Source organism: Thamnophis sirtalis, unplaced genomic scaffold (genome assembly GCF_051295495.1).
Source record: "Thamnophis sirtalis isolate CommonGarterSnake01/CBP01778 unplaced genomic scaffold, rThaSir2_p1.2 scaffold_1, whole genome shotgun sequence".
NCBI classification, from domain to species: Eukaryota; Metazoa; Chordata; class Lepidosauria; order Squamata; family Natricidae; genus Thamnophis; species Thamnophis sirtalis.
In genome coordinates this window covers 125,838,034-125,969,648 of record NW_028261381.1, presented here as the reverse complement: position 1 = coordinate 125,969,648, position 131,615 = coordinate 125,838,034, and the positions used below count along the sequence as shown (strand labels likewise).

Here is a 131,615-nt window from a genome sequence, read left to right as displayed (position 1 = left end):
CCCTAGGGACCTGCTTTGAGTGTGCCAGAGAGCTTGACTTTCTCCTCACTTCCATTTAAACCACATGAATCTGCAGTACTGAATAATTCAGATATTGGCATGAAGTTGCTGCTACTTGGTGAAATGACTTCTTGGTAATGCCATGGAAGATGATGAATATTTGCTGCTGTTTTGCTAGCTAGGCAGCTAGCAATGTTTGTGTATTATGTAATTATACAAATGATGTAAATTGATGCAATGACTAAAAACATCAATTATGTAATCATGTAAATGATACAATTTGACCTAAATTATGTCAGTTATGTGAATTCAGATTTATTTATTTATGCAATTTATCTGCCACTTCACTCCTCCTGGGTTTGAAATTGCTTAGAGAAATTAAAATAGAAGCAAGAATAAACATACATTTTTAAACTTCGAAATATCAAATAATGAAAGAGTTTGATACACGTGCACAAACACATACACATAGTTGCCAATGACTCTTTAGTTAGTCTGTAAAGTCATTGATTGGAATTGGTGGCTATAGAAATTGAATGAATAAATGAAAATCGCGCGAGCGATTGTGGGTGCACCCCGCTTCACCCACATAACACCTATCCTCCGCGAGCTGCACTGGCTACCTGTCGATCTCCGGGTGCGCTTCAAGGTGCTACTTGTCACCCATAAAGCCCTTCATGGTAGTGGATCTGGGTACTTGAGAGACCGCCTACTGCCAATCACCTCCACTCGACCTATTAGATCCCATAGATTAGGCCTCCTCCGAGTCCCATCTGCCGGTCAATGTCGACTGGCAACCATGCGGAGGAGAGCCTTCTCGGTGGCAGCTCCGACCCTATGGAACGATCTCCCCGTGGAGATTCGTACCCTCACCACCCTCCAGACCTTCTGCACAGCCCTCAAAATCTGGCTATCCCGTCAGGCCTGGGGCTAAAGACTGTAACCCACCCGAATGGTATGAATGTTGTGTTTTTTAATGACGTACTGTCCTACGTGTTAAATGTTTGTCCCCCCCCCCTTTTCGAGTTGTAAGCCGCCCTGAGTCCCCCCAGGGAAAAGGGCGGCATATAAATAAACTTCTCAAATCTCAAATCTCAAAAATAAATTCTGGAAAAGCCAGTTTTTGCAAGCTTCTGGAAGACATAAGTATAGAAGCCATCCTTGCCTTGGGGCCCAACATTTCCATAGGAAAAATGCTGCTACCAAGAAATTCCGCTGTTGAATATCCTTCCATCATATCTCCTTATAACTGGGGATCATTAGTAAGAGACTAGACAACCTGTGACCTATTGGGTCATCCTTTCAGAGCTATTTCTTTTCCAGATTCTTCAACGCCTTCAACAATGGCAGTACTTTGAATGTATTGCCTTCACTGGAAAATTTGGTATACTTACAGAGATTGAAAAGAACTCATCTTGAGAATTAGCAAAGGAAATGTTTTATGACATTTTGCACTATATCATAACATGTTTTACGATCAAGGTTATGTCATAAACTATATTATAAAATTAGCCAGATTTCAGTTCTACAGGAGTCATGGGTCCCAGATTTTGGTTGCATTTTGTAAGTTAGCCAATGTGAACTACATTGGTTCAAATTTTTTTATCCTATATGCACTATTTCATGAGACGTTTACTAGTTATAGATAGATTTAATAGACATTTATATTTAATGGAATCTCCCCCCCCATAGCCCATTAAATAAATGTTCTACTATAATACAGAATCAGGAATATCTGTCTGTCCCTCTATCTTTCTCCCTCCCTATGCCTAATTATATCTATCTCCTGATGACATGATTAGGGATATCCTTGGAATCATTTTTAAAATGGCAGAACGTTTCACCTCCTACTATGCAACTCCTAGCTATTACTCATATTCATCAGGCCTAGAAACCTGACTACAATTTGCCCACACAATATAATTTTCACTGCTATTTAAATCACACAACCACCGAATAATTTAGCTTCCTAATACAGAATATTTATCAGACTGCATACAATTCTAATTCCAACCACTCAGTTGGATGGTTAAAATTTTTAATATTTACTGATACACTTTCTTACCTAAGCAATTAGGCATATAGGTAATCTGTGCTTAACTATGATAACTGGGATCAGGATTTCCTAAGTGATGCAGTTGTAAAGTGTGACATCATGTGAACCCACTGAGCCGAGGTGGCACAGTGGTTAAATGCAGCACTGCAGGCTACTTCAGCTGACTGCAGTTCTACAGTTCGGCTGTTCAAATTTCACCGGCTCAGGGTTGACTCAGCCTTCCATCCTTCCAAGGTGGATAAAATGAGGACCCGGATTGTTGTTGGGGGCAATATGCTGACTCTGTAAACCGCTTAGAGAGGGCTGAAAGCCCTATGAAGCGGTATATGTCTAACTGCTATTGCTATTGCTAACCCTTAGCAATGGCAATCTCACAATCCTCACTGCCATTGTTAAGCAAGGATCATGGGTCATTAAGCAAACACCATTTCACAACTTTCTGATGGCTTCCAATGTCAATGGGGAAGCCAGCAGGAAATTGCAAATCATAAACTTGCAAAAAGTCCCAGGCAGCTTGCAAGTAGGCTAATAGGCAGGTAAGTGGCTGTTGCCAAGCGTGGGTGGATGCAGTAGCATGCATAAGTACTTTCCAACCTGGGGAAGACTGCTACCAGGTGTGGGAACCTTATCTGAGCAACTTCTGAGCTGAGCAACTTCTCTGACAATTTCCCCATTGACTTTGGTGATGAGACGCTGGCAGGGAAATGGTGATCACACGGCCAAAGGATGCTCTCATCATTGCCAGTGCAATCTGATTGCCAAATGCCCAGATTGCATCCACGTGATTGCAGAAATGATATGATGGCTAGAACTTCAAGAACTGGTCGTAAGTACCACTTGTTCAGTGCTGTTGCAACTTTGAACAATTGCTGGAGGAATGATTGGTAATGAATGATTACCCATAGTTATCTTTTATCAGACCATTTTGAATATCTAGAAAGCCATTCTGCCTTCTGATGAGAACCATGTGGCTACATAGAATCAAGATGGAAGTAAAATTATATTAATATTTCACACAGTAGAGGTAAAGTAATATTATTTTCCCTAGGCATACCAGTTGTTACTAGTGACTAAGTTAAAACATTTAAATATTTGTTGCAATTTTTATAGCCTTTATGTTAACATTTGTAAATAGTAGGTGTGCCAATACAGATGTATAGACGCATTTTAATCTCTGATCAGTCACTTGCCACTAAAAGTAGAATTACTTTCCCAAGCAACATAACTGTGTTTGTTTTATCTCTCGAAACTACAAAAATGCTAGTGTTGATTGTTCTGCTATAAAAACACTTTTCTCTGATAAAAAATGTCAAGCCTTTCAAACGCAAGAAAAAGAGTGATGTAAGAGGCAAGAGAGGCAAGATCTGTAACTAAGACGTGCTTTAGCACTCCGATGTATTTTAGTTTAGAAAAGGCTGAATCTACTCTTTCTTTATTATTTCGGTTGAATTGAATTTGAATTACTTCAGCCTAATGTTGCAAGGCTGTATATGATAGTCTCCTTTTCATACAGAAAGTATGAAGACACCATAAAGAGCAGCAGCCCCCAACCTTTTGGGCACTAGAGACCAGTTCCATGAAGATAATTTTTCCACGGACCGGAGGGAATGTGTTTTTGTGTGCTAGCTGCATTCCAAGGATGGGGTATTGCCTGTTTGTGCGGTCTGGTTTCTGGTGTGCTGTGGCCTGCTGCCTGTTCATAGACCAGGGTTTGAGGACCCCTGTCATAGAGTGTTAGTTTACCAGATAAAGTAACCTGTGGAAGAGGCTACTTTCTCTTACTCTAACAATAAAAGTACTTCAGGAAAGGAGGAGAGTGAAGCAACTGATTGAAGGGAGGCAAAGCAGGAGAATAGGAGAAGGACTCAACTTCCCTCTTCATTGTCTTTCTTATATGAATATGGGTTGTGGTGGTATTGGCAGTTCTCTTCTCCATATTGTTGGAAGAAATATCCATCTGGTTCAGTTCCAAACCCGGAGAAAGACATTGGAAACATGGAGGCTGATTGGAAAGATGATTTAATGATGAAGCAGAACCATATGGGTTCTGGGCCGCTGAGAGTGGGTTTTTTTATACCTTTTCTTGGGCTTTGAACTTGAGCTTCCTGTTCCTGTGCAAGAACATTTATTCTATTGGCTGTTGTCAGACTTACATGGGGCCATGTAGGGGTCAGTTTGTCTGAGCTAAGTTTGGTTGAAGTTTGAAGGGTGATGCAATGTCCTTAGGAGAGTGTGTAATGTAGTGTGTAATGTAGTGGGTTAATCCTATTATGTTCTGAAGGGTCATGTTTTAATCTCTTCACCCTGGATCTGAAGGTCTTTTGTTTTGTAGATAGGCTAGCCCATTCTTTCTTAATGGGCACAAAATATCTGCAGGGAGCTGGGGCTCTGAGTTTCTGTCTTCCTTAAGATTTTTGTATTTCTCTTTTAGGGGAAATATTTTATCCTGCTTTTTAAAAAATATTCCTCAAAATTTTTCATTCTTCTAGGAGTGAATTGGGTGCTACAATGTTATATAATTTCTCCACCACCTCTTCGTCAGGGTACCTGTGCATCCCTCCAGGTTAGATAAGGTAGGTTGCCACCTGGTCTCTTCCCTTAAATTTTACCATTAGAAGTGTGCTTTCACTTTCCTTTATTTTGCTACCACCACTATGGTGCTCTCTTGTTATTCCTAGAAACTGGCTTCTAAGCACATGGCTTCTTCCATTGCTGTGGGTGGGTGGGGGAATGGAAACACACAGAGTTTATTTTTAAAACAATATCATATTCTTTTCCAGATGAATATATGTATGTATGTATGTGTATGTGTATGTGTATGTGTATGTGTATGTGTATGTGTATGTGTATGTGTATGTGTATGTGTATGTGTATGTGTGTGTGTGTGTGTGTATGTGTATGTGTGTGTGTATGTATGTATGTATGCATGCATGCATGCATGCATGTATGTATATAAAATGTCCTTTAGTCTTGTTCTGGAATTGCCAGAAGGGATTGATTAACTGATGCATAAGGTTTTGGGTTCTCTGTGGTTGATAAGTTTACAGTATAGCAATAGCAATAGCAGTTAGACTTATATACCGCTTCATAGGGCTTTCACCCCTCTCTAAGTGGTTTACAGAGTCAGCATATTGCCCCCAACAATCCTGCCCTCATTTTACCCACCTCAGAAGGATGGAAGGCTGAGTCAACCTTGAGCCGGTGAGATTTGAACAGCCGAACTGCAGAACTGCAGTCAGCTGAAGCAGCCTGCAGTGCTGCATTTAACCACTGCGCCACCTCGGCTCGAGGTATTTGGCTTCTTTTATACTTGACAGCCCAAGGGCTATCTGAAAAGTATTATGAATTTTGATTTCTAACATTTATAAAAAATGCCCATTTCCCTTTTATTAAACAAGAATTGAATAGAAATATTATGGTGCTGAACATTTGAATTTGGTGTTCCCATATCCACAAATAACATTTACATTAAATATAGATCTCACTTAAATTTTATATTCCCCTTTGAGAAATGTCAGAAGTTTTAAACAAGAGCTGCTAATTTCATTTATAGTCTCATTTGTAGTTGCTTTTATTTCTGATATGAAGCATTTGAAAGGTCAGAAGCAGCATATATTATATGTGTGTGTGATATACATGAATCTTGTACCTGACAAGATTACAAAAGAACAGCACAAATATCCAACTTCTATTTTTATTTTTTGAATTAGATTTAAATTATATTACAAATACAATCCATTACCTATCTCTGAACTCTTGCCACAATCTTTGCTGTAGAATACAGTGGATATAGTGCTTGGATTGAGCATTGTTGCTAAAGGCACAAGTTGTTGTATATGGAGTTGTTTCACAAACAACCTGAAAGATTTAGTTTGCTTAAACTGCACCTCAGTGGCACAATGGTTAGAGTGCAGTACTGCAAGCTACTTCTGCTGACTGCCGGCTGCCTGCAATTTGGCAGTTCAAATCTCACAGGCTCAAGGTTGACTCAGCCTTCCATCCTTCCGAGGTTGGTAAAATGAGGACCCAAATTGTTGGGAGAAATACGCTGACTCTGTAAACCGCTTAGAGCAGGATGTAAAAGCATTATGAAGTGGTATATAAGTTTAAGTGCTATTGCTATACACGGCTGTTAACCAAGACTGGAGAATTCCATTAAATAAGCCTGTGCAGAAATTTGATGAACTGATACAATTTGTAAGTGTCTTAAAAAACATTCTTTTTAAGGCAAGTTGGTGTGGTGAAACAGCATGTTCATCAATTGTATTGGAACAGGCATGCCACTTATCTTTGTCCACTGGTGTATCTCTTCAGTGATCTTCTGATGAAGTGCAAAAACCATTGCTCACACTGAAATAGCAGATTGAGATGGATTGACACAGACTCAATACTTTGCATACCAGACTGTAGTGCTTCTTATATTTAGGAACAAAATGTAGAGATAAATTGTGCCTGTTTTGCATAGCACTGCCATTTATTTTATGCTACTGCTTTGTCATTGGTTTTAGGGCTTACGTCCTTGTGTTGGTTTTAATCTTTAAAATTCTATATACAGTAACTTTGAGCATAACCACAAATGATTATCAATAGTCAGTCTCTGAGACTAAGCAGTTGCCAAGAATTTTTAATGGGTGCCAGTGTGCCCACAGGAAAAAAAATGACAATAAAGATTATCTCATTTCATTTCATTTCATTTCATCTCATCTCATCCCTTGCCTTATCTATCTTATTTTAATAATGACTGAAAGGCATATATACTATATAGGGACAACACACATCTGGGACTAATACTACATATGCCAAGGGGGGAAAAAAGTAACATGAAAGCAGGGAAATAGCATGATCTTTGGTGGAGGAGTAATCTTGAAAAATCTTAATCTATTAGTAACAGTTTTGTATTTTTTCATACATTTGAAAATATGTATAGTTTATTTTAAATTTTGCTAGCTATAATTCTTACAAATCTATATCCATTGATTTGTTAATCATTGTGCATTCTACTGTGCTATATTTATGTTTATGAAATGAATCATCACCAGATTTCTTGTTCATTGTCCCTCTCTCACTCCACTGCATACTCTAAATTTAGCTCTAGTGTTAAAATAGACAATTACTCATTGGCTAGAACCACAGTTTCTATTTATGATTCTGACATTTGTGTGTATGTGAGAGGTGAAAATAAAAGGTCAGCAATGGAATCTAGTTTTATTAGTTGATCATATAGGCAATGTTCATATTTTAATTCAAATTTAAGATGTGAAACACCTCAGAGCTTTGCTACTGAATTCTTGTGAATTAAAGAGTTTCAGAAAGAAAATCTTGGTCCTAGCAATTATTAAGCAGAGCCAAAGTACTTTATAATATCAACTATTTATTTTGTTGATATGTATTTTCGTGTAAACAAACCTAAAACCATTTGCAGGTGAAATAATATTTTAGTAGTATTTCAAGAATTTTTTGTTCAATTTGAATTGAACATCCTGAAATTTTTTAAATATCTGTATTGAGGAGAATTTGGTGGGATCACATTCTCAGAAAGGATTGGTAGAGAAATGTAGAGTTTTGGTGAGCTGAAGACTGAAGACAACAATTACAATTTACCCACAATTTTTTTCTTTTTCTATCTCTGAAAGTAACAAATCACTCTTGCATATTTAAACTGATCATTTAGAGAGGAATAGAAATTAAATTAGATGGTAAATGTGATCTGTCATATTAATTATATTATATTATATTATATTATATTATATTATATTATATTATATTATATTATATTATATTATATTATATTATATTATATTATATTATATTATATTATATTATATTATATTATATTATATTATATTATATTATATTATATTATATTATATTATATTATATTATATTATATTATATTATATTATATTATATTATATTATATTATATTATATTATATTATATTATATATTATATTATATTATATTATATTATATTATATTATATTATATTATATTATATTATATTTATTATATTATATTATTGGAAATATAGTTTGTTTTTCTACGAGTATTAAATTGTAATCTAATATTGCTGAGGTTGAGAAATATTCCTTTAGTGTGTAACTAACCTTGAAGATAGACTAATGCAATATATTTTGCGGTAATTGTATTTGTTCCCTTCAAGGATTTGCATTTTCTTTTATGTGTAAATGACATTCAATAGATAGCTCCCAATCCAGAGATTGCAAAATGTACATATAATATAACTTCCTTCAGTTAGAAGACAATCAATTTATGTTTGAGTTTGCATACTTTGCTAATCTATGATCTGCTTAACCAGATTTGTTGAATAAACCAAAACTGATGGGATTTGTACAACATGCTAATAAACTGTTTTATCAACAAATTAATTATACTCACTTTATTTAAAATATTGATTTTATCCAGCTCAGCATCACAGCAAATGATTTAAAATCCAATTATTATATTATTGTATCATTCATTTACACTCAGTTTTATAGTTACAATTATATTTTTAATATTTGAACACAAATCTGTCAACTTCAATTTAGAGAGTGTGTATAAATCGCAAGTTGCTTGCTTCAGGTTTTCAGAAAGTGAAACGATGAAGGATATGAATAACAAGCACACACTGTATACCGTATTTTTCAGACTATAAGATGCACGGGAGTATAATTTTAAAAAAGTGCAGACCTCCCAAAAACAGCCCCATTTTTTTGTCAAAAAAAGGGGATGCATAGCCTTTAGAAGGCTTGTAGAATGCTCATGGGGGCTGGGGCCTCCCCAAAAATGAGCAAAAAATGGCCCGTTTTTCGCTCTTTTTTGCCCTCCCCAGCCCCCAGGAATATTCTGGAAGCCTCCTAAAGGCTATGCACAGCCATTTTTGCGAAGGGAAAAAGTGTATAAGACACACCCAGATTTTCACCCTCTTTTTTGAGGGAAAAGGCTATGTCTTATACACTGAAAAATATGGTAATTCTTCCTAATTATTAAAAATCTAACCCAGATTTCATTTCTATTTCATTCGACATTCCTGCCTCCTCAGTCACCAGATTGAAACATGTAATAGTTCTAAGAATTACTGCTGGCATAAAATAGAAAAAAAATGCTAGCCTAAAAAACAATCAAAACAGAAAAAAAAAGTCATATGAAATATAGCCGTTTAAATTACCCAGATACTTTATCCATAAGCAGTACAGGTAGTCATTGACTTACAACTGTAATTAATTCCATAATTTTGGTCATGTTATGATGGTCATAAACCAGGTCACCACATGATTGTGCCTAATTTATGAACTTTTCTGTTAAGCAAACATAATTAACATTATTAACGTGAACTTATTGTTCATATGGGGTCAAATTACAGTCACTTGACCACAGAAATGCTGCAAATGACTGTAAATGTGAGCTGGCTGCCCAGCTCCAAAAATGCAGTCATGTGACCGTGGGAAGACTGGATATCAGAACTTTGAATCTGAATTGTAAGTTCTTTTTCAAGCTCTGTAGTAAATTTGAATGGTCACTAAGCAACCAATCCTAATTCGAGGCCTACCTGTGTCCTTTCAACAACACTGTTTTCCTTTGTAACTGGTGACTTGATGAATCAGGAAGAGACAGGAACACTGTAGGCTGCATGAGTCATGGTAGCACAGTGGCTATAGTTCAGTACTGCAGGCTACTTCTGCTGAATGCCGGCTGCCTGCAATTTGGCAGTTCGAATCTCACCAGGCTCAAGGTTGACTCAGTCTTCCATCTTTCTGAGGTCTGTAAAATGAGGACCCAGATTGTTGGGGGCACTATGCTGACTCTTAATACTTATTCTGACTGAATACTTAACAGTAACCCACTTTGAGAGGCCTGTAGAGCACTGTAAAGTGGTATATAAGTCTAAGTGCTATTGCTATTTTAAAGATCTTTAGAAACCTTCCACAATTCTATACTCTTTATTGTGCTGAGTTTGAAATGGCTACTGTTCAAACCATTGTGTGCTGCAAAATGTAGTGTTTATGACAACCACACCTTATTGTCAAGGTATCATTAACATGCTAATGAATCCTGTCCACTAGAGCTTATTAATTGCTGATGTATTTTTAAGACCTGATTAGCCAGAGCCTTAGGGTGCAAAGTTCCATTAACATGCTAATGTTCTTTGCCATTTCCTGATGTTTAGCTAGTAAATGCTCTTATTAGTAAATGAAAGGTGATTCTTCCACTGTGCTAAAGCTATTAGCATTCAGGAAAGTAATGATATCCCAGCTGTCATTCAAAAATTCTATCATCCATCAACTTTGCATAGCAGGTTTTCAAAAGATCTTCCTGAAACAGGAAAACATAATGTTATTGTGAAACTGTTTTCACAGGTTCCATTTCTGATTAAGAAATCAGTTGGCCACTTTTATCTATGAATTATCACAAGCATCAAATTCCTTCTCTACCTTCAAAGGGAATGACCTAAAACAGATCTTTGTGCAAACTGCAACTACGGACCTTTGAGGTAAAGCATTTTACTTTTGTGCAAATTGCTTCACTACAATTGGATTTAGAAGAGTAGCAGCACAGAACTGGAAATGGAGAGGGATTTATAGGACCTCTAGGGGTTTATATAGCCAATTAGTTGATATAGAAAATCAAGAGTCAGAGCACTCTTACTACTTGGCTGTTGTAGGAAAACCATCTGGGTTCAGTTCCAAGTGGGGAGAAAGATATTGGAAACATGGAAGCTGCTTGGAAATATGGTTTAATGGTGGACAGGACCATATGGTTTGAGATCCTGGGCAAAAAAAAGGCACCTGGGTGAGAAAGGGAGATAATTTATATAGTTTCTTTGGCCCTTGGTCAATCAGGAAACATTAAATAGGGTCAATCTGGTTAATAATAGGAAAGAAACAGGAAATCCAATTTGGTAGTTAGCCTGGGAAGTTGAAAAAACATCATAAAGGGACATTATTTTTGTATTGTTGCAAGAAAATTTATTCAAACATGTGCATGTATTTACCAGGAGTTCAGCTTCAGTCAAATTGAATACCTGATGACTACATCTATATAGATATAGGCTTTTATCAATTTTTATTATCTTCCTCATTAGAGAAACTGATAATAGGCAATAATCTGATTTATGATTACTTATTTAAAAAATATTATCAATGTTTGGGTTTTTGATTTTAATGTTTTCCTTGTTTTTTTTTTTTTTTTAAATAGTACATAACATTTTAGAAGAATCTGGAAATTTCTGATGTGCATTGAAGCTTTCTAAACATTTTATGGGGACTGACCCTAACACCGAACTCCACACAGTGACATGCAGTGAGGTTTATGGCTGGTGAGGCAAGCGGGCAAAAGCCGTCCTATGTCGGACACAGTGGCAGGGCTTTTGGATGCTCCAGCGCTGTGTCCACCATAGAGGCGGGACGCCTTTATGTCGGACATAGTGGCAGGGCGGCTTTGGATGACTCTGCTTAACTGTTCAAAAAAGCCTCTTAAAAAATGCCCTCTACAGGAGGAGGCAAGAGAACCAAGTGCCTCATCTACATAAGGAATTTTTCGGCTTTTAACCCTTGCTTAACTCTGCTCAAGTGATCATAAAGATAGACTAAATGAGGCACGTGGTTCTCCCACCTCCTCCTATAGAGGGCACTTTTTAGAGGCTTTTTTAAACAGTTAAGCACTAAGCAGAGTCATCTACTGTGACTCTGGCAGCAACTACCTCAGCCTTTTTCCTTTTACATTTTTTTTTCTTTTCATGATGACAGTGGTGAGGCCCTGCCTTCCCTGACTGCATATCACTGATTCCACATAAGGTAAAGGTTCCCCTCGCACATATGTGCTCATCGTTCCTGACTCTAGGGGGCAGTGCACATCACCGTTTCAAAGCCAAAAAGCCAGCGCTGTCCAAAGATGTCTCTGTGGTCATGTGGCAGGCATGACTAAATGGTGAAGGCACATGGAACGCTGTTACATTCCCACCAAAGGAAGCTGGGGCAAGTAACGGGAGCTCACTCCATTATGTGGTGCTAGGGATTCGAACAGCTGAACTGCCTTTCATTCTGATCAACAAGCTCAGCCTCTTGGCCACTGAGCCACCTCATCTCTTTATATATTATATTATTATATTATATTATATTATATTATATTATATTATATTATATTATATTATATTATATTATATTATACTATACTATACTATACTATACTATACTATACTATACTATACTATACTATACTATACTATACTATACTATACTATACTATACTATACTATACTATACCATATCATATCATATCATATCAACATATCATTATATTATATTATTTTATTATATTATATTATATTTATTATATTATATTTATTATATACTGATCAGCATAGACTTATGTAGATCCAGAAAGCTGGTTGTTTTTTTCTTTCTTGCATGTACTTTCTAACATTTTTCTAATGAATATGGCCTTTTGTGAAGAAGAGCATATTATCCCAGAGGGAAAATAATATAATAATAAAAAGTCCAGGCTGACCTAATCCTTCTTACAGATTCCATGTAGATATACTGCATGAACATTCCTACCCTTAATAGCAAAAACAACATCAATAGTGTTAAATGAACAAAAAATTTTTTCCACATCAGGACTGTGAACAGCTCAATTCTAAGTTAGTGGTCAAATTATGACTTGGCAGTTAGACACATTTAAAAACGTTCCCTGCTTTGTACCAGAGGTGGAATTCAGCAGGTTCTGACCAGTTCTGGAGAACCGGTAGTGGAAATTTTGAGTAGTTCGGAGAACCGGTAAATACCAACTCTGACTGGCCCCGCCCCAATCTATTCTCTGCCTCCCGAGTCCCAGCTGATCAGGAGGGAATGCGGATTTTGCAGTATCCTTTCCCTGGAGTGGGGAGGGAATGGAGATTTTACAGTATCCTTCCCCTGCCATGCGCACCAAGCCACACCCACAGAACCGGTAGTAAAAGTTTTTTAAATTCCACCACTGTTTTGTACCCCAGTATGTGAATTATCGTAGTATCATCAAAGATAAATGACAATTTTCTTACCTTCTTGCCTTACAAAACTCAGATGATTAAAGAAGAGCTGACTATCATAAAACAATAACACTGTCACTGAATTACAATCTAATATTGAAGAGTAAGGCACATAGCACACAACTTTGGCATTTATGATGGTTATCTGTCACTAACTTTGTTACTGATGTCCTCTATGGCAGTGTTTTTCAACCACTGTGCCGTGGCACACTAGTGTGCCGTGACATAGTGTAAGGTGTGCCGTGGGAAAAACACTTTATATATAGTCAATATAGGCAAAGAGTTAAAATTTTTTAACATTTTCTAATGGTGGTGTGCCTCATGATTTTTTTTTCATGAAAAAAGTGTGCTTTTGCACAAAAAGGTTGAAAAACACTGCTCTATGGTGAACATTAGTACAGAGCACAAAATGATTTTTTTACACTAGCCAACTCTTGCAAATCAGCTTGAGAATGAAATCATTCCAGTATATTAGAAAACTGTGCATTTGCAGTATTCATGACTTTTTCATCACCTCCCTCACATTCCGTGGCTGATATTTTAAGCTACTATTTTCATGCAGTGCAAGCATAGATTATAGCTAATCATTAAAGTATTTAAAATGCTAATCATATTTTAACAAAAGGGTTTTTTCATTGTTTTACTGTCTAAGTTTTATCATTTTAATAATTCTATTAATAAGCTTTTCTTTGAAAATGTACTGCAAAATATGCTCACTTATTTCACCCTCCTATTGAGCAAATGTGAATTCGACTTCTTTTTCTTGAAAATAACTTATTGGAATCTTTTTTCCACCTGAAGTCATAGAGTGCTATGGAATTTTTTTTTCATTTACCCTTTTTTGTGTGTGTGGGGGGGGAATATATTCTGGAAGAGCAAGAAAAGCTCCCAAATCATATCATACCAATAAACTTTGAGATGGGCTCAGGAATTTATGACAAACTCTTTAAACCATCTTTGGTATATTTAGGCCTTGCATATTCATGTTAGCCTCCAGCTGTGACATGAAGGCTGGATTAAATAATTCATTTAATCATCATGTTGTTTTTAAAGAAGAAATAAGTATTTTATAAAGGATACTGTTGTAGTTCTGAAATACAAGGAAAGGTGAAATATTTCTTATAAGAATGGAACTAATAACTCAAAGAGTAGTCCCAATTAAATAGGGTAAAAAAATCAAGTTGTTGGTTATTGTGAGGATCCTGTATATATTTTGCAACATTCTGTAAATTTTGATGCCTGATTAGTGGTTGTCTGACTAGGTACGTAAAGTAATGACAGACCATAAATTTGCCAATCAAACAAGATTGCTTCTTAATACAGAATAGAAAGTCTTTTGGCTGTAAAATACCAATTAATTTCCCAAAACAATGCCCCTATTTGTTTACTGTTATCATTATATTGAATTACAATTTATTAATTCTCATTGATGTAAAAAATTTCCATAAACTATACCCGCAGAAAGAAACTCTGAATGTGTGATTACTTTTTCCAATTTTTGGATACCGACATGAGAACTGGTGTTGATAGCCAATGTATTCAGGGATAAAGATAAATATTCTATAGTTCATCCTAAGGTGACTTGTTTCCCAATCACAATATGTAGAAATGTTCAATACCATTAAATGCAATGCTTCTATTTTTAAAAAAGACCTTTATATCTGGTTAAAATAGCAAGTGAATATTCTGGATGATTTTCAAATGGGCCTTTTGATGGGAAGAAAAAAAATATTCCACATTATAAATATGCAACCTGCCTCATTAAGTTTTTAGGTCTTTCTAAATGAACAAACGATAACTGTGTATCTGGGCATTCTCCACAAATGAGTTATTTAGAAAAAAAATAAAAGTGATACAGTTGGGAGCAGGTGCTGAATTTCTTAAATGTGAACTTAATAAAATTATCCGCATTCCTGTTTACCCCATTGGCAAAATGTTTGATACTGTTGCAAATAGGCCTTATATTTACATTGAAGAAAAATCATGTTTCTGTTTTTTATAATATTGTATGCTTATTTATTTCTCTGGCACAGAAACATCAGAAACATTCTGATTTGAGTCCCCTTGGGTAGAACTGAATGTTGGATATTGTAAAATAGACCCATAAATACAAATGATTGGGGCTTCTAATAGACAGCTATCCTTGAGTTCAATGTAAAAAGACTCCATTTACATTTTGCGGGTTGAAATGTATTTGTTTCATCAGATAATACAGTTGAAGAGGTCAAACTTTGTATTAAATGGCTTTAAAAAGCAATAGGATAAAATGACAGAAGTTACATCTATCAAGGAAAGTAGCTTTTACTGTTTTCATGTAAATAGAGAATTTTTTGAAACCTGCTGTGTTCTTCTCTGCAAGTCAAAGAAGGACTTTTAGAAATAGATTTTACCCTCAAGATGCCTTTCTGGACTGAGAGATAATTGATCCCAACATGTGGTAAATCAGTTATGCGCATCCATGTCAAGGGTAGCAGGACAAATAAGTTGCTATTAGTAGATACCATATTTTTCAGAGTATAAGACACACCTTTTTCCCTCAAAAAAGAGGCTGAAAATCTGGGTGCATCTTATACACTGAATACAGCATTTTTTGCCTCCTTGCAACTCCGCTCCCTTCACCAAAATGGCCATGTAAAGCTTTTAGAAGGCTTTCAGACAGCTCTTGGGGCTGGGGAGGGCAGAAATGAGTGAAAAACAGTCCATTTTTGCCCCCCCCCAGCAGCACTCTATAAGCTTCCTAAAGGCTATCCATGCCCTTTTTGTGACAAAAATGGGCCTGTTTTTGCAAAAATGGGCTGTTTTTTGTTTGTTTTTGCTCCCCCTCCCGAGCACTCTACAAACCTCCTAAGGGCTATTCATGCCCTTTTTTGGAAAAAAAACCAAACAAGCCTGTTTTCACAAAAAACGGGCCGTATTTGGGAGGTTTGCAGAGTGCAAAAACTTTAAAAAAAAATTTTCCTCTTCAGAACCTTGCTGCGTCTTATACTCTGGTTTCATAGACTTTCACGGGTGTAAGTATGCTGGTCTTGTTGTATTTGGGTCTTTTCCCATGTAAGATTGAGATTGTCTTGGCAACGTTTCCGTGAGGTCTCACTCGCCATCTTCAGGCTGCGTTTTGGGCTTAAAGTGTGATTGGAGCTGCTGTCTTTCTATAAATCTTGGTGGGAGGGTGTGGAGTGCTGGCTTTGTTTCAACAAGAGAATAATTATGGAAGCTATCGAAATAGAGAAACACCCCCACGACATGAATAAATGTGATAATACCTCCCGCCTACCAGACATCTGGAAACCAGCCCTAGTCGACAAACAAGCCCCACCCACCACCTAGGCCGTTACAACATGAAACAATAATAGACACACAGCCAGCACCAATCAGCACCAATCTACCAATCGTGATACAACCACACAACCCATCAGTCCACTTACTGAAACAATCTCAATCTTACATGGGAAAAGACCCGAATCTCTCTCTCTCTCTCTCTCTCCCTCCAGATATATGTGTGTGTGTGTGTGTGTGTGTGTGTGTGTGTGTATGTGTGTCTGTATCTGTGTCTGTGTCTGTGTGTCTGTGTGTGTCTGTGTGTCTGTATTTCAAACTGACACCATGAGGTTATATATGTGGTAGATAATGGATACTAAAACCTGGATATTGGAATATACACAATAATATTGACCAGTCCAGAGGGTATTCAGCCAGTTCTGACAGGTTCTGGAGAACCAGTAGTGGAAATTTTGAGAGTGGGAAGGGAATGGGGATTTTGCGGTATCCTTCCCCTACCACACCCACAGAACCGGTGTTAAAAAAAATTGAATCCCACCACTGGACCAGTCTACTTTTAGTTATATAAATATATTTACTAATTGAATAGACTTTATTTATTGATACATTTATTTCCTGCCCTTTCTTTGGGGACTATACATGGGTGCTGGGTATTTCACAATAATACTTCAGAACTATCTTGGAAGTTCAGTTTTGGCTCAACATCTCAGAATGACCTCATGAATAAATAACAACTTGAACTTGGATCTCCCTGGACCCAAGCTAAGTTTTTTCATTGCTGTACCATTCTGCTTTGAGAATCAGACTTGTTGAAGGTCATAATTTCAAAGATGTTACTACATGACCAACCATCAACTACAAAGATAAAGGCAGTTAAGAAATATGCTGAAGACTAGCACTTAGTAAAGGAGCTATGAAGGTCTTGAAAAAGATATTCACATGTCATGATGTGTCTATTCCTATAAAGATCAGAAAAGTTCAAGTCTATGACATTCAGTGGAAGTCAAAGTTGGACTTTAAAGAAGCAGGGTAAGAAGACGCTTAGTGTTTTTTAACTTTGATGTTGGAAGAGACTCCTGAGAATGCCAAGGCCAGTCATGAAAAGAAACCAATGGATCATTGAACAAACCAGCAAACTGAATGGACTCAGTTTCTATGACTATGTGTGCATCATCGGAAGACCTGAAAGACCAGGTTAGCGTAATGCTATGTAGAAATGACCTTGGAAAATAGGGGTGGGGGTGGGGGAGAGATGCTGCCTAGGATATGACCAGATAAGTGTGTGTGTGTGTGTGATGGGAGGGAGGAGCCTGTAACTGTATAACTGGCAGAAAAACTGAGAAATGATTCTCCCTAAATTATCATGCTGTAAAAAGAAATAGCAGTACATCTGTACTTTCAGACCTGCAAGATTCTGTTAATGTAGCCTTATGATAAAGTAGAATTAGTTCATCTGCTCTGCTTCTTATCTGGTAATTCTGAAAAGGTTGGCAGGGATCGATTGTCATGGAATCTATATGGTTGCTAAGAGTTAATACCAACTTGATGGTACATAATTAATCATTCAATCAACCAGTTTCCAGCTCATTGTCCTTTTACATATGGCAGGATATCCCTCAACATGCAGCAGTTGCTTAAATGAATAAATAAAGTTTTTTAAAAAAATATTGTTCTATCAAAAATAGATGTTTGCACTAAATATCTAATGTTCTTTGGGACCTTTGCTTCAATAGCAGAAATGGACATGTAAATAAAAGAGAGAGCTGTATTGCTTATACAACCTTGCAATCAACATTTTAATGTTTTTTTTCAACCTGTTCATCAAAGTGAGCAACTATTATATTGGTATGTGTGCATATTTCTGGTTCACCTCAGCACCCAATAAAAAAGGTTTGACTACTGTGCAGTACACAGTTCAGGAGAACAGTTAAATATTCAGACCATAAATTTTATTTTGGGGGGGGGGATCAATTTCATTTATCATTCTGTACCAGTTGGGATAAAAAGATGACAGACCTCGCATGCAATATCAGCCAAGGTTAAAAATGCAATTTCCAGTTTATTAAACTGAAGAAGGTCATCCTTCAGTAATTGCAAACCTACGATCATAGGTTCTCAGAAGGATGCTCTGCACCAGTCATCTTTTAAGAAAATGTATACATTTTCTTACCGACTTACTATAACATTTGTCTTTTTAAAAAATACTAGCATTAATTAATGTTCAGTGGCCCCCCTCCTTGAATAATGCAAATGGAGTGTCAAGTGCTTTTGCTGAATCTATCTTTGTCTAATGGCAAATGAATTTCTCGGTTTCGATTAGTGTTGTTTTTATAATGCTTCTGTACAGTGAAGGTAGATAAAGTAGATAAAGTTCAAAAAGATGAGATGCATTAATAAAATTAAAAGGTGTGTAACATTAACAAAAATGATTCACTGTTACCATATGAAAAGATTTAAAGATAATTAATTGATTAGAATCAATCACTATCTTTATGGTATTGTTTTTCCTTAATTTCCAATATATTTTACTGGATTTCTAAAATGTTTACATTACATTATGGCATATTCTTGATTGAAATTAGGTTATTCAAATAACCCTCTTTTAATGTATATTAGAAAGTTTCTTGGGCACCATTATTGAGAATTGTGTTTGAACAACCAAACAGGGAAACCCTCATCCTATCTTTCAGGATCACCACATATTTCTTTTTCTTCATGTAAAACGGACATACTCACCATTAGGATGAACCATCCAAAAGTACTTTGCTTTGTGAAGATGTGTGACTCTGCCTTTATTTGTGGAGCATCTTCCAGGAATGTGTGATCTCCATCCACAGAACTTCCTTGTGTTTTCTTTGCACTTCTGTGGTCACATCAGCACCCAGAAGGAGTTGAAGACTGCTTTACTTCGAAGAGGAGCTTCGGTCGGCTGCATAAGAATGTGGTGTGTTCTTGCATGGCCTCTGGAGCTTCTGGTGTGCTTTCTTACTCTCTTTGGAGACCCATGGCTTTTCAATGTCCAAAGTTTCCAGGCCTTGTGTAACTTGGAGGTGCCTCAGATAAGCATTTTTTTTCTGTGAGACAAAAACAAATATATTTTTTACAATTATATAAGTTATGAATTGTTTCTTTTTTGTTCATGGGTGTGTGTGTGATGGTAATAAAACAGCAGAATCAAGTTAGGTATTTTCTGAACTTTTAACATCTTAAACCCAAAACAGACCTAGATTTACACAACAGTTCTTATTTATTTATTAAATTTATATGCCACCCATCTCATTATCAAATAAGTCCAATACAAAAGAAAAAAAAAAACAAGATTATTGTTGTGGTGCAAATAATCAGGAGTATTCATTGAAGTACATAAGTGTTAAGTATTGCTACCTCTAGTAAATAATCTAGTCAACTAATGGTCAAAGCTAAATTGGCACTAGATAAGGGTCAATAATATTCATGGGGGATATACTTAGGTCTTTTGTGACGCCACCATGGCTCTAAACTGATGACATATTGAACTCTGCCTTCCAGTTCAGCCTTTTTTTTAAATCCTACAGTTACCAGTGATACTCAAGCTAAAGGAGCATTTATGGCTAATAGCAAGAGCACAGTTTTTTGCCTGTAGCCTACATGTATAACTAAAGCCAGTGTTCACGTCAAGTATTCATAGTCTATTCTATGCAAGCAAGATTCACTATTTTAAAGACTATGTATGCCAACATTTGGTTTGCAGTGTAAATCATATATTCAGGGTAGCTGACATGCTTAGGATATACAGTAGTTAGAACATTACAAACAGAAATAATGCATGTTAAAGTGAGTGCCAAGCAATTCTTTTTAATGAATACATATGTTTTTGTTTGCTACTTGAGTGCGTAAGAATTTAAACATCTGGAAGAAGGAGGATGCACGTCGCGATGTCACAACGTGTGGTCTCAATACTCCGAGACCGCCGTTGACACTTTTGCCACTGGATGGTCCATTGAGACCTAAACCATCCTGTAGAGACAGTGATCAGGAAGACGAAGCCTTGCTGGTCTCAGGGACATCGCAAAGTCCCTGATCAACCCAAGCAAAGTGCTTCAAGCCAGCGGTAAACAGGCAGCCCGCAGGCTGATGAAGTCGGGACAGCTCCGGAAGGAAGGAAGTGAAAAGAGAAAGTGAGGCATTTTTTCTATTTTGTGAAAGACTGCCCAAAGAAATTTTTCTTTAAAGCCAAATTAGATCCTTAAGTAAAAGAATTGAGCGGCGAAATTAACCCTAATTGGATTGCTTTGGAAAGCTTTTTTTTTCTTTGTAACTATTCTTTATGGATTGAATTGCTCGTAACATTTCTCATTTCTCCTCTTAAAGTGAACGGATTGATTTTTCTTCTTCTGCTTTTTGTTGCTTTATTTTTTGACTTCTGGATTAAAACCTTCCTTCTAATTTTAACAATTCTTCCTATTACTTGTTATTAAATTTCACTAAAAGAAATCTAAAGAACTTTGTTTCCTATAAACCAGAGATAAATATTAGAAAGTGAAAAGTAGCACACTGCCACTTGGAGGTCAGAGGCTGGGTTTTTGAAACAACGTATCTCTTCTCTTCTTTGATTTTACTGACTTAGTAGCTGAAGGATTTGCAACTTGTTTACAGAAACTGATAAAGAGCCAAGGGCATGAATTGTTTTCACAGGTGCCTTTGAGAACTATTTTGGTAGGGGGGAATTTTGAAAGAGGGAAAAAACAGAACCCTTCTCCTTTGAAGAGCATAAAAGAACTTGTGTTCAAGTCAATCTAAAATAAAAAAATAAAAAAGGCCTGGAAGGCTAGAGTGGCAGTGGCTGTTAGTTTTTTTTTCTTTCTTTCTTCTGTTTTGGAAACATGGATCAATATTCAAATGAGGAAACCTTAAAATTCCAAAATATATTGGCTGGAATTCAAAATCTATTGGAAGGCTATGGGAGAATTGAGAAGAAGTTGGAAAGACTAGTCTTCCTCACAGCAAAAGATGATGGGGTTGGAGCCCCAAAAATTAAAGGGGAGAATGAAGATATAAAGATAAAGATAAGACAATAGATGAATTTATTAATGGAGCAAATGTGGGTGAAAGTGGAGAGAAGGGAATATGGAATAGGGAATTCGATGAATTGGAGCTCTACCTCAGATTCCAAGATAAAGAAGAAAAAAAATGATAATGATGATGGACTTAAGAAGATAATTTTTTTCAGAAGCAAGATTGACAACCAAAGACAAGCTAATTTTAGTAGCAGCTGCTTGGCAACGAGATTACCTGAGAGAGCCTTCAAGCAACAAAGTAGCAATAGCAGTAGACTTATATACCGCTTCATAGGCCTTTCAGGCCTCTCTAAGCGGTTTACAGAGAGTCAGCATATTGCCCCCAACAATCTGGGTCCTCATTTTACCCACCTCGGAAGGATGGAAGGCTGAGTCAACCCTGAGCCAGTGAGATTTGAACTGCTGACCTGCTGATCTAGCAGTAGCCTGCAGTGCTGCATTTAACCACTGCGCCACCTTGGCTCTTAGTGCGGAGAGAAGTCTATAAAAACCTTATAAAGGAGATAAAAAGAAGACTGACACCACAATTGGCAAGAGAGATAAGACTGTTTTGTTACTGGAAAGATACAGGTTGACAATGAAAGTTGATAATAAAAAAATAGTTGATTTTGGTGATTAATAAGTAGGAATTTAGAAACTCTTAGATTGTTTTAGATTGCTATTAAATGTTTATTCGTTAACAAATAATTAACTATAATAACAATAATGAAATGATAATGGATGCAGCTTAATGATATATACATGTACTGGCAAACTAGTAAAAGGGGAGGGGTGTCTGACGAGAGGATGTGGGACATAAATAGTAAATGATTTTTAGCCAATTATAATAACAAGTAAATGTCTATGGACATTGTTTAACAATATATACATGCTATGGTATTGGCAAAAGTAACTTGGATATAAATTCTAAACAGTGAGTTGGGGGGAAAAGTGGGGGGAGGTTTAGAAACTTTATTAATTGACTTTTACTTGAAAGATGTCATAAAGGTGTAATGTTATTGGAGGATTTTTTGAAATAGCTAATGAATGCCATTATGTGGTTGTGTCTTTAAGTATGAATGATTTGAGGTAAAAACATGTTCAAATAATGGTAGTGAAATGAGAATTGTGATACATTGATAGTAAGATATACAAAGATTTTTGATTTATATAATATAATATGAACTATAAGTAATGACTGTTGAAGAAATGCATGAAGGTTATCTGTAACCAATCGACATGCTTTCTACAAGATGTAATGAAGGATGATTCTTTTTTTTGTGTTTTTGTTCAATTAAAATAAAAAAAATTCAAAAAAACCCAATGCCTCTAAAAGAAAAGATGAAGGCAGCAAAGTTATTTTAGGCTGCAATTAAATTCATATTTCTCCAAAATATCTCACTCCACACAGTTTGACTTCATTCTAAGTAAAAATTGTTCTAAGTAAATATTCCTGCAAGAGTGTTACAAGTTTCTCAGCTGCTTTGTAGTCACAGTCATGCAAATGGTATTTGGCAAATAAAAAAAACCAAATGTCAAAAAAAAAAGAATTTAAACATCTGTCTCTGCCATTGTGCTGTCTGTTGTTCTATATTTTTCAGTTGAACAATTACTTTGGCTGAGATAATAAACAGCACATATTATAGAGTGGTTAGAAGTGACCAGTAAATTTATTTAGTTTTATGATAAAAAAGAAATGCACTTGTCTCTAAGTGCAAGGGTGAAATTATGTTAGAATTGCCACCCAGGTTCTCCTATTAAATTTGGCGAAATCTACTAAATCTATTTAGTGAATCTTATATAATACACAAACCCAGTGCAGGATTCTCTCCTTGTTTTTTTCCATGCATTAGCTTAATGCTAAGGTTGATGGCTTGCTTATTGTAAATCACAGTAACAAGCCCCATTGTTATAAAAGATCTATTCTAAATGGACTATTCATAATTTAAAACTGTATATAAATTGTTAGTAAATGATTCTTTAATTACATATTTAAAGTGCCCTCCTACTTTGTTCATTTTTGTTTTAATGCACAGGTTTCATGGGTTTTTAAAAAATATATATTTTATTACTTATTGAAATTGAAATATCAAGTCACATATGACTGTCCATAATATTTCTAAAAATAGTCATATGCAATAAAGAGATGCCCCTATAACAATTTTATACTTAGAATGTCAATTAGCCTAATTGTAATTTTTGGATGTCTGCAACAGATACTTCAGAGTTTACAAATGTGGCAGATTTTTTCATCTGGAACTTATTGTACTGATACAATAGTCAAGATTTCTAAACAAATTGGGTATTGAGAGGTCCTGATCCCTTAAAAATACAAAGAAATCCATGATAGTCTGATTGATCATACAGGAAATGATGCCTTTATTCTTGGATGGAAATATTTCTCCCAATGGAAAAACAGTATGGTATTTCACTAAATTTCCTTTTTAGCCTCCTCACATAAAGAATGTACTCATTGTACTCTTTTCTTTTCCCTCCATAATACTGAAATGCTGGTGTGATTAGCTTGCTTTAAATCACTGGGAGTAAGTGGACCTTTTTGGCATATGCAGCAAAATCAGATGTACCCATTTGTCTTGCCTGTGCAAAGCAAGAACTGTTCACAGCAGCAGGTCACTGGATTTAAATCATGGAAGACTGGCAGAATTAATGGCACAACTGTTACAAACTATTTGAGATAATATACTCTCATTACTTGAGAATTATATCCAAACAATGCAGAATGTCACTGCAAGATAATAAAAGGTTGGTGTATTTTTCCATAGCATTAAAAAATGTGGAATTTAAAATCCCCCTGTGTATTGGAAATGCTGCGCTAAATGATGTAGAATTGCAGATCATTTTTCACTAAGTTAATTTCTGTCTTTGTCTTTTGTGAGAGGTTTTTATGCAGAGGGATGCGGTATACATGGTTTCTGAAAGCAAACCTATTCCACTTTGCAGCTCCAGAGGAAGCATGATGAAACTTATGGCCCTCTTCTCCATGAGGCAGGAGCTGAGCCAATTAATGAATGGAGTTAATTGGTGTGATTTTCCAAGATTGTCAGAAATCCTACAGCAGTAAATTCAGCACAGTCCTTTGTGAGAGAGTCTTTATTCTATGCAAATCGATATAACCAAGCATAATTTATATTGCAAAGGGCAAATTATTCCCCCTGCTTACGTATATATTTTTGCAGGAAATAAGAGACGTGGGATTATAAATGCTACAAAGTAAAACAGAAAAGAAGAAAAGAAATAGGAAAAGAGAGAAATGTGTTGTACAAGCAGCAATGAATGTTGAATACGTTCATATTTAAAAGTAATTTGGCATTTTGAAACAAAATCTTTTTGTATCTTTTATTTTTTTTAAAATATTACTATTTCACCTTTTCTAAAATTGTTTGAATATCTAGCTCAATGGTTGGTCTATAACATTATAAAGATTTTATTTGATTAGATCAGTGAATCCCAATCTCAGACAGACAGACAGACAGACAGACAGACAGATAGATAGATAGAAACAAGGACAGAAAGAGAGACAGAGAGAGATGATAGATATATCATTCTATTATTGCAAGGTAAGGATATATCTTCCTTTGGAAATTTAGGAAAAGAATATTGCCATGGTTACTAAAAACAAAACAAAGCAATACCTCTGCCAATCTGAAACTATTGCATCTTAGTTGCAGAATATTTGGAGTAAGGCGGGGAAACCTAACCTTTCAAACATGACTTTGAAAGTCATGTTGAGGCTCTGAAGACAGATTTATTTCAGGGAATCATATTCCTGTGATACTTTACAATTTAAAAATATCCCAAAATGTTTCTACATGTATCAAAAGGAATTGTGACATTTTACAATACACTACATTTTAATTATATCCAGCACTATACTTAAGCCCTTCCAATAAAATGTCACTTTATCACTGGTCAAGTCGAGAAAATACAATTGCATGAGAAGTGAAACACCCCATGGCATACATGATGAACTGATTATAAACTCAAAGTTGTCTGGTTCAGACTGAGACCACCCTGAATTTAGCAGATTCAGAAATTTGGGTCTGTGTCCAGAAGATTTATCACTACTTCATTTTTACTGTAAATGTCTTCCTAAGGCTACTAAAAACTGATTGGTTAATTAGATCTACAATTTGCCTTGTGGGGCCAGTTCCACAAATGAACCAATATTCTGATTTTTCTAATCTGCCAGGTTGTAATTGTTGTTTTGTCTCCCCTGAACCTTCATGTGCTTTTCTGAGCGAGCATCAGGACATTGAAAATGAAAACAATTCACTCCTAGAAACCAATGAAATACTATTAAAAAAACCCTCTAAATGTTTTCACCTAGGAATTTCATCTTAGAAAAAGACAATTTAAAAAATTGAAGTCATATAGAGCTGTTGATGAGACTATTTGGAAGAACATGAAGAAACTCAGCTATAGCTGTTTGAAAACTGATCAGATCTTCAAAACAGAATCCATAGATAACTATAAATGACCTGTGGAAGTATTTAGCTGACTTTGGAATAGCTGTTCTTGAGTCTACACTACAGTGTTGCTTATACAGTACAACAATGATAGCGTTGTCAGAATGCAACCTTTTCTCTGACACCCCCCCCATCAGAAATATCATAATCTAAAATGTTCAGAACAAAACTTTGATAAGCTTTATAAAATGAAAGCAAATCTGGAATCAATGAGATCTCAGGGAGCGTGGTGTTCCTTAGGGCAGGTGCTGTTACAGAACTGGTCCTCTTCCAAAGCCCTTCTAGATGACATTCTATAAGAGACAGAACCTGCCACATGCCCTTCCATTGGACCTACTGGGGCAGGCAGAAACAGTCAGAAAGAGATGGTCCCATAATGTACTAGAAAACCTCCAAGGTCTCTTCTAACTCTGTTATTCTGGATATGCATCCAATGTCAATGCCTGGGACTGTTTGGGACTTCCTTGAACATTTGACCTTTGTAGATGATAATTAGGGATATCTTTGACTCTGGTGACCCAATGTCCAGCTTGAGCTGCATCAACAAGTCTTAGATAGAACAAATACTTCTTGCCTTGATTATTTAAGATTAAGGTTTTTCAAACTGAGATGTTTCTGACATACTGAATGAAGTTACAGTATCATCATCTCAGGCTATTTGGTCTATGGACAACAACATTTTAGAAAAGCAACAGTTTGGGGAAACTGGCAAATGTATATTTAAATAAGCCAACAGTACTCCTTTGCAAGAGTAAGGGTGTTTTGGTTAGGCTTTAAGGTGAAGGTAAGGTTGGTAGAAATGAGAAAGATGTGCTGTTCTGAGTAGAGTTAGCAGCATCCATCCTTACTTCTCCCTGCATATATTTACAAATAAAGGAAATTTGAATAGGATATATTTGAAGGAGAATATTTGTAGCTCAGGGTTGAAATGAGAGGTCAGTAGCACTAATGATATTATCTAGTTTGTATAATGAAGCATTTGCAAGAAAACAACCAAGGTCAGAGAGCACCAAAGATATCCTTCGTAGGACACCTTTATTTGGTTTATATTAGAATATTCATGACTGGGAGAGACATGGTAACAAGGTCAGCCAATGAATAGGCATAGCACCTAAATCAGCCAATGGGAACTTAAACAGATCTGAGTCTGTGCTGAGAATCGAAACTGAAAGTACTCTTTCTGTTCTGAACTCTGAAATGAAACTAACTGTCCTTTCCTGCTTGTGTTCTGCTTGTAACTTCTACCACATTGAAATAATCTACTAATGGTATTGTACATTTATTCATCTGTTATTATGTATATAAAGAAGTTAATGAATCCAGCTGAATCAGTTATCTGTGTGTGCTTTCTGGATTTAATCTTTCTGCAACAAACTCTGACAGTTTATATTATATATTATAGTTCTAGATACATCTGTGCAAGTATTGTAATTCCACATCTACCTACCTTTCATATATCTGCATAGGTATTTTTTGAGGAATCTTCTGAAAATTCTTACTCCTTGTGTAATTGCACAATAGTGTTATTATCAACTGATGAAAGTTGATAGAAGAGTTAATACATTTCATTCTTTGAAAAAAAAGTATTAAGTTTTGCATTATCCAAAAAAGTATAAATCACAAGTTGTATTGATTTAGGAATATTGCTCATATTTTGATCTTATCGACTCGATAACCTACTATATCAATGACATTTTCAGAAAGTTTTTGCTTCTAAGGAGGCAGCTTATTCTACACCGCTGAATTTATACAAATAAAAGAATTTATGTAATTCAAAGTTGTTTAAGGAAAAAATGGTTGATAGAAATAACTACAGGTAGTCCTTGACCTACAATTGAGGCCTAAATTTCTGTTGCTAATCCAGACAGTTGTTAAGTGAGTTTTGCGTCATTTTATGCCCTTTCTTACCACAGTTAAGTAAATGATTGGAGTTGTTAAGTTAGTAACAGAGTTGCTAAGTGAATCTGGTCTCCCCAATGGCTTTGCTTGTCAAAAAGTAACAAAAGGTGATCACATGACCCTAGGACATAATATGAACCAAGCCTCCACATTTTGCTCACATGACCATAGGGATGCTGTAATGGATGTAAATGTGAATAAGGTTGTGTCACTTTTTTAGTGCCATTGTAGCTTCAAACGGTCATTAAATGAACAGTTGTAAGTCAAGGACTACCTATATTGCTCATATATTTCAACTTCTAGCACATTGTTTATTTCTGGATCTATTCTAGACAACCACACGCCTTCTGAGTAATCAGCTTCATTGTGCAGTAATTATTTAGGAAACATTAAGGTTGGTTAAAATGATAATTTTGCCAACATGATGTCACACTGTTTACAATGGAATTGGGTAGACATGCAAAAAGGCAATGAATGTTAATACTCTTACATTATGCCTAAGCTTTGCTAATTTGCGTGAGTTACTGAGTTATAACTAAATCTGTATGACAGCAGTTTTGTTTCATTCCCTGAATACAAGTTTGGATATCAGTAAAACATTCATTTTCTTTCTCAGATGATGGCGAGGCATATATTTTACGATTAATACTGGAAAATAGTCAACCTCAAAATTTCCTTTTAAATTATTTCTGTGACATTTCTGTACAAACGGCAGGCTGAGATTCTATAATTTTACCACCAGAAAGACACTCAATAGCTGCCATTCTGAAAAGGAAGCCACATATTACCTTAACATATTTTACAACTACATCTTACAATAACTTTGTCACCTGAAATACTTTGATCTGCCTGTCTCCTCCACCCTGATGTAATTACATGATGGTGCTCTTACTCTCTCTCTTATTTATAATAACCGATTGCAGAATACACAATAACTGAGTGGGAAGGAACTTTGGAGATCTTCCAGGCCAACCCCCTGTTCAAGCAGAAGACTCTATACTATCCAATCTCATCTTAAAAACTTCCAGTGATGGAGTACCCGTGATATCTGGCGGCAAGCCATTCCACTGATTAATTATTCTCACTAGCAGGAAATTTGTTTAAAGTATTCTGTTGTATTTCCTGCATTTAGGTGTAATTCCTGGAAGGTAACCAGAATTTGAAAAGATTCAAAAGGGAAGAGTGAATACAAAACTTACAGAGGGACTAATTTGTTAAGTATGCTTGGGAAAGTGTCTGGCAGAATTCTGATCGATGCGATACATAAAAGAACAGTAAATACAACCTGGAAAGAGCAATGCAGCTTTATATAGGATTGGGATTGTGAGGGCCAGGTTTTTTTCTCTTCAGGAAGTCACAAAGTAATGGATGAATTAGAGAGGAAAGTTCACTGTGTGTTTGTTGATTTAGAGAAACTATTATAGAGCATTTTCATGAATATAGAACAGCACACATTTGCTGATGGTGATAACAGTGATATATGATAGAAGTAAATAATATATGGACTACAGTTCATGTTTAGTGAATTGTCCAACTTTCAGTAGGGAGTAAGACTGGATATATGGCCCTGCTTGGCAGTTTAATGTATTTATGAATACATTTTATAAAGAATCCTTGTGATCATATTAAAGGAGTTTTGTTTGCCAAGAATGTTACATAGATAGCATGATGCAATGAAGAGTATATATTGAAAATTAATGTATAGAAGACAAAAGTAGTTTATATACCTACTAATTTTGCCATACCTCTTTTAAGATAAGTGATGTTATAGAAAGTTCAGAAAAGGAATAAGAAAGTAAGACATAATATTCAAAGTAAAAATATGAGAGAAGGGAACGAAAAGAGAATGAAATGTATTCTATATCTAATCCTATCTTACACAAATCACCAATTATTTTATTTCTCATAACTTTCTATTTTGCAAAACTGCAGTATTTTTTTTCTACCATGTCGATACACTTCATAATATAATTCCTATTAATATACCAATTTATAAACTGCTTTCCTCATCTCTCTTTTTCTGAGAACCCCATCTATTTAATCTGCCTATAACTTTCTCCATTCTTCCTTTTGACCCATTTGTTTTTTCTTTATTTTTATTTTTTTTGTGTGATTTCATCCTCATTATTATTTCTATATGACCAAACTGATTTGGTAAATCTCTGTGTACTGTCTGCCACATTGATTCATTAATGATCTTGTCTCTTCTTGTTTTATCCTGCATAATTAATCTATTCCAATGCATTCCTTTAATATTTCTCCTAATCTCCACATTAAAAATGTGCAGAAATATTCCTTTTTATAGTGTCACATCTTTATAGCAGGAAATGGTGATTGGATTGAGTAAACAAGGCATCAAAAAAGAAAGAGGTAAAAAGTTTATAAAGCAAATGATAGTGAACAAAGCTCAGTATAAAACCAGTCCTTGTACATATGGATTGTTAATTTAAAATTAGACTCATAATTTGATATGCTATTAGGATTGGAAATACAACTAGCCATCAAGCCTGCAAAAAGGAATAAATAAAGCATTATAGTTTGTAGTAAAGATTATAATTTTGGTTAAATAGTATTGAATTATAGGTTGAATTGGTTGTGATAGTCTGAAAATAGATCATAGCAGAACAGTTCTTTTGCCCAGTTTTTTGTGTTGTTTTTCACAACGAGCTATCAGCATTAATTAATTAGTATGAACATTATGATATATAGTGCTTATATTATGATTATATGACCAATAAATATTATGGCCATAACAAAAGTTTCATTTGATGTGTTTTGACCTTAATAGATATGACCAAATAAATAATTATTTGGAATAATTGGCTGTAACTAAAATGTAATTACTTTAAAATGCACTAATAAATCTCTTCTGCAAATGTAGAATTATTGGAAATTACATTAAAACCTATTTTACCTATGAAGGTCTGCTATACATATTGCGCAGGGACGCAGTGGCTCAATGGCTAAGACACTGAGCTTGTTGATCAGAAAGGTCAGCAGTTCAGTGGTTCAAATCCCTAGCATTGCATAACGGAGGGAGCTCTTGTTAGTTGTCCCAGCTTCTGCCAACCTAGCAGTTAGATAGCTTGTAAAAATGCAAGTAGAAAAATAGGAATCACCTTTCGTGGGAAGGTAACAGCATCCCATGCGCCTTTGGCATTTAGTCATGCCAGCCACATGACATGGAGAGGTTTTCGGATGGCGCTGACTCTTCAACTTTGAAACGGAGATGAGCACCGCCCCCTAAAGTTGGGAATGACTAGCACATATGTGCGTGGGGAACCTTTACCATACATATTGTTATTATAGAATCATATATAATTTTTATTTAGTGCAAATGTGTTACAATATGAAACCCCTTCCTTCCTTCCTTCCTTCCTTCCTTCCTTCCTTCCTTCCTTCCTTCCTTCCTTCCTTCCTTCCGAGAAAAATCTAGAAAAAAGAAATCAGTTAGTTTTAACCTCTAAGATAGTTCAGTGGCTTGATATCTAGTTTCTTGTAGGACAGCCTTCTCAGGGTAAAGCAACCTATTCAGTATTCTATGGATTCCTACTATGGGAAGACTGGTGGGGGGTAGATATGCTGTTTCTCTGTATGGGTACTATGGAATAGCCTTTCACTAGAATATAGATTGTTGACAATTCTGGCTTCATTTAAAAAGGCAGTCAAGACAGAATAACTTCCTAGGGCTTTTGAAAGCTGATGTAGCCTTGTATTGCTGAATGCTATTTAATGGTTGAAGTAACGGTGATAACTGACTTGACTTTCACAGCATTTTATTGCCCTGTTTTTATTGGCACTGCTTTATGTTTTTATGGTTGTAAACTTCCAGAAATCTTTCTATTCTGTCAGTACATAAGTGAGAAAAATAAAATAAAATAAAGTGAGAAAGTGGAATGTAACATCACATTCTAAACAATCAACTGGCGAGAATGCAGCTTCTTTTACAAGCTCATGTCTATGCAGGTGCAGCTGTTGCTTATTATGCTCCAGGCTACTGAGTTATTCATACCTTACTGGCTTATCTATTTCATTAGGAATCCTGGGATCTGTTTATATGTGAGTGAATGTGATTTTAAAATCAAATAATAGCTGACCTTTTTCTAATCATATCACATTTTTATGAGTCAATCCCAGAATATTTTTTAAAGGTTTTTAATGATTTAATTAGTTTTTGAACATTCGTATTATTTGGAATTTTAAATAATACCAAATACATAAAATTTGAGGATAATATAAGCACTTCCTGTTCCATCAAGCTATATAGGATTTGATTAGTAACTTGTACAACAGTATGCGTAAGACAGTCCCATGCTGCTTGATAGTGTGAACTGAATTGGTGTGTTAGGAGTAGACCATTGATTTGGTCCAGAATGGTTTATCAGCACCAGGAGACATTTTTCTAAGATGCACAATATTGCTCTAAGTCTTGGCAGGAATAGGCCTACAAAACTGTCTATTTTGTTGCTAAATATTTTAGAAATGAACCTAATCATTCCATTAGAAAATATAGGAGCATGCCATCACTGGGCTTATTTTACCAATCATTATTTCTTTATGCTGTATAAAACAATTACGTTTTGTCTTCATTATTAATTAAGCAATCCTAATGTATCTCCCTTTTTTAAAAAATAAAACTTTACTGAATATCCTACAATTAACTATTTTTTCTGTATTAGATTGTTCATATGCATGGCACTTCTGAGCATTACTGAAAAATTTAATCAGCTGGTCTCTAGGTTCAATTACTTAATGTTTGCATCTCAGAGGTTTTGCATAAATTGTTGTTATTTATAATTGTATGCAAACGTTTAGGCACTCCTGGTCAAACTGTATGCTACAGAGCTATGTTGAATCAGCAGAAATTTACCAAAATTTTATGTACAGTAATGCAAAGTTATATATGTCATCTTCCTGCAAATTAGCAATTGAACTGTAATTGAATTGTTCAGGAACTATATAAAAAACTTTTGGGGAAAAAAGATTGAAACATTTAAAGAAAAGAATGGGTGTACTATTCTATATTATGATTTGGTGTTATGTGGATTAAGCTAAATTTCAGCATTCTCCAAAATGATTAGAGATAATGTTATATACAAGAATATATTATTCAAGTATTGGTGGCCAGGTAGTATAAATCAGCAATGAAAGCACAGATCAAGTATTCTAAACTGACTATTCCTGGAAGTAAATCTCAGAGGTAATCTAAGCTGAAGAAAATAATTTAAGGAGTAATTGGTTTCATTTTTTGATTGCCTTCGAATCAATGTTGACTTCTGATTACTCATGCTTGGCCTTGAGTTTAATAACTCCAAAATATCTAATGTTGGCAGCCACAAGCAGGCATTAGATAAAAAGTTGGCTACAATTGGTAAACCATAAAAATCTCATTATTTTAAAATCTCAAAAATTGGTTTGCCTAATGAAAGGTTCTCCAAAGTGGTCATTATCAATCCCGACGTGGGTTCAATATTATAATTTGTAGTACTATTAGTTAAGTAATATTTATTGAATTATTTTCATATAATAAATGTTTCGGGGAGGGTTGATGAACAATCTGAAACTTCATGAAGGGGTTGATGAGCTGAAAGGTTTGGGACCTCTGGGCTAATATCTTCCTTCAAGGTAGATGTCAGCCCTGCAGTTATATTCCTTTTAGGATCTTTGGCCTGCCACACTCTCTATTATTTTACTATGCTGTTTCAATAATGGGGTAATTGGGAGGGGGAATAGTAAGGAATAGAACTGTAGAATGTTTTGTTGTTATAATGAAACATTCCTTTCCAGAAGCACAAGGTCATCTTTTCTCTCGCACCTCTGCACCTGACCTAGATGGGTGGAAATGCCAGCGTGCCAGAGGAACATTGGACCATGTGATTGATTTGTGGGTGTGGGGACAAGGTTTTGAACTTTCAACTGGGTGGAAACCCAGAAAGCTTTCAGATTCAAGTTTCCACAGTTTGTACCAACATGTCTATCTTATTAAATTGGAACTTTGATGAAAGCTATGCCTTGAATTCTGATTTAATTCTGGATGATGTTTGGAATGCTGACAGTAGATTTATTTCCTCCTCCTTGTTCAATTTACCTTGTTGTTGGGCTTTAAACATAGGAGCTCTATAAGGGAACCTTCCTCTTTAATATGAAAATATTGTCTTGTCATCCACATAAACTTGTAATGGTTGTGAGGTTTTCGTAGAATGTACTTTATATCTGATATATATAATTATCTACTGTGATCTAATTTTATGAATCACTAGTTGATAACCCAATGTTGCCTGGGGATTTATTTATAGGGGAAAATATCCGGACCAAACGTAATTTCTAATGTTGGATTTTCCCACTTACCAGAGAAATCCCTCTTGTGGAGTACTGTGATGCCGTTACCATGGGAACTCAACTGCTCTGTACAGTAGAAGCCAGTTTATGGCAGTACAGTAAAAGCCATCTTAAGGCACAACAGGCTGTACCTTAACAGAACACACACCTCAAGAGGTGTTAGGAGTATCTTACGACCACATATTTGTTTCCAGAGAGTAAGTCATTTGTGTACCAAGTTTGGTTGAAATTGCTCAAGGTGTTCCAGAGTTATGCTGGAACACATACACAGCCATGTTTATATGTATAGTTTTAATGCCATCTTCCTCTTATAGGACTAAAAAGTGTTCCTCCTCAATTTTGAATAATTAATTGCTTCAACATGTTTATAATGAACAAATTAATTATTTTCAGCAACTACTTGATACTTGGTTTCAGTAACTTGCAGATGGCTCGAAATAAAAAAAAGAGAAAATTACTTGAGGTGGTGAATTCATCTTGAATATGATGTCTGAGATACAGCTATATCCAAAAGGACAGACTGGCAGTGTGATCGGCTAATAGCACACATTTTGTGTGCATTTACCTAACATTTACATGGTCATACTGTACTTTATTTCATGGTAGTTTTGTTTAATAAAGCTTCACATAAAAAATCTGTTTGACTTTGAAGTAAAAAAATGATGTGCACCAAAATAGAATATGAACATTAATTGAAGAAAAGATTTGTCATTCCACATTTCAGTGAATTAAATGGCCCTCAGCTTTATTTTATGTTGTTCTTTGATGTGCTGCCCTGAATTAAGATTTGTTTCTCTAATCTACAAGAAGGTTAGCTAAAGCTGCTATGGCAACCAATTATACCTAAAAGAAAAGTCTGAAGATTTCAAATCTACTGGGTATTCATATTCAGTCCTGTGTAACCCTTTTGCCCTTTGTAGATGCTTGTTAATTTCTAGTCCCACCACTGATCTTTCAAGAAGCATCTTATCTCCCTGAGGTAGATGGCTTTCATACATATCTTTCTGTTCTGATGAATAAAAAATAAAAGTTAAAAAAAGATAATCTAATATCTGGCTTTGTAACATGATAGCATATAAATACAGGTAGTCCTTGACTTACAACAGCATTGAAAAAAGTGACTTATGACTGTTTTTCACACTTACAACTATTGTAGCAGTCCTGTGCTCATGAGATCAAAATTCAGGCACTTGGCTGACATATATTTATGACAATTGCAATGTCCCAGGGTCATGTGATCACCTTTTGTGATCTCTTGATAAGAAAAGCCAATGGGAAAGCCAGTTTCACTTAACAGCCATTTTACTAACTTAGCCATTGCAGTGATTTGATTAACATCTGTGGCAAAAAAGATCGTAAAATGGGCCAGAACTTATTTAAGCACTATATTTGTTGGTAACAGAAATTTTGGGCTCCATTATGATGATAACTTGAGAACTACCTGTAGAGGTGTCATCCCTTCCTCTCTCCTTTGGGAGATAAATAAAGGGGATACAAAAAAAATACATTATTTTTTAAAAAGTAACACAAAAATATTATATATGAAAAACAATTTACAAAAAATATATGTGATGCTCTCAACAGACAGTGCTGGACAGCTATGATGAGTGATCTCAGAAAAGAGATTACTATCTTAACTCAGCCTGAAATCACATAGAATGCTCCCACATGAACATAGAAATAAAAATAAGAGAGAATAAATTATCTAACATGAATCATACACTGTAACAGCCACGGTGATGCAGTGGTTAGAATGCAGTACTGCAAGCTACTTCTGCTGATTCTGCTGCCTGCAATTTGGCAGTATGAATTTCACCAGGGTCAAGGTTGACTCATCCTTCCATCCTTCTGAGGTCAGTTTACACATAGTTCAATTTTGAAAATCACTACCACCACATTAAATGGTAGTGATTTCCAAAATTCCATCACTTCCAACTTAACTGGCTTCAAAATGGGCTGGACCAATTTATTGAAGTCATAGAGACCAACGGCTATTAACCTAGATGTCAGCATGACTGTCTCTGGGGGCCTATGTTGGAAGACATTTCTGCTGGGAGACCTTCTGAGCAATTATTAGCCATTTAACAGCTGGAGAGATGTTACACTTTACATGTTTTCCTAGTCTGGAAAGCTCTTGCTCCATGTCCCTGGAATTCTGGCTTTGTGTTTGGAAAGAGCAAACATTTCCCTTCATCTTGGAGAAGGTTGAAACTTACTCTCCTAAGTTTATGTTCTGAAATACTGCTGACAGGAAATGTACATTCAAACCCAGATGCTGTCTCGCATACACATGGGTAAGAAGCTTGCAGGATTGTTCACAACAGCTGCATAAAATCATTCTAAAAAAATTATGAATTGCTGCTTCCCCTTTTCTCTCCAGCCTGCCGGTTAATCAGGTTATTCATATACTTTTTAAAACTTGGCATTTAACCTTGGCATTTCAGCAGTAATCAAGATGCACAAGATTACATTGAAATGCTCTTCATATTGCTCTAGCAAAAGTGTCAAGTACAATTGCTGCATATAGGGCAATACTTTCAATCATTTATGCCAGGATAAAAGTCTCTTGTGTGACGACAAACTTGGCAAACAAACAAACAAACAAATAAACAAGTAAATAACAATAACAAGAGTATAATGGTAGCAACCAACTTTACCAGGTCATCTAACTGTATTTATTTCTTTTGACGATAAAATGGGTTCCCTCTAACTGATGTAGAGGAAAGGCCCAAGAAGCCATGCGAGAGGACCGGAGGGAGCTTTGACTTCTCTCAGCCTCCGTGTAGTTGTAAAAGAACTTGTTCTGCACAGTTGTCTTATGCCCAGGAAAGGCAAGGGCTATTACAAAGCCAATTGTAATGAATGAAGTTGCCGCTGAGCACACTACTAATTCTGTCTTCACAGAACCAGCGGGAAGCTGATGACTTTGATTTCCTTGAGAATAAAATCGTGATTAATTTTGTAATTAATTGTTAGCTTCCATCTGATTCGTATTCTTATTAATGTGAGCTTTCCTTAATCAGGTAGTCTCATTCAATAACAATGTAGCATCTGATCATTTTGAGAAATGATAGATTCATATTTCTTCCCGAAGATATTTTTCAGTGTATTTCATCCCTAAGGGCACATTTTTGAAAATGCGTACCAACCCATCTTCCTCGTGCCGTTATGTCACAAAATCATTTTCTTCCTCCACTGCTTTTAGGGAGTTTCCTTTCATCAGTATAGCTTTCATGTTCTGCCAGGTACAGTATGTTTCAAAATAACAGTGCTATTATTTCACTTGTGGGACACAGTTTAAGGAAATAAATATAGGAAATAAATATGAGAAATTTCCTACAGGCAGCGTGAAACTGAATAAAAGGGATTAAGATCAGATTTAGTGAGAAGACCCTCTGGGTAGAATGTATCATACAGGAGGCATTTCTTATCCCCCCCCCAAAAGAATTGTGCTGAGGAAAGAATTGCATTTTTTAAAAAAGTGTGTTAGGTGGACAGAATCGAAGGAATGGTGGTTTAAGCTTTGATACATATGCAAATTGAAAATTCAATTAAAAGCTGAACATACTTGAGTTTTTGGAGTCTAAAAGTACAGGGCCTTTCACCACTCCAATCATGAGACCCTTCTTTCTTTTCCCACCACTATGAGGTATTAGCTGTATGATGACATCGTCATAAGCATAGCAAATAGCAAGTTGCTGTGTCTTGGATAGAAAAATCCCTGCAGCTATAAGATCTCACTCACGGACAGGATTCCAATATAGATGCTTTCCTATCTCCACAGATTTATTTAAACTGGGAAACCTCTATATCCGTGGAGGCGAACCTATGGCACACATGCCAGAGGTGGCGTGGCATGTAGAGTCCTTTCTGTGGACACGTGCGATGTTGCCAGCTGGTGTTCTGGTTTTTGGCATTTGCATGTGTCCTGGCCAGCTGGTCTTCGCAGGCCCTGGAGCCCTGGAAACCCAAAGACTAGCTGGCTGGAGCAGCTGGCTGCTGCGCGCATGCACACTGGCCAGCTGGTCTTTGGGTTTCTGGTTCAAGTTCCATGCGTGTTCTAGTTTGGGCACTCTGTGCCAAAAAGGTTTGCCATTACTGCTCTATATCTATCTATCTATCTATCTATCTATCTATCTATCTATCTATCTATCTATCTATCTATCTATCTATCTATCTATCATCTACCTACCTACCTAACTACCTATCATCTATCTATTTATCATCTATCTATCTATCTATCTATCTATCTATCTATCTATCTATCTATCTATCTATCTATCTATCATCTATCATCTATCATCTATCTATCTGATCTTTCATCTATCATCAATATCATTGTGTTGAACCCAAAATCTGATTCTTTTGATCAAAAGAGATATCCTTCACCCCTGTTTTCATCTATAAGGGTGTTTTGAGTAGAACACCCCTGAACAACGTATCAATCTTTTGGTGCAATTAGCAAACATAAATTGTCCTGGTAAAAAGCGAAAAAGGTAATAAATTTAGTACACAACATCCCTTCACAGAGTATATTTATCATCCAGGCCTCCAGAAGTTCCCACAGGTGCAGCATTTCCAGGGAAGCAAGGGAACGTATATCATTCTTAGTCTGTCTGTTCCTATTATGGATGAAAAAAAAAAGAACTCATTCTTCTTGTTTTCAGTATAATAAATCTGGTGAATCAATTGCAAGAGATAAAAAAATAACAGCCGGTAATTAACTATGCAAATACATGAATACAAATAAGTATAACAATAGCATTCCTTGTTAGATGTAGTCCTAATGAAGAACTGAGCAATGAATTGGTTTCTCATGCTTTAAAACTGCTGGATCGCCTCCCCTGCTCACAGAATGTTAACATATTATTTCTTGTGCTTCAGTATTCTTAATGTTATTAACCAAAGTAACTGCCGATAGCATCAGCTGGATTTATAATCCATTCTGACATTACTCACCTAATATAGGCAGAGATCATTGTAAGGAAAAACATGCACAACAAAGAATAGAAGGCGATGCCATCAATCACTGTTTTCCACAAGCTCAATTAAGAAACACTCTTTTCTTTCACTTTTTGGTTTTCCCCTCCATCCCATATTTTCTATGGGTTTGTGTTCTGTTTTTCCAAGCTTTTGTTATTAAACAAATGGTGCTGAATTCAAATGAGCCCTTTGCTTACCAATTTAAGGACAAACATTATTTGGCAGACCCAGCTTATAATGGACACCCCCAAAAGTACATATATTTTGATGCTTGGCAAGCAGCCTACATTTAAGGTGTTTGCAGTATGGCTTGGTCATGTGTTTTACTTCTGGTTTGTAGCAAAAAAAAATCCAATGTGGGCAATGGATTCAATTAACAAACATGTGTTAATTTAACAATAGCAGATTTACTGAATAACTTTAGCAAAAAAGATGGAAAATCAGATTGGTCATGTGATAATCTGCTTAACAATCAGTATGACTTGCAGCTGTACTTCTGAGGTCAATTACAGTCATAAATCAAGAACTACCGTAAGCCCAGGTAAGCCCATCCTTTGTTTTAGTGGATGTAGCGGGCTTGAAGGACAACCACTACCAAGGCAATAGTAAGATAAGAGGGGCTTGTGCCTGGCACAAGAAAAAAACTGGAAAAAAATGTCTTAAACAAGCCCCTCCTTAATTTAGATAGAATAAAGCGAGAGAGAAGCACACTCAGATTTTGTTACGATAGCTGTTAAAATAAAAGTAATTTCTGATTTACATGGCATTGGTTTCTTACCATAGTTTATTTTGTAGATCTGACAAAGATCCACTTTGCTAGTTCAGACAAGTCCTGGAACATCATTCTTAATTTAAACTGGTGTATGGTGACAATTGCCCATCTCTGTTCACTGGAGACCAAAGAAGTAATTGGATTGCAGTACTAACAGAAACCCAAAATTCAGGTTTGTCATTGCTTAGCTGGCAGCATGGTGGCTTGAGTATTTAGGATTCTGGGTTGAAGGTTAGCAAGCTCATGTTTGAGACCCGAGTGCTGCTGTAGGGCAGGGTGAGCTCCTGCCAGGGTTATGAAAGGAGTCCCCAAGTGGATGTTCCCTGGGCTATGGTAATGTCACCAGCTAATCCTTTCAATCTGGAAGCACATCGGTGCTACCAACATTAGTGTGATGCTATCGCTTAGTTCTAAAGGGAATCCTTGCAAGGATATTCAGTTAAGACATTCAGCTAAGCAGGCTATTTGAAATATCTTTTCTTTATCTAAGTCTTTTGTTCTCTCAATTTTCTTGTGACAATAACATTTTTTTCTGTCTCTTCTCAAGGTGAGAACTTTTACTAACCCTTTAAGACTGGAGATTAATTGCGTCTTCAAGAAGCCCCAATTCCCTGTAACAAGTCTCAACATTTATCTATTCAATTTATCTACTTGAACCTTCGTATCCAGATAATTTCTCAAGGCATTTTGGCTCCACACTTCTGTTCTCTCTTATAATTTCTGATTATTCAATTTTGATTGTTCAGTTTCTTTTAACCCATCTCTTTCAGCTACATCCTGTATTGCTTCTTTGTGCTTTCCTTCTAGATTGTCTATGACAGTGTGAAGCAAATATAGATGCGCAATTAGCTTTTTACAATTTGGGGGCTTCTTTTCATCCTAACAATCTTGAAAGAGCTCTTTGAGTCAGGGACGTGCAGTCACTGGAGGCAGGGGAGGCAGGGCCTCACCAGTCTCATGAGGAAAGGGAAAGAATTTTTAAAATAATTAAAAAGGCCAAGGTAGTTGCTGCCAGACTCCAAGTCACAGTGACTCTGAGTCTGCTTAGTGCTAACTGTAGGGGGAGTCGAGAGAACTATGGGCCTCCTTTGCATAAGGAATTTTTCGCCTTTTAAGAGTTAAGCAAGGGTTAAAAAGTGAAAAATTCCTTATGCAAATGAGGCACGTGATTCTCTCACCTCCTCCTGCAGAGGGCAGTATGTTTAGAGACTTTTTAAAAATATTTAAGCAGAATCATCCACGTGGTGACTCTAGCAGCAACTATCCTAGCCTGCCTGGCCCTGGCTAGACCAAATCTTGCATTTTTGACGCAGCTGGAAGGTATGTGGGTCAGAGGGAGGAGGCAGGGGGGAGGAATTCAAAATTATTTGTAATGTAAATAATTGTAATTTGTTTTTATTGTGTGTATGTGTGTGTCTGTGTGTGTTTACCCGCCTCTGCTGGCACGCGGGCTGGCACATTTATTTTTATTTTTCATTTTTCATTTTTTATTTTATTTTTTAATTTTTTAAAGCATGTCCCGCTGAATGGCCAGCCCGGAAGGCATGCCGGCACTTTAAAGTGCATGCCGCCTCAGCCCGCCATAAAGCAAAACATGTCCTGGTTTGTGGCCGGGAGGCATGCACTTTAAAGTGCCAGCGTGTCGCCTGGCCACAAACCAGGACATGTTTTGCTTTATGGCGGGCCAAGGCGGCATGCACTTTAAAGTGCCGGCATGCCTTCCGGGTCGGCCATTCAGCGGGACATGCAGACCTGGGTATGGTGCTGGCTGCAGCCTGGGGCAATGGGCGGGTGGCGGCAGTGGCGGCTGCGTGGATGTCGGCCTCAGTGGCGGCAGGGCACTTTGTGTCACGGGAGCCGCCAAGCGCCTTTGCTGCAGAACCGGGTATGGTGCTGGCTGCAGGCTGGGGCACCGGGTGGGCGGCGGCAATGGTGGCGGCGCGGATGTCGGCCTCGGCGGTGGCGGGGCACTTTGCATCGCGGGAGCCGCCAAGCAATGTTACCTAGTTTGAATAATGAAATGTCTGCAAGAAAACAAGCAAGCTGAGAAAACACCAAGAATCACACATATGGATAAGCCAAAATATGAATTGCTGATTTTTCAAATTTAGTCTAATAAATACAATACAATAGCAGAGTTGGAAGGGACCTTGGAGGTCTTCTAGTTCAACCCCCTGCCTAGGCAGGAAACCCTATACCATTTCAGACAAATGGCTATCCAACATTGTCTTAAAGACTTTCAGTGTCGGGGCATTCACAACTTCTGGAGGCAAGCTGTTCCACTGATTAATTGTTTTGTCAGGAAATTTCTCCTCAGTTCTAAGTTGCTTCTCTCCTTGATTAGTTTTCACCTATTGCTTCTTGTTCTACCCTCAAGTGCTTTGGAGAATAGTTTGACTCCCTCTTCTTTGTGGCAACCCCTAAGATATTGGAACACTGCTATCATGTCTCCCCTAGTCCTTCTTTCTCTTAAACTAGACATACCCAGTTCCTGCAACTGTTCTTCATATGTTTTAGTCTCCAGTCCCCTAATCATCTTTGTTGCTCTTCTCTGCATTCTTTTTGGCAGCTTCAGTTCAGTGATGGAATAATTGAACCATTAAAAAAAAAACCAACCAACCTTTGGTGTTAGTTTGCCATAAGGGATAGAAATTTATGGTTAACTTGTAAAGTAACTTCAAACTTTTAAGTCTTCATCTAACTTCATTGAGGGGAAAACTGATCTACTAATTTCCACGAGTGAGATGGATGAAAAGAATTAATTATTTAGACAGTATGATAACAAATTACTTTCTATCCTTATCTTGTATGATTTGCCTAGTGTGTTTGCTTCAGTAAGCATAGCAGAAATGCAACTTTTAATTGTATTTTGATTTTCATTCATATTACTCAATCAACTAGCTTGAATAATGTGGGCAAATTAATTAATGTAATATGTTTGTATTGTGAGATATAATTATCATCCCTACTGATGCATAGGATGCATGACCCTAGTAACACAGATATTTCTATTTTATTAGCATACAGTGTAATTCTGTTCACTAGATTTTATGCGATAAATGTATGTTAGTTTCTTTACAGATGAAAATACCAATATTTTTCCTTGTTAGAGAAAGTATGCTTAATTCATTTTATTCATTCTCGATTTCATAAAAGCAAGATATTACTAGAATCTTAAAAATCAGATTTTCAATTTCTGTCTTTTACATATTTCGGAGAACAGTACTATGAATAAATAACAACAAAAGACAGATCGTCTTTTGTAATATTGCAGCCCTATTACTCCAGCAAATCCTGGGAATAAGATGAAAGATGTGGTGTGAGAATTGAATTCTCCAACCAGCCATTACAGAAATGGAAAGTTTTCATGGAAGATTAATTCATTTCTGTGTTAAACATGAAAATGCACTCTCAACTGATGCAGTTCTATCATGAGTTCTGTCTTGGTAATTGGCAATTGAAATACGTAAGTTCAGTTTAACTTTACAGTTTATTTCCTCTAAAAAGGCAACACGGACTATGAAAAAAGATATCTGCAACTTTCATGAAAAACTGGTAGGAAATGGAAAAAGACTTGTTGCCCTAAATTGCCTATATATGTAGGTATCTGATTAGAATCTTGTGGACTAAATATAATCTTTCTTCTAAAAAAATACCATTAACCAACGTTTTCAGGTTCTTGTTCCTTTGATTACTGTTTCTAGGCCATATTGCATGAATGGAGCTCTGATAATTTAGCTTGTTTAATCCCATTTTTTGTAAAAATCTATTATATGGTCTTGTAAGATTCCAAAGTATTCAAAGTATTTGATATACAAGTAGTGGTCCTTGCTTAATTAACCTAATTGGGGCTGGAATTTCCATTGCTAAGTGATGAGGTTGTTAGATGAAATCAAATGTCTGCTTACCATGGACAGCTCCAGTAGTCCCGGTTGCAGTTGTTAGGCTAGGACCTCATGCTTCTTCTGCCCTTCCATGTTTGTCTCCATTTCAACTCTCCCCACCCATTATCTCCCCATATCTCTGCCGTTTTGGTTCTTGGTGCATTGTCTTGCTGCCCCCTGCTGCCCCCCAGCTGACCTTTGTTGTCTTCTTCCTCCCACTGCTGATGAGACATGCTCAGATGAGGCAGCTGTTGGCTCTTCATGAGGCATGCATGCATCCTCCCTGGAGCCACATGTAATAGGGGATGTGGGGAGATGGGGGGGATAGAAACTGAAGCACATGCTGCAGTTCTAAATGTGGGCAAGCTGCCAAGGGCCCAAATTTTGATCATGGGACTGTGGGAATGCTACCATGGCTGTAACTTCAAGTATTAGTCATAAGTACTATTTGTTTAGCCATAATTGAACTGAATTAATGTTCATTAGGCAATGACTATCTGTATTTATGTTTGTTAAATTTCGTATAGTCATGATACCTGAATTAAATACTGCCCCCTGCCCTTATCTGCTCCCTTGCTGGAAGGGAGGGTTCATGCCAGGCGGTGCTTTCACATGGAACTGGGGCAACTACTACAACAGAAAAAAGGTCTGGGGACCATTCACCTTGAAGATGTTCAATTAGCTTGACAACAGCAGTTTTGAAACAAGGCTGGAAAATGTGGGTGCAAGATGAATTTGCAATCGGCTGAGAATGGCAGGTAAGTAGTGTATCCACTCCAAGCAGAAAGTGTGAATCTGTTCTCTTGGACAAACTCATTGCTGCTGGATGCAGATTGAAATAGGGAGAAAAGCATCTTCATAAGTTCCTGAAAATATATTTCAGACATTGCAGTGGACGCTGCAAAAGAATTGTAAACATGGCTGCCTTCTGCTTGTGAGAGCTTCGAATTAGAGGAAAGGAAGCTACCATTGGATCACATTCTCTTCCCTAGGCAGAGTTTCCTCTGCAAATATTTCTGGTTCTTTTTTTTCTTTTTCTTAGGCTTCATTCTTTCTTTAGCCCTGGTGACCGACCCAGATTGGATTTATTCTTTATATAACATCAGGATTCTTCTCGGGGATGGTGAACAGTGGCTCTTCAGACATCTATCTATCTTCAGTCACCATCGCTTACCTCCCTATGTGCAGCAAGACACTACTTTTTTCTTGTTTCCAAGCTCCAGCTGGGGCACCTTAAAGTTATCTTTATTTCACTTAGATTTAAATTAGTGTGTCCTGAATTTTATTTTATTTTGCCATGATCTATCATGTTTCACTGACAAAGTAGTTATTGATACAGCCAGAGATGACATCTGCCAACCTCCTACTCCCATTATTATGGCAGACTAGCACTTGATAACCAGGGTAGCAAATGTTACACCCATATATTGCTTTGGCTTGCTTAAACACTGGTAGATAGTTGTTGTGGCCCAGCAGGATCTGGTTGAGCTGCTGATGCACTTGGATAGTGAGGAACCATATGAGTCTGCCCTGGAGAAACGTGGGCAGGGTTCAGACTCAGAGCAGGGACCAGAGAGGCTGGTTGGCCACTTGGAGGCACCTGAGGCATGGAGCAGTGGGGAGGATCAAAGGCAGCTTGTCCCTGATGCTAGATTGAGAAGGGCTGAGAAATGGAAGCAGCAACTCCATAGCTAGACTCACAGAAGATGATTCAGCACAGGTGGTTGTTGATTGGCCCCTCCCAAGAGAGATTATAGGTGAGGCATTGGGAGGGGACATTTGCAGGAAACAACTGTTTGAATTAATAGTTAAGAAAATCTATCTGTGTATTCTAGTTGTGTCTGTTCATTTGAACTATCTGGGTTGCTGCAGAACCACTCTATTGAATGTGAATTGCCTGGGCCCGCAGCCAAAGGATTTGTTATCTCAGTAATTGAACAATGGCAAACAGCCAAGCCTGTGTTCTGGTTTATTCACAGGCCGGGGGGTCAGAACAGATAGTATTTTAATGTAGCGGTCTGCTGTACATCACAATCATTAGAATCACGGCTAGACTATCTATGTTAGATGTGCTTAAGCCCATTTGATTTCTTTGATGGTTTTATCATTTATTTTAATAAATTACAGCTGCTATAGATGGTGCCAGCATGAAAACTTTATGAAATTATGTTGATATTAACTGGAAAACAAATTATTATATTTAGCATGTTTAGCTGAAATACTAAAAATAAGACAATAAACATGGATGTGATTTAGGCTTTGTCATTATCAAGTATTTAGCAGATAATATGCCAAAAAATATGGTATCTGCCTGCATATGTGTAGCTGTAAGAAGAAAAACAACTGCTGTTTTTATATCAACATTCAGAAGTGAATGGTTTTTAAATCCACTAAAATATAGTTGTTAATTAAATTGCGGTCTTGAAACATGGAACAATTGCTGCAACAAAGGAAATTATAACCATAGGACAGGAAGACTATTAAGGTTTCAAAGGGGGTGAAATTTTTCCATTCGTAGCAATCAAGTCATAAAATGCTTTGCCTTACACATTTCATCTTCCTCTGATGAATTGCAGCAGGATACATCACTGTCAATCACAGAACTATGTGTGCATTGAGGTGAAGCTGTTCCATAGGAGAACATGTACTTGGAAGTTTTGCACCTGCCTTGCTCAGTCTGGCACTCTCTGGGTCTGATGGAATTGCAGTGCAAAGCATGAGCGTAAGCACTAATACCTTTTGACTTTTTGACAACCTATTCCAGTTCTGAATACTGAATAGACCAAGGCAGCTCATGAAAGTAGGAATTAAGCAGATACTGCAATTACCCTTTATTTGTTTAAATAAAAATTAAGGCTTAAAATAAAGTTCCTTTCCTAATTCTGAAAGTTTGGTGGCTCCATATTCCATCGTATGTATTCTTCTGCAGGAGAAGAGGTGGCCATGCACACCTAATTGTTAAAAGTTCTATAGAAGCACAACCAAACTACAAGTCATCTTGACATTTCTTTGCCTTTTCCATTGTCTATCAGATACAATGGGTGCCCCTGGTTGTCTATGGTGATTCTCAGTCAGCCAGGTCATGGTTGTCCCAAAGGTGTTTTTTCAAGAAGCAACTCTTGTTTTTCTTTGAAGACATTTCACTTCTCATCCAAGAAGTTTCTTCTTCTCTGACTGGTTGGTGGGGAACAGAAGTGAAGAAACTTCTTGGATGAGAAGCAAAATGTTTTCAAAGAAGAACAAAAAAGTCCAGTTGCCTCTTGAAAACGTGCCTTTGGGACAATGGGTGCCCCTGCTTCCTCCGCACACATTTTAATTTTCTAAGAATACTTTTGGAACCACTATAGGGTCCTAAATCATTTTCAGAAAAGGCAATGAGGCAAAATTTACATTTAAGCTAGCTTTGTTTAAATGTGAAAATAAAGTAAAACCATAATCAGTTGGGACAAGAAACATGGGAAAGATCATGGGAGATATTTAGTCAGTCAGTTAGTTTTTAGGTTAAATTCATGTAGGAGTTCAAACAGTTTTGCACAATGTTTCTTTTCCCAATTTTATTCTCACAACAAACATTTCAAGTACATTTAATTCAAAGATAACTGGCTGAAGTTTTCTTGTGAATTTCTATGCTATCTGATCTCCTATAGCACACAGGTTCTTCAGATCCATGTCTTTTTGGGATTCCAGACACATTCAGATGTGAAGGATGAAGAATTTGAGATCACCTTTTTTTTTTTGAAATAGATCATCTGCATAGCATTCTTGTGGGTCAACATGGCCACACAATCAGCACCCATACATTTTATTGACTGTGGGATCAGTTGTAGAAATCATATATTAAATCCATTCTGGTCTCATTTCTTCACTCGTAAGCTAAGCTATCAAAAAGTAATCCATACCAGAGGATGTAGTAGTGCTTGTACTGGTCCCTTTGCTAAACCTATCTAATATCACATTTAAATATCGCCCAAATAGTACATGGGCAGGTGCCCTGTACAGTGATGAACCTGCACTTGTGGAAGAGGTGAGCTATAATTTTACATGGTCATACCTGAAACTCTGCAGTATCATTAGCTCCTTATATTTTCCCACATTATTACTTTTCCCATGATGGCAGTTATAGACTAAATGCACCTGGTGAGTAGCATGTAGAGGGAAGTTTAGCATTACCTGTTTTTTCTGTTTTAATCTGTTCAGAAGTATAAATTATAAATTCAAAATTTTGAAAATGGACAAAGGCAGATACTTGTTTTCTGGTCCCGTTTTTTCTACTAATGTTTTTAAGAAGCATTGTCTTGTGTAGAAATGTGTATCCTTTTAATAAAGAAATGCATTATTGTTGATTTTTAGTAGGTCTAAGTTAATATAATTTTTTCAGCAAGCTTTCAAAGAGAAAAGGTCGCTATGACCTTGAATCTCATTCTGTCATCAGTTTTCTCAAACCAATTATGTACAGTAAATCTGCTAGCTATGAAACCATAAAGTTAAGTGTTCCATGCAGCTAAGCTAGATAAATGTAGAGACAGATGAGAGTGTATGAAAGAAGCCGAAGCCACTTTTCTGAGCAACAATTTCTCTGGAAGTTAACATACATTTTTTTTGTTGCTTCTCAAAATTAATAAAATATGATTTAACTGCTTCTGAGGCACAAGGATATGAGTGAGTGTTTTAAGGAGTTATAGGTCCTTTAATATCAAAGAGAATGTTGGCACTATTTTTAACACATTTTTTCTTGATTGTAGGATAAACTTCCTTAGTTTTATTTTTCAACCTAGTTAGTTTGAAAGAAATTGTAAGAAACTTTTGGATTACAGATTACCTCCTGCTCCATCGCATATCACTGCAGTGGCAGGCAGTATATTTAGACATTCGTTTATAAAATGCATATCCTGGCAAGAAGGCTTTCAATGATGTTTAAAAAATCAGAGTGTAAACATAACAATAACATTGATGAATGAAGTCTTTGGTGCTATCCAAGCTTGGTGGTTTTCTTGCAGATGTTTCACTATCTAACTAGGAATCATCATCAGTTCTAGAAAGGAGTAGGGCTTGATCTTATTTTTATATTCTAGTTATTCTAGTGCTTTGCCCTATCAGTGTTGGTGGAATGTTCCTGATGATTTCTTGATTAGGCTGTTGTTTACTGTTAGCTTGTTTGTCTGCTTGGGTAGCTCCTGAATTGGGGTTTACTTGATTGTGGGTCTAGCATTAATTTTGGTGTTAATCTCTGCTCATATGTGTTGATTGCTAGTGAGGAGGTGTTTGGTCTTTATGTTTCCTTTTCAGCTTATTTCATTCTTTTTGACTAGTATGTAGATGTTGCTTATCTCTATGTGCCTGTTGATAGCTAATTTGTCTGAGTGCCAACTGTCTAGGAATTCTCTGGTGTTTTGGGATTTGATTTGATGCTTAGTTTCCCAGGTGAAACTACGGTTGAATCTGTCCAAGCATTGTAAAAATAATGAGTTTTCATCATGACTTTTGACTGCTAGTTGGTGTTTATGAGCCAAGGTGGCGCAGTGGTTAAATGCAGCACTGCAGGCTGACTGCTAGATCAGCAGTTCAGCGGTTCAAATCTCACCGGCTCAGGGTTGACTCATCCTTCCATCCTTCCGAGGTGGGTAAAATGAGGACCCGGATTGTTGTTGGGGGCAATATGCTGACTCTGTAAACCGCTTAGAGAGGGCTGAAAGCCCTATAAAGCGGTATATAAGTCTACTGTTATTGCTACTGTTATTATGGTGATCTTCTATCTGTTAGTCCTACATAGTGTTAAAGTCATTACGTTCTATGTTGTAGATGTCTCCTAAATTTTCTTCTGGGACTGTTAGATCTTTTGGTTAACTTTGGCTTAAATAGAGATATACTTGCCCACTCCCATTCTATTACTACAAAAACTGCTTATGTCATGGAAGCACATGATATAAATAGGACTAGGAGTGACATTTTGAAAAAGAAGGATTAAGGGTGACATGGTAGAAGTGTTCCAATATTTGAGGGTCTGCCACAAAGAGGGTGTCAACCTTTTCCAAAGCATCAGAAGGCAAGAAAAGAAGCAATGGATGGAAACTAATCAAGAAGAGAAGCAAGCTAGAACTAAAGAGATTTTTTCTGACAGTGAGAACAATTAATCAGTGGAACCATTTGCCTTCAGAAGTTGTGGATGCTTCCTCACTGGAGGCTTTAAAGAAGAGGTTGGACAATCATTTGTCTGAAATGGTACAGGGTCTTCTGTTGACCAGGGGTTGGACTAGAAGACATCCAAGATACCTTCTAACTCTGTTATTCTGTTATTAGAATACCACAACCCTGTAATACAGATGTAGTCATCCTTAGCTAAAAACATTTCTATTTAACATTATATGTGCAGGGTGTTTCTCTGCCAAGTAAGCACAAGAGAATGTCATAAACATTTTGCCCCTTATCTTTCATCAAGGTTTCATTTTCTAAGAAGTTAGACATGTTCATTGTTTAGTATAAGACACCATGGGTGCTTAAAGGAGAATTAAAATACAGTGCAAAAGCATTCATGACCTAGAACAGGGTTTTCCTAAATGGCCAATATCAACCCCCCCCCCCAATTCAATGTGAGTATCTACTATTGGATTATTATTATACATCCAACAAAGTCGTATCACAACTGCTAATCCTTACCATGGATTGGCCTTCATATGCAGTGAATTCTTTCCAAGAACTGGGGAATATTATAAGGTAGTGATGTAGTATGTGCACATACAAGCAGTGTGGACTTTTGTAATTGACAGATGGAAATTTGGTCAATGTATTATGGTTCCTCACACAGTAAGCCAGATGGATTTGGCATTTTTACCACCTATAGACTGATAAAAGAACCTGGTATAGGCAGATGTTGTTTGATGTTAAAGTTATCATTGCAGGATGTAAGCTGTTCCAGGTAAAGCAGCTTTTTGCAATTGACTGGTGGTGGTTTTGTCAATGCCATATTATTATTATTATTATTATTATTATTATTATTATTATTATTATTATTATTGATTGCACAGTCACTTGGATGTTTAGATTGGATATGGCAATTTTATCCATTTATTAAGACTTTCGGAAGTATTATGTATGTAGTCTATAGTTAGATTTACACTTTAAGACTTCTGGAAACATAATAATTTAAGTCCTAACCAAGGACCTAATAATTATTAAGGTAGTATCTAAGAATGTAGGCAGTTGCAAGCCGAGGTGGCGCAGTGGTTAGAGTGCAGTACCTGAGCCACTTCAGCTGACTGCTAGTTGCAGTTCGGCGGTTCAAATCTCACTGGCTCAAGGTTGACTCAGCCTTCCATCCTTCCGAGGTGGGTAAAATGAGGACCCAGATTGTGAGGGCAATATGCTGATTCTGTAAACCGCTTAGAGAGGGCTGAAAGCCCTATGAAGCGGTATATAAGTCTAACTGCTATTGCTATTGCTATTTGTTAGGCTATTCAGATCTGATAAATTCAATATTTCCAGATAACCCTTCACTTTGGATATTGCTTTGGATATCACAATTGGTATAACAATGGATTTTTTTTACAAAAGCATTCAACTTTGATCTGCATGTTGAGTCACACATCAGGATGCTGGTTGTCCTCTTCTTTCATCAATTACGATGCATTTGGATCTTTATTGAGGAAATAACATCAACTTCTAGAAGATTCAAGTAATCTTTAGATTTTATGTTTTCCTCATGTTGAGTCTGATGCAGAATGTTCAAAACAAGTCTTCTGCTTCAAAATATAATCTCCTGCCCATGATAGTTACCTAATTACTTTTTTAAAATATCTTGGCTATCCTGAAGTAAAATATATATAGCTGTTAGCAGAGGTGGATTCCTACTGGTTCAGACCGGTAGGTAGTAACTTGGCTGGCCACGCTCCCAAACTGGTTCTATCGGTGGCAGTGATATCTTGTTTTTTGCTTCTGCACAGAAGCATTTTTTAACCTACTGTGCATGCGTGCGTAGCATGCCCGTGCCCAAAGCACATCCCTGAGTGAATCGACAGTAGAAGAAGCCAGAAACCCCCCCCCCCGGCTGTTAGTATTCGCATAGCTGCTTTGTCCAATAAAATTGGCATGGATATTAGTTGGTATTATTGACATGATTTCACATATAGTATTATTTCTAATAAAGATCCTATGTAAGATAAGCATTTTAGAAGAAGAGTAGAGTAGGAGTAGAAAAATTGAAGATAATAAAGTTGCAAAGGCAGGAACCGTGAGGGAAAATGGGGTCAACTGGAAGGCAGAAAACCTGAACTGAACAGACGGTCCTAGACTGTCAGGACGAAGATGGCAGGAACATTGAGGTGTCTAAAAAATGGCTTGTTATCTGGAAGCTAAATCATTTTCTGAGAGAGTTACAGCAGTCTTATGATATAGGCAGCAGTTGGATAAGTCCCAAGGACAGTGTAATACAGAAGAATGCAGGCAGATTCTTAATGGACCTCAGAGAATGACTGCACTGTACTGTTTTGCTAGCTGGAAGCAGCTGATATGTTACTGAGCGCACATCAAAAGACAGAGAGGAGAATAAGTGAATGATCCTTTCAGTCACTGGGAACCCCAAGTTAGCAATGAGGAAGACTTCCAACAGGAATATGCAAGATTTTTCTGGGTTTGGTTGATGATGACTTCCTAAAGGATTTTCTCTGCAGCTATGTTTACACTTTTCCCTTTGCAGAAAATATTGCTATTTCAATATATAGCACATAGTTGGATACAGGGTGTTTGAGGTATTCAGTGCTTCAGATTCAAAGGGGAATAGATGTTAGTGGCACTCATAGGAACTACAATACCTGCAGCACCTTAAACCAGTGATTCTCAAAATGTTGGCAATGACCTCTTGGGAGTCAAGGGCAAATATGAGGGAGGATAGATTTGGGGAGCCTTTACAAAAAAGCTAAATCACTGACAGCACCAACTCTGCTCTGCCTGGACAATCTATCAACTGCAAGATATGGGTGGAAGGTTTGGGAATGGAAATTTAAGTTTGACCACAAACACAAAATGGGCATAATATCAGTTTAAAAATCATAGGCAAAGTCTTAAGCAAAAAAAAACCAACCAAAAAACAAAAAAACTAACATCACAAAAGAGCTGATGTATTGCAAGAAGAATCTGGTTATATAAAGATGTGTGTGTTTGTGTGTGTGTGTTGGGATTCAAAATTTTTTACCACTGTGGCCATGGCTTGGGGGGCATGGTGTGGCTTGGTGGGCATGGCAGGGGAAGGATACTGTAAAATCTCCATTCCCTCCTGACCAGCTGGGACTCGGGAGGCAGAGAATAGATGGGGTGGGGCCCGTCAGAGATGGTATTTACCAGTTCTCCGAACTACTCAAAATCTCCGCTACTGGTTCTACAGAACCGATCAAAATCTGCTGAATACCACCTCTGGTGTGTGTGTGTTTTGTTTTATGGACTTTTTTCCTCTTTTATTTTTTTTGTTCATATTATTGTTCAAGTATATTATTTATACATATATGGATATATGGATATATGGATATATGGATATATGGATATATGGATATATGGATATATGGATATATGGATATATGGATATATGGATATATATACATATACATATACATATACATATACATATACATATACATATACATATACATATACATATACATATACATATACATATACATATACATATACATATACATATACATATACATATACATATACATATACACATACATACATACATACATACATACATACATATAATTGTGTACATATAGAAATGTATATATGCTGCATCCGACTGAAGAAGTCATTTTGTATATTGTAGCAATAAAAATAAAAAGCATGAGCATATTTGGGATAAAATTGGTTTGTGGCACTTGCAACTAATTGGCCAAAATGTTGTAAAACTAACAAGTGCTGTCATTATTATTGAGGATGCTGAATGGGGCAATGGATATGACTAACATATATCTAGTCAATGTTTTTTAGGAGAATAGTTAAAGTATAGGAGAAGAAGTGGCAGCTGGGGTGGAGTTTAAAGAGGAATCAGCCTAGAGGCTCTACATAGTCATAAATGGAAAAATCCAACTACTCTTGATCTTTATCTGTCCTAACTCCAAGGAGGTATTGAAGATTGGGTTGAATGTTGTGCATGGACATGATTAGTAATTGGAAATTTACATGTGGTCCTGGTCTTTTACAACTGATAGCAATAGCAATAGCACTTAGCTTTATATACTACTTTACAATGCTTCACAGCCCTCTCTAAGCGGTTTACAGAGTCAGCATATCACCCCCAACAATCTGGGTCCTCATTTTACCCACCTCGGAAGGATGGAAGGTTGAGTTAACCTTGAGCCTGGTGAGATTTGAACTGCCAAATTGCAGGCAGCCATCAGTCAGCAGAAGTAGCCTCCAGTACTGCACTCTAATCACTGTGTCACCATGGCTTACAGAAAGACTGAGTAACATGTAAAAGAAAAAAGTAGTTGCAAACTTGAGTCCTCAATTTGCAACCATTACATATACTAGAAAATTTGATATTAAGTGGTGCAGTCATTAACTGAAGCATCACCTGGTTGCATCTGATTTTATTTTATTTTTTGCCATGTTCATTAGGTGACAGATCACGTGACCTTCCTGCCAGTTTCCCCATTGATTTTGATTGTCAGAAGCGAACTGGGAATGTCACAAATGTTTGATTACATGACTGTGGGATGCTACATCTGTCATAAATGCATGATGGTTGCCAAGCACCTGAATCACAATTACATGACTCTGAGGATGCTATGACAGTCATAAGAGCGAGGACACTTTTTTCAACACCGTTATAACTTTGAATGGTCACTAAATGAATGGTCATAAATTGAGGCCTACCTGTGGCCAAAAAGAGTATGGGATGATTTATAGCAAGTTCTTTAATATCTGTCTCTAATAATCTTGCAACGCAGAACTGATTGCTCTGGTCTGTACACAGGACTAATATCAGCTAAAGTGAATGATGCCTTTAATTTTCTGTAATGACTTCATTAAGCACTCAAAAAAGGTATCATGCTCCCAAGAGAGTTTATTCTATGTGTGATTGAATGTAGCATCTTTCTTTCTTTCTTTCTTTCTTTCTTTCTTTCTTTCTTTCTTTCTTTCTTTCTTTCTTTCTTTCTTTCTTTCTTCCTTCCTTCCTTCCTTCCTTCCTTCCTTTCTTTCTCTTCTTCCTTCTTTCCTTCCATTTATTTTTTATACATCTGTAAGACTTAAGGATCTGTCTCTGAGGAACTGTGCACAGCAGAACATTTTCAATGTGCTCCCAAAAGCTTTGTACTTTCTTGGTTAATAAAATTCATTCAATTTCCTTTCTATGTCAAGTTTTAAGGTTAAAAGAAATAAAGTGTACAAGCTCTCCCATTGATCCAGCTGGTTGTATCGAACTCTGAACAATAAATTGTACCAGAGACAGGGGTAATCAGAAGATATATTGGGTGAATATCCTTCCTCGGCCCTGAACCTATTTGTGGCCAGAAAAAAAGAAAAAGAAAGAACAACATTTACTGCCTTCTCTATGTAGTATAATGGCAAAAATAATGTTTATTTTTAAAATGTGCTGAGAAAAATATCTAAATCAGCCTTCCCCAATCGCACGCTTTCCAAACATGTTAGTACTGCAGTTCCTAGAATTTTCAGGCTGCACCCTGAAAATTAAAAATTAAAATTCAGGCTTTTAAGAAGAGACTGGACAGCCAGTTGTCTGAAATGATGTAGGATCTCCTGCTTGAGCTGGGGATTGGACTGGAAGACCTCCAAGATCCCTTCCAACTTTGTTATTCTGTATCCTGTGATGCTAGTTCTAAATCATCATTTCCAGAAATGTGTTCTACTATATGTGGCAGAAATTGTATACAGGCATATGCAACCGTGGTAATATTCTTTGAGGAATTTACTTGCCTCAGAATTCTGTTTACTATGGGTGCATTACTTGGAATCCTGGCAATCCTTATGATTTATTGGTTGACTCCAGGACATTTTTTTTTAAAAAAAATTGTGGCTGGGAGCTACACTTTTAGCAGTTGAAGGGCTATGACATTGATATGATAACATCATTGAAGATATGGGCCAGATAGTTTGGTCCAGGAGTGTGATAGGCATAACTTTAATTTCACCCTCATTGCTACCATTCTGGCTTTTTTGACTCCTCCCTGGTGGACACTCCTGGTTTTCTCCAGTTTATTTTCCTGGTTAGGTATTGTTGAAAAAGAAAATAAAAGCATTATAAGATGAAAGCATGGCTGATTACAAAAGACAACAGTTCCTTCTAGTAGCCATATCAAAATTGTAAAACATCTTGTTTCACAAAACCGTGATGAATGATCTACATTTTGGCTACAATTTACCAGGTGATTTTTTTAAAATTATGTATTGTATTTGGCTCAATATAAGGGATTTGTTTTGCCTGTAGATTTTGCTGATGTTGAATAAATGTATTTATTGCATTTTTAAATGTTGTTAGCTAGAGTGGAGGACGGGAGAAAGAAGGCCATTCTTAGTGGCTCTAATCCAAATAACAGAATAATAAAACTGGATGGGAACTTGGAGGTCTTCTAGCCCAACCCCCTGCTCAGGCAGGAGATCCTATGCCCATGATGGCGAACCTATGGCATGCGTGCTCGAAGTGGCATGCAGAGCCATGTCGCTTGGCATGTGTGGTGTCGCCGGTTCATCTTCCGGGTTTCTGGCATGCATGCATGTGCGATGATCAGCTGGCCTTCATGCGTGCGGCAGTGCTGGAAACTGGAAGAGCTGGTCTTCCATTTTCTGATGTGAGCATATGCACTGGCCAGCTCCTCTTCCGAGTTGCTGCCCCAACGAGCGTGCACACTCCCTTTTCGGCACTCGATGCTGAAAAGATTCACCATCACTGTCCTATAGCATTCCAGACCAGTGACTGTCCAGTCTCTTCTTGAAAGTCTCCAGTTATGGAGCGCCCACAGCTTCTGAAAGCAAGCAATTCTACTGGTTAATTGTTCTCAATGTTAGGAAATTTATCCTTAGTTCTAGGACGTTTCTCTCCTTAATTAGTTTTCATCCATTGTTTCTTGTCTTGCCTTCTGATGCTTTAGAAAATAGCTCATCTCCCTCTTCTTTGTGGCAGCTCAGTGCGATCATGACACACCAGTCCTTCATTTTTTAAATGTCACCCATAGTCCTACTTATGACATGGAAGCACATAAATGTGTGCTTCCATGGTGATAGAATGGGAGGGAGCAAAAATATCTCTTTTTTGTAGGCATGTTTAGGATCCAGATATCCTATATCTTTGTAGCAGATTTTAAGAGCAGTTAGAAGATAAGGGGATGGAAGACATGGAAATTTGCTAGTATAGCACTCAATTTCACTAATGAAGATTATTCAATTCTAGACACGCTCATTATTGTTGATTTGCTATTGGAACTTGCTTCCAAATAAATTTGTGTGGCACAGCATAAACTAAACATACATAAATGTTACATATTTTCTTTATTTAGTTATGCTACTAATGCATAAAACCTAACAAAAAAAGAAGTTTAAAACATCAGCTTTCAAACAGTTTATTCAACTTTAAAGATTAATTCCAGGGAGTGCAAGATATGCAGTCTTTAATACATTGCTCTGCAGGAATAAGTGAAGTCATTTTTCCCCTCACATTAGTTTCTATGGCTTTTCTTTTCCCTTCGGGAAAGAACACAAAAGATCATTCTTCTGCCATTTCCTTTGCCTAAACCTTATGTTTCAAAAACTCAATGGGGAGGAGAACAAAAACTTACGAATTATGAAACTTGCTAGGAAACAGCCAAAAGAAAGCACAATTCAGAACAATGATACATTATCTCAGCTGAAAGGTTTGTCTCCAAAACTGACATCCCATCACAAGTGTCACATTTTGGGGAATATAGGATCTGGCAGATTATTTTAAGATCTGAATCATATTCTACTCAGACCAAACCTCTGTTTGAAGGAAGGAAAGAAAGTGGACTGTGGGTTTTTTTTTTTTTAAAAACACCATAAACCATTGAAGTTCCTTGAGAAAGGAGGAACTAAATAAATGGCGGAAGTGAAGATTTGACAATAGAAAAGTATAGAGTTATATAAGTTCAAAAGTTACTTTTTGCACATGTTGATATTCTCTGTGGATGATTTTTTGTGATTGACAAACACATCTGGTTTATGTTCTTCACCACTGAGGATTGAAACTACTGGTTATATTTGCACCTATTGAGAGTTAACATATCACTCTCACTAATAAGAAGTAATTACATTTTACAACTATCCCAAAATATTATACATAATGTGGGCCTTCTCCATGCACTTTCTTGAATACATGAAACCTCCGTTTTGAGATGTAGTTGGATCCTTTGGTTCCATCTCCCTTGTTCATAGCCATACAGGTCCCAAACTTGAATCAGGGATTTCCATATAGCGGAATCCCCAATTGTTCAGGGAGTTTTATTTGTGGCCAAGTTGTCAAGTGTATAACTCTACCAAAGACCTCTGAAGAAAGGGCAAAGAGAAGGAGACTGGCTCAAATAATCCGGACTCTCCAGTTTGAACCTTCAAGAATGCATGAAAAGGGCTCCATTGTAATAGTATTTGTGCCTATACTATGGTTTTTCTACTCTGGCAAATTCTGTTTGATTGATAGTAGCATCTTGCAACTATAGCAGTTAGACTTATATACCGCTTCATAGGGCTTTCAGCCCTCTCTAAGCGGTTTAAGGAGTCAGCATATTGCCCCCAACAACAATCCGGGTCCTCATTTTACCCACCTCAGAAGGATGGAAGGCTGAGTCAACCCTGAGCCGGTGAGATTTGAACAGCCGAACTGCAGAACTGCAGTCAGCTGAAATAGCCTGCAGTGCTGCATTTAACCACTGCGCCACCTCGGCTCTTATCTCATGAGTTTGGGGGTGTGGGACTGCTAGATACTACTGACTTCATTTTCCCCCTCCCAACTTGAATGGCATTTTTACAGATTAATCTGAACATTCTGTAGTATAGTAAAAGATGAGTTTGGTCTATTTCATATGCAATGCTTTAGCTATGTGCTTGTTTATTACTATCTGCAAAAATAGTAGTTTCAAGGTATCTGTAAAACAAAACAACTAAGTACTGAACACTTGAGATAAAAATATAATATAAACATCTAATACAATACAGAGTTAAAACAAAGTTGATATAAGTACATAGTTGATTAAAATGCACAATGTTACATAAACTTGAAACTGTACAAGAAAACAAGATTAGAAGCACCAGCATATCATAAGGATTTCTGATCTCAACAATAAATTGAAGGAAGATTTTAAGCTTGAGAAAAATGTCAACTGGATGAATGAAGGAAAATACTGTTGATGTCACACATATTTCTAGACGGCAGTATTCTACATTGAAAGGGGACTTTCTGTGGCCATCACAGAAATGAATGATGGTAGAAAAGTCAGGACTTAATCAGATACTTATGTTCCAAGCTGTAGAGAGCATTATAGGTCAAAACTAGTTTTTTTTTAAACTGGACTCAAAAATTAAATGTGAACAGCACTAGTGAAACAGAATCGATCAAATGTGCACATATTTCTGAGTCCCAGTTAAAATTCCCACTCCATATTTTCTACCAGCTGTAGCTTTTGGACGATTATCAAAGGCAGCCTGGTATACAACACATTTGCAGTAATCCAGATGGTGGATTACTAACTTGTAAATTACAGTAATGAAGTTGTCTGTCTTTAGCAATGTCCCTGTTGATAAAAGATGTGAGTCATAGTAGTCACCTGTGTTTCTTATGAAAGGGAGCGCTCCAAAGCATACACAGAAGAGGTTTAAAGTTCCTCATCCAGATCAAGAAATGTTCTGCCAACAGTTTTTCTCTCTCACCTAAATCAAGATTCAGTTTATTAGCCCTCATCAAGTCCATGTATACTGTCAAACTGGTAAGGAAAAGTGAATGTAACAAGCTTGCACAATGAAGAGCACAAATGGTTTATTTGCCACAAGTATGGCCTTGGCAATCATTGCAACAAATTAATGATGATCAGACTAAACAAGCAAGTTTCTTTTTGCACACTAAGCGTAACAAGCAGAGACATTTTGCCTATGGAGAAATGTAGTTAAATATATTGATTTATTCGATTTTCAGCCCAGATTTGCTCTGAATTGCTTATTACTTACATTGGCTACAATGTTGATCTCTTTCACCAAGTCTGAAAATTGGTGCAAATATAATGGTTGAATGTGGGCTGGGACTTCCTAACATTTTGGCTCATCTACTATCATAGTTTTTGGCAATAATATATATGCCCTGAATACCGAAATGCACTGGAAAATGGAAGTATTATTATCAAAATGTTATTTTTATATTTTTGGATCCTTAGCGATCAAACATTAGGATTATTGAAATAAGGGAGTAACACTGAAGAAACATGAATAGCTAATGCTTTGTGGAAACTGCAGAAAAGCTATATTACTTAGCAAAATAAAAACATTTTGGTGTTTTGTGGGGAGATTTTTCAATTGTTATAATTATAAATTGGAGGATTTTGCTGCTACGAATATAAATGTAGTTTGCAAACACTGCAAGATACTTGTAAGAGTTTTTTTTCACAGGGATCTAAAATGCAAATAATATTAAATCAACATTCAAAAAAGTTTTAAATATTTTCACTCCCTATCAAGCAAATTCAGAAATGCATTTTAAACAATGTGGGGGGGGAGGTTAAGTAATGGAATTGTACATTAATTCTTTCATGATAAATATAAAATCTGAAAATTTATTTTGAAATATTTACACATTGAGATTCTCTTTCTCAAGTTATATAGCAATTGTGCTAGGCTGGCTTGTTCATTTGAGTACTTTGCTACCATACCAAGCACAAAATATTTGCCTTGACTAAAATAATTTCTTTATTAAAATGATTTGCAACATCACCAGCATTACTAGGAATACCCCAGTTCCATCTTAAGCTTATCCTCAAGATACAGTTTAAAATGCTTATCCTAAGTTGGGATATTATAAAACACTTGATCCTTCTTTTGTAGGTTGCCACAGCCCCTTCACAAGTGATGGCACTCCCTCTCCTTTTTATAGAGCATGTGATTGGAGTAATCACTTGATTTTCTTTGGCAAATTCCTGTTCCACTACCATTATGTTAGGAAATGTATGTCATTGGTTATTTACTGATTGATCAGGACAACACTCTAACTGATATACACAATGACAGACCTGAGCTGTCTGTAATGAACCAGAAAATGATCTTGGAGTCAATTAAAGAGCTCAACTAGGAAGTCAACTCAATATGCCGCAGTGGTGAAGAGACAAATTTCATGCTTTGGATCAGGGCTGTCAAACTCCCAGCCTGCGGGCTGGATGTGTCACGTCTGGCCATGCCCACGCCTGGTTTAGCAGAGCGAAAAAAAAGTCCCAATATGTCATGTAACGCTGCTGTGACAACCTGAGTTTGACACCCTTGCTTTGGGTCATTAGGAAACAGTCTGAAAATATAATTGCCAACATAATAAACCCCTTACACCAATGTATAGTATGTCCAAATCTATAATATTGTATATATTGTAGTTGCCATTTTTGAAAAAGGATGTATTGCTGGAAAGAGGGCAACCAAAATAATCAGCAGGATTGAATCAGTGGGATTGAATATCTTTCTTACAAGAACAGGCTGAAAGAGTTAGGGGTCTTTAGTTTGATTTTTTTTTAAAGCAAGTGAAGCAGCACATGATTGAAACGTATAAAATTGTTCATGGCATGGAGGAAATAGACAGGGAGAAGTATTTTCCCACTCATAAAATATTGGGACCAGGGATCAGCCAGTGAAACTGGGAAATGATTTTAAACAAAGAAAAATATATTTAATCAATGCATAATTAAACAGGGGATTTATTACTACAAGATGTGGAGATGACTGCTAACCAGGGGCGTGCAGTCAGGGGAGGCAGGGGAGGCAGAGCCTCACCACTGTCATCATGAAAAGAAAAAAAATGTAAAAGGAAAAAGGCTGAGGTAGTTGCTGCCAGAGTCACAGTGGATGACTCTGCTTAGTGCTTAACTGTTTAAAAAAGCCTCTTTAAAAAGTGCCCTCTGCAGGAGGACGCGAGAGAACCACGTGCCTCATTTAGTCTATCTTTATGATCACTTAAGCAGAGTTAAGCAAGGGTTAAAAGCCGAAAAATTCCTTATGTAGATGAGGTACGTGGTTCTCTCGCCTCCTCCTGTAGAGGGCACTTTTTTAAGAGGCTTTTTAAAAACAGTTAAGCAGAGTCATCCATTGGAGGCTCTGGCAGCAGCTAACCCAGCCTGACCTCAGCAGCTCTTGCCTTTTACTTTTTACATTTTTTACATTTTCATCATGGCAGACAAGAGCAGAGTTGAAATCCTCTGTGTTTGTGAAACAGCTGGAAAAGGTATGTGGGTCAGAGGGAGGGGGAGGAGTTCAAAATTAATGTAATTTGTAAGTAATTTTTTATTGTAAGTAATTTGTGTGTGTGTGCGTGTGTGTTTGTTTCTTCACTTCACTCAAACAAACTCTCCCTCAATTTGAGAGAGAGTTTGAAAAGAGAGGGGCAGGCTTGTTTGAGAAGAGAGGGACAGCCCGCCAGCAGAGGCAGGTCTTTTACCCACCTCTGCTGGCGGGCTGGCGCTTTCTTTCTTTTGCCTGCTGTGCCCCCCTTCCCTTTCTCCTCTTCCCCCACCAGGAACCCCGTCCTGCTCCCGTCCCCCTTTCCTCCTCCTCCTCTCCCCTTTCTTCGCCAGCTGCAACTGAGCGAGGGGGCACCGCGGGGCCAAGCCCCTCGCACCCACATCCAGCCCGCTGGAGCTTGCTGCGCTGGGGGAGGAATGAGACCCCATTGTCTCGCAGAGCCCGCCTCTGCTTGAGTGGGGAGGAGGAGGAGGAGGAGGAGGAGGAGGAGGAGGTGGAGGAGGAAGAGAAGAGCGATGAGGCCTTGTGCCATCCGTCCGGCCAGGCAGGGAGAAGGGCAGGTGGGGGTGGGCAGGCTGGCTGGCTGGGGAGGGAGGATCATGGCCACTCAGGTGGCCCCCATCACCACCACCAGCAGGTTGGGTGTCCCAGCTCCGTCCAAGCTGAAGAAAGTGGAGGATTGTTTGTCGGAGGAGGCGGGGGTGAGACGGCGGAGCGTGGCGGAGCGTGGTGGAGAGAAGTAGCATCCCTGACACAGCGGCAGGGACGCTGCTTCTTGCTTCTGCCGCACTTCGCCGCCTCGCCCCCTGCCTCCTCCAACAAACAATCCTCCACTTTCTTCAGCTTGGACGGAGCCAGGACACCCAAGCTGCTGGTGATGGTGATGGGGGCCACCTGAGTGGCCATGATCCCCCTTCCCCATCCAGCCAACACACTCACTCCCTGCCCGGCCTACTCCCCGCATCTCACGTCTATGGCAGACACAGTGCCGGGTGTCCAAATGCCCTGCCGCTGTGTCTGACATAGGGCGGCTTTTGCCCGCTTGCTTCACCAACCATAAACCGCACCGCACGTCACTGTTGCTAACTTGCATGTTTTTTAAAATGGGATTGGATCAATTAATAGAGGACAGATCTATCAAGAAATGTTAGACTTGAACAGTCAATCATATGTCACAGTTGTAAGTAGTATGCTTCTAAATTCTGGGTATAGTAGAGGATGATTGATTGGAGACAGCTGCTTGAGAGGCTCCCACTATAAAAACACAATGCCAGACTAATATGGGTCTAAGGCAGTGGTGGGTTTCACATTTTTTTAGAACCTCTTCTGTAGGTGTGGCCTGCTTTGTGGGAGTGGCTTGCTGGCCATGTGACTGGGTGGGAGTGGCTTGCCATCCATGTGATCGCGTAGGAGTGGTTTGGCAGTCATGTGACTGGGTAGGCATGGCCAACTTGTAAAATGTGGTGAAACTCACTTAACAATGCTGTTGCTTAGCAACTAAAATGTTGGCTCAGAAACTCTGGCATTTGAAGCACGCAAGTCTTAAAGCTGTCAAGTTACAAGACCCTTGTATCCCTAACCATTTAGAAAAAAAAATCCAGAGGTGTTCAAACTTGACAGCTTTAAGACTTGTGGACCTCAACTCCCAGAATTCCTCCTCCAGTCATGTTGACTCAGGAACTCTGGTATTGAAGTGTGCAAGTCTTAAAGCTGTCAAGTTACAAGACCCTTGCACCCCAAACCCTTTAGAAAAAAAACCCAGGGATGTTCAAACTTGACAGTTTAAAGATTTTGAGGATGTAGATAGGACTCTTAGAGGCGGGCGGGGCGATTGGTGAGCCAGCCAATTAGTGACGGCAGACAGGGCAAGCGTGGTGCAGACGGGTGGGGGAGGGAAGGAGCTGGAACCGGTTCTAAACGGCATGGTAGATTTGTGAAACCTCTTCTATAGAAGAGGTTAGAACTGACAGGAACCCACCTCTGGTCTAAGGCTAATCCACCAGGGCTTAATTTTAAATTCTTTTCACCTGCATTGGATGTTTCTGGTTTTCGCTTGCCTGTTTTGGAACCTGACAGCAGATCTTTTTCTTGCCCTTTGGATATGTTTTGCTATGTCTTTCTGAGAAAATACTATTTGCTTCTGATTGAAATAGGCTTTGATTAAAATGCAGTATACAATACTGCAATAAACAAAATAAACAAAATCTTAGTTTCCAGGACCCTGTAATTGTCCTGGTAATAAAATTATTTTTACCTAGATTCATCTTTGTCAGTCTCCCTTTTTCTTAAACTCAAAATAGGAAGCCCCATTCTGGGTTAATGCAGGGTGGAAGCAAAGATGGGTTGGGGTAAGGAATATGTTTTTTCAATGTCTTCTCCAGTGTTGGAGAGCAACTTGCCCATCAGGTTCCAATAGACTTCCCTCCAATTGACTCATGCTAATATGTGGAAACAGGTTTATTAATGTAGCTAGGGTTTAATTTGCAGGATCAAAGTGATTTCCTTGAACACAGTTTTACCTGCCATGTCTGTCTCTCTCTTAATTGTTACAATTAGGAGCTGCTTCAGTTTTAATTTTGCAGTATGCTGTTGGATAAATGGTAAATAAAATGATGCTGTAGAGAGAATTGCATATAATATTTGCGATAATTACCTCTGTGTAATATAGGAAAGCAGCATTGCTGTAACAAACCAGCATTTATCTTTAACACACTTTGTGTGGACCAAGAGTTTCATAAAGTTTGAATGGCATGTTGGATACCACACTCCAATAATGGAAGCTTTGAGCAAAACTGAAATTTAATTTTACATATAATCAAATGAAAAAACAGAATGTTAAATTAAATCCAATACAGTTATAATATGATTTTTATGCATTTGATTTTCCCTTCCCTTATATTAAAATTTTTAAATTGGTAGACTCTGGGGGAGCTTTCAGGAACTGAATGTAACTCCAAGTTAGACAACCCATTTGTTTTAAGGTGTGTGTGTGTGTGTGTGTGTGTGTGTGTGTGTATGTAACATAGAATTTCTATTAGCGGTGCCATATGAGGGAAAGTGGTTAATTTCTCCCACCATTCACATTTTGTATTTTAACCTTAACTGACACCAATTTTACATCCTGTGACACTAAATATCTAAGCTTTAGAACAGTAGGTTAAAGAAAATACTGCAGCATGAAGATAGTACAGATATATTTCAGTACAAGAAAGAAGAAAGAGCCTTCACACTATGATCCTTGAAACAATTAGCCAGAAACCACAGGTTTGGCCAGTACACTGGGTTGTTCTATTCTTTTCACTTCTTTCCATTGATCACTTGGGGCCAAGTTGTTTATAATGGAGCCTTCCTTCCAGATAATCCTCTCAAAGTACTAGAAGTCCCGCTTCCCAGATCTCAAAGAAAAACACTAAGCTGACTCTGTAATCTTTCAGGTTTCATTAGTCACTGGGGTGAACCAATCTAATAGAGGACCTGTCTCCCTATGGAGAAGATGAAAAGCGATTGGAAAATGACCAGTCCATAATGAGGGATTGGCGGTAATGTTAGCCATTGTGTAACATTGTCATTCTTGATTCTCACCATCATTCTCCACCCAAAAAGATTGGAATTTTTTACCCTCTCCTCCAAGCTCCACCACCAGCCATCTAGGCCTGGTTATTCATGCAACCACCCTCACTCTTAACTCTTTCACATGCTGTATCACATTCTCTGATTCCTGCTATACCCAACATTCAGATGGAAGGGTAGAATGGAAAAACTACACTGTCATGGATGAATTGACCCTCTACATAGAGGTAACACCCTTCCCATCTCCAGCCCATCCCCAAGAAACACAATCTAGCACAAATAGTCAATCATGTCAGGGCTATTCAAGTTTTAAGCAATCCCAATTATGGTGGTAAGTCAAGGGCTCCCTATAAACCTTTTTGCAGTCCACAGTTGTCTTGTATTTCTTTAATCAGAGTTGCCCCATGCTTAGATTCCCAATTCCTTTCTTTCCCTCATAAAAAGTATTGTGAGACTCATGCATTCAGATATTTGTAATGTTATTAAACCTTAGAAGCTATATGTAGTGGTGGGATTCAAATAATTTAACAACCAGTTCTCTGCCCTAATGACCAACTGGGTAGGTGTGGCTTGGTGGTCATGTGATTGGGTAGGCGTGGCCAACTCAATAACATTCAGGTCAATGGGCACTTTCCTTAGTTGTTACAATGTAATAAGGGTTAACAGGAGAGGCACTTTCTGTAAGCAGGGTAATAAAGATTAGGCTAGAAACAACACCAGAATGTTTCCTTCCTGCCTTCCTTACAGGATTAGCCCTGTAAAGTGGAAAAAAACAAAAGGAGATTTCTTCCAACAACCAGTTCTCTGAACTGCTTAGAAAGTTAATAATCGATTCTCCTGAATAGGGGCAAACTGGCTGAATCCCATCACTGACTATACAGAAATAAATATAACAACACATCTTTAACCAAGGAATAATATGACAGAAAAACAAGATAATTACAAAATTCACCCAATAAAATTATTCACAGCTTAACAGCAAAACAGAAAACATGTATTATTGATGAAGACTAACCAACCACCACATCCATAGCTCCTTGAAATGGTGTTCATCTACCTCCACAACCTTGAACTGGGAGGTACTGGGAGCTAGTGAAAAGGCCTGCACTGTAATGGGACATTAGAATAGTGTGGAAGGTTTCAAAGAGCCCAAACAGCACCATTTGGACACAGATGAAGAGAAGAATAGCGAACACATGCCAGGAAATGCTTGTATTCATGTGTGTGTGAAACAACCAAGGTAGACACCGGTAAAGTTACAGTCTTTACTGTAAGTCAAAATATTATGATGCCATGAAGGCCTACAACTGTTTTGCTGCCATTATTCTTTCTAATTTTAAAACCTCAGTGAATTGTAAAGATGAAATGATAGCAGGTGATTATTTTTACATAAGTTGTAACCATGATTATGCGTTGCTGTAGGGTGGGGGAGGGGGAAATAAATTCTAAATAACTCATATAGAAGAGATATTCCAGGATCCAAGTCTTTGTTGGTGAGAAACACAATGTCTTGTCTAGGAATCAGGAGGCTAAGGGAAGCAAGGGTTTCTGCCAATGGGAAAACGGATCCCCTGAAAGGCAGCATTTTGAATTTAGTTATGGTTTCCAGAGCAGAGTTAGAAATCATATTTTTTTTATTATGTGCTTTGATTGTATACCACCCAGCATCACATTTTGTGAAAATATCTAAATCAAGTGAGCTCCCAAAAATATATTCTAATTGTTGCTGTATAATGATTGATAAATTATATATATCCATATATGATTAGTTAAAAAGTATAATATAATTGTATCATTTTAATTGATCTATAGCATATCAGACAGTGATGGGTTTCAAAATTTTTAGAACCTATTCTGTAGGTGGTGGCCTGTTTTGTGGGAGTGGCTCAGTGGTCATGTGAGTGGGTAGGCATGGCTTGGTGGGCATGTGACCGGGTGAGCATGGCCAACTTGGAAAATGTGGTGAAACTCACTTAACAATGCTCTTGCTTAGCAACCAAAATTTTGGGCTCAATTGTGGTCATAAGTTCTCTTTCTTTTTCTTTCTTTCTTTCTCTCTCTCACACACTCTTTCTTTCTTTCCTTCCTTCCTTTTGTCTCTCTCCCCCTCTTTCTTTTTTCTTTCTTTATTTCTTCTCTCTCTCCCACTTCCTTTTTATATCTTTTTTCTTTCTCTTTCTATCTTTGTCTCTTTCTTTTGTCTCTCATTCTCCCTCCATTCCTTCCTTCCTTCCTTCCTTCCTTCCTTTCTTCCTTCCTTCCTTCCTTCCTTCCTTCCTTCCTTCCTTCCTTCCTTCCTTCCTTCCTTGTGTTTATCTCTTCCTTGCCTGTGTGTATCTCCCTTCCTTCCTTCCTTCCTTCCTTCCTTCCTTCCTTCCTTCCTTCCTTCCTTCTTTCCTTCCTTCCTAAATTACGCTAAATTTCACGAACCAGTTCTGGCGTACCGGTGCGAACCGGGAGAAACCCACCCCTGATATCAGAGTAAGAATAATTGGAATAAATTGGGGTGGTCAAACTGCTGAAAAACAGGAGTGAAAATCACTGCCATTTTGTTACATAAGCCCAAAATAAGGCAAAGGGCACCTGCAGTCAGACCACTGGTTTAACATGTTTTCTGTCTGTGGAGGTGACACAGGCACGTGGAAGCTGATGGGAGTTTTGAAGAATTCAGTGGCATGGACATTCAGAAAGAAAGTACTAAGTAAAATAATGCACTCTATAGAATTGTATATGTGAGTTTATGGTTTTGGTTCGGACCAAATCTTTGTTTTAAATTCAATACAAGAATTCACATATGCCATCATTTGTTAACAAAGTTTTGTTGAATGTCACATCTGTCACTTGTTAGAGATTTGTGATTTGTAATCTAATTTTCAACAATATATTTCAGTGTAGAGGATGCAGAAATTATGTCCAAGCTTTTAACAGTTTAAATGTTCAGAGCCAGACAGTATTTGCATGATAACACACTGATCCAGATAGTGGCTTATGAAATAGACACCATGGAGGCACTTAAAACATACAATAAAAACTAATTAAAGTTTCATGAAGGTAATAAAAAGTCTAGATATGGAAGATTACAGATGGTATGTGTTGCTCTCTACAAGTACAGAGTTATAATATGAATATGCTAGCATAATAAATAAATATTTATAAATCAAAATATTTACTTTCGTGATGATATTGTAACTCAGAACTCAACATGAGTTTCTATTGCTATAATTCAGGTGGGAACATGGCCAAATTTCAAATTAAAAAGTTAAATGTATGCAAATCTCATTTGTTTCAAAAAGCTGGGATAGCGTAATAGCCACTATGAGAATAATCATAGTACCTGTTATATAGATATGGAATGTTACAGCAGGTACAAAAACATGATAATAAAGACATTGGGACAAATAATAGAGATTTCATTGTAGTAAATAACTATTGTAATTAACATTTTATAGAAATATGTAGTCAAGTCATACAGTTCAAAGGTGTTGTTTGGGCCATAGAGTCCAAAAATTTCTCCAAATCCAAATTTAAGGATTCCAGACTGATGGCTCTTCAGCCTCTATTTGAACACACTCAGTGAAGGATTGGTTCCACTTTAAACTTCTCTGGCAAAAAAACATCTCTAACTTTAAAGGAGAAAATGCCATTCTATAACTTAAATTTATTATTCCTTGTCCAGAACTTAGGACGATAGTCCTTGGATAACAACACTCATTTAGCAACCATTCAAAATTCTGATGGCACTGAATGAATGGTACCTTTGACCAGTCCTCAAAGTTCTGGCACTGCAATTCTGCCATCACAGGATTGTAATCTGGATGCTTGGCAAATACTTGAATGTACAATTGCAGCACCACGCAGTCACATGATCACTATTTGCAACTTTCCCTGCCAGCTTCCCCAAAAATTTAAAGGGGAAGTTGACAGGAAAGAGTAGAAATCATTTCAGTGACTCCCAATTTTGGGAGCTGAAGTCCACACAGCTTAACGTTAGTTTCTCATAATACGTCTTTAAGACATATTATTTTTTTACCATATGCTTACAGGAAAAATATAAAGAACACAAACAAGAACCTTTGAAACAACAATTTATGAAACTTTTGAGTACACATGTAATCTAACCTATACTAAAATTAGGAACTGTAACAATTATGAACACAAAACAGAAACATAATTTATTTGCTTAATACCTTGGATCAGTTTACTGCTAATGATTTATTAAATAATATGAATTTACCTCAAAGAGGAACTGTGATTGTTCCAAACTGAGATGTCAGTCTACTACTTATTTAAAATACTTGTAGTTTCATTATTTAGTCTACAAGCATGAGCAGCATCTACCACTTGTGATCCATTGTCAGGACTGGTATCTGTTTTGATCTGTAATACTGATCTATAAATAATAAGTCACACGATGATTTCATCTCATTGGGGAACATATACTGAACCAAGTAAAATGTTATAAATAATCATACTTGAGAATATGACAATACCATTAAACTACTAAAAATTAGAGGGTAATATAAATTTACAGGCCAACAATTTTCACATTGTTGACCGAAAGGGCAAAAGACTCTGATGGAACTTGATGTTTGCCAAATATATGTCTAGAATTTAGTTTAGCCCTCCCATTATGTTTAATTGTATCTAACTTAGTTTATTATACAATTGTATCACAGCGGCCAGTTGTTTCGCCGGATTTGGCATTGGTTACTAGTCGGGCCCCACCCAGGGGCCTAGGACGTCGTAACGTATTTTCGTAATATGCGTGCAGATCCAAGCAGTGCGGCTTTTTGCATTTGACTGATGGTGATTTTGTCAATTTTTAACTGTTTTAAATGTGATTCCAGTGCTTTTGGAATAGCACCCAGTGTGCTGATTACCACTGGAATTACCACTGCTGGTTTGTCCCATTGTCGTTGAATTTCAATTTTTAAGTCCTGGTATTTTGCTATTTTTTCATGTTCCTTCTCGGCGACCCTGTTATCACCTGGTATTGCGATGTCTATGATTGTGACCTTATTTTTCTCAACCAGTGTGATGTCTGGTGTATTATGCGCCAGTATTTTGTCCATTTGTATACGGAAATCCCACAAGATCTTGACCATCTGATTTTCGGTGTCTTGACCATCTGATTTTCGGTGTCTTGACCGTTTATTATTATTATTATTATTATTATTATTATTATTATTATTATTGTTGTTGTTGTTGTTGTTGTTGTTGTACAATTGTATCACAGCGGCCAGTTGTTTCGCCGGATTTGGCATTGGTTACTAGTCGGGCCCCACTCAGGGGCCTAGGACGTTGTAACGTATTTTCGTAATATATTATTATTATTATTATTATTATTATTATTATTATTATTATTATTATCATCATCATTATTATCCTTTATGTATAATCCAAAGGGATTGTTGATCTTCCTTACATGGGTAGCATTCAATATTCATATCCAATTATACTCATCATAACACTACACATTGTATACATTAGTAACATCAGTTATTTATTTAAGCTATATCTATTATCAATAAATTTCACCTAAGTTTAACTAGTTTTAAATTATATTCTTCCATTTATCAACCTGTATCTTTCCAATAACAAAACAGTCTCATATCTTCTGCCATTTGTGGTGCCAATCCTCTAATCATCTTCTTGTTCAGCTTTGTATAGACTTCTCTTAGCAACTCTTTGCTTGTAAGATCTCTCATATAATCTTGATGCCCTTTTTTGTTTCCTTATTCAGCTTATCTTTGATTGTCAGCAGTGTTATCAATGCTTTTGCTAATAGAATTTCTTTCTTTAAGTCCATAGATTCTTTAGTTTTTTCTTCTTCTGTATCTTGCCATCTGGAATAGATTTCCTCTCAATTTAATTCCTCTTTCTGTATTCCATTCTTTCCATTTTCAGGAACAAACCAATTACCATAAATATCAGTAGGTTTAATCTCTTTATATTCATTTTCCATTTCAATTTTTTGAGTTTCAATCACCCTGTTTTGCATTTGATAAACATCCCCAATTTTTTCATCATATTTTATTGTTATGTGCTCTAAGTATTCCAGTTTTTTCTCTATTCTTTCATATATATTTGATTTCTGTATTTCTGAAGGTATCTTTTGCAAATTTGAGACTTCTATTTTCTTTTGAAGTTGTGCTATTCTAACAAACACAGCTGCTCTAGCTTGGAAGGTTAATAAAATTAAAGCATAGATTCACAAAGAACGTTGTTTCCACTTTTTTCTGATTGGAAATATACTTCAAAGGGACATCTGTGTGCTTCCCTTTTTATCACTCTCTGTAGCCAAGCAGTAAAACCTTATGGTGCCAAGTCAAAACAATCCATGAAGAAAAAAAAAGTGTTCCGTTTTCAATACACAAAGCTCCGATCAACAAAACCTTCCAGCCTCCAAGCAGCGGTAACACTGTTAAAAAGTTTCCTTTTGTATCTTTTTTGTATTTCAAGTTAGAAAAAAGAGTCCAATCTTTGAATAAATTAGAAAAATACCCACAGCAATGAAAGAAGAAAACTTTAGTCTATAGGTTACAGAGAACAATAAAGAAAAAGTAGAAGAAGAAAACTTAATCCATCCATTTCAAAAGGCTTGCATGAATTCCATCCATGAAGATAGCATTTACAAAGTAAGATAACCACTGTCCAAAACCATTCCAAATTTAATTCCGCCGCTTGATTCTTCTATTCTTCAATTTAAATTAATTTTTAAGTTTTTATAAGCAGTCTATTTTTAAAACAGTAAAAGTTCCTCACCAGCTGTAAACACTTTCTCTTTCCATATCCTTCCGTTTTGGAGCTGCCTCGACTTTGTCAGCCATAGCTGCATTTTTGTCTCCAGCTTAAAGAACTTCTCTGGCTTCTTTCAGGGATTTTGTGATATCCCTGAGATCAGCAAGACGTAATCTTCCTGTTCACTGTCTCTTCGGGACGGTTTAGGTCCGGCAAAAGTATTGGCTGTGGTCTCAGAACATCAAGACTGCATGACCACATTGGCTCCTCCTCTCTGATTGTCATCATTTTCATCACCAGAAAGTAGAGGGACTAACAGTTTCTCACTTCAGCTAGGTGAAGCTTAGTGAATCAAATCCTGGGAAGGCCTTCATAGATGGAAAAGGTAAAAATGCTTTCCGTTAAGAAGAAGCTTTTAATTCAATGGAACTTTTAGTTAGGTAAAGCAGGAAACAAACCATTTTCACTATTTATCCTTCCATTTGCACATCCCCTTTGATGGGGTGTGTGTGTAAAGGCTCTCTGCAATATTGGCAAATATAGTGCTTGTAATGAAAAGGGCTAAGGGTAGACCCTGCCACTTTTCTGGCAAAATAACATTCTGTATCCATTCTTTACCTGCTATTCAAAGCTGCCTTAAGAAATATGCATCATTTTCTGTTTAAAAAAAAATCCAAGAATTCCTCCTCATTGATAAAGATATAATTTATGTGAAATTCCTTATGCAATAACAGCAGAGAGTAGCATTACTACAGAAAACAATAATTCTGCTCATAGTTCTGAATCTGATGTGGTTTGACTTTTTTTAACAGTTAATTTCTTAAATAACTGTAGCACAAAGGATCCTGATCTAGATAAGGATGATAATGTGGAAGAAAGATTAAGTCTGCTTGCCACTTCATCTCAAAATGTGAAAATTGCATTGAAAGTAGATACCATTTTGAAGAGAAGCTTCCAGTAAGGAATAGTAAATTAACACTCAAGTTATGGTCAAAACCGCCATTGGATGCTGGGTCTGGACTGCAAAAAATTCTCTCAAAAAAGAAGAGGTCTTGACAGCATTCATATACTCTGGACAGTTGTATTTCATGTGATAGATAGCAGTCATGGGATTCTACCAAGTGCAGAGTCATTAATATAGTCTTTTTATGAACTCAAGGTTCAACCAAACCTCAGCTTTTTAATTACTTTGGAATTTGCATTTATTTTTACTGCTTGTTAAAGATTGAAAACTTTCAAAACCTCACATCTGGTCATATTTGCTGGGTGAGTTTTCCTTCACTCTTTTAAGTAAGAGAATTACGAGTTCAAAGTTTTGCAAGAGTTTTTAAAAAAAATATACAGCAACAAAATGATTGCAGAATAATGTGGATTTTAAAAAGTTTTAAACAGATTAAGGATTCAAATGGATTTGAATGAATTTGAAGTTAATTAAAAGAATCCTTTCCCATGGGAAATGCCTATGTTTATATCTAGAAACAACTGATAAAATGACTTTGAAGTTTGGATAATAGAGGGCACTAAAGGGAAATAAACGTATCAATGGCTACCTTAAGGGAAATCTGCAATGAATGGGTGAAAAATGTATGTAAAAGATTACTGTGTTTCCCCAACAGGGTCTTATTTTCTTTTGACCCCCAAAATAAGTGCTTGGCCTTATTTCAGGGAGGTCTTATTATTTTTGAGGTGTAGGAAGCAGGGAGCATGGTCACCTCATGGCTGCTATTCTTTTGCAATATTTTCAGGGAGGGCTTATTTTAGCGCTTGTGCTCAAAAGCCCGACTGGACTTATTATCCGGGGAGGTCTTATTTTGGGGAGAAACAAGTATCTCCTACTATAAAATTTGAAGTTGCTATTGAAGAGGAACAAGAAGCTGAAATTGATTTGAAGATGGTTTTAAAATGGTAGCCTATAAGAAAGAGTTGAAAATAATAGATTTACAAATGAAATGGACAATGATTTAATAATTACAAAAGGCATAGAAATGTTAAATGAAAATAGCATGGTGGATAATTTTTCTACATTGCATTTTCAACTGTCCCAAAAAAAGCAAAATAAACTCCTGGAACATTTTTTTAATCAAGAGTATAACTTTACTGAAGATTCCATGTGGGTACAGAAGTAGAAAACCCAGTTCTAATTATTTTGCACACAAATAGCATAGGAAAACTACCCCATCCACCTCTGGTCCATTGTCCACCAATCATTTGCACTTGCTTTATTTTGGGAATGGTTTGTCTGCCTCCCAGCCAGTGACTTTGGGATGTTGGGTCTTCCTCAGGCTTCCAGTCAGCACACTTGCATTCCAAATTTCCCTCCCAAGCCTCCAATGCATTGCTGTTGTCTGGTTGCAAGTGGGGCTGCATAGTGAGATAGTGAGTCAACCATGATAGGACTAGTTGAAGACCTTAAAGGTACTGTGAGAAGAGACAGTGAGAAGATGAACAGTGACATGGATATCTTTTTTTTTACTAGAATTACAAAATGGGCTTGATAAAGCTGCAATGATTCTAGGAGAAAAGACAAAGAACAAGAAAGGAAAATTAGGACTTTGAGGAAGCTAAAGTTTTTGGGAGAAACACTCCCCCCCCCAAAAAAAATTATTTATTTGAACAAGTTTATTTAACACAAATTGTTTTCTACATTTGATATTGTTTAAAGGATTTTTGGTAATTAGGACTATATAACAATGTTTTACTGTTTGCTTATTTGAAGAGAGGAAAAAGGAGGATATGACTAAATAAAAGGGAAATATAAAGATAAAAGGAAAGATTCCAAGGTCCCTTCCAACTTTGTTATTCTGTTATTCTCATTCAAATTTAGTAGATTTAGTTGGTAATAGCCATGTTGTTATTTCTAATAGCCCTTAATGGACTTCTGCTGATTAACATGGACATATGAGGTTTTAAAGATTGCTTCATAGAGAGAGCTGGGTGAAGAGGTGGTTGGTTTTATTTTAGGAAATACTGATAAGTTGTTAATGTTGATTATGCATGCTGGGGATGAAGAAGGAGGCATCATATATCTTCTTTTTTCTTTCTTTTTACTGAACTTTTTTTATTTCTAAAGATTTTTCTGTTTTTCAAGAGAGAAAATTTGATACATTAGATTTTATTAGTTTTGTTTGTGTAATATAATCTTCAATAAAATTATTAAAAAAGAAAGTATATATCATTATAAATATTTAGCCATGCTTTGCAATAAAAACCAAAGTAGGGAAAATTATTCTGGTACAATTGCCTGCTATCTGCATGAAAATAAATTTCTTTTTATGCAACTATATTAAAAAAAAATCTTTGTGGTTTTCTCCTGTTAAATAATACAGTATCCTAATGCATGAATTCAAAATAAGAATATGGCCTGAGACAGTTTCTGTTCTATTGGTTTAATTGGGTCAATAACTGCAAACACCCACACCACTAATCATGCAGATATGATTCTTCCATATTTCATGCTCTGCATCTTTGAATTCCCAATAATGCAGAGTGGGAGGATTACATTATGCCACCAGCCCATAATCATGCAGCAACCAAATTTTTTCTTTGACATTTTTAAACTACAAGCAGACTTTGAAGGATACGATTTTGCCATAACAAGGGCTGCTTAATCGTTCCTACACCAGCCATTTTCTCCTTAGATTTTTTTTTACTTATTAGCTTCTCCATATTTATGAAAGTGAGATGCAACTGTTTTTTGGTTTAAGAAATCAGAGGAAGGACACATACATGTCATATCTAGCTTAGTATTTCTATCATGCTGAATGATTCCCATTGTTGTTTTTGCTTCTGGCTGATACTTACTCTAGCAATGCATTGTTGATATTTTATTATAATATTTAAGCTAATTCTAGGCATTTATTAAGGATAGCCCTTCCCATGCACACAGAATGTGCAGAATGGATATGTATTAGGGCAGGGAGATTAAATCGGGCTGCAAAAATACAAACGTTCACTCATTGGCAGCAGCAAGATAGAGTTTTCTTGGCTGCCATCTAAGTGTTTTGCTGGATCTGTGCAGTCTACACCTAGTTGCTCTAGGACAGACAATCTCTAAACGATTCCTTCTCTTCTTTGTAGTAGCCATAGCCAGATGTCCCTTCCCTACAATTAATTCCAGTGTAAGATGCTGAGCTTTTTCGATCAGAAAGTCGGCAGTTTGGCAGTTCGAATCCATAGCACCTCATAACGGAGTGAGCTCCTGTTACTTGTCCCACCTTCTGCCAACCTAGTAGTAAAAATGTAAGTAGAAAAATAGGAACCACCTTTGGTGGGGAGGTAACAGCATTCCATGTGCCTTTGACATTTAATCATGCCGGCCACATGATGATGGAGACATCTTCGGACAGCACTGGTTCTTCGGCTTTGAAACAGAGATGAGCACCACTCCCTAAAATCAGGAATGACTAGCACGTATGTGCAAAGGGAACCTTTACCTTAAGTTGAAGAAAAAACAACTTACTCATGTTTGACCTTTCTATCTATTTTTTCTTCTCTCTTTTATTTATAAAGTGTCTCTCTCTCTCTCCCTCCCTCCCTCCAAGTTAGAAAGATCATGCTAATGCGAGTATGAAATGTTCCTTTTTTAGATAACAACTTTGTCCAAAGGTTAAAAAAAAGAGGCTTAGGTCAAAGATATGTACTAGACCTCTGTTGGCTTAGGTAGAACACCTTCTGTAAAATGAATGTTTTTATCTGCACTAGATTCTTCACAAACAAGTACATAATTATTTTGCTGAAATAGGAGCATTAGGTTAGCCTGCTTGCTAAATTGTCTTTGCTGAAAAGACTTGTGCACCTAAATCAGTGGGCTGATTTGCAGTTAAATGGCTACAAATCACCCCACTGACAAAGAGAAGTGAACATGGGAAATGGTGGTGGTACTGTGTTTCCCCCCCAAATAAGACAGGATCTTATTTTCTTTTGACCCCCGAAATAAGCACTTGGCCTTATTTTCAGAGAGGTCTTATTATTTTTGAGGTGCAGGATGCGGCAAGCATGGTCACCTCATGGCTGCTGTTGTGTTGCAATATTTTCAGGGAGGGCTTATTTTTGGAGGAGGGCTTAATTTAGCGCAAAAGCCTGATTGGGCTTTATATTCAGGGAGGTCTTATTTTCAGGGAAACAGGGGAGCAAAGGTGAATTAAAAGCAAAAGAAAGTGAAATTATGAAAAAGATGGAGAATGTCTCACAAGAGATAATGTTTGTGTGGAAAGCAGTTAAATGGCTGCAAAACTATCAGGCTAGAAGCTAAGAGAGTTTGATTTAGGTTATGTACAGTAAACCCATGAGATTGCTGAAAGAAATTACTTTCCAAAAAGCTGAGGAAAGGCAGTTCAAATGCTGAGTGTTGCAGATTGTTGTGATCAGAGCACTAAATGTTGGTCAATATGGGGGAAGGGGACAAATTCCATAAATAAATAGGTACTTTACCAATGTGCAAGAATGATCTCGGGGACACTCTGCCCACTTTATCACTGAAGGAGGAATGCGGTCCTCTTTAAAGTGCAGCCTGATTTCACTTGCTCATGTTACAAAGGGATCTTTCTGTAGTAACCTTGCTCTTTATTTATACAGACATTTGAATGAATAAGATTTTAGCCCAAAAAGAGCCTCCAATTTTAAAACAAGTTGCAGATAAAATGAAACCATTCAGACCGTAAGGAACAAAGAAGAAGAGCTAAACCATATTTATATCATTTCAAAGGCAAAGGGAATGGCTGGCTGACCGGCTGGCCAACTTCGAATAGCCCATGGAAAAAAATTAACTATTGTGGGACTTGTAGAGATTCTCAGTCATCTAGGTCATGACAAACATGACCTGGATGACTGAGAATCTCTACAGATTTTTAGCTATACAATTTGGGACAAACACTCTTTGAATGGTGTGGGAGTAGGAATGGATTTCCAGAGGAAAAAAATTGCAGGCTGTAGGAACCAGGAGCACTACTCAGGTGACCCTGAGGACAGAGATAAACCTCCAAGTGCTTCAACGACCCTCTAAAAGGATGCAGATTACCAGCTGTCTGCAAGGAATATAAATCCTTCCACTCCCCACTATCCTGTGAGAACTGAAGAAGCTTCTTGGATGAGAAGTGAAATGTCTTCAAAGAAAAAACAAGAAAGTCCAGTTGCCTCCTGAAAAAAATGCCTTTGGGACAATATTGTAGGACTTTAATCTTCCTGAGAAGAGAAATGTAAAATTAGGGCTCAGCCTCAGATAAGATCCCATCACATAATCCTACCAACCTAATCTTGGAAGCCGATATTGACCTACAGGCAGATTTATAAGAAGAGGCAATCTTTAAAATATTTTGATCTACAAATATTTACATCTTGCTCAGAAAATATTGTAATTTTTAATCATCCCTGGAAAGGAAATTCATTCAGTGCATATTTTTCAGAGTTTGTAGTAGGCAAAAATCCTTAAAGGGTGATTTTTAAGACTAGAAGCAGTTCTATGTTATGGTGCAGACAAACCAGCTTATTTGTCTTGAAATAAACAGCAGGATTTCGCAAGAAGAATCTTATCAGGTGACCTTACTACATCCTCACTGGAAGCACCAATTCCAACAAACAATTCACTGATGAGGTACCTCCAGGTGTCTGGCAATAACAGATGCCTTCAGTAAATGGGCCAACACTGTGTATAGTAAAGCTTACTCTTCTGCTACCTAATTTATATCTTAGGACAGGAGAGCAGTTTTGAAGGCTAACATTGCTCACCCTAGTCTGGGCAGCTAATGATTAATGAACTTAAGAGACAAGGCTAGCCTTTCTTCCTGCCAGTAGTGAAGCTAGCCCAGCTTAAAGGAGCTAACCAGTTTATAGATATAAAAGTCATTAAATGTTGATAGATATTTAAAGAAAGGAATCACAATTACTTGAAGCAAAAATGTTCCAAAAATGTTTCAGTTGTCCCAAAGGTGCTTTTTCAGGAGGCAACTGGACTTTCTTGTTTTTTTTCTTTTTGAAGACATTTCGCTTCTCATCCAAGAAGCGTCTTCAGCTCTGACAGGATAGTGGAGAATAGAAGGATTTATATTCCTTGCAGACAGCTGGAGATTTGCACGAAATGTCTTCAAAAAGAAAAACAAGAAAGTCCAGTTGCCTCCTGAAAAATTCTTTGGGAAAACCATGACCTGGATGACTGAGAATCTCTACAGACTTCCATTTCAGTTGATTACTTGGCATTAGCTGACCTCCAGAAAACTACTTGGTGCCAGTTGACTCACAGAAATAACATTAATTGTAATAATTGTAAAGTTTGTCAATTTGTCTAATTATACTTCTAATCAGAAAATCTTGGTCAGCCAAACTACCGATTTCTTTCCTGCCATAGGGTTACAGTTCTTTGAGTAGAAGTGACATCTGCAGGATCTAACACTTTCATCAAAACAAGTAAAGGGCTGCTGTTGTGGGGAAAATAGGAAGCTGGATCATTAGCTATGTATGCTGATTTGAATAATAGTGCAATGTCCAAAAATAAAGGTGGGATAAACATTAAGTAAAAAAATATAGGAACATTCTGCCATTCTGCCTCAAGTTTTGTTCTTCCATATGTGTGTAACATGATGCACATACAATGGGGCAAAGCTTGTACCGTAATAGTGTAATGCAGCTTTTGTTATTTGTTCCCCCATAACCTCCCCCGGGACACTCTTGGGTAGAATCCAATGTAGATATTAGGTTGTACAATGAGACATGGCTTCCCTTGTCACTGAACATCTTTCTGTCCCAAAGGGTGGGAAATACTCTGACACAGATTGCAGGAAATCACAGAAGGAGGTAAAAGAGGAAGAACCAATATCAGACAATGGAGAAGATGTTGAACTAGGTTTGGGTAAATCCATGTTCGGGTATATACACTGCTATGGAAATACATTGGGTAAATTTGGGCCAGTCACAATTTCCCGGTTGAGCCTATCTCATACAGGAACTAATGCTGTAGATAAAATAAAGATCTCAGTATGTGCTGTCCTGAACTCCTGGAGAAAAGGTAGAATATAAATCCAACTACTAATAAAAATAGAATAAAAAAATTTGCTTTCCATTTCTGTTTTGTGAGTCAAAATTGCTTCTGTGCTGATATAGATTTTGATTCCAAACAAAAACTGGCAGTTCTGCATCTGTTGTAACATCTAATTTGTATTGATGTTGTGTGCATCATGAAGATATTGCATTCACATGTGCATTTTTTTTTTCATATACAGGAAATGATTACGGTGACTACAACACTTTTGGATAGTTGCTTTGCTAGGCTGAGCTCAGCAAAGGTAATGATAATTAATGGAAGTAATTTTCTAAAGTGAAGATGTTTAACACCATTAGAATGCAGACACATAAGGGCTTTCTTGTGTTAAATTACACCATAATAGGATAATGTGTTGTTTGTTCCAGATGCAGGTCACTACCCAATGGAAATGAGCAATAAAAAATGTGTGTTTATGTAATCATGGTTAATGCATTGTCCCTATGGGTAATAACATTATTGTTACCATTAACACTGTCATGAAATTCATTTATAGGTAAAAGCATATATTTAGGAAACATTAAACACAGCCAGGATAATTGTAGAGAAACATGTGATAAGACAGCATTCAAGAAAGTTGAATGTCAACTTTGGAGAGAAAAATGACAAAGTAAATTCTTTTCATCGGGAACCACTTTTAGCTCCACAAAGAACTATTTCATCTGATTACAACACAAACTATTTAAATGTAAGTTATTTGTTTATTCTGACACCAGAGCTCTCTCAGAGGAGATAGACTACTGTTATAGCATATTTGTTCAAATTAAACTATTTTATTTCTCCAGGTAAGTAAATATTGTTTTGAACATTGATTTTAAAAATCAATATTTTAAGCTTTTTTATTTATAATCAAATAGTAATTCTAATTTACTGATTATTTTTATACCTTGTCCAGCTAATGCTGCTTTGGTATGTTTCTGAAATGTAAAACTAAAATTATATAAGTAAATGTGATTTGTGAAAATTCCAGGGTTAGCATTACTTCCCTTATTACAGCTTCAGTGTCACTTTTTTGTATATATCAAATTAGAACATCTCACAAATTACATTTAAATTTACAATAATATGAATATATAATGATCCCCAATCTGGTCTTCTGCAAATGGGTGGTCTTCAACTCCCATAAATCTTTGGCCAACAGGGGAGGTATCTGGATTGCATCATGTTGGTGTAAGCATCATTCAGAGTTTCCAAGTAATAATTGGCTGCCTGGTCATGTCTTTAAAGAGGTTTTCTATTCCTATATTTCTTATCTTTCTGATGTCCAAGTGAAATCTAATGAGTGGCACTAATGCAATTTGGTTCTTCATGGAATTGCAAACTTTTATACACACACACACACACACACACACACACACACACACACACACACACACCTCTTGTGACGAGCCGAAGGACAGAGAATGGAAGTAGTGATCTTCCTCCCATATTTGGGCATACTAGGGGTTGTGACTTTAAATATATACCTTTCACCCTGGCTTCGCTGATAAGAAGTCGAGCTCTGTAGCTCAGTGGTTAACACATCTGCCTAAGAGGCAATACAGCACAGATTCGATTCCCAGCAAGGGTATGGCTAACTGATGAGAGCTAAATAGCTTGAAATAGATCTATACTAGTCTCCCTTTATTTATTTATCAGCACAAATATAACAAATGTAACAAAAAGGCAACAGTAAAAAATATTGGGTTTCTGTCTGTATGGTCTCTTGTGACGAGCCGAAGGACAGAGAACAGAAGTAGTGATCTTCCTCCCATATTTGGGCATACCAGGGGTTGTGACTTTATATATATAGTTTTTTATTTTTTCATTTTCATAACAAATAACCATATGTATACTATTACATAACCAACATCATATTATATTGTTAAATGTTTACATCAATTTGTCTTAGCATCAACTCCCAAAAACAATTATTGGCTCTTCTGCTCTTCATACACCATATTTGTACTCTATCCATCACTTTCTTCTCCCTGGAATTGCAAACTTAAAAAGTTTTTATAGCATAGATGCATTTCATTCTAGAGCAAAATTTCAGGAAGTAAGCCCATTTCAACACAAATCCAGTCCCACTTGATCCCAGAAATGTACTGTACGGTCAGGAGTTTTCCTCCATAATTGATGGTACACCAATTTTGAGAAAATATTTTCTGAAAAATAGGAGTGGGGGAGGGACAAAAGCTGTGAAATTGCCATCTATTTTTGGGGGGAAAAGAAAAGGGTGTTGTTTGCTCTAGCTTTCTGTTAAAAAGGAAAGGCACACATCTGTCATGGATCATATCCAGATGGCCATATGGACACCCAAGACATCGAATTCATTCATCAAATTTGGCAGTGCCACTGAGAACACACATGACAGGATCATTGCCTGCATGTAAAAGTGCCTAAAAGTGGTTATAGTGACATTTCCCTAGAACTGGGTAAGAGTCATGGGTTTATTCCTTGGAGAGAGAAATATGACAACATGGAATTAGGTAAAATATATGGAAAAATAAAACAGGAGAACAAAGAAAATATAGAACAAAAAGAACAAAAATACAACCCTGGGATTCATGCAAGCTGGGATGGGAAGTTACACCTATCCTCCGCGAGCTGCACTGGTTATCGATCGGTCTCCGGATACGCTTCAAGGTGCTAGTCGTCACATAAAGCCCTTCATGGTATTGGACCTGGGTACTTGAGAGACCGCCTGCTGCCAATTACCTCCCAAAGACCCATTAGATCACACAGGGTTGGCTTCCTCTGGGTTCCGTCTACCAGCCAATGCCATCTGGCTACTACCCGGGGGAGGGCCTTCTCTGTGGCAGCTCTGGCCCTTTGGAACGAACTCCCCGCAGAGATTCGGACCCTCACCTCTCTCCAGGCCTTCCGAAAAGCCGTTAAAACCTGGCTGTGTTGGCAGGCCTGGGGTTGATGAGTTCCCTTCCCCTCTTGACCTGTGTAGCTGTGTGGCTGTTGGCTATTTTAAATGCTTGTAGTGTACTTTTGTGTTCCCTTTCCCCCTTGAGTTGTTCGCTGCCCTGAGTCCCCCTGGGAATAGGGCGGCATATAAATAAAACAAATCTCAATCTCAATCTCAAATGTTGTTGTTGTGACAACACTATTTCATGTTATCTTTGTGTTTATGTTGCAGAGACTACACACATTGGCTAGCAAAAAAGGATAATTATCCAACTGCCAAAGATGAGGAATCCTTTAGGACAGTGGTCCCCAACCTTTTTATCGCCGCGGACCAGTCAGCCTTTGATAATTTTACCATGGCCCGCTGAGCGCGCGCAGGGGTGGGGGGGCGTTGTTTTAAATCCACCTTCCCAATTCAACACCTGAATCATATCCCACCTTCCATTTTGTATGTAGATTTTAAGGAATAAACAGCTGAATTAATCAAGGTTAAAGATAAAAAGAGCAAGGGCAAAATTAAATAAGCCAGAGGATAGCAATGTAAAAAGAATACAGTATTAAGGAGAGAAAGGAGAAGAAAAAACCTCGCTTCTGCTGAGGTCAGGGAAATGTTTGATACTGATCTGGCTGGGTAAGAGTCTCTCTACCTCTCCCGCCGTTCCTTCTCACAAGCCAAGGCCGGGCGGGGAAGCACCGTCTCCGTCCCGGGCGTGCCGCCCCTCCCTGGGCAACTCGGAGACGACTGAGCCGAGGAGGACAGCGAGAAAAAGAAGAGAGCGGCCAGCAACGACCGCCAGGGAAGCCGCCAGGGCCTCCAAGGGCTCCGCTTCCAGCGCATGGTCCGCCCCCTCCTCGCCTCGCTTCCAGGCGAGCCGACTGAGGCGAGAAAGGAGAAAGAGGCGGAGGCGTTCACTGAGGGGACGGCTGACTCGGGGAGGGGGCGGAGGTGGTTTAGTAGCGGGGGATTCTTCCTCCTCGCCTCACTTGCTCCTGTGCTTCCGCGCAGCTCCCCCCCTCCGGCAACGGCGCTGCATGAGTGAAGAGTCGGCCGTTGCATGGCCCCCGGCCGCTGCGCGGCCCGGTGCCAGGTACTCCATGGCCCGGCACCGGTCCGCGGACCGGGGGTTGGGGACCACTGCTTTAGGACAGTGGTCCCCAACCTTTTTATCGCCGCGGACCAGTCAGCCTTTGATAATTTTACCATGGCCCGCTGAGCGCGCGCAGGGGTGGGGGGGCGTTGTTTTAAATCCACCTTCCCAATTCAACACCTGAATCATATCCCACCTTCCATTTTGTATGTAGATTTTAAGGAATAAACAGCTGAATTAATCAAGGTTAAAGATAAAAAGAGCAAGGGCAAAATTAAATAAGCCAGAGGATAGCAATGTAAAAAGAATACAGTATTAAGGAGAGAAAGGAGAAGAAAAAACCTCGCTTCTGCTGAGGTCAGGGAAATGTTTGATACTGATCTGGCTGGGTAAGAGTCTCTCTACCTCTCCCGCCGTTCCTTCTCACAAGCCAAGGCCGGGCGGGGAAGCACCGTCTCCGTCCCGGGCGTGCCGCCCCTCCCTGGGCAACTCGGAGACGACTGAGCCGAGGAGGACAGCGAGAAAAAGAAGAGAGCGGCCAGCAACGACCGCCAGGGAAGCCGCCAGGGCCTCCAAGGGCTCCGCTTCCAGCGCATGGTCCGCCCCCTCCTCGCCTCGCTTCCAGGCGAGCCGACTGAGGCGAGAAAGGAGAAAGAGGCGGAGGCGTTCACTGAGGGGACGGCTGACTCGGGGAGGGGGCGGAGGTGGTTTAGTAGCGGGGGATTCTTCCTCCTCGCCTCACTTGCTCCTGTGCTTCCGCGCAGCTCCCCCCCTCCGGCAACGGCGCTGCATGAGTGAAGAGTCGGCCGTTGCATGGCCCCCGGCCGCTGCGCGGCCCGGTGCCAGGTACTCCATGGCCCGGCACCGGTCCGCGGACCGGGGGTTGGGGACCACTGCTTTAGGATGTTCAAAGTAAATAATGGAACTTTGCTGCAATTGTACCCAGTCTTAGTCAGCCATTACCCACTTTTCTACCTCAGTTGATTCACTAATTATATGAAGGAACCTGTCCTGCCATTCTGTCCTGATTTGTCTTTCTTCTATTCTCTTTTGGATAATTGGTTAGTTGTTTAGTATGTTTCTTAACTGCCTTGTTAAAAATGTGCATTGGTAGGGATCTTGAAACTTTATCTTGCAAAGTTTAAGGAAATGTGGAACAAAGGATTCAGATTTAAGTAAATGCAAATGCTCTCCATTCTTTTTCAATCTTTTTGCACAATCTTGTAAGTAGGCTTCCCCACCCATATAAAAGGAAGGGGCACTTTGCAACATGACCTCGGTATCCAATTAACTGAAGGGAATGAAGAAGCCCTTGCATTCACTGATGCTCGTCTATCACCTGAACACTTATGATAAAGAGAAAAATCTCTTCAATGTCATATGATCCATTAAGACTAAAATGGATAAATGTATGTAGCCAACTGGATGAAAAACAAACAAAAATATAATACTTTTAATTTCATACACCTATTGACAATACGAGCTGTTGCCCAGCCAATATGTGCTTATACAAGAATAAGAACTATAATAGCATAGCTTTCTGATAACATTTTAATCTATGTTAGTTAAAAACATGTTTAAACTTTCATAAGCAGAAAATGTACCACTGTTCTTTGTATTATTAATTTACTCTTTCTAAGTTTAAAACCATCAAGCTGTCCTGTTCTAGCAATTACCAGTGCAGGAAGTCAGACTTAGATAAGAGGCATTTATATGGATTATACAATTCACTGAAGTGCCAGGGTTGCAGGCGCTCAGGAAAAATAAACATGCTTATTTCAATAGGTGAGATCATGTGCAAACACATCTAAGATTTAGGAATCTGAGCAGAGTGTAATCTCCTACCAGCCCAGAAGTTAATCATAGAAGGAACACAGTGCATTCAGAAAGCCTGAGCCAAAACTGGAAAGCTGTTTCCCAACAGAAGTCTGATTCTCAGGCCCTACTTCAACAGTTCTGATTCAGGAATGCCTTTCTGAGGAATCTCACCCAACGTTTCTGTTCTGCTCCTTTGATATATCTTAAGATGTGAGGTCTCTAGACCTTTCTCCTGCTCAAGTGACTCAGCCTGCTCAAGTGGCCCATTATATGAGGATTTGGCTTATCCTCTATACATCCTGCTTCTTCTGAACCCCATCTGCAGATATGTGAGCATTACAAGGATCTTAGGTTGCAAGGTCAGAATCTAACCCTGCTCCTCCACTTTCAAATGTGACTCCATACATGCCCATAACACAAGCTGTTCCCCTCTCTTCTATTGTTTCACAAATTTCAGTGCCAAATAGCTTGAGCCAATGGAGTTCAATTATTAAGTCTGTTCACATATTTGAAAATGGGGCTTAAAAGGGTATAGGCATGTTTACATAATTATTCCAAGTGGAACATTCATATTTTAAATAATGAAATAAAAACTCAGTTAACAAATGTAAATATTTTAATCCTTAATAAGTCAGCTACTCATTAGTAAGGGGGGGGTTGCAGTTATTTTGCAGTATGCATATTTGATAAGGTTATGGATTAATATTAATTCAGGTATGATGCAAGCTCTGTATTTCACAGATATGCTGGGAAGAATGTGTTTATTAAAATGAATTTTAAAAGACCAAGCTGCTGAAATAAGCTCAGTCTAGTTTCTGTTTTGGACCTGTGATGGACAGTGTCTTAGACACCTTGGCAGGTGACTAATACCAGGTATTGTGTGAAGATATGAATTCAAATGGACCTCTTTTGGTTTTCAGGACCACAAACCATGGAATTCTGGCTGAGGATAAGAGGCATTACTAATATGAAATTAGGTCATATCTGGATAGGAGAGTCTAATATTTATTGCTAGAAGTATGTTCCACAGTGTTCTGATTTGGTATCTTGTGTGCTTAACATCTTTATAAAAATGCTAGAAAATGTAGTTTGGGCATCTAAAATACAGTACTACCACTTCTAGGTTTGGGAGATAACCTACTGAGTCACTGTGTTGAAAAAAAATCACAAGGTGAGGTTATTAAAATCTGATCGTCTATAAATGCAGCACAATATTGCACAAATGTTGCATGCAAACATTTCCACTTGAACTGGCATGCTAGCCTCTCTCTGTACACAAAGGCATCTTATTATGTACAGTCATGCTGTACCCATGGCAATTGGCTCTTTATTGATGTCATCAGTACAATTTAAAAGGAAAACATACAATTTGTCCTCCTGTGTTGAATTCTACCTAAGAATGGATCTCCTGAATAGGACTACAGTACCATATCAGTGACTTCCAACTAAATCTCTTTGCATTAACTTTCAAAGTAACATTTGAAAGACTGAACCAGCATGGGATGGATATTTCCTTTAGCTGGAGATGCTTTTGTTGCTAATAAAACCAGTCTGAGAATAGTTATCAAATTAGATTAGAGTGTTTGGTTGTTTTTATCTTTTTTCTTATGAAATCAGATTTTATAAGACTTTAGCTAGTGAGCCACCTGTGACTCTTATTAAAAAATGCAAATCATACTCTCATCACCCATGAACTGCTCACATAGATAATTCCAATTTATTTCTTCTGCTGGCTTTAAATAACGTTTGGAAACTGTAGATAATTCAGAAAGCTCTACCAGGCTGTGACTTCTTATTGAGAGCATATAATTTCATTGTTGTGAAACTCATTTTGGCTTTTAGAATCTTTTTTCTATGGTTTTCAAGATTTTGCTCGCCAGTTAAGGAAATGATACTAGACTTGCAATGCAAAGATCCAGATCTTTGGCAGTCTGGATCTGGTAACTCTGGTTTTAATGTGGAGGTTCTGTTCTGTATGACTTCATGTAAAGTGCATTTCACAGACTGAATAAATTCTATTATTGAAGAAATTTGTTTAGCTTCTTTTGTTCTTCTATTTATACACATTTTTATTATTTTTTTAATTTTTAATTTTCAAAAAAACACAATACATAAACTCTTCCTTCTTTACATACTGTAGAAAGTGTATCAATTGGTTACAAAAGACTTTCGTGCATCTCTTCCACAGTCATCAAGCATAATTCATATTAACTCAAGTATTTTAACTCTGATATTTATACATATTTGAGTTAAAATATTTATACACAATTTTATACTGTTTAATTAAAAACATTTTACTGCAATTCAATTTCATAAGATGTTTTAGCAGTTACTTAAAATATATAATGGCATATAAATATTTAAGCAATCTAAATATACTTTTGAGGTTTTATCAAGTACTTCAGTGGACAAATGAATGGCAATATTTGAATGAAATGTTAAAAACATTGTCCATCATGTTTTTATTATGATTCTATTATTATTGAAATAAAATAAAATGGAATCTTTTATTAAAATTGATATTTAATGTTTACTTCGTTGAATTAAATATTAGAATTCTCCTTCTGTTAATAGATATACTTAGTACATGACATGGTTAGGTCTTGGAGGCAATTGATTAATTTGTGAGTACAGCAGCTAAATCCATTGACAGTCATTAAGTAGAAATAAAACAAGTATCTATTTATTCTACTACTAATGAAAAACAACCTTGGTATTATAAAAGCAAATAGCCTTTGCAAAAATGCAAGTAATATTGGAATAAACAGAAAGAATACTCTTTAAAAATGGTACCATAAAATATATGTATTAAAATAGTGTTGTGCAAAGTACTTTTTTCCATCAGTGTTTCATATAATGTGAAAATGTTGGCATGTTTCTTTTGGATCTCAAATTCAAAGTGCAGTCACTTTGTATCCTCTGTTTTGGGAGCATTCACATACTAACAAACTTTCTGAATATAAAGCTATTATTAGTGTTTTCAATTAATGTTTTACTAATGTTTATTAAAGAATATACTGCATTGTATATCCCAGCTTATATTTCTTATTAGTTTGATTTGATAGTACAATCATTTAGGAAAGATGCTCCATAGAAATTCACCTGTAATCAGGAAAACGTGGATCAATTTTTTGATGCTTCATTCTTGAATTTTTTTGGTTACAAAAGTAGATATTTTTATCTAGATTCCAGTACAGTCCTTGATTTACAACAGTTCATGAGGACCTGGATTGTTGTTGGGGGCAATATGCTGACTCTGTAAACCGCTTAGAGAGGGCTGAAAGCCCTATGAAGCGGTATATAAAAATCTGCTATTGCTATTGCTATTTAGTGACTGTTCAAAATTATAAGAGCACTGAAAAAAATGATTTATGACTATTTTTCACAGTTGCGACCTTTCCCGCATCCCCGTGATTCAGATTCAGAAATTCAGATGTTTGGCAACTGGTTCATATTTATGACTGTTTCTGTGTCCCAAGATCATGTGATCACCTTTTGCAACCTTCTGATAAGCAAGCAGTCAATGTGGAAGCCAGGTTCACTTAACTTATCAACTGCAGTGATTCACTAAAGCAAGAAATGTCATAAATTGGGGCAAAATTCACATAAAAGTCTCACTTAACAACATAAATTTTGGACTCATTTGTGGTTGTAAATCGAGGACTACCTGTACATTGCTTTCAGTAAATCACAATTCTATGTCAACATATTGGAAATGGGTCTCAATCAGCTTACATAAAGAAAGTTACAAAGCTGGAATGAATTTGGTAAATCATCTAATCCAATACCCTGCTCAGCATAGAATCCAGAATATAATACATCAAAAAATATCTCTGCAGTTTGTTTCAAAATCTCCAACAAGTGTCCATTACATAATTGCACTTACCTTCAACAGTATTTATAACGAGAGCGGAGGTGGCACAGTGGTTAGGGTGCAGTACTGCAGGCCACTTCAGCTGACTGTTATCTGCAGTTCAGCGGTTCTAATCTCACCGGCTCAAGGTTGACTCAGCCTTCCATCCTTCCGAGGTGGGTGAAATGAGGACCCACACTGTGGGGGCGATATGCTGACTCTGTAAACCGCTTAGAGAGGGCTGAAAGCCCTATGAAGTGGTATATAAGTCTAACTGCTATTGCTATTGCTATAAAATGATTCCTAGTTAAATGCTTGCATAATCTTATCATATGTATACAAAACCCTTATTTTAAACATTGCCACTTGGGGGGTCCTCAGAGGTGTGTCTTCTTTTTACATCTGGCCCTATGGAACAATCTTCTTCTTGAGTTACAACAGCCTCCCCCCACCCATTTATTTTCACTTCCCTGACAGCATTTAAGTCCTGGCTGTTCTCCAGATAGAGTGAGGTCATAGCATGGGTCGCATCAAGGAAGTGTGACTGATTTTTCTGTTCATGCTTTTATTGTTTCTTTTGTTTTTAATAATGTACACATTGTTTTACGCTGGGGTGGTAAGCTGATCAGGGTTTTGTTTTAAGATAGGTAGCTATACAACTGTTTAAATAAGGCGGGTTCAAATGTGTAGTGCATTTTTAGAAGATGTTTGCCATAATTCAAAATGCATTACAGGTCTTCCATTTTAGTAGCTTTGTCTGTATGTTAGGCTGCTAGCCTGTGGCTATGGCCTATACTCTAATCTATATCTACAATTTTTCAATCCTACTATGGAAATGAATAAGATTCAGACAATAATTAGCCTTTCTTTTTCTTTTTCTGAAATTCTTCATACTGTATGTCCAAACACTTTTGCAAAACAATAGGTTGAGGAATATTGTCCTAAAATCTGGTCACTTTTAAAAATCTGCTTGTTTTGTAGCTACACAGTCTCCTATGGTGCCAAGATGCCCACTTATTATTTGCGTAGGACATGCCCACACAATATTCCCCTCCCCCCCAAACCTAGGGCCACAGACAACAGATGTTTTAATATGGAAGTGGTATTTTCCATGTGAGGTTGGCCCAAGATATTCCAAGGAGACAGCCTAGAAAAGGGGCATGAAAGAGAAAGTGGGTGGTCAGCAATGGATTCAGCTCTACCTGATCTAGCAGTCTGCTAGATTGCCCCTTTCTGTCTGGTTGCTGGGCTCTGTGTCTGTTTTCAATGCTCTTCAGGCTGCGAAGTCTTGAAACTCAACCTTTCTTTTCTTTTCTTTTCTTTTCTTTCTTTTTGTTACAAATAGGTTGGCTAAACAACCTAGATAGGATTGCTACATTGAGCATCAATATGCAACCTAAAGCAGCTGAAAAGGCCAGTCCTGCTTTTGAATGCCAAGTCTATTTGTGCCATGCTGTGGAATGATTGATCTAAGAAGCTTTCCATATAAATTCAAGGTGTGGGTGGACAGAAGGCCTTCCTTTAGATTTACCATTGCTCCGACAGTGACTGTGGGAAAACGGAACCTCGGCTTCTGTAACCATTTTATTTATTGTTTTTTGAAGGATAGCTCAACATATCCACCCACACATATTTTGCAAACCCTTTTCTCAAACTCCAACTCTTCAATAGAATTTAGCTAACAACTACATCTCTGTTGAATAAATCCACATTAGATGGCAGTCAAGAGATTTAAAAAACTGTGTATCAGTGGTGGGTTTCAAATTCCATTCCAACCGGTATGGTTGGAACGGGGCTGGCGGCGTCCTCATGGATACGCACATATGTGCGCAGCGTGGGCATGCATCTTAGTGCCTCCACAATGCTCCAGCTGCTCCACAGAGCATCATGCAGGCATTGTATGCGCCATGCGCATGCACGGCAGCGCAAAAGCTTTAAAACACAGGTAAGGAGCAAGGGCAGGTGGGTGGACAGGCCCTCCGGCGCATTGTACTGGAATGGTATCCAGTGCTCCAGGCTGGCTCCGGTACGCCTGTACCGGGACGTACACCTGCAACAAACCACTGCTGTGTACTGTCAATTGGTGGTTGAAAGACTGACTAGTCAACAATAGATATTCATGTGGGAAAATTATGTGAAAAAATTAAAATGAATTCCATAAGCTATACTTCTCATATCAAAACCTAAACAACACTTACGTATCAGCAACAATAGCTCAGGTGGCCTTCATATTGCAGTCAAGAGATGCAATCTATTTGTTGCTACTTAATGGTCATTAGTTCAATAGATTGACTGGGCAACAAAGATTTTGTTTCATGAACACTTTTGGGTGTATCTTATAGATTTCTGGCTGCTAATCATGGAAGTAATCTGTAATCACACACCATTTTATAGAAATCTTCTGCTTTTACACAATGCCAATGTACACCCTTCAGTACTTGTTGACTTTGCTGCACACATGAAAGAAACATACGAACACTTGGAACTGTTGAAGCACATGCAGTACACCATGTACAATAGGAATACCTGTGGAGATATAAAAGTAGTTGCTCTGATGCTTGGGCTACAATTCAGATATACCAAGTACAGTTATTGTATATATGAATGAAACAGAGTCACATAATGTTAAAAAGAAATGGCCACTCTCAAAGAATTTGGATCTAGGACAAAAAATGTGGTTTATAAACCACTTGCTGATCCGACAAGATATATTTGCTTCCATTTCACATAAAACTCAAACTGATGAAAAATTTTGTGGAAATGATGAACAAGGAAGATGAAAGTTTTCATTATTTGAGACAAATGTTTCTAAGAATAACTGATCCCAAGTTTAAGAAAGGTATTTTCGTTGGTCCACAGATCAGATATGTCATCAATGACAAGCAGTTTGAAGATACTAATATAGCTAAAACATAAATATTTTGGACACTTATCATGAAGGCAACATTAATTGAAAATGAACTTCATGTTGAGAAAAATCAAGAGCTAACAAAATTCAAGGCCGTTAAATGCTGTCACTGATGTCATACAAGAACTCAAAAAGTATATATTGACAGAGAGTCCTGGTGAAATGATATCCAATGAATCAGAGAAAGATGGAAGTGACTGGAGAAGAAGAAAAAGTGATTATTTGGATTTTGACAGCCCAAATAAAGTTGCTTTAAATTTGGTCTCTATACCAGGGATGATTGTACAAACAAAAGTATATGGTATCATCAAGAGAGTAAAAAAATTGAAATGGAAATGGGCTGGTCACATAACAAGAACTGATGGCAGGTGGACCAAGGGAGTTATAGAATGGATCCCACTTGATAAAAAGCATCCACGAAAGAACTAAAACAAGATGGATCGACAACATCAGCAAGTATTGTGGGTCCAACTGGCAAAAAGATCAGGCCTTCATCCTGCAGTGGATAGACAATTGCTAAAATTGATGACGATGATGATCAGGAATAACATGCAATAGCTGCATGACTGCCAATCATTTTAAGATGACAAGTCAGGAACCATTGCAACAGAGAATAAAGGCAGAGGCTGGGCTTAGACTTTAATAAGGAGCAACTGATAGGATAGAGTTATTTTTCCAAATGAATACTCGCTTAGATTTTATCTGTTGTGTTGGGGAATCTTTTTAAATATACCAAATTTTAACTAACAAACGATAGCTCGCTTCATTAGATGCTTGAAGTAGCTCAATTGAAGTAGGATTTAAATTGGAACGGGGCGGAGAAATTTTAGCAGGATCTTCTGAAGAATAGGTTTTACTTCACAATAATCTCCTGGCCTTGGATGAAAAAATTACCCTTCCTTGTATTTTAATTTTACATTTGCTGTTTGTTAGCAGGCACCTGCTGTCTCCTCCTTTAAGATGTTGAGTTGAAGGGTCACTCTAGGCATAATGCCAGGAATTGAAGTCACCTCTTATAGCTAAGATCGAGACTTCCTGTTATTGTAATAATTTCCTCAGGAAATCTGGCCACTACAAATGTTCTGGAACTCTCCAGAGATTTTAATTTATTGTTGCTTGGGCAGCCAAGATAAAATTATAATATTTCATTCTACATCATTTGTCAATTCAATAACTCGTGTCCTTGATATTGAATAATTTATATAGATTTTAAGAAAAGCTAGCTTTCTCCTTGAATGCTGTTGTCACAGTGATGCAGTATTGGCTCATTTTACAAAATGCTCCTTGGTCATATCAACTGGTACTTTAATTAGGTTGTAGGGTAGGACACAATTTCTGTGTATGCTATTATGTCTTTTTAAATGATTTGTTGTACTTCTGAGCAACTGAAAAAGCATGTATCCTTGAAAAATAATAAAAAGAATCTCTGTGAATTACCAAAGTATTGCTGGTGCTACTATTTTTCTTTCTTTTTGATTGAATTTTGTGAAAACTCTTATATCTGTATGGTATATCAGGGAGACTTCAATTTCCCCAAAACAAATAAAACTCCAAAACAAATAACATAAAAATAAAATTAATATTGGCAGGAGAGTGTTGTCACTTTATCAGTAGTGTTTCACAGACACTACAAAAATACATGCATGATACAGAAACAATTGCATTCTAATTATCAGTCACAGCTGAAGGGAGAACTATATTTCCCTAGTGGGAAAGTATTATAGAGAGCTGAGAAAAGGTAACATGTCTGGAAGAAAAATGTGATCTTGGCTATGAACATCAGAACTTCCCAACTGCTTAAATCCTTGTATTTAAAAAAAATATTGGTATACTTTCTCAAAAAGAATTGGATGTTCAGTTCATAAAACAAGTATCTAAGAGAACATTGGGTGTGTGTATAAAATTGTAAACAGTATGGATAAGTGGCTCTCCCTTTTATTTTACAATACAATGACTGGATTCACAAATCGCAGCAAAGCATGGGTTTGATTGATTTTTGCTTAGTGAACAGCATGAACCAACTGCTACAACTTGTAAAGCATGGTGTACAGTTCAGAGTGTTACATAATACAGCCAACTGAAGCTGATTCATTAAGTCATGGATAAATAAACTATCATTTAATGTAGTGTGTGAGCAAGGTCTACAAGTGCATTTTTTTTTACAAAACACAAATACAGAATGCTTCTTAGTTAAGATTAAAAATGAACTGACAAATTTAAGTAGCATAGATTTATTTGCTACAAAAATTAAATGGAATTGCTTTTTATGTACCGTATTTTTCAGAGTATAAGACGCACCTTTTTTCCTCTAAAAAGAGGCTGAAAATCTGGGTGCATCTTATACATCTAATACAGCATTTTTTTCTTTCCTGAAGCCCCGCCCCTTCACCAAAATGGCTGTGCATAGCCTTATGGAGGCTTTCAGACAGCTCCTGGGGGGTGGGGAGGGCAGAAATGAGCAAAACCGGCCCATTTCCCCCCCCCCCCAGCCCCTAGCAGCACTCTATAAGCCTCCATAATGCTATGCATGCAATTTTTTTGACAAAAAAGGCCCGTTTTCATGAAAAACGGGCTGTTTTTTGCTAATTCCCCCCCCCACTCCCCAGGAGCACTCTGAAAGTCCCCCCAAGGCTATTGCTTTTAAAAGAAATGGGCCCGTTTTCGTGAAAAATGGGCCGTTTTGAGGAGGTTTGCAGAGTGCAAAAACTCCCCCCCCTTTCGGAAAGCTGTTTAGTTAGAATGGTTGATGAGAATTACATTGATCAAGTGCTGTGCCAGCAGAAACAAAGTTTTAGGTGCTACAGGTTGTCAGCTATTTTCTTCTCCAGCACATGGATAAATATACCTGGAAACACCCACCTACCTACCTACTGTATATATATCTCTCTCTCTCCCTTTATCTACCTACCTACCTAGTCTCTCTCCCTACCTACATACTGTATTTCTCTTTCTCCCTCTATCTACCTATATACCTGGGTGCGTCTTACTCCAAAAAATACGGTAAATCAAGGCCAAACAGAACCTATGAATGCACAAAAGAAGAACATTTTTAAAATAAAAATGCTGTACTATATTGAGCTGGATTTGTTTCAGCAAGGATATCTGGGAAATCTACTTCACAGATTTGATGGCACATTACCAAGAAGAAAAGTATTTTCATAATATATGAGGCATCAGCTCTAGCACTCAAAGGCTACTCTAGATTGGTCCTAATTTGTATGGGATCCGAAACTTTCCACATTATGTGTAGAAGTTCAAGATTTCAATCACTTAATAAAACGCTGATTCCACTAGGAGCAGCACAACTGTAACTATTTCCACTAATTTCAAGGAAGTCAGGCTGATGAATTACAGTGACATTAATTCACTTTGTGTTAATACTGGGGCTTAAAATTAAAGACCTGCTTCCATTTTGTGCTTAAGCACATCATTACAAAATGGATAAATCTGGCATGTTATATCAAGCAGCATGGCTGTGGGAATTAACAGGATACAGAGCTGTAAAAGAAAAATAGATTTCCCAATAATATTTTTTTTAAACTTTCAGGACAAATACCAAGCTGGGGCAAGGGGGGGAAGGATAGGATTATAAATAATACTTAATATTTATTAATTCTTAATTAGTAAAATATTCATTAATCTGTAGAACATTAAGTACATTATACATTAGATACATTAAAAAAAAACTAAGAGTTTTATCCAGTAGCCATTTTTAAAAAAGCTGAACTATCAAGACCTAGTTACTGGAAGAATGCCTATAATATTTATTGCAGCAAAAATAAACTTAAGCATTGCATAAATGTATTTATTTCCATGCTCATTTTTAGGCAAATTTCAAAAAGCTGGTTTATAGCATAAAAACAATACAAGTATTTGTATGGGGAATTATGGATTTTGAAGTCTACACATCTAGCTGAGGTTAATCAATACTGCTATAGAATATGGCAGCTATGAGAGAATGACACGTTGAAGTTGTAGTCACATATTGGTTGTCCTTATTTAGTAATAAGGGACCAGCAACTAAGTCATTAAGCCAAGAAGCTTAATCACAACTGCGGTTATGATTTTACTTCAGCTTTCCTTTGCTTTACAGCCCTGTGAAGGTTGTAAATGTGAAGATTAGTTGCAAAGTTATTTTTTCATCACTGTCATAACTGCAAACAGCCATTAAACAAGGCAGCTGTTAAATGAGGACTACTTATAGTCAGTGGCTCATATAAGATCTTCACAGTTTCTAAGTATCTGTTAAAAAAAACCCTGAAAAATCACATCAGTTTTGAAGTGTATCACACTCATTGGTTAACTGTAGTGTTTTTGAATGGTGCTAATTTTATGTTATTTCCCCAGTTGTGACTTATAGTATCTTCAAGAGAAAATTGACACTGACAAAATTACAGCAATGAAAATGCTACAAGCCTCTAATGGGAGAATGACCTTAATCAGTGATTTTGGGCGTTATATATTATCCAGCTCCTTCCCTCAAGACACAGAAATATGTTTTTCCTTTCTCAGAATGATGCTGTGAATTAATCAAAACCAGCCAATGGCTTCACATGTAATTAGTCCTAATCCAGACTGCTGATTCCAAAATTATAAATTAATGGTTTGATTCTGCTCCTAAAGTTTAACAAAACTGAATAAACGTAACTTACATATACCTAGTCAAAACACAACTGGAAGAGTTACTGTCTCATGGCATGTGGGAGATCATCTAGCCTAGTCTGGCACAGGCAAAGTACAAGTAGTTCTTGATTTATGACCACAACTGAGCCCAAAATTTCTGTTGCTAAGTGAAACATTTGTTAAGTGAGTCTGCCCCCTTCTTGCCACAGTTAAGTGAATCACTAAATTAGTCAAACTGTTATTAAGTGAATCTGACTTTATTGACTTTGCTTGTCAGAAGATCGCAAAAGGAGAATCACATGACCTTGGAACACTGCAACTGTCATAAATATGAGCCAACTGCCAAGCATTTGATTTTTTATCATATCACCACGGGGATGCTACTATGGTTGTACGTGTGAAAACTGGTCATATAAGTCACTTTTTTCAGTGCTGCTGTAATTTTGAACGGCAACTAAAACAACTGTTGTAAATTGATGGCTACCTGTATTTAAAGCTAAAGAAATTTGTTTAGACACATGATTATCTTTATTAATATGGACAGGCAAAATAAGTCAACTGTATTAAAATTCTAATTTAGCCAAAGAATACCGGTTTTTCTTTTCAATCTCTCTTTAATACAACCATTTTTTTCAACCCCTGCCAAGAGAAGAGAAAGAAAAAGACTCTCTGGGCTGATTTTATCAGATTTTCCCTGCACTGGAAAAGAGGCCCTTCAGTAAACCAAGGATGTGAAGGTTAGGCCTAACTCCTGACACATTTCCTTCCTGCAATTAGAAGAGAAGGCTCTGGGAGTCCAGATACGGTTGTGAAGTGTAGGGAAAAGGAGTTCCCTCCACATTGCTTTCCTTCAATCCAGGTTTCCGCTCCCATTTTGTGGAGCCGAGAGCCAAGATGCGAGGGCTCTTCTTCGCCTGGCTCACCCTCTTGTCGCCTTTCTCGGGGCTCTGGGGCTCTGCCGAATTCCCCGAGAGCGGCCGCGCTTGGTGCCACGCAGCCGGGGCCTGCTACAGCGTCCACCTAGGCCGCATGAACTTTTACCAGGCTCAGAACGCTTGCGCCCAGCACGGGGGAGATCTGAGCACGGCCAGCGGCCGCACCGAAGTCGAGATCATCCTCGCTCTGCTGAAGGGACTCGCCAACGAAACGGGCGGCTCATTGTTTTGGCTGGGCCTGATTAAGAAAGCCCACCAGTGCACCCTTCAAGACCTGCCGCTCAGGGGCTTCTCCTGGGTCTCCCCGGGGCTTGACGAGCCGAGGGCCAACGGGACCGCCGCGCCGCCCAAGTGGTTCAGGGAACCGAACAAGTCCTGCACGATGCAGAGATGCGCCGGGCTGCAAGTCACCTTGGGCCAAGCGCACCTCAACCTGTGGGGCCTGAAGGACCACAGCTGCACCAAGGCAAGCCCGGGTTATATCTGCAAATACAGGTACGCGGGCACGTGCCCCGCCCTCCACCCGGCTTCTGGCGCCCGCGGGATGGTCTACTACAGGCTGCCTTTTCAGCTTCAAAGCGCGGCCGTGGAATTCAGCCCTCCGGGCACCAATCTTACGATAAGGTGCCCCGGGCGAGAGGCGCATTTCACTTGCCGCCTGTCGCCCAACGGCTCCCATTGGGAAGGCACCGAGCAGCAGGGCCTGTGCTCCTGTCCCAGCGGCTACTGGAGCCCGAGCAGCGGTGGCTGTGCGGAACTCACGGACTGCTTTAGCGCCCAAGGCGCGTTCCGTTGTTTGTGCGCTTGGAGATCCCGCTTGGCGGCCGACGAAGAGAGTTGCATCGCGGCAGCCAGAGATGGCGCGGCGACGGCGAAGCCCACCGTATCTACCCCGAGGGCTGCGGAAACTTTCCCTGCCAACGGTACCAGCCGTTCTGGTCAAAATATATCGTTTCTGGAACCGTTTCCCACTCCAATCACCAACAGTACTACCAAGTCTTCGGCTTCTTTAAACCCCTTCAACTATATCTTCATCCCGATCGCGGTGGTGGTGGTGATACTTCTGATTATGGTCATGGCCTCGCTCCAGGTCTTCCAAAAGTGCTTCAAGAACTGCTCTTCTAAGGGTTCCCAGCCTACAAAAGATGGTGCTGTGGTTGTAGAAGGCGACCCAGAAGCTTCTGCCACCCGCACCAACTCTGAACCTTCCCTGGGACCCAGCAAAGCGAAGTCCACAGCTTCTCAGTAAGATTTTAAGCCAGCCGAATTGGGACAACCATAAGGAGGCTGGAAAGACACATTAGAACATTTGGAGAAGCAATCCAGTGGGGGACGAAGAGGAGATATTCTTTTGAATATAATAAATAGTAGCAAATGTTTTACGGGTTACATATATAGAAATGGAAGCTATGTTTTTTTTGTTTTTGTTTAAAGGCAGTTGTGTTTTGTTTGACACCATTTGATGAATTAAACGCCCTTGGCAACATTGATCAGAAATCTCTCCTCCCCACCATCTAGATTATTCCCTAAAATAGAAGAGTTAAAAGGATGAGAGATAGCAGTGCATATTTCTTGCAGTGATCCAGTTAGATAATTGAAAAATGGACTGCTGCAAGTAACTGCTGTGTGAAGGCCATCACTTACTTGATTGTATAATCTCTCTCTCCTCCCCCTTCCTTATTAATGCAGCTGAGACCAAGCTGTGTGAACAGTGTTGTGTTGCCTGGAGAAAAGTTCAAGCAGCCAGTGCTAATTATATCTACTCTTGCTGTATTTTGCAAGAATGCACAGGCTCTGCTGTCACTGCCATATTGTCTATAGGAAGAGGAGAACAAGCTAGTAGAACTGATTATAGTTGTAGGAAGTCACTCTTGTAGGTGGCTTTCTTGGATGGTGCAGTAATTAGGTTTTGGTGGTAGATGTTTGCCACCAAGGAGGAAAGAGTGGAGTGAAACTATAGCTCCTGTACACTATCACTTTTATCACTTAACTTTCTTATTTTTAAACCCTCAAATATAATTCTCATTTTAAGGTGTTAATGGTAAGATTTAATCAGAAACAAATAGAGCATTGGAAGTGCATTATATCTCATTCGAATTTGCTGGGTGCCTATCTAGCACAGTATTGATATAGTTGTTTTGGGGGGAATGTGTCCCATTGAATCAAAGAGAACATATTCCAAATAGACATATAGGATGGCTCTCTTAAGTTCATCTTATTTTGAGTGCCATGGCTATTCTACTATACAAGCATGCCAGTTCAATTTGTCTGGCGGAAAAATGGCTCTGAAAAATGCAGTTCTGTGGCTTCATCGATTCCTTTAAAGGAATAAATGTTGATCAGTGCTTAATTTTTATGATGTAAAGTTTTGTGTTCCAACTTGTTTAAATGGAAATCCCCTAAATATAGACGTCAATTTTCAAACATTTCTTTAGCATATGCTAGTTCAATGTTATGAAAACTGTTCCACTTCACTGGGTTCATATATGTACCTATTTAATAAATGGCTTAACTGATTGTTTTAATTTCTTCCATGTTGCTTTTCTAATAAATTGAACTTGATAATTCAGCTGTTTTCTAGATGTCTTGCTCCTTAGATGTGTCAGATAATAACCAGGAAGAGATCCTTGGTGTCTAACTTATTCCCATGGAGACTCATTTCTTGGGTTATATTTTGGATTCTGGAGAAAGACACTTCATTTTTCCAGTTCTTAGTAAATATTTTATCTGTGAATTTCCTGGTGTGATGCTGCATTATTTGATTTTCATTGTATGAATATCATATAGTCTTGCATTTTATATGACTAACTTTTTTACTGATGAATTTAATGTGTGAAAATACAGGAGATTCAAGCTAAAAGTAGGATATACATTCATACATTTATTATTATAAATGGAACATCAACAGATGATTGCATGGAGATGTGGTGCCTTACTCCTTCACTGTAAAGTGTCATGGAGAGGTCATTTTGAAAATAAACCCAGTAAGGTTAGGATAAGAGAGACACTATTTAAAGGAAATGTTGAGCATCTTTTACTGGTTTTATTTCAAATGGAGAAGTAGAAAGGTCAAACTCTCTTCTGCTTTTATTAAGAACACCTAAAATTGAGCATTTCAACCAGATAACATTTTAAAGTGTGTGCATCAGTATTCAAAAACTTCATATACAGAGCTTTATTTGGAAGCAGCAAATTTTATTCAGAAAAGACTGGTAACCCAGTAATCCAAATTACCATTAATTGAATATCAGATTAGCAGGACAGGTCTTTATAAATGTGAAAGTGGATATCAAATATATTTTGGGCAGAAATATAACTAAGCTATGAATGCTTTTATTTGGAATATGCTGGAACACGTGTTATGAGAGTTAAATGTTCTTTGCTAATGATTAAAAAGGCAGGCAGTTTGTTGCTTTACTAAAATCCATGTAGGAATAGTTTAGCAGGTGCAGAGAAATTAGAGCCTATGGGAATACTAGATCTTATTTGTCTCGTCCAGGTTTTTTTTTCATTCTGTCTGCTTTTTCTTTTGGAGTTTCAGATATATATTTGTATCTTTAAACATGGACCTAGAGTATTGTAGTTGATTTAGTAACTAAAACATTAGCATTGCAGTCCAATTGATTTATGATTCAGCTACATGGGCATTACTGAGAAAAGATACAAATGTTTAGCATATAAAATGTTCATATATTTTGGGCTAACAAACTGGTACTCAACCCGGATAAGACCGAGTGGCTGTTGTGTTTCCCTCCCAATAATTTGGCAAGTGTTCCATCACTCAGGCTGGGGGGTCAAACACTATACCCCTCAGACAGGGTTCGCAACTTGGGAGTCCTCCTGGACCCACAGCTGACCTTTGATTACCACCTATCAGCTGTGACCAGGGGGGCATTTGCCCAGGTTCGCCTGGTGCACCAGTTGCGACCCTACCTGAACCAGGAGGCTCTCACAACAGTCACTCGTGCCCTTGTGACCTCAAGGCTGGAATACTGCAACGTGCTCTACATGGGGCTGCCCTTGAAGAGCATCCGGCGACTTCAGCTAGTCCAGAATGCGGCCGCGCGAGCGATTGTGGGTGCACCTCGGTTCACCCACATAACACCTATCCTCCGCGAGCTGCGCTGGCTACCTGTTGATCTCTGGGTGCGCTTCAAGGTGCTACTTACCACCTATAAAGCCCTTCATGGTAGTGGATCTGGGTACTTGAGAGACCGCCTCCTGCCAATCACCTCCTCGCGACCAATTAGATCACACAGATTAGGCCTCTTCCGAATCCCATCTGCCAGTCAGTGTCGACTGGCGATTACGCGGAGGAGAGCCTTCTCGGTAGTAGCTCCGACCCTTTGGAACGATCTCCCCGTGGAGATCCGTACCCTCACCACCCTCCAGACCTTCCGCACAGCCCTTAAGATCTGGCTAGCCCGTCAGGCCTGGGGTTAGATTGTAATCCGTCCCCACCCGAATGATGAATGTTGTGTTCTATTTTTAATTATGTATTGTTTTATGTCTCACTGTTTGTATTCCCCTCCCCATGAATTGTAAGCCGCCCTGAGTCCCCCCAGGGAAAAGGGCAGCCTATAAATAAATTTTCCAATTCCAATTTCAATTCCAATATATTTATCTTTAATGTAAATTCCTGAAGGGTACTGAAGATATGTACTGATTAAGCTTCTAATATCAGAAGGGCAGGGGAAAAACAAACGTTGAAGTTTTTCTACTGGGAAAATAAGTGTTTTGGTTTTCTACATTAAATAAAATGATAAGTGCCAATGAACCTATTCAGTTTAGTGACCAAGACTGAACTATACTTGCCATTTTGACCCAGGAACAGTTTTCAATGTTCTTAAGCAATATCCTGCTTACTGGAGGAAGCTTAAAATACAGATGCATTTTGCTTGTGGAATCACTGTGTCACTTATCAGTGTGGTGTGTGAAAATTCTGTCTTGCCTGACAACTAGAAAATGTTATTGTTTCACTATACAAAGGGAAAGAGAGTACTTATGAAAATAAAGACTACTATATAGAGAAATTAGTAAATGTGTTTTTGACAAATGTCTTAGCATGAGAAAGTTTAGTGCATATTTGTTGATTTAGAAAAAGTATACGATAAAATGAATACAACAGAATTCAGAAATAATTTGCGTGAATAAGAACTTAAAGCTATTGATAGATGCTAAATGTGGCATGATGATGGAAGTAAAACATGCATAATAATAAAGGCATCTTAATAATTCAACATTGAACAGAGTAAGACAAGGATGTCATGGTGGTTATATTTAGAGATAAATGAATAAGGAATGCTTGTCATGATATTAGAGGTCTGTTGGCTGAGCATGTGAATAATTGTGTACCTTTGTGTGCAAACAATATTGAATGCTTGGCTGAAAACCTGAATGCTTTTGCAATAAATTTTAGATGTATTGTCTGATATGTCAGGGACTATGGATCTGAAAATTAAGATAACAAAGCCCAAGATAAGGCTTTGACAAGGAAGATGGAGAGAATGATGGCAGATAAGGCATAAATGTGAAGTAAATGAATTGGTACATCTCTGAACAGTTTGTACAAACAATGGGGAGAAGGCATGCAAATTCTAACAGATAATATGTTTGGTACAACGAAAAATATTTAATGAAGGAATGGATAATGGCTGTGAATAAGAATGTGCTTCCCTGCATTTTAGTATATCAATGTATTTCAACCATGGCAATGATATTTCAACTCCTAGACTACCCCAGTTGGCCTACAGGAATTCTTAGAGCTATTAAGTTTGAAAAACACTGTTACATTGTATGGAAATTGGATCTGAGTATGTTGTGACAAGCATAAAAGAAAGATGGTGGTTAAAGAACCGTGGGGATAATGGATGAATGTGAAAAAGAATGTATGAAAGAAGTATATGAAGATGGCTTTTTATGTAGAGGGAAAGGATGATGATCAAACTGCAAAGCAAATGCATGAAGAGTGAGTAGTGGGCTAAAAGGGAAAATATAGGTACTGTGTTTTTCGGAGTATAAGATGCACCAGAGAATAAGACACACCAAGATTTTGAAGTGGCAAATTAAAAAAAAAGTTTTTGCACTCTGCAGACATCCCAGAAATGGCCCGTTTTTCGTGAAAACGGGGCTCCGTTTTTTTTCCAAAAAAGGCCATGCATAGCCTTTAGGAGGCTTACAGAGTCTCCTGGGGGCTGGGGGGTAAACGAGTAAAAGGCCCATTTTTTTGTAAAAATGGGCTCATTTTTGTCCAAAAAAGGACATGCATAACCTTTAGGAGGCTTATAGAGTGCTCTTGTGGGGCTGGGGGGGGGGGCAAAAATGAGCAATAAACAGTCCGTTTTGCATTCATTTCTGTCCTCCCCAGTCTCCAGGAGCACTCTGGAAACCTCCTAAAAGCTATGCACGGCCATTTTGATGAAGGCGGTGGGGTTTCAAGAGGCCAAAAATGCTGTATTCAGTGTGTAAGATGCACCCAGATTTTCATCCTCTCTTGAAGGAAAAATATCTTATACTCCGAAAAATACGGTAATCACAGATGATGTTGAAGTTGAAGATGAGGTTCAACAAAAAGTGAGAAGTTTAGAAAACAAAAGGCTATCTATAAAGTTAATACATGTACTGTATATGGAAGTAAGAATGGTTTGGGAGATATAATACATGGTATTAGTATAAATCAGGTTTGGCTGTATTTTCTTTTCTTAATATGGCTTCATTTCTTAACCTTTATTTATTTTAGTTTATTATTTTATTTCTTCTTCCTTTTCTGTGCTTTTTATAACGTTTCTTACACTGAGAGGTAATAGAGTATTGGATGTATATATGAACATACAATTTTATGCAACCTACTTTACTCCTATGCAAATTTGTGCCTTAAGCCTATCTAATCCAATATATATTTACCTTGATTGAACTGTATCTACTCACACACCTAATATAATTTAGAATTAAGCATTATAAAAACCAAGAGTCGTTACTGATATAGCTATCATTTTTTATTCATAATATTCAGACCCATGTGGCGCTTCTTTACAGCTGGAAAAGCAAGTGAAAATCCTGTGCACTCATATTAGGATAGGGATGTATCAAATATTAGAGATCATGGAATGGGAGGAAATACCTGGATGTAGAGCTATCATTTTGTGCTTAATTTTATATAAAAGTGCCTAGATCTGGATCATGAAACCCTAATCTAAACTAAAATGATTTTTCAGCAAAATCAGTAGAATTATTTCCAGTCCATATAATGGCTAGAAAGTGGGAAAAAATATGTTCAAACGTTTTTTTAAAAAGAGTTGGTATTGAATAAGCAAAGGCTGCTTATTGCACAGATAAATTTATGAACTGTTTATATATTTATATTCACTAGAAATTATTTGGATTCTCAGCCAACAATGTGTATTATCAACATATAAAATGCACACATGCCTTCTCTTAAGCAATATACTCCTTACATCATTTAAATGTATTCCTTATACGTTTGTCCATATACTTATTAAACAAGCAATAACTGGAGCCATAGAGACTGCTCCACTGTCCATCATGGCTTTGAACAATCAAGGTTTTCATATAGCACTTTTTAGTAACATAGCAAAAGTGTAGATTATGTTACAGCGTTGTATCTATGCAACATGCATCATTCCTTGCTTATGTAAGAACAATGCTAGTAGGTTTTGGATATCTTAGCCAGTATGCCACAAACTTAATCAAATCCCTGTAGGATTTTTTTTAACATAGAAACTGTGTTTGGCTCTAAGAAACTGCATGCAGCATCCCTCCAATGTGGGATTTCTACCTCCTTTCCCAAAAAAGACCGCCCCAAAAGAAAAATATTCAGCCACTTCACTACTAGCATTAGAAGAACTGCAATGTACAGTTACACAAGTAGCAGCAGCATCCATGGAGGTGTGTGTGTGTGTGTGTGTGTGTGTGTGAGAGAGAGAGGGGGGGGAGGGAGAGAGAGAGAGAGAGAGAGAGAGCTTCATCACAATTCTGCTCCAGAGGTCTTTCAAGTTTTGCTCCCTCCCTGACAACTGCTGCTGACAGACAGTATAAAAATAACTTTATATAACAGTAAACTAATGAACTCAGTATGCTGAATCTACCTCAGGACACTGCAACCTTCATAAATATGAGTCAATTGCCAAGCTCCTGAATTTTGATCACGTGACCATGGGGATGCAACAATGGTCATAAGAGTGAAAATGGTCATGTCATTTTTTTCAGTGCCATTGAACAGTCATTAAATGAACCGTTGTAAATTGAGAACTACCTGTAGTAAGAAGCAGAGGTAATTTTCTGCCAGTTCGCCCTGGTTCAGGCAAACCGGTAGCAGGGGTGGGAGGCTCCGCCCACCTGCTCAGACGTCATCATGGGTGTTCTGTGCATATGCAAAAGCGCCACGCATAAGTGAAGTGAGTGTGCTCACATGTGCTCCCCCAGTTCCGAACCGGTAGCGAAAGTAAGAGGCTTTCATGCCTGGTAAGGAGTTGTCCTTGAAGACATTTGGAAACTGCAGCTAGTCGAGAATGCAGTAGCACTTGTACTTTTGGAGGCCCCACTGGTCATCTGAGTAACTCCACTGCTGTGTGATCTGCATTGATTTCCAGTTTCTTTCTGGGTGCAAGGCACTGGTTATCATCTTTAAAATCCTACATGTTGCTTGTAGGATTGCCTTTCCCTGGGGGTATCTGCCCATCCTGGTAGGTTAGCTACCATAATGAATGCACTTTGGGTCCCCCTCCCCGCTTAAATTTGTCACCTGAGGGATCTTAGAGCCAGGCCTTCTTAATGGCCACCCCAGTCCTTCTGAACAGCCTCTCACTAGAGATCAGGGGGATTCCTCCCTGTTTCAGCTTCTGGGGGGCTGTGAAGAGCTGGTTCTTCCCCCAGGCATTGAGCTAGAAGGTTTAGGTTAGGTTAGGTTTATTAAACTTGTACGCCGCCCTATTCCCAAAGGGACTCAGGGCGGCTGACAAACCAATAGGGAAAGTGGGCAATACAAAAAAGACAAAACAAGACAACAAGTACAAAGACAAATTAAAAACATCTCAACAGCCGCAACAGTTCAAGTGGGGCTGGGAACTCTCAGCCCCAGGCCTGCCGGAACAGCCAGGTCTTGACGGCTGTGAGGGAAGCCTGAAGGGTGGTGAGGGTCCGAATCTCCACGGGGAGATCGTTCCAAAGGGCCGGAAAAGATGATAGATAGAAGATAAATTAGATAGAAGATAAATTAGATAATAGATAAATTAGATAATAGATAAATTAGATAATAGATGATAGATAGATAGATAGATAGATAGATAGATAGATTAAGATAGATAGATTAAGATAGATAGATAGATAGATAGATAGATAGATAGATAGATAGATAGATAGATACCGATGGATGGATGGATGGATGGATGGATGGAGGGAGGGAGGGAGGGAGGAAGGTAGGGAGGTAGGGAGGTAGGTAGGTAGGTAGGTAGGTAGATGATAGACAGATGATAGACAGACAGACAGACAGATTGATTGACTGACTGACTGACTGACTGACTAGATATAGAAAGTCCACACAACTTTGTCAAAATTCTAGGTTTTCAATATGTAAACAAATCAGACCAGGTTAAATCACTTCAGAATTTCTTCCACCTTTAATATAGCATAATGGCTGTACAATTTAATTCATCTGAATGTCTCTGCTGCAACTAAACTTCCACTCATTCTGTTTTCCTCTTCAGCTCCTTCATGAACTCTCATACTCTGCTCTAAAAAGTTGGAAAATCCTTTGGAACAGATTTGAATACACAGCACAAATGCAGTAGAAACAGTTTGTGTATGGATTCTGCTCTTAATTTTTTCCTGGAAAAAATAAATTACAGTACCCAACAAATGAGCATAGCTTTGATGAAACTAAGCTTTATCTATTCAGTCATCTCTTTCAGATTTATATTAAAATCTAGAAGTAAAGAATTCTATGAGCTCCAGACTTGTTCTTAGAAGATTTTTACATTTTGATATACAAGTCTATATTTAGAATTATATTATGTGCAAAACTCTTTATATATTAAATTAAGGGACAATTATTTTAAAATGATGTAGTAATATGAAATTGCACAGGAGAGATATGTACAATTGTTTTTAAAAGATAGGGGGTTGCTCAATTTTATTCTGTTATAATTATTTTTTGATGAAATAATAGAAATAATAGTAAGACAGTTAAATTTTTGTAGAAATTCAGCTTTCATAGGAATCATTAATTTTTAAATAATTAATATAGCATAGATACCCTCAAACTATTGCTAATTTATATAAAATGATTAAATATGCAGAATGTTGGAGAATATGCATAGCTGATGATAAAAATGCTTTGAATATGTTACGTTATATAAGTGTAAAGAAAGGAAGAAGATATATGAAGTTGTTTATTAGTTAATTTCCTTTATTAAATATTGGCATAACAAATCAAAGATTGTACTAAGTATTTTATTTATAATAAATAAATATGACATTTATTTATTAAAGAAATGCTTACAATCTCAAGAAACATGATGTACCTTAGCTTAAAAATGCTAGCTACCTGTATATCTTTTTAAAATATTTGTATTATTACAAATATTTTAAAAAGATATACAGGTAGTTCTCAGCTACTAACCACAATTGAACCCAAAATTTCTGTAGCTAAATGAGAAATTTGTTAAGTGAGTTTTGCCCCATTTTACCATTTCTCTTGCCACATTTGTTAAGTGAATTACTGCAGTTGTTAAATTAGTAACATGAATTTGGCTTCTCCATTGACTTTGCTTGTCAGAAGATTGCAAAAGTTGATTATATGAGCCCAGGACATTGCAACTGTTATAAGTATGAGTCAGTTGTCAAGCATCCAAATATAAATCACATGATCATGGGGATGCTACAACTGTCATAAGTTTGAAAAATGGTCATAAACCACTTTTTTCAATTCCGTTGTAACTCTGAATAATCACTAAGTGAACTGTTGTAAGTCGAGGACTACCTGTATTTAAATATTGTTGTAAATCCACAATAAAACTATGCAAAAACATGTGGGGTTATGCAATCTGAAAATGGTGCAACTACCCTATGACTATGTTGTCTGCCCACTTGTGCATATATTAAAAGATGAGCCAAATAACAACCAGCTAAGCTCCTGCTCCAACGAGGGTATTTTTGCAGCATTTTCTCTGGAGCTTCTAGGCAGAGTGGCTTTACACTTGGGGGGCTCCTGATTCATCTCAGTTCTTGTAATCTCTATCAGTGTGCCATGTTGCAAAATGTAATAGGCCTTTTTACTATCTGTATCATTTTACAGAGGTGGTTGAGCAACTAGCTTTTCTTTTCTAGCCCCAGTCATTGGTTTGGTCTTCTTGACTTGCAATAAGAAATGGAAGAGGGCACTCGTTGGAATGTTGATTCTGTCATTTTCCCAATAACTACCTTATCTGCCAAAACTCTGAGAATCAGCAAAAAAAAATTGCACGGAGACTCTAGCAGATAGTGAGAAGAACAATTGTCAGTCATAATGGAAGTAGCCAAGATGAAAAAGTGAAAGCTTTAAATCATTATCAGTCTAGTCTATCAAATGATTTACATGTTCTATTACATAATACCACCTACCATGTACATGTTTTGCAAGAAGATTTAAATAATTCTCTGCAATGGGTTGGGACATAAAATATCACACAGATATAAAAAACTGATTAAGTGACATGTTTCTCCAAAGTGCTTAATATTTTGCATCTTCAGCAATATTTGGAGCTAGGTTCTGAATAATACTTTGGTTCTTACAGCAATTCCCCATTAGATAATATGTAAAATAAACTTATCAAGGTGTCAAGAAGAATGTGTTTGACCATACTATTGATTTGAGGTGGGCTGCAGAGTTATTCCCAAATCTGCAAGCTACTTTATTATATTAGTTATCCAGTGATGGGTTTCAAAAATGTTTGGAACCTCTTCTGTAGGTGTGGCCTGCTTTCCGGGTCCACTGGTGGAACCTCTTCTAACCGGTTCGGTAGATTTGACAAACCGGTTCTACCGAATAGGTGCGAACTGGTAGGAACCCACCTCTATAGTTATCTATAAACATTGCCAAGTTTATGCTGCTCAATCTCCCATTGAGTTTTAATTGGTTCCATGATTAAAACAGAGACACTTTTTATTTCCCTAAAGCACATTGCAATTCATAAATATATATCTTTGGAAATACAAACTAGACAGCCCAGAAATGTACAAAATGATTTGACATGAATAGTATATTAGCTGTCACTATGAATATTTTATATATGAAATGGATGTGGTAAAATCTCGTGAAGCTTGACTCTATTAGAAATGAATGTTGAAATTGGGTCATGTTATTCTTCTCTAGAGGATACAAATCAATGAGTACTTGGTATTTCAGTTTTTCTGCTATAGGAATAATTTATTCTAAATGTGTCATTATAACAAATGCCTTCAAAAATATGTAACTTTTTCTTCTGATAAAATATATATAAGGAATTCATTTATGGATGAACTTTTTGCGCTGACATTATGCAAGAATTATAACAATGTAATACTTCACATTGAGTTATATACTTCTATGTCATTAGCAGAAAATTAAAGACACCATTAGGACTCCGGTCCAGGGACTGAGGGAACAGGGGAATATTGAGTGCCACAAACAGCCTATCCAGCTGCAATTTTCTTTATGTGGCCCTTATTCCCTGCTGGACTAATTTGTTGATCCAGAATTCTTCCTCATGGATGATTTCCTTTGCTCTCTGTCACTGCCTGCTTCAAGACCATAGATAGCTCAAGGCCTTGATTAACTCAGGATCTGGATATGCTGACTCAACCTGCAACTGAGGAGCCCTCCCCTCAGTTAACTTTAATTGATTTTATTAGCAACCTATGAATGGATCATTAGCATTGATAAACTATGGATGATTCTAGTGAAATATACCTGTAGCTACCAGTAATTGATGTATATAATTATATACATATACTCATTAATATATACCTTGGACTTTTCCTCCTTAATTTTCTTTTTTCTTTTCCCCAAGTTTTTCTTACCTTTATTATTTTGACCATTGCTTATTTTTCTTTCTCTTTGTATTTACATTCAGTAAAAAGCCATTAAAACTCATACAGATTTTTGTTTGAAAAAAATAACAAGAATAATAATAGGATATATGGGTTAGGGTTCTTCATCCTGGACATCTGCTTGAGGGAACCAAAATTGGCTAGATGGCAAGCATGACATTGTGATGCATATCACATGTGCATGCATGCAAAATCAACACATTGATGCTTCTCACAATGATTGTTGTGGTAGAATTAGTTTATTTTATATACTGTGAGTATTGTTCTCTCCTATAATTAATAATGCTTTGTTTTTAACTGTCTGAGACATCTGGAAAAATGCTGCAACATTGTTCAATAGATGAATTTCTATCTCAAATCCCAAATAATCTAACTTTGATGTTTTGGCAGATAGTGCCAATGTAGCACTTAGTGGTATTGTGCTATTGTATAACAGCTGTTAAGCAATAGCCGGGCAATCATTTTGTCGACACAGCACATTTTATTTAAGATTTGTAACTAATGTAACCATTAACATTTCTCGTTAAAACCTACTTGCTTTTATGATGTCAACAATTATTGTACTGAACGAAGTGAGTCAGCATTAAGCTTTTTATGAAAACATGTACATGGTAACAAAAACCTGACTATTTCATTGTTAATGGCCTATTTTTAATCTGTGTAAAATATAGGGGAATGTAGTCTTCACACTTTTTGTGAGCAATACTGCATCCATTAAATGTTGAATGCACAATATTTTCACATTAGAACAATGGTTTAGGCTTTGGAGCTGCTTCACTCAATGGACTTTGGGCAGATGAAACTACAAGATACTGTTTTACTCTTAGCTAAATGGACTTTCAAAATATTGTTTTCTATAAAGTATATAAAATAAAATATAATGAAACTATGACTATGTTACTGTGCTAAGAACATGTCATGCTGCCTATTCCCAAGAAAAATATATTTTATGAAATTTGGCACATATTTTAATTGCTTTTATGTTTTCCTTCTGTACAATTTCTCAAAAGGAGTCCACAATCCTAATAAGTGTTTCCAATTTTACTGCCACAATACTGACTCGTATTGTTTTATCTTTAGAGATGCTAGTTTTTCACTGTAGAGATAGGAATTCAATAATGGCTTTCACCTGCCCATACCTGATGAGTCATGATCTGCCATCTTTTAATTCAATATTGGCAATTCAGTTTTTTTCCCTTTCTTGCACATTTTGGATAAAATGTTGGTTTTAACCCACAATGTAGTTCAAAACACCCACTTGTCAACATGTCTTTGCATGATGACAAAAGAACAAGAACAAGCAAATCTTTTGTTTTTTATCTCAACAAATGTCTAGGCTATGTGCAATTATATGCTTTTTCAATGTCCTTTAAAGATCAGAATCAGTCAAGCAATTGCAGAAGAACAATAAAAAATGGATTACAAGTAAGTGTTAAAGACATCTATTTATTAAGCTAACACTGAATTACAGCATTGCTGGAGGAAGGTCACAACATAAGAGTACTGGATAGATACTCTCTTAAAAAAATAAGTGATCTGAAGTTGAAATGCTGTTCTAATATTGTAAAACAATATTATAAACTGGTGCAGTAGTGTTTCTGACCTAAACAATTTGATGCTTTCCATTTCAGTGGCAAGTTAGAATTTACATGGAAAGGGAGCCTGAAATAAGGCAAGCTGCAATTAGTAAATTAATTAAAATACATATCAAGTTAATACTCCAGAGTACAGGCTAAAAGCGTGATTCAAAATCTTGCATTTTGGTAACTCTTATAATAAATAGTAAGGATCAATATTTTGGCATTTATGAGATTGCAATCCTGTACATCTTTTATGGGAAATCAGTCCTGTTACCACAGTGAGTTCCTTCTGAATAGACATACATAAGATTGAATTTTTCCTTTAGTTCCACAGATTATGAATAATTATTTTCAGAGTTTTCCCCCCCAGCTTTTTAAGTTTACTTTTTCAGATAGCTTTGTCAAACAATGTAACAATGTAACAAAGGTTACAGTGTTCAGCCTATTTGAAGAGATATTTGCATTTAGGCTTATTTTGTCTTCTGTTTTAGTTCTTAATTTCCCCTTTTTTCTGATTAAAGTGGAGGCACAATTGAGGTAAAGAATCAAATTTCACTGAGAGAAATGCAATGCTTGAACTATTGTTGAAGTTCAAGAAGTTGTCATAACCTCTGCAAATTATCATAAAAAAAACGAGAAGAATTTATCATGGAAATTGGATTGTAAAAAAGATAAAGTTGAGCATAAAATTATGTTATCTCAATTCATCTCATGATTGTAGTTTGAATGTATTGACTCCAGAATGATCTGTACTTTATGAATACATATTTTCAAGCCAATATGTATCTATTTTTATCTCAATTTTTATCTCAATTCCTTTTAATGGTCCTTCTGTTAATTGAATGGAAAAGATTTGAATATTACGACCTCCATTTCACATCTGTTTTTTATTTGGGCATTATTATTTTTTTAAAAAATGAAACTACATGATAAATCTAAAGCAAAGGATATTAAGAGTTGTATATTAGCCATCATTATTTTTTTATAAAAACACTTTTCCAAAACATATACAATAACAGTTTAGGACAGGAGACAAAATACAAGAACAAAAGGACTTCCTTCCCAAACTACAGACAATCTCTGACCAAAGAAAGTGCTTTAAACAGATATAAGCATCATGAATTTGTATATTCCCAAAATCTATTTTAAGGACTGTCTTATAGAGAATTGTCTCCACAACATAGAAGCTACATAGAATTAAAAATATAAAAAGAAAAATTATTTATTTTACATTTGAAAACTGGCTCCCAAGAAATGTAACACACAGCAAAGTAATTTAAACAAGTATATTACCTTATTATAAATTAAATGAAGAATACATTTCATTGGGTAGAAGTGGGGAAAAGAGGGTCATCTGGATTTCCCCAAGCTCCACTCCAGCACCTTGTTTTTATTTATTTCTTTTGTTGGATCTGTTCCTGGCTGTTTTATAGAGAAAGTGTTTAGTCAGATGAGGCCATTTGTACTAAACTAATCATTTAGTCATTTCATTGTTCTTGAACTCTTTTTTTTAAAGTCTCCATCAGTTATGGGAAATATGCATCCTAATTCTAAAGGGACTGAATGTGACTTGAATCAAATTGAATCTTTATTACAGTCAAATAATAAATAAAAACCCTAACAAAGATTGTGACTCAAAGCAAACAAGGTCTAGAACGCCACTGTCAGCGCTATATATTATGATTACAATGGGAAGTCCTAGAGGTCTCCCATAGGATTTATGCTTTCTAGAAGAGAACAAAGGTTGCAGACCTCCTGGTTGTTGAATTTGAGGTCTAATTAAAAGAGCATAACATAAATCAATGCTTTGCATCTCCTATGACTTTTCCTTGGTTGATTTTGAAACTGAAGAGATAAGTGCTGGTCTAAATGATGTTGAGCCAAATGTAGCAAGACACATTGCTGATAATCATCTGAAGTGGATTGATTCAACAGTGTAAAAGATGTGTAAATAAGTAAATAAATAAAAAATCTTGAATTTGGCTACATTGTTGTTAGTTTTTCATTTTGAACTGCTTTTGAACAGTTAGATGGGGACTTTTGACTGAACTTTTCAAGCCGTTTAATAATTATTCCTCTAAAGACAGACAAGATTTTTTTCTGAGGTAACCATTGGTGAGTACTTTGAGAACTGCAGCTGAAGTAATTTTGATGTCTCACAGAAGGCTTTTAAAAAAACCCACCCCTCCTCAGCCTCCCATTCACAAATTGCTCTTTTCTCCTTATTTCTCTCCTTTTGTGGTTTGTAACAAATATCAGCCCAGGACTGTAAGTTTGCTGTCCCCTTGATTCAAAAAACGCTAAACGAAACACTGCTGGGAGTTCAGGACTCAGATCTTGACAATCATCTGGGAAAGAGTGGCTGGCTGGGGGCTTTCTTCCTTATCAACAGCCAGCTGCTGCTTTGAGATAACAAAACCCCGCTTGCTTTCTACTGGACTGGTTTCCTTTCCCTTTCCAGATGGATCGCCATTCCCCCCAGGCTTGCTCAAAGCCAGTGAACAGAGATTGGTCCCCCCAGCAGGGACCCCAGAGGGAAAAGATAAGATGATTCGTTTCTATTAAGCTGATGGAATAGTTAGCTTTCTCCTGGGGCTGCCAAGTGATCTAATATTTTGTACTGCCTCGGGATCATTTGCTTCCTGCTGGGGAAGTTCTTGGAAAGGGTGAGAAGGATTTATGCCAACCTTCTGGCCAATCTGGAATTATCCCCCCCCCCCCACGCCGCAAAAAAAAAAAAAGAGAGGAACTGTGGAATGATTTAGCAACAAGGCTCGTTGTAAAGCTAAGCTTGTATGTTTTCAATACTGCTGGTTGGCTCAGGCGAACCACTGATTACACTCTGTGAGCTTCTCGAGAGGGAGTCCCAGTCCCAACTTCTGAAACAACACACTATCCTCCCGCTACCACCAGGAATACCCACAGCTTTACAGGGGTATGTTTTGAGCCCATCCCCTGTATTTCTTTATGCTGCTTGCAAAACATAAAAGCAACCTAGGTCCGGATTTGGTTTGGGTTTTTTTCCCTCGGAAGCCAGGGGCAAAAACCCTCCAGCAGCGCTCAGCAACCTTTCACGCGGGACTTGCATATCGCGGCCGATCCAGTGGTCATCAGCCTGATGCCACGCCCAGACGCCCATGGCCAATGAAGAAGAGCAGACTCGCGGGCCCCAAACCTCAAAGAAAGCGCTAGGCTAAGACTCAAGGCTCCGGAGCCTAGGCAAGCGGAGAGAGCTGGAGAACCGTCCAGGCTGCCCAAGATCTCATTGTTTAACAGGGAAGGTAGAAGGAGCGTCCAGCCGAGTGGGCCCGTTTAGAAACTGAAAATGGCCAGCGGGGGAGCAGTCTGTCCCTGGGGCCGCTCTCCTTGCCTTCCTTCCCGGCTTTCTCTTGACCCGAACTCCCCACGCCCCCTTCCACACCGCTCGGCCCGGACCCGGGCGAGTCAGAAAGCTGCCCTCAGAGGGTTGTAATCCTGGAGGTGCAAGTCCCGTTGCGGTACACGCTGCCCGACTCTCCGAAGTTGTCGGCGGGAAAGTCCTCCACGCTGTAGGCCCTGCTCTTGAGGGCTGTGGCGTAGTAGTCGACCGGCTCCTCGGCGGCGTTGTCCATCCAGCTAAGGCACAGGAGCCTCTGAAAGGAGCGCTTGAAGTTGTCCGAGAGGAAGCCGTAGAGGATGGGGTTGGCGCAACTGTTGGCGTAGCCCAGGATGACGGAAAGCTGGCTGATGGTGGCGTCGTCGGGCTCGACGAAGAGGTTGACCAACTGCACGACGTAGAAGGGCATCCAGCAGATGACGAAGACGGTGACCACCATGAGGACCATGAGCGTGATCTTCCGCTCGGAGCGCTTGCGCTGTTGCCAGCCGGCCTTGAGCGCCACCACGCGCATCTTGGCGATGATGAGGATGTAGCAGAGGCTGATGGCCACCACGGGGAAGAGGAAGCCCATGAGGAAAGTGTAGACCACGAAGACCACCAGCCACTTCTGCTTAGGTTCGGGCATCATCATGTTGCAGGCCACCGTGCCGTCCGTGTTGGCCTCGGTCCGGGAGAAGATGAGGATGGGCAGGATGATGACGAGGGCCAGCCCCCAGACGGCCAGGTTAACCATCTTGGCCACCGTGGGCCGGCGGTAGCGGGACGCCTTGATGGGGTGCACCACCGCGATGTAGCGGTCCACGCTGAGCACAGTCAGGCAGTAGATGCTGGTGAACATGTTGACGGCGTCCACGCTGAGCACCAGGCGGCAGAGCAGCGACCCGAAGGGCCAGTGGTGGAGCAGCGTGGAGGTAACCAGGAAAGGCACGCTCAGCATCAGCAGCTCGTCCGCAATGGCCAGGTTGAGGATGTAGATGTTGGTGGCCGTCTTCATCTTCGCGTAGCGCAGGATCACGTAGATGACCATGGAGTTGCCGCACAGACCCACCAGGCACACCACGGAGTAGATGAAGGAGATGAGGATGGCGCTGCCGCTGCCCGGCGACTCGCCGGCCCCCCCGGCCCCTCCGCTGCCCCCGCCGCCGCTCACCGTGCCGTTGGGGCCAGCGGGGCCGGAGGAGTTCCTGCCAGCCGCTGCCGAGTCCATGCCTCCAGCAGCGCCCGCCACCCGCCTGGCGCAGGGGCCATCCTCCGCCCCGTCGGCCCGAGCTCAGGATGGCGGGAGAGGCGCGAGTGCCCGGACAGCCCGGCGGCAGCTCAGCATCCTTTCTCCTCCGGGCGCAGCCCGTGGGCGAGTGCCGCCGTCCTTTGCTCCTGTCACAGCCCGGGCGCGGGAGAGCGGGAAAAAGGGACGGAGCTGCGCGCCGCCTCCAGCCCAACTGGCATTAGTTGCAGCTCGTCGGCTCGCAGGGATGATTAATAGGAGGCGAGCGGCGCGTCAGCACCTACGAAGAGCGAGGGGGAGAAAAGAGGTGGGAGGAGGAGGAGAAGGACAAGGCGGGGAGGGCACCTCCCTCCCTCCCCCACGCTTGCTTCCCGCCAATCTGCTCCTGCAAGAGAAGACTTCTCTTGCTCACACAGACGCCGCCGCCGCCGCTTTGGAGAGCCAACAAGTGCTCTACAACAACTCCCTACGGCTGGAGGGCCGGTTCGTCCTGCTTCTGGCGAGCGAGCCCAAGGCCGAGTGGGAGTCCGGAGGAGGGCGTCTTTTTCCCCCCTTCGGAACTTTTTGTTTGTTTGTTTACTCAAAACACTTATATAGCCACCCATCATATATTTGTATTCTTATTCATTGGTTTGTCAAACATGTACAAGGTAGCAGATGTTAATATAAACATGGACATGAACAAAAGGAATGAATACACATAAATGAGGACAGTAGGACAGGGACTATAGGCACACTGGTGCGCTTATGCACCATATACATATATTCTGTATACTCATACATATATTCTGGGTGGCTCCCAATCAACTATTAAAACAACACCAATAAGAAAAAACAATATGTACAGATGCACAGAGACCTCGTAGGAATGGGGTGAGGTCCACACCTTAGACAATCCAAGGTTAAAGTTTTGGGGGTTTGGCTCAGCAGGAGAAAACATTTGGGCAACTGTCAAAAGAAGCCTGCTGGCAGCCAATTTTATTAAAAGTCCTAAGCTTTTGTGAACTGCAACTGTGAGAATAAGCTACATTTTCTGCCCTCTGTCACCACAATTCTCTCTCTCTCTCTCTCTCTCTCTCTCTCTCTCTCTCTCCCCTCTCTCTCTCCCCTCCCTCCCTCCCTTTCTGTCCCTCCCCCTTCCTTCCCCCCAGGGAGCCCAATCTTACCCAGAATGTCACGCTTCCCCCAAAACTGCAGGTGATCTCTGTTCTTTGCTTAGACTATCACATGTTGGTGGTGATTTGGAGTGAGTCAACTGTGTTAAGCATTGCTGAGCATGTTGTTGTTGACATTTCTGTTCAACTGACTGCCCTTTCTTTCCTTCTGGGTGTTGAGAGCAAATGAGTAAACAAGAAAAGGCAACAGAAAATAAAATCTATCTGTCCTTTACCTTTGCTTTGAACACAACTGCCTTTGCTCAGCACATAATTACTGGTTATTTCAATAATCTGTTTTCTGGGTTCACACAATAGACTGAGCAATAAATTAACAAAATGGACTGGGTTTACAGCACATCCTACGATGTACATACACAAACAAACTCAAACCAAGGTTAAATTTAACTAGACATCAAATATGGGTAGCTGTTCAGAGTTTCTTATAAGATGGGTGGATATATACATGTTTTAAATAAATACATATTGTGCAAACAATAATATTGATTCTTGTGTGACTATGGTTAGCTCATATCAATCAAATGAAGAAATTGTAATGAAATCCTTAAAAGATAAAAGATGACAAGCACTATACATCAAATGAAACAGAGTGAGGGGTCTCACTCTCCCTTGCTAAAGTCTTGGGTGAACAGCTAGATCTTTGCCACTTTTTTTGAACTACAGTAGAGTAGATCTTGGGGAGGGGGCACCTCATTCCAGAAGGGATGCGCTGCTACAGAATGTAGATGCTAAGTTTATAATTCCTGGACAACCATCTTGTGAACACAGCTTTCTCTTTTCCAAGAGCCGTGATGGTGCAGTGGTTAGAGTGCAGTACTGCAGGCTACTTCTGCTTGATTGCTGATTGCCAGCAGTTTGGCAGTTCAAGTCCCACTGGCTCAAGGTTGACTCAAGCTTTCATCCTTCTGAGGTCAGTAGAATGAGGACCCAGATTGTTGGGGGCAATATGCTGACTCTGTAAACAGCTTAGAGATGGCTGTAAAAGCACGGTGAAGTGGTATATGCTATTGGTAATGCTATATATGTTGGTCATTGCAGCTCTAAGAATTAAGACCTGGAAAGAAGCAGGGGAGAAATTTGTGAGATACAGATGCCTTTAATTGCTGTCTCAGAAAGATGCTTCCATACTGCCCAGCAGTAACACAGTACAAAAAGGAATCATATTATCTCCCTGGGAATTCCAGGGAGCTTGAAATTTTAACTATCCCTTCCACACAGCCCCAATATAGGAGAATGTTACAGGTCTCCATCAGAGATAATTGACACATAACTGGACACTTTTTCCCAAACAGAAAATAAAAAAGGAGATCCTTAACAAAGCGAAGGTTGTTTGTTTGCTTGCTGTATCAGAAAATGAGTATTTTCCAGCTATGAGGCAGTTGACTGTTTCAGGGTATCAAATCTCAATTTTTGTTCTAGGATAAAGAAGAACCCCCAGATATCACACTTGATTAAGAAAATAATTGTGCATTACAAAGAGACCCAGGGTTTTATTTTTTATTTTTTTTGCTAAGGATGTGTGCTAGATCCTGCTAGGTCTGGAAGGAAAAATAGACTCCTTTGAACTGTTTGCTGTGACTCTGCCTGAGATGAAATGGACTTTCCTCCTTCTTGTATAATACTTAAACTGCTTCTTCACAAAACCAGCAAATTGCCTGAAAAACACTGCTACATTGCTATAGATTTTCATAGGTAACAAATGCCAGTGTGCAAAAGGAAAAGGGATGAGAATTTTCACTCACATAGTTCATTAAAAGCTCTGGAATCACAGTGTTTGGGAGGGGTTGAATTTATAATCTATAATAATCTATAATCTATACTGCATAATCTTATCTTTTGTTTCTTTACAGTGGACCACCGCGTCTAAACAATCAAACTTATAGTGATGATTTCATATTTGCTTTAGCTTGTTCTCCCTCACATCATACTCATAGTGAGAGCATCTAACCTGAAAGGTGAATGGACTCAAGTTATAGTGGTAATGAGTGAATCATTGCAAGGCTTCAAAGCCCAGGTTAGAGAATCTGTCTCTGTTGTTGCTAAGAGTCAAGAATGACTTGATGGCACCTAATCAGTCTGTCCATATAGATTTCAAGATCATTTTAGGTTGAAATTGAAATTTTCTAGGATTTCCAGTGAGAATAGAAAAGAATTGAGATAACTTTCTTGCTCTCATTTGCCTCTAGATAGCAACTGCTGCAAACAAGCTTTGAATAGCAGAAGGGGAAGTATGGTATTAAGAGAGACAGCAAAAGGAGATAAAGGAAATGGAATCGTGGAATGTGAAGGGTATTATAGAATTTATCTTGGAAATTGTATAGTTGAACCTCTAGATGGGTGCAGGAATCTTCTGCTTAAAGAAGTATCCAACTTCTTTAAATACTTCTGATGAAAATTTACTCTTCTAGAGGCAGAGGAAACTTTTTTTTTTGCATGATGTCCAACCAAAATACAATTAATCATAGTTTAGACCTACTGTCCCTTTTCTTTATGCAGGCTCAGATTGTATTTGCCCTACAAAAAATTGCATTATACTACTAGTAGGTCATGTTCAGCTTGTGATCCAGCAAGGCACTAAGATACTTTTCGTATTTCTCACTATGGTCACCCATATCCTAGGCTCATGTGTTTTATTGTTCCCACCTAGATGTAGGATAATTGATTTATCCATATTGAGATTCATCTTGCTGATTACTGCTTGTTGTTCTACCTTGCCAAGGACCTCCTGAATCCTAATACTGTCCCTTAGATGCTTGCTAACCTTCATATCTTGGTGTCATTTGTAAATCTGATAATAATTGATAACCCCATATTTTCATTTATTTGTTTAGATTTAGAGGCTACAAATCCAAATATTCTAGGAAACATACAGAGTTAAACCAACATAAAATATAGGGGCAAATACAAAAATTGAAGAAATATATTGAACAGCACATAGTCTAGAATGAAGCCTTATGGTTTTATAATTTTTATAGTAGAGTCACTATCACACAGCATATTGCTGTCATACAGTAATATGGCACAGTTGACCAACCAGCTTGTATCCTATTGATAGCCTAGCCCACTTTTTGTTATCTTTGTTGTAGAATCCTATGGGAGGTTTGAGAAAAATTCTTGACTGAGATCAAGGTACAGAACAACCATCATATTCTTGGATCAATCATAATCATCACTCTATCAAAAAGGAAATTGGGTCAGTACCACAATGATCTGCCTGTAATTTTATTTTTACTTTTTAATTTTTGTTATTTTTTTCCCTCCTTTTTGAAGGCAAGAATAACATATTCTTACCAATGCTCCTCATTTTGTGTTTCTATCCTATACTAAGAGTTAGGAAATAATGTAAAGTAACTTAGAAAACCATAACAGTTATAGACCTCTGAAAATGGCATAGGTGGAACATGGCTATGCCTTTTTGTAGACACAGGAATCCTTTCTACCCCCTATAAAGGGACAGGCTATAAATATGCTACCGAAAAGTGATTCCCCCCATAAGTTAAAAAGCTTCAGAAGAAAACCCATTTTGATACAATTTGACATGCATTATATTTACATAAATTTCTCTTCTCCCTTCCATCAGCTTTCTTTTACATTGACATACATCACCTTAAAGAAGGTATGGTACAATTTACCAACTATAAACATTGAATTTATTAGAACAGAACAGAATAACAGAGTTGGAAGGGACTTTGGAGGTCTTCTAGTCCAATGCCTTGCTCAGGCAGGAAACCCTATGCCATTTCAGAAAAATGGTTGTCCAATTTCTTCTTTAAAACTTCCAATATTAGAGCGTCCACAACTTCTGGAGGCCAGTCATTCCACATTAAATGTTGTAACTGTAAGGAAATTTCTTCTTCGTTCTAAGTTGCTTCTCTCTTGATTAGTTTCCATCCATTGCTTCTTGTCCTGCCTCAGGTGCTTTGGAGAATAGCTTGACTCCCTTTTCTTTGTGGCAGCTCCTGAGATACTGGAACACTCTTATCACATCACCTCTAGTCCTTCTTTTCATTAAACTAGGCATACCCAATTCCAGCAACTAATAATAATACATATTATGGTATTATGAAAAGAAAGAACTGTCTAGAACTGTAATTTATATTAAATAACTGATTGCACTATAAATCTTTTACAGTATTTGAAATTGCTGTACATCTATCCATTATCTTTATACCTACTCACCTCTAGATGCATTATCAATGCTTTTCTTTTCCTGGATTTTTTTTTTCAAATTATGCTTCTATTATGACTACTTACAGTTTATGAATTACACACTGAACCTGATATGGTACAGAAGGATTGTGTACGCAAGTGTTAAGCCCAAATTTATATTTTTGAAATATGAAAACATCTGTCAAGTATATTCTTCAATCTCTTTTAATGTGCATTTCAGTTTTCCTGACGCATAAACTTGAGAGAAAGCAAAAATAAGAATAGGGCTATTAATATTCCTGCTGTATCTCCCAAACTTTAGTTAGTAATTTAATATTATTTAATTAATTAGATCTACTCTGCTCAAGTTAATCATAATTAACATTAACTTTCAATCAGGTCAAAAGGATATAATTTAATAAGTGCTATGGGTAAGTGATAGGTTTTAAACAAATTATTACTAAATTAAAAATTATAAATGAACTGACCTTGATGATATTCAGAATCCATGATGCATCCTACTGAAGCATGAGACAATGTTCCTGTTTCCTCCTTTGTCAAAGCCTGTTTGTATAACATTACACATAGGGAAGGCAATTACAGTAATCACACTGTAAAATCAGAGACAGGATGCTAGAAAATGCTATCAAAACTCCGGATGGCCTAGACCATTCTACCTTCAGTTTTGCTGGACTTTATATATATATATTGTGGAGTCTTGAGTTTATACCAATAGACCTGCTGTTATCGCTTCTTATATAACAGAAATATTTCCCTATATTAACAGATCATTAGTTTAAAACATAGCAATAGCAATAGCAATAGCAGTAGACTTATATACCGCTTCATAGGCCTTTCAGGCCTCTCTAAGCGGTTTACAGAGAGTCAGCATATTGCCCCCAACAATCTGGGTCCTCATTTTACCCACCTCGGAAGGATGGAAGGCTGAGTCAACCCTGAGCCGGTGAGATTTGAACCGCTGACCTGCTGATCTAGCAGTAGCCTGCAGTGCTGCTTTTAACCACTGCGCCACCTTGGCTCTTAAAACATGTATTTCCACCAAGTTAGAAGCCAGCAAAGTCCTCTCCACTCTAGTGCCTAATCATTTCCTAAAGGAATCTGAATCCTCCTCCTCCTCCTGCTCCAGGACAGAAGTTCTGGATACATAACTTCCAAACCTCTAAAAACACACAGCAAAGGGCAAGCCTGGAGAAAAGCTATCTTCTATCTTTGCAGAAAGTCCAGTAGAAACTTGATTTCTGAGAAATTAAAAGTAAGAATGGAGAATACTATAAAGGAACAGCTGTCTGAATAAATGACATTTGTTTTACTGCCTTCTAGTTTGTCGTCTGAGTACCTTGTTTTCTGGATCTTCCAGTTTTATATTGTTATGGTAATTATTTCTGAAGGGGTATTTCTAAATGTGCAGATTATGACAGTGAGAAGATTGGCACTCAGGAATGTTCCCTTACAACAGAAATGGATATTTGTCATCAATTTTTTTTTGCACCCGAACACCATTGCAATGCTACATCTTACATTAAATTGCTACTATAAAACATATAAAAAGAAATTTTCTATTTTTTTTTCAAAATACAAGTATATTGGAATGCAGATGAAGATCCTGTCACATGTAGATGAAATGAGGATTAGATTGCAAGAAAATTGAGATGCTAAAAGAGTTGGAATTTAGTGGCACCGACAACTGTTGATTCCATGATCACACCTTGTAAAAGGAGAGTTCCCTAAGAGCCTGATGCAAGGAGGAAGTCTTAGTATCTTCTAAATTTGTCTGAGTTCCAATGTCACAACAGGGGAGAAGGTTGCCCTCTAGTTTCATTCTTCTGTGGACTAAGAAAACCTTGTAGCAGGGAAAAACTGTATAAATCAGTGTCAACAATACTATCATAAATATATTTACTTAAAAGAAAGTATCTTAAGTTAAGCATACATCAAAGAGGAACCATAATTATACTATTCATTAGAAGAATTTTCTGTACAGCAACTAGAAATGCATATTTTATATACCCACAAATCCCAACAGTTCCACCAAATTAACAATCAATCCAACATACAATGTATCTTCATAAATAGCAGAACAATATGCATCCCATATAGTATACTAGCCATACATAATGAACTGCTTCAATATTTCTTGGGTCACATCTATCAATTTTAAAGAATAAAAGGAACATTTTATTTATAAAGTGTGCCTCTCTCTCTCTCTCTCTCTCTCTCTCTCTCTCTCTCTCTCTCTCTCACTCTCTCTCTCTCTCTCTCTCTCTCTCTCTCTCTCTCTCTCTCTCTCTCTCACTCACTCTCCCCTCCCCCCTTTCCCTGTCTCTCCCTCCCTGTCTCTCCATGCGCATGTGCATGCATGTTTGTGTACATGATGTGAGACAGCAAGGGGCAGAAATGGAAAGCATACGCTACAAGATGTAAAGAGATGTAAAGATTGAATGAAATGATGAACATCTAGAGGCAATGGAGAAAACATGAGGCATTAAAAGTTCATTGATTTAACAGACTGACCAATTAAAGATATTTTTTTAAAAAAGACAGCTGCTGACCAGTGGAAAACCTAACAGCCCAGCAAACCCAGCAACCGAGGATGAAATGGTTGCACAGAATAGTGACCAGCCAGTGGGGAAGAAGGGGTGGGTCAGGGATTGCAACCGATCAGAGCTATGGCTGCTGCCAGATCAGCACAAAGTCCTGCAGTTTCTGGGAAACCTATGACAGACTGAGATGACTTTGCAAATCAGAACCAAGAATTGTGGTGAAGACCAAAGAGTGGTGAGTAGACCAGCTATTTGAACCTCTATGGATGGGTAACTGTCCACTGATGTTCCAGATAGTTGCTTCTTGTGAGGAGACCATAACCCAGCATTTTCTGGCAGGTTTTGAGTACCAGGAGGCAAGCGACTAGCCATCCATCTTACTTAAACCACAATTGGTGCCTTTAAAGTATTGCATACTTCCTTTTCTAATCACATTGGAAATCAGTTCTTGACTACATTTCAGCTATTAGAAACCTTTGGATCGATTGATCAATCTGGAAAAAAAGTGTGAGTCTGCCTTTGATTCTTTAATTTTCTAAAGAAAATTTTTCACTATAAGTATAAGAGTATTTTAAAATTGAAATAAACAACAAAAAAAACCTAATAAAGCCTTTGATTTTAGAAAGTTATAAATGGATTAAATGTCCAGATAAATTTGAACTAAGATTCTGTAATTTACAAAGAATCCTTTCAGTGGGAAAGTTGACTTGTATTGAATTTTTCTATGATGTAAAAGAGATAAACAATTTTAAAAACTGGACACTAGAGGGAACTTTTAATCAAAGATAAAGGGTACATAAACCCGATTAACAGATGCAGGATGATTCAAAATATTCTAACATTGGAAATATTCAATATTGAATATTGAATATTTTGAAAAAAGGAACCAGAACTTAATATCAATAGTGTCAATAGCAATGTTTGCTTTTGTGGGTAGATAATGTCCAAAAATATTTTGAAAGAAATGGCAGAAGAACCAGTTTTATCTGACAAGACAGAGACTGATTTGATATCAAAAGTGGATCTGTAAATGACAAGCTTAAAATATGAAATGGAAAAAGAAGTTTCATTTCACACAAAAGAAATACGTTATCAGCCTTCCCAGGCAAACGAGACTGGAAACATTGCTAATTCTATGTTATTGTAAATCTTCATTAACATAATGCAAGTCTGAATGTACAAATTTCCTTTTGCCCATTTTAACTGCCTGAGCAATTAGGGCAAATCCCTCCTAAGTTCCTTCCTCTGATCATTGAGTATTTTCCTCTCTCACTTAACCCATCATTTCCTTGGCAGCATTTTTCCCCCTCATCTCATTTTCACATACCATCACATCATCTAAGGTTTTAAAAATAAAAAAAGGAATTACCAATAACAAACCAAGAGGGTGACCTGAATAATTCTTTCACATTCAATTTTCAAAAAAGGTTTGTTAAAGCTTGGATAAATCTTATGAGAGGAGGTATAGAAGAAATGAAAATACTTAAGTTCTATGACATTACGAAAGGAACATAAAGTTGATTTGTCCCAAAGGTGCTTTTTTCAAAAGCCAACTGGATTTTTAAGTCACTTGCCTTTTAAAAAAAGCACCTGTGGGACAACCATGACCTGGATGATTGAGAATCTACATAGAAAAATTTGACTTATGTGATCAAAGTTAAAATAAAGACATTATTTCTGGTAACTCTTAGTAAACTTTGTTGATACCAGGATTTAAATGACAATGTTTTCTGGATTTGTTTTGTAGATTAAAGGTGGTCCATGAAATGAAGAGATCATTAGTTGTTAAGAGGAAATGAAAAGTTACTAAAATATTTTTGTGACAAAGGTTGGAAATCACTTTATACATTTATTTTCTTTTTCTTTACTATATTCTTCCTTCCTTCTTTCCTTCTTCTCTCTTTCTGTCTGTCTTTCTGTCTTTTTTTTCTTTCTTAGTTTTTACTAAGTAATTATATTTTTATTAACATATTTAAAAGACAAGAACATCGGCTTTAAAAGGGTTAAAAGGCTCAAGTTGGAAAACATAAATTTTGAAATGAAACTGGAAAACATGGATGCAAAGTGCATTTGCAATGGACTGGGCTGGTACTTAGGAGGACAACATCTGTTCTTGTGTAGTTCTCCTCTACTGGTGATGACTCAAGTAAAAAATGTGGCTCATCCCTAAGAGGCAACTGGGGCAGAATAAGATTCACAATGAACAATATTGAAGTGAGGGTCATGATGAGGTCAGAACAAGAAGCAATGGATGGAAACTAATCAAGGAGAGAAGCAATTTAGGACTAAGAAGAAATTACCTGACAGCACAATTAACCAATGGAACAACTTGCCTCCAGAAGTTGTGAATTCTCCAACACTGGAAGTTTTAAAGACAAGATTGGACAACCATTTGTCTGAAATAGCATAAGGTTTCCTGCCTGAGTAGAGGGTTGGACTAGAAGACCTCCAAGGTCCTTTCCAACTCTGTTTTTCTATTCTATTCTGTTCTGTTCTGTTCAAATAAATTGAATGTTGATAGTTGGTAAATTATACAATACCTTCTTTAAGGCAATGTCTGTTAACCTAAAAGAAAGCTGTTGAAAGGGAGAGAAGAAATCCATGTCAATATAAGGCATGCCGAATTGTGTCAAAATGGGTTTTCTTCTTAAGCATATTAACTTATGGAGGAGAGCCACTTTTCTATGGCATATTTATAGGCTGTTATTCTGTTCCGTTCCGTTCTGTTCCATCCCGTCCCGTCCCGACCCATCCCATCCCATTCACCCCACCTCACCCCACCTTACCTTACCCCACTATATCCTATCCTATCCTATCCTATCCTATCCTATCCTATCCTATCCTATCCTATCCTATCCTATCCTATCCTATCCTATCCTATCCTACCCTATCCTATTCTTTAACTCTGATTAGACCAGTTACAATGCCCACTATTGCTTACCAGGATCCTAGGAATATATAATGAAAAATGCTATTCCAGACATTATTTACCGAGGGAGATGTCAGTGATGCAGTTAAATATTTTCCCAGGTGACCAGATGATTTTTATGTCCATTAAATTTTATTTAAGCTGGGCACAACAACACTTTATGTGCCCAATTTTTCCACACTGTTTTCTTCTTGCAATTAATAGTACAATGTAATTTATCCTTTGTTATTTTAGTTGACTACAAATTGGTTATTGTAAGTTATGAATATCAAGTGGACATATTCATTTTAGTGAATTTTTTATAACTATACAAACTGCTGTACTTTGTTGTGTATTATATCTTATCTGTTCTATTGTAATAAATGTATAGTAATAAAGCACTGAACTCTATTGAACTCAGAGTAATTAGCAGTGAACTCAATGAGATTTTCTTTTGAACAGACACCTATGCAATTCTTATGAGTGACTAAGATTAGGTTGCTTTGACAATCTCCCAACAATTTTGCTGAGGAAATATATACTGTATATAGATGAAACCTTTTCGATGGTGGGGCCTAAACTATTCAATGAGGCGTTTAATATGCATTCTTAAAAACTGAATTTAGTTATAATTATAGGTGGTGGCTCCCTTCTTTTTCTCTGCTGCTGTAGTTACTGTGACATTTTAAATTTGAAAATTAAAGTATGCTAATACTGTACATAAACCATATCTTAATTTTAAAGAAGCCCCGAGGCAGAAGAAAACATTTGCACGTTGTAACACTCATACACTCACTTTACATAATAAAGGTTCATAATCGTTATTGGCTGGCTCTGTTGAGTGACCTGAAACAACGTTTTCTACATTATTTAGAATTTTCTGAATTCAGTTATTGTTAACCACAGACATTTAGATTCCCTGTAACACATTTCAAAAGCATTTTTAGCCTATGTCTTCTTTATCAAGAAGCAAAGCCTCATTACCAGCAAAATGGCTCTGATTATCTACAGCTGTGATGGCAAACCACAGGTGGCACACAGAGCCATATTTGCCGGCACAGCAGCCCTCAGCTCCGGCACACATGCTCACATTGGCCAGCTGATTTTCAGCCTTTCGGAGGGTCAGGGAAGGCCATTTTCGCCCTACCCAGGCTTCAGGAAATCTCCCAGAGCCTAGAGGAGGTGAAAAACAGGTCCAAGGGGCCAACTGGAAGTTCATTCCTGAACTTTCAGTTGGCCCATTGGGTCCTTGTTTGCCCTCCCCAGGATTCAGGAAAGCCTCTGAAGCCTGGAGAGGGTGAAAAACAGGCCCAACTGGAAGTTTGGAAACGATCCATTTCCGCCTTCTGGAGGGCCTTCGGGGGGGCTGAGGGAGGACATTTTCACCACTGCAGGCTTCAGGAAAGTGTATGTGGGGGGTCACACACGCATGCATGGGGGGGTTGCATGCACATGCGCAGGTGGGTGGGGCACGTGCACAATAGCGTGCATGCACACAATTTTGGCGTGCCTTTAGAAAAAGGTTAACCATCACTGATCTAGAGTATAATAGTTAAGAAATATCAATTGTTTTTAAAGAGTAACAATATATGCCCCTGAGAATAACAAGAATATACAGTGATATAAATATGGGCCAGTAGTGATTGGAACCATGTTAAAATTTATCCCAAGAAATTCTAATGTTTATCACAGCAAGACCAAATTAGACTTGTGGTTTATGTGGTAGCAGTACTGTCTTTCTTGAATTGTTAATTTTACACACTGTCATGCCCCAGCATATAACTTTTATATACTGTTGTTACTCTCTAGCCTCATCTAGTGGCCGGAGGTACAAATATGCTCCAACATATGATATGTACATACTGTTGTTGCTCTCTAGCCTCATCTAGTGGCTAGAAAGACAAATGGCAAGTATAGTGTTTGAAGCCGATCCCACCCATCAGCCTGCACTCTCAAAACAAGTGCATGCTGGGAAGCCAGACTCCATTTTCTTTAGCATTTGGAGAAGGCAGAAGCACAAAGAAGAATCCATCTTAATTTGTGGCACATGGTCATCCAAGGACAAATCCATATCCCACACACAGAGCATCGCTGGTTAGATTTAAATTGCTTGTATTTATTGTTACGTTCAGCATAACAATACTGCTTATCTTGTATTTGGTTCTCATTGTACGTATTCCTATTTTCCCCAGTTTCACCATATCCTGTTCTTTCAATAAAGCATCCAGATCTATGCACACAGTCTTTTTTATTGGAGGATAGGTGCATTTAGCTGCATCTCAAGCTGCACACAGACTAACGTGAAGTGAGGACAGACAACATAGATTTGACATTATAATGAATTATGTTTCCATATTGTTTTCCATATGAAGGTAATAATCATAAAGGTTTAGCAGTAACTACCTAAAAGATTGGGCTTGCCTTCTCCACTACTTTCCTTTTTAGCAGTTGACACCTTCCTCTATGAGAAGAGTCCTCCTATTGCTTCACAGTCTCTGCAGCCTTCTTATCTCTGAGAAAGTTCTTAAAAATTCTTGAGTATGTGCATTTGGCAGATAATTAGAAAACCATTGGAAATTTTTTAAAGTGGTTAACTTGGAGAAGCATATTCCTCAGAGACATCAGGAGTCAGCATGGGTTTCTAAACAATGACACACGTCAATGCATAATTTAAGGATAGTTTGGGGCAAAGAATTAATAGTGCGATAGAAGTATAGATTATCCACCGCTTTCCTTCCTAATTTGCCACCAGAGGATTCACTCAGCCTCAAAATCATTTCTGATAGCTGAGCTTTTATAAAACAGAAGGATGAATAAGAGGTATCTTAAAGAGCCGTGCTGGCGCAGTGGTTAGAATGGAACACTGCAGGTGACAGTGTCAGTATTTCTGC

At 37.9% G+C, this 131,615-nt stretch overlaps 2 protein-coding genes and 1 long non-coding RNA gene across 3 annotated transcripts; 2 read left to right on the top strand and 1 right to left on the bottom strand.

Moving 5' to 3' along the window:
- Positions 1-10,421: 10,421 nt before the first annotated feature.
- Positions 10,422-81,219, top strand: LOC148049719 (uncharacterized). Its single transcript, XR_015698134.1, has 3 exons — positions 10,422-10,549; positions 80,723-80,785; positions 81,038-81,219. It is a non-coding gene; the product is annotated as an uncharacterized LOC148049719 (long non-coding RNA).
- A 17,337-nt stretch (positions 81,220-98,556) lies between these two features.
- CLEC14A (C-type lectin domain containing 14A) lies at positions 98,557-100,089 on the top strand. The gene has a single exon (XM_087723828.1). The coding sequence runs from the start codon at positions 98,624-98,626 to the stop codon at positions 99,911-99,913; it is 1,290 nt and encodes a 429-aa protein (XP_087579954.1). The 5' UTR covers positions 98,557-98,623; the 3' UTR covers positions 99,914-100,089.
- A 15,963-nt stretch (positions 100,090-116,052) lies between these two features.
- On the bottom strand, positions 116,053-118,155 carry SSTR1 (somatostatin receptor 1). Its single transcript, XM_014053969.2, has one exon. The coding sequence runs from the start codon at positions 117,911-117,913 to the stop codon at positions 116,786-116,788; it is 1,128 nt and encodes a 375-aa protein (XP_013909444.1). The 5' UTR covers positions 117,914-118,155; the 3' UTR covers positions 116,053-116,785.
- Positions 118,156-131,615: the final 13,460 nt, after the last annotated feature.

Coding starts and splice junctions, on each gene's coding strand:
- CLEC14A (XM_087723828.1), top strand. CDS start 98,624: ATGCGAGGGCTCTTCTTCGCCTGGCTCACCCTCTTGTCGCCTTTCTCG.
- SSTR1 (XM_014053969.2), bottom strand. CDS start 117,913: ATGGACTCGGCAGCGGCTGGCAGGAACTCCTCCGGCCCCGCTGGCCCC.